The sequence below is a fragment of the Physella acuta genome, unplaced genomic scaffold (assembly GCF_028476545.2).
Source record: "Physella acuta isolate Inbredline_101_S28 unplaced genomic scaffold, ASM2847654v3 ptg001227l, whole genome shotgun sequence".
NCBI classification, from domain to species: domain Eukaryota; kingdom Metazoa; phylum Mollusca; class Gastropoda; family Physidae; genus Physella; species Physella acuta.
Window position 1 is genome coordinate 15188 of NW_026732744.1, and position 144179 is coordinate 159366.

Consider the following 144179-nt stretch of genomic DNA (forward strand, 5'->3'; position numbering starts at 1 on the left):
AAAAATTATTTTTGAAATCAAACTTTTTAAACAACATTTCTACTAAACAAAGTAAAAAAAAAACAAAAAAAAACAACAACTTTAAGCTGTAAATTCAATTTGATGGCATGGTTTATTTGATCTTACAACAACATACCTCAGCCCAGTGGGAACTAGCATGGAGTCATTGGTTTCAAGCTTGTATAGACTTCCATCAACACTGACCTCTGACCTTCCTTCCTATGTGGTCATATATTATTAAAAATAAAACACTTCTTGGACAACTAAAAGGTCAAAATGTGTGTAAAGATAAAAAAAAACCCTAAATAAAAAACTAAAAGAGTACTAGAGCTACTGACAATCTGCCAAATCCATGTCTCTGCTTTATCACACTGGTCTGTGTTTTCTCCCTTGCCATAAACTTTGACCTGAAAATACATTTTTACAAAAACATTCATATTTATTGTGCAGTAATATTGGTATTTTTTAACATGGTTCAATAATTCATGGCTACTTAATAGTATCACTGCAGTATCTCAAACCCTGGCTTTGCAAAGAACTAGCAAGGCCCTTCTAGCCAGACCCAGAACCTTTCAGTATTCCTTGTCAAAAATTGTGTTACCAAGAACATCTTATGTAAAACAACAACAACAATATCACAACTGAAGTGTAAATACTATCTCCCAATCATTATTTGATGTAATATTTGTTACAAAAAATGCAACTGTTTCATCTCTGAATAAATCATACTCAGACAATGAAACCATAATATCAATCATAATAATAATAATGATTATAATAAAACGTTTAAAAATAATAATAAAAAAAATAATATTAACAATAATAATAAAAAATAATACAGACAAATATATTACCAATTAAGGGTTTAATTTTCCACATCCATACTTCTTTACTTGACAACATTAAATAGTGCAATCAGTACTCACTGAGAATTGATTATTATCCCCAAACAACTGGACAAAGCCTTTGCTATCAATCTCCTCCCTATGATCCTCAATCCACTTGTGGAGGTTAAAAGGATCTTGAAGACTGGTCTTACTGTCCAGGATTATTGGAGGGTTCTCTGGAATGGTTCCTGGTAACCAAGATGTATACAAGACAGAGATTTATAACAAAGAAAAAAGTTCACTTTCAAGTAAGGTACCACACATTGCCTTGGCTATGTATTCTAATAACTATACAGTTTCTTATAAAGAAGTGAATTTTTTTCTAGACAATAGCAATACAACTTTTAATTATTACTATTTCATAAACATAATAAGATTCAAAGAATTTACATGAAGTTTTATTTTAAAAACATCTAAACCTATGGAGTTTAAATTCTGCTTTTGAATTCAAACATTATAATGTGCAGTTTAAGCTAAGGAAAGAAAATACTTTTTTAAACAATCAAATATATTGTTCAAGATTAAAACACAACAAAAAACTTTTCACCAAACAAATAAAGCAAAAAATAAAATTTGTGTGATTGCAACAGTTGAACACAGTGGTTGGTAACACCCATGTGCAGTTTCTTACAATAAATCAATTAAGTTCTTTTAATTACCACAGCATACACATTTTAATACTATAATACAAGGAGTTTTATTTTTATAAATTTTGTTTTAATATCCTGACATTTTGCAACTGAAAATATAACTGTATATCTGGCTGCCTACACATATTTAGCCGTATTTAAAAAATAAAAAAAAAAAACTTATTATGTGAAAGTATTTCTGACCCCTGGTCTAATTATTTAAACATTGGTGCAACCAGCAACATAACCCAGCCACTTACACAAGTTCATTAATTTGTTTCCATTATAAATAAGATTAAAAACATCTGAAAGCAAAAATTTCAAAGCATTTAAGCATTTAGACAAAAAGCATAAATAAACAGTCATTTAAATTCTACCTTCAAATTTACAGATATCAGGTATTTAACATACCTGGAATAGACTTTCCTGTCTTGTGTTGTTCTGATTCAAAATACCTTTATTCAAAACAAAAACAAATATAATTTAATTCATACAGCATATTTCTAAACATTTGTTGCTAAGTTTAAAAAAATTAAATTTTAAAATAAACCCATGCCAAGAATTTTACCCTGGTTTTTTATGATGATTTAAAATTAGAAAATTGTGTTGGAAATTAAATTAAATTACTTTCAATTCAATACAGGCTGAAAAATGAAAAGCAATCCTTTTAAATCTGTATGGACAGATACAAATACACCATGTGTTGTTGTAAAATGTCTTAATGAATAAAAATGTTTAAGTTAGAAAATAATATATTTGAAATAGTGTAGAAAAATCATCTTAGATCCACATCAATGCTTTTGGTCACAAAATCAGAAGTATTTTACAGATAAAAATAACAACTATTATTATGATCATAATATTATTTACAATCAAAAGTTGACTATTCATGAACAATAAGACTTTAGCAGTAATTTTATAATATTTATCATTTGGTTGCCATCTTTATAAATATTTTGCAACATTATGAAACAATATTTGGAGACGTGAAAATATGTAGGTTTATAAAATATAATAACGTAAGGTCAGTATTGTGAATTTTTCTTGAGGTTTTTTTTCAAAATAACAATCTATATTTTTCTGGAAAAAAAAAGCTAGCATTACAATGAAAATGAAGGTATAAAGTGGGATATAATACTAATACAATGGCAGTGTCGCCAATTCTTACCTTCTGTACTGTTTTTAAATGAGTTATGAAATACCTTTTTATGACAGGACCAAGCTCTGTGCCTAGATCTGTGCAATAGAACCATTCTTCATATAGGGAGTCTGTAGTGGGTTCTCCATCCACTGTCTGGTAATATCTGTAGGTATTCCAGAGTCACAAATAATTTAACTTAAAAAAAAAAAACAGCAACCATTTGACAAATATAAGAAATATTTTTAAAAATAATGAATAAATGTAAAGAAATTTTTAAAAAAAATCTGCATCCATCATCAACTACCAAACATATTTAGTTTTCAAAAGTGTTTTTTATTGAAGAAAAAAAAAGTGTATGAAAACAAAAGGTTATGAAAATGTGCAGCCCTACCTTAAACCATCTAACTCAGTTTTCTCCCTTTCTCTCTCAATCACCAGCCCAATTGTGTTCTCATGCCTTTGAGGAGAATGTGCAATTTTTCCAGGCAATAAGAAAATCTTTTAAAATGTGCACGGAAATAATAATTATTACAAATATGTAAATAAAAATTTATTATAAAAGATGTTCATATTAAACTTTCAGTAACAAGAACCACTGTTGAAACAAAATCATCTCACAAATATGTATTGGTATTGAATAATTAGTCATATCTACATACACAATTCCTAATTTGAAAGCTATGTAAGGTTTTCTTACTTCTCCTTCTTTGATGACAACATCCCTGTGTTTCCCATGTTCAATAACTTTCAAACACATGTCTCCTTTCAACATGTAAAACAACTGTCCAGAAGAAAAAAAAAATAGAACATGCATTTGACTTTTATTATCTAATATATAAAGCTCAATTCTGTAACGCATATGTTTGTCGTTGGCATTTCTACGGATTTAAGTGTTAGATCAATTATCGTGCGCGTTTGTCTAAATTTATGAGTTAAAAAATTACTATTAAAAGTATTGGGAAATCATTTTCATTTTTCAAATTATAGTAATAATTGTCGGCATGTTCATTAAACACAAGTTTTAAAAAAAATATCATCTTTTACAAAAATTCTAATTATGTTTTTATTTAGTCCTATAGCGCTTACTTCCCTTTGATAAATTAGGCAAAACACAATTACTTCCCTTTATGAAACCCATTGCATTAGTTGAAAAGCATTTACTTTTTAATTACTTTGTTTTGGTGTTGGGAAAAAAATAATTACATAATTAGCGGGGATTGATCAAGTGCAAATGTTTTAGGTATTTTACGGATAAGCTTGGAGTATTATAATTGTTCATTAAATTGAAACAGGCGCGTTCGTTTAAGTGAGTGCAAAAACTATGAATAAGTTGGGGTACTATAGTCGTTTATTAAGCTAAAACAGGCGATTCTGCCCCGGGCGTTTATGTTCGCGTTAGTGTTTTCTTTGTGTTTAGGTGGGTTTGCGTTAGTGGTTGCGTTTTGATTTGGTTCGTTTTTGTTCTTTCTTTTTTCGTTTTTGTTTTTTTTTGTTTGGGTTTGTATTTGTGTTTTTGGTTGGTTTTGCGTTTGGATTTGGTTTGTTTTCGTTTGCTTTTTCGTTGTTTTTTTTTTGGTATTGGTGTTTGTGGTTGGGTTTGTTGTTAGGTTTTTGTTTTCGTTTGTTTTTTCTTTGTGTTTGTATTGGTGTTTGTGGTTGTGGTTGGGTTTGTTGTTAGGTTTTTGTTTTCGTTTGTATTTCTAATTGTGTTAGCGTTATGTTTGCGTTTTGTTGTTTTGGTTGGTTGTGGTTTGGGTGGGCAATGCCGGGTTTATGATGATTACTAAACACACAGGTAATGGTCTTTAACGGAAAGGTTTTTCACAGAAGCCAGAGCAGGGCCTGGCCGGGACGGCTAGTTATTAATACATTTCAAAATACAAAACATTTTCATAAGGAATTACTTAAAAATCACATAATTTTTAAAATTATAAACTGACCATAATTTCTAGAAAAGATGAACCAAACCAGTAATGGTAACAATTAAAAAAAAATAATGGCTGTTTAAATGTTTTAGGAACAATATTAGCATACTTAAATTTCATAACTTGTGTTGTCAACTAAATACACAGATAAAATGTTAATTTTATCCCTTTCACTTGATAACAGGCCACTAGTAGTTAATGTGACATAGCATGAAGGCTGGTCTCTTTTTCTCCATTTTCATTAGCAATCAAAGATATTATCCGGTATACTATTAATTAAACACATTTTTATTTATTCATTATCCAGTTTTTAGAAAAAATCAAGATAACTGATTTTTACCTCTTCCCCTTCTTCAATATGGTAATCTTTCCGTTGGTTTGGACCACCAACATAAAAAACTTTCATCTGGCCATCACTGTGCCTAGTAAAATTAAAACCAAATCATGCAGTTATTTACATTTTACATTATAGTTAGCTCTGTGCAGTAGTGTCTAGAGGCGGGGGTGTGGTCTGCACTGGGTGACATCATTTATGGGGGTGACACCACATTGAAAAACTGCAAAATGATAAGTTGTTGGAGGGGGATAGGGTGACACCACATAAAAAAAACGTAAAACGATAAGTTGTTGGAGGGGGATGGGGTGACACCACATAAAAAAACGTAAAATGATAAGTTGTTGGAGGGGGATGGGGTGACACCACATAAAAAAAATGTAAAATGATAATTTGTTGGAGGGGGATGGGGTGACACCACATAAAAAAAATGTAAAATGATAAGTTGTTGGAGGGGGATGGGGTGACACCACATAAAAAAATGTAAAATGATAAGTTGTTGGAGGGGGATGGGGTGACACCACATAAAAAAAAAGTAAAATGATAAGTTGTTGGAGGGGGATGGGGTGACACCACATAAAAAAACATAAAATGATAAGTTGTTGGAGGGGGATGGGGTGACACCACATAAAAAAACATAAAATGATAAGTTGTTGGAGGGGGATGGGGTGACACCACATAAAAAAAACATAAAATGATAAGTTGTTGGAGGGGGATGGGGGTTACACCCGAGCTAGTAGCACCACAGAAATTGTTTGAACAATGAAATGGATTTGTATTTCTCTAAGGCAGCTGTTTATAAATGTCTGGTTTTTATCAATTCAATGGTTGTCTTTTTCATCCTGCAAGTCTCTGCCCCCTACAGCAGTACTAATTCTATACTGGAGTTAAAAAGGTGCATCTTGGTGGTCTAGAAAAGCTCACTTGAAGCCCAGAGGTTACTTTGCTGTGAGAAGGCAGCTTTTACTGTGCAGATCCTTGCTTTAACATCTGCATCTGTTCTGCCCTGATGGTCCACAATACTAATCACTATCTAGGTAGGTAAAAGATTTCTCTTCCTCCCTCCAAAGGGCCTCTATTAAGCATAACTTGTTCAGTGCTGGTAGAGTTCATCTTTAGTAGTTTTTGTCTTTTCCTTGTGGATGTTAAGTCTAGCCTGCTCTGACTTGTCTGGTACCACATTAGTTTTATCCGGCATCTGCTGTTGTTGTGGGCGCGTCAAGTTATGTCCACAGAGTCCCCTGAATTCCATTCCAATGTCCCCTGATGGCTGTCTTCATTATCCATTAAATAGTAAGAAGGAAATAGATTGGTGACACAGGTATATTAGATGGACTCTAGTTTGCACCTGAAAACCATTTTTAAGTGTTATCCTCCATAAACAACTCTGCAGGACATCCACTCGAATGTGTTTTTTAATAAGGTCTACTGTTTTCATTGGAATACTGTAGTGGCGTAAGTGCTTCCAGAGGGTATCTTGATCCGCATAAGCATTTTCATAATCAATGAACTTATGTATAGTGGTGAGTTCCAATCAATTGACTGCTCAATTATGATGCGGAATCTCTGAGTCATGCAGAATCTATTATTGGAATCCTGCTTGCTCGTCCCAAAAGGATACTGTGATCAGCATTATTACCAGCCACCTTTACTTTCCCTATTGTGAGTCAGGTACCTATCAAAGCTGGCTGGACAGAGAACTCCTACAGATTTGAGCTCAGTATCCAAACTAAAGACTTTCAGCTTAGCAGTTGTATGCTCTACCATATGACCATGCCATCACAACTATAATGCAATGCATTTTTTTCAGAATCACAGTAGGCATACCTTGCCTTCAATTTTGAGAAAGGTGGACTAAAAATATATAAATTGGGGTGGGGGGAGGGGGTGACAGACACTGGACAAGGCCTCCCAAGCATTTTTACTTTCAGACTTTTTCCTCAGGGGAGCACTACATTTTCTGGGGGAGGGAAGGAGTAAAAGTATATATTTTCTATTTAAGTTAAATTCTATTTTGTCTGGGGAGGGGGAGGAAGACATTTTTATACCCCCCTGTGATGACGCAAGGTTACGTGGGATAGGTCAAGTGACGTAACCTTGCGTCATCACACACCCCTTCTTCCCCCCCCCCCCCCCCCCCCCACCAAGAGATGCCTGGAAGAAACTCTGCTCCCAAGATCCACCATTAGCTGTAGGCTTTAATAATAGAACTGTGTTGAATTCACAAATTATTATGAATTGCTGATAAGCAGAAATAAAACAACTAGCTAGATCTGGCGGCGTATAAAAAAATGCTACGTTGCGGGTCAGCTCGAATACTGACGAATAGACGTGACTAGTGCAGTGGGCCTATACTATCTTGAACAAATCTATTTTAGATCTAGATCTTTAGGCTATCGACCATGTACTCTACATCAATTTATTGCAGACAGGAGGAAGAAAATATTGTTTATTTTCTTCTATCCATTTATCCGTATTGTACACTATGGGTACTATCTTTGCAGGTATTGTGGTCATTGTGGCTGTAAGACTAAGGCACTACGATGACGGAGTTAAAGAAGTAGAGCTAGTCAAGGGAAATCACTATCAATATTGTATGCGTATTTCCTTAGTAGTTTCCCGTTGATGTTGATTTCACACTGATTTTCAGATTTACCCATTAGGACTAGGAATTTAGAATTAAGGGCCTAATTGATCTTGAGACTGGTCTAGATTCTAGATCTAGACTACAACCACTACCTAGGCCTATAGAACATTATTTAATATTTATAGACAGGCCTACAGATTCTAGAAAAATCTTTATCAAGATCTGGGCCTCCGAAATCGTCACAATCTCAGATCTGGGTAACAGACTAACAGCACAATCATCTCATGTCTCATAATCTGCATAATGACATAATGATTAATGTGATTTTTAAAAAGATTTTTACAATCATTTTTAATTGGCCCTAGGCCTAGATTGTGTATATTTAGGATTTAAATTTTACTAGGCCTACAAATTTTATTTTAGAATTTAGATTTAAAATGTACGTTTGTAAGGTCGGAATACTTCATAAGCATCATTGACATTAGCGAAGTAAATTTGAATTGATCTCTACTCTCTAGGTTGTAGGTCCAGCCTAAGACACTAAATTTGACTAAATGTATTTTTGTATTAATTTTAAAATATATATTGGCCGATTATAGCCTGAAGTTGAAGAAGATGCTAATGTGCCATGTGCATAGCGCTACAAACAATGACCTGGTTTTTCTTGTCAACTTAATGTTTAGGCTTATGTTTTGTCTTGATGAGACGATACCGATAAATACTTAAATAGTAGATTGAAATAGGCTATTGATATAGATTTATTTAAAAAAAAAATTTAATACTTAACTTTCTTTACTAGATAAACTATACTATGAATCCTCAACCTCCAATGACCCGCCTGTTGCAATTTGAGCCCATTGCGTAGCTGGTTAAGTTATTACGTTTTGTATCTTCTGCCTGACTGACTGGGGGGGGGGGGGGGGGAGATGAAATCTTCCTCTGAGTAGACAATTTGTTAAATATTTGCCTAGGCCTACTTAATACTTAACTAGAACTATGTAGAAATTTAGATAAATCTGATCTACACCTGGGGTAGAACTCCATTTTTGCTTAATTAATTAGCCGCTTCATGTTCACCTCCAGTATTTATAGTTATAATTTATTTTCATTTCAGTTTTAGTTTAAGCACTTTCATTTGCTGAAACTTTCACATTCCCATGATGCAATGGCTGATCCATACAGACATTCTTCATTATATTATAGTGCTGCCATTTCCTGTGCTAGCATAGCCTTTTGTGTTGCAACACTGTCAACATTTTTGGCATTAAATGTTGGATTAGATGTGAACCCACAAGTTGAGAAATATGAACCAGATTATTCTGTATATCATAACCTGACAGAAATTTTGGACCATGTTAAAAGCCTTATGCAAAAATATGGTGAATACATGTACCGAAGTGAAGAATACAAATCTAGGATGGGAAAATCCCAAATTCTTATCAGGGTATCCAATTTTTCTTCAGAAAAGACAGCACCACATCGTATTAAAATTTTTCTTGCCTACGGGGAACATGCCAGAGAGTTTTTCCCTGTGGAAAGCATGTTTTATTTTATAAAAAATCTGACGGCTGGGCTTGACAAGAACTTGCAAGGCACTGCTAGCCATACATACTCAACGTGGGTCCTCAACAATTTTGATCTCTTCATTGTGGCCATGGCGAATCCAGACGGTAGAGAACACATTGAACAATCTAAAAACTACTGCTGGAGAGGGACGAGTGCTGGCGTGGATATAAATAGAAACTTTGACTGGAGTTTTGGTGACCATGGAAGCTCTAAAGATCCTCACGATGGGGAGTACAGAGGACCATATGCATTTTCAGGTATGTTTGGTTAAATCTAGTAAAGCTGATAGGTTCACACATTTTTATGGCAGTATTGCATAGAATTTTTGTTTTGTGTGTGCTGGTATTGCTAGCTTGGTTTTAAACTCTGAACTAAATGATATTATTAACACATATATTTAAACATTCAACTGTAATCATTTACAGGTCACCTGCATTCAGTAAGCTTTCCAGCGTAATAATATTCTGATTGTAAAAAAACCTTATTTAAAAATTTACTGCGGTACTTTGAATTTGAAATAGCCTCAATTTTAAAATTATATTGCACACCAGAGAAATATTTTTAAAAATAGTTAAATATGCTATATTAATTACTAGCCGTCCCGGCCAGGCCCTGCTCTGGCTTCTGTAAAAAAACCTTTCTGTTAAAGACCATTACCTGTGTGTTTAGTAATCATCATAAACCCGGCATTGCCCACCCAAACCACAACCAACCAAAACAACAAAACGCAAACATAACGCTAACACAATTACAAATACAAACAAAAACAAAAACCTAACAACAAACCCAACCACAACCACAAACACCAATACAAACACAAAGAAAAAACAAACAAAAAAGCAAACGAAAACAAAAACCTAACAACAAACCCAACCACAAACACCAATACCAACAAAAAAAAAACAACGAAAAAACAAACCAAATCCAAACGCAAAACCAACCAAAAACACAAATACAAACCCAAACAAAAAAACACAAACAAAAACGAAAAAAGAAAGAACAAAAACGAACCAAATCAAAACGCAACCACTAACGCAAACCCACCTAAACACAAAGAAAACACTAACGCGAACATAAACGCCCGGGGCGGAATCACCTGTTTTAGCTTAATGAACGACTATAGTACCCCAACTTATTCATAGTCTTTTGCACTCACTTAAACGAACGCGCCTGTTTCAATTTGATGAACAATTATAATACTCCAAGCTTACCCGTAAAATACCTACAACATTTGCACTTGATCAATCCCCGCTAATTATGTAATTATTTTTTTTTTCCCAACACCAAAACAAAGTAATTAAAAAGTAAATTATTTTCCACAAAATGCAATGGTTTTATAAAGGGAAAATAAACCCATGTATTTTTATTTACAAAAGTTAACTTTAACTTTGTTCATACTTTTTAAAATCAAAACTGTACCTTAATGTGTAAGTAGAAAATGCAGCATATAGATCTATTAGAAATTGTGAGATTTCCTTTATTTATATTTCAGAACCTGAAACTGAAATATTTAAACATCTGAGTGACACATTTAAATTTGATGCCTTTGTGTCATTTCACTCAGGGATTCGCCACATATACATTCCATTTGCTGGTAAGTTGAAGTTTAAAGATCATGTTTGGTTTTTTTTTCATTTGCTATTTCCAAAATTTACATTCATTTTTTTTTTTGCTTCATATATCATCAAGTATACAACATCTATAGAACAATTTTATAAGTTTGAGGCCAAAGAGATTAATTTATTTTCTTAGATGTGATGGATTAAAAATGTATTTGTGAGAGCTTTCTAAAACTTATAGTCCTTGAATTCTAATATGTAACTCTTATAATACAATTTTTAAAAATTTGAGGCTTTGGAAATTGATTTTTTTGCCATTTATTGGGATGTTAAATTTAAAACATGTTCAACACGAACAAGTCACGTGTTATTGTGTTATTGATTTCCTTTAGTCATGGCTAACTGCCTGCATCTTATTGCTGTAATCCTGTATCTCTTTATCCATTTTTGGTTTAAGATTTAAAAAGCCTCACTATGATTTTTTATGGTGATGAATTGCCATTAAAAAAAAGTTACCCATTTGTAAATGATTAGCAATAATATTTTAAGCTTGTAGGTTAGAAAACTATTGTTATAAGATTGTATTGAGAGATCATATGGGCTTTAATAGAGATAAGAAAGCTAGAAAATCAGCAGTTTTTGATTGATAAACTCTTGGTTAATACCAGGCTTACATTGTCTAGTGCATTTTTTTTGTCCTCTGTTGTACTAAACAGAACCCATGATTGATATTAAGTTCATATTGCCTGATTGTTTTTATTGTGTTGCAGTTTCCAAATCTAAACATAACCACCTGATTGTTTTTATTGTGTTGTAGATTCCAAATCTTAACATAACCACCTGATTGTTTTTATTGTGTTGTAGATTCCAAATCTAAACATAACCACCTGATTGTTTTTATTGTGTTATAGATTCCAAATCTAAACATAACCACATGATTGTTTTTACTGTGTTGCAGATTCCAAATCTAAACATAACCACATGATTGTTTTTATTGTGTTGTAGATTCCAAATCTAAACATAACTACCTGATTGTTTTTATTGTGTTGTAGATTCCAAATCTAAACATAACTACCTGATTGTTTTTAATGTGTTGTAGATTCCAAATCTAAACAGAACCACATGATTGTTTTTATTGTGTTGCAGATTCCAAATCTAAACAAAACCACCTGATTGTTTTTATTGTGTTGTAGATTCCAAATCTAAACATAACTACCTGATTGTTTTTATTGTTTTTATTGTGTTGTAGATTCCAAATCTAAACATAACTACCTGATTGTTTTTAATGTGTTGTAGATTCCAAATCTAAACATAACCACCTGATTGTTTTTATTGTGTTGTAGATTCCAAATCTAAACATAACCACCGAGTCCCAGACAACTACGAAAACTTGTTGGAACTGGCCAAACAAATGGCCACATCATCCCCCACTAGACCATTCCAGTACGGGCTGGCGTACAACCTCATAGGCTACACGGCTGATGGGACGTCATTTGACTACATGCAAGGGGTGGCGAAGGTCTGTGTTGTTTTTGTTTTTTTTAACAGTGAAATTGTAATTGCTACTACCTTACTTAACACAAAGTTTAGTAATTTTTTTTTAACAGTGAAATTGTAATTGTAACTTCTTTACTAAACACAGTTTAGATTTTGTTTGTATTTCTTTATTGTGTTGTCAAAAATAAACATTTTACTTCAATAGCTATTACATTTTCACTCACACACACTCCTCCCCCCATCCCACCATATTTGGTTCCATTAAAGACCACATGACCACTTACAACAACTTTTGCTCATATTTAGTGGCATTGTCGCCCTGCTTATTTAGATGGCATAATTGTCACATATAATCTTAACAATAGTACCTGAGTTCAACAGATTTGTGTATAAAACCACGCCAGTTTAGTGGAGTAGTCTAAAATTTACTAATTACTTCTGTAAAATAGGAAATAAGTACTTTAAAAGTGCTGTACTTTATATCTTTTTAATGAGACTGTAGTGAGTGCTGTGGTGTGAGTCAGTGCAAATGTACATTGTTTGTTAAGCAATTTGGAAGAGTCCACTTACAACTGATGGGTGACAGTGGCAGCAATTGGTGACTGGGCATGTTAGCCATTCCATAGGAACATATTTAAATTAAATTTACCCTTAGGTTCTGAAAATCAGCCTGATTACATTTTTTTCAATTAATTCGACTAAAAATTAGATTAATTAAAAACATTATTTCAGGTTCCATTTTCACTTGCTATTGAGCTGTGGGAAAATAAAAATCATGTGGGTAGAAGTTGTTTTGATGAGTTCAATCCAGAGGGGAGACTACTAGAGGTAATTTCAATGTTTTGTACAGCTATCCGATCTTTTAAGATAAAGTTTATAAATAATTTAAAAACACTTTGAGAGGTTTTGATGAGTTCACAATCCATAGGGGAGACTTCTAGAGGTAATGTTCAATGTTTTGTGCAGCTATCAGATCTTTTAAGATAAGGTTTATAAATAATTTAAAAACACTTTGAGAGGTTTTGATGAGTTCACAATCCATAGGGGAGACTTCTAGAGGTAATGTTCAATGTTTTGTGCAGTTATCAGATCTTTTAAGATAAAGTTTATAAATAATTTAAAAACACTTTGAGAGGTTTTGATGAGATCACAATCCAGAGGGAGACTACAGTGGTAATTGATTTGTACAGATATCAGATCTTTAAACATAATGTTTAAAAATAAGTAAAACATTGAGAGTTGATGTATTCTCCTGCTTTATGCAGTGAAGGAATACCATGAAAACCCATTATATAAAGAACATAGCTATTTCTTGCAAAGGGAAATTGTAATTGAAATTCAAAACAGCTAGTTTTGCAAAAAAAAAAAAATGATTATTTTACATCTATTTCATAGCACTAATAATTTACATCACTTGAACATCAGATCTATTACAATCTATTCAGTTGGTCAATATTTTAATGCAAAAATAATTTACAGCACCTCAACATCAAATCTATTACAATTGATTTAATTGTTCAAAATGTTGGATGTGAGTGAGAGCAGTAAACTTGCTAGTTGGATTTTTTAAAAAAGCTCAACCTATTTTACAGGAGGAGGTTTCATTAGTTCACCCACTGTATGTAGAATTATTGACTTACCTGTATCTTTGGAAAAGGAGACATGTTGGAAGAGATATACTAGTAAGTCTGACCCGTAATTTGAGGTTTTTAAAAATTTCTTAGCTTAAATGCCCAAAACTTTTATTTAAAGGTAATTTTATATTATTGAAGTGGTTTTTAAAGATTTTATTTAAAAAATTAATGAAGTATTTTATTTTATTTGCTGTATCTTAACAGCTAAGTGGAATAAATAACACACATGTTTTTATTTTACCACTGTAAAATTGTTGAATTAGAATCCAGATCGATTTATTAAAAAAAATATTCTTTCAATGTTAAAGTCAGCCACAATTATGTTAGTTGAATACATTGATGTAGTCAATACAACTTTTTTTTTTCAAATAATGGGTTTTGTTTGATTTTATTTAACTCCTTCCTCAGGAGATGACTGGGGATTCAAAGTTTGATGTAAGAAAAAGTGAAGATGTTGTGTCACACAGTTTACAATCCAAATCATCACCATTGGTAGGTCTTCTGGTATTTATTTTATGAGCAAAATAATGTGATAACATCTGAAAATGGACTGACAAAATAGCTCCACATTATTGACCTCCCAGCTACACTGTTTAATAAAAAATAACAATTGTTCTGACATTTTGTCTATGGGCTCTTTGACATTGCACTTTGTAAATCCTGCGGTGATGACATTTTATAATAATTCTTTGCCTGATCTATTACAAACAAAATATCTCCTTATTTCCTTTGTTTATTTAACAGGAATTAAGTTCAAAACTAAAACATAAGATTCTCACCTCTTCTATGTTTACTATGTTATACACAGCTGACAAATCCTAATACATTTTTCTTATTCTTTCCACTTTAGGACCAGCCCAGTGCCTTTTCAGAAAGTCATACAACTTTTGTGCTGTTTTCCATATTTTCACTCATCTGTGTAGCCCTCGGAGGACGACATATATGCAGCTTAATGAGAAAGAAGCGCATCATCAGTTTAAAAGCTTTAAGTTCCACCTTTTCCCTGTTTAAAAGCTTATGACATATCTGTCTAGTAGTTTATTGGGATGTTATATTGGGAATTACCACTGTCAGCAGTGTTGCGGAGTCTGTTGTCTGTAAAAAAAATTTTTTAACTTTTTATCTGTCTCTTTGGCCAAAGATTCATCACTGACTTGTAACAGGCTACAACACTGAAGTTGCTGAAATGTTTACAGAATGGAAGTGTTTAACATACCAACTAGAACAAAAATTTAATTAGCCAGATTAATGTATGTACTTATTTAAAATTTCCATTAAGTGTTATTTTTAAAAAAGGTTGTGTATTTTAAAAGCTATTGTGGGTTTTTAAGTCATTTCAATGGAGACATTTAAACAAAATTATAATATTGATATGAAAAATATGAACTGACAAAAATTATATTTGTAGTTTTACTTTTTTTTTTAGTTTAAAGCATAATTACTCTATTAGTTTTACCCTTTTCTTTAAAAAATGTCAAATGTTATTATAGGCCTATATTAAAAAACCGAGTAAAATGGTTGTGTTTTTATTTACAAATGGGCATTCTAATTCTATAATTATTTGTTCCTTTTTTTATAACTTACCTAAGTGTTATTATTATTTTATTTAATATGTAAACATGTAAACGTTCAAACTGAAATGTGTTTTGAATTTAAATTTTATTATATATCTGAAGGCTTGCCTGATATTCTGTTGTTTAATTTTGTATTCAGTAATAGTCTACTTTAAATCAATTTAAATCTTGTCTTTTAATTACACCTGTAATCCACTTTACAAACATATATTGATTTTATTGTACAGTTTTTGTATAATGTTCACCACAATTTTAAGTAAATAACTATTGTTTCATTAAAAATAAAATTAACAGAACAATTACATTTTGATTATTCTAATCTTTACATTATGGCAGTACTGGTTATTGATTTAATCTCTTCTATTGTTAAAGCTAAACTTTATTGAAAAAAATAGATCTCATTAACAACACATCCATCACAATTCAGTGCAAACTTGCATCTATATATTATTTTCTAGATGTATTCATACCTAATTTAGCTGTTTAAACTTTTTAAAAGTCTTACATAACTAATTTAGATGCTTTTTTGTTTTTGAATAATTAATAATAATGGTGTTGGTTTTTTTCCTCTAAACTATTCTTGTTTTTTTTTTTCTCATTTTTTCTCAGATGAATTTTTAAAAAGGTCACAAAAAATGCACATTCTAAAACAGTGGTGACTTTATTTTATTGTTTGTGTTCAAAAGATGATATGCAGTGTAGGAAAGGGTCACAGTTTTGATAAGTGTTCATGTTAAAATAAGGGTGAACAATTTCATTTTGTATTCAGTTTAATTTTCTAAAAAATTATGTCAAAAAATAAAAGAAAGATATTTTGGTATATTAGTAAAGGTTATGCAAGATTCTGTGAATAAAATTTGTTAATCTACAATTTCATATGTCTATTATGAAAGTTATTTAAAATAATTTTAGGGAACTATTTATTTGATTTAGTCTTTTTGTTTTTATAATTAAATAACATTATTTAAATTTCAGGTAATCATACATTTACTTATAGAATATTTCATAATATGCATGAATTTTTTATTTTACATATAGAGTCTAGATAAAATTCATATTAAGATAGTTTAAAATACATTGAGTCTGTAATTTTACCATTTTTAAAGAATAATTCTTTACTTAGACATCCCCCCCCCCCATTTCTATGTCACCATCTTATACCTTATTTATCATTTAATTTCAGTATGCAACCTCCTTTAGATTTACTTCTCTTGAATGATAACAAATTGATGCAAAATTTTAAACTCAATTTTATTATTCTTGTATATTTAATTTACCATAACACAATTGTACTTCTCCACTTGTTGCACAGTTTATAAGTTTTTTGTTTGGAAAAGTTGGACCAGTGTGTTGGCTGATTAGTTATGTGAAGCTCACTCTGTGATAAAGTTTTCTTTTCAATTTTTGTTCTTGATATTTTGAAGATCTTAAACTAAGATGGCTACTATAATTGTTAGAGAAGGCAGCTTTTTTTTGTTATGTTAGTGAAAATAATATTAGCAGCTTACCCTATTATTTTTATTGTACATGTTATGGTTATTTCCTATTATATTTACTTGGATTAAATTAAATAGGCCTGGGTTCAGTCATTTGTGGAAATGAAAAATTTACTATGTTGTGGATAAAAGTTAAAACTTACTGGTTTAGTTACAAAAGTATTTTTGTAGAATCTAAATGACAGCAATAACATTTAAGTTTTTTTGGTGTAACTTAAATCTAGACATGTCATATTTAACCCAAAACTTGTCATGATTATTTTAAGAACAATTTTAACACATGGTTTAATAATAATGAACATCCACAATAAGTATAGAAATTAGTTGTAATATAATCTCATGTCTTATAACAAGCTTAATTAATGTTCACTCAGAAGTTGCTTTTGTTTTTAAAAAATGTATTTGTAATATTTATGTACTATTTCTAAAAATAGCATAAATACATTTCATATTTATTTTTGATTGTGTATCATTAAAAGTATGTTATAATAAAATATCCAAACCATGTTTATCTTGAATATCTGCTAGTTTTATTTATATATATATATATATATATATATATATATATATATATAATTTTAAAGAATACAATGATGTAACCACCATAATAACTTACAGTAAAAGTGAAAATATATATCTTACTATTCCACAAGTGTTGCCTTCTTTTTTTACTACATGGTTACCAAATCACAATTAATGGACCAAGCACATAGTATGTAACACCTACATTGGAAACTTTTGATCCACCCTCTATCCTATTTGATTTAAAAAATTAATTCTCTTATCATTCTAACGAACACAAATGTAATAATACATAAAATCAAAGCCTGTGTTAATAAATAACACTGCTCTCTACTACCCCTTCCCAATATAATAAAGAAGCCACCCATTACTACATTGGTTTATACAATATGTGCACAATAGCTTGTTACAACTTCATTATAATGGAGATAACTGCAAGGCCTTAAGACTTTATGTATCACAGTATCCAACACTTCTACATTGAAGTATTCTAGAGAAAGATAAGAACTGCAAATAAACGCTGGTGGCAATACAATTGATATAAAGCAATTTAATAGGCATATAAGGTACTCTCTCTGTCTCCCCCCCCCCCCACATACAATATATAACAAGCATAACTACCTCCTTAAACGTCACACTCCTTGGGAGGGGGGGAATCTTTGTGGGGGTTTCAGAAAGTGTGACAATGCACTCACTTTTGCAATTTGAAAAGTGATGTTAGAAAGTTTTAGCCTTTATTTTGCGGTGCCCTGTCAAAACGGCCCGGGACAAATCGGCCCCGTCAAAAGGGCCCCGTTAATACGACCCCGTCAAATCGACCCCCCGACAAAACGACCCAGTCAAAATAGCCCCGTCAAAAGGGACCCGACTTATTGGCTCCCGTCAAATGGGCTCCCGTTATATTGACTCGCGACATAATTATAGGCTCCTGACAAATGAGCTCCCGACATTTAGGCTCCCGACATATTGGCTCCCGACATAAGGGCTTACAACAAATGGGGTACCAACAAATGGGCTCATGACATATTGGCTACCGACAAATGGGCTCCCGACATATTGGCTCCCGACAAATGAATGGCATGACCACTATTGGCATAAAAGTACCCATTTTTGTCCTACCTCCACTACTACTATAACCTCTTATTAATGCCTGAATGAAATTGTTTTTCATAAACCAACATCAATTCACAAACAAATCAAGCCCTTAACAGCTAATATCTACCAATTCTAACATTTTGATAATGTTTAATTTCGAACAGTAACGATCTGTTGCATAAAAGCGAGCACAGAAGTAAAAAAACGGCCCCATCAAAACTACCCCGACAAATCGGCCCCGACATAAGAGCCCCGTCAAATTGACCCCGTCAAAATGGCAAGCGACATATGGACCCCGTCATAAAGGCTCCAGATAAATAGGCTCCCGTCATTTAGGCTCCCGACAAATAGGCTCCCGTCATTTAGTTTTTTCCACAAAACGGCCCCCGTCATTACGACTCCCGACAAATAGGCTCCCGCCATTTAGTTTCTCCACAAAACGGCCCCCGTCATTACAACTCCCGACATTTAGGCTAGCGTCATTTTTGCTCACGACAAAAAGGCTCCTGTCAATTTGGCTCCAGACAAAAGGACCACTGACAATACCGTTTCTGTAGAGACTAAGTCTACCGCCAAAGCGGTCTCATTGAATATGACACCTGCCAGTGGGACTCCTTCATCAATATTCTTTAGAGTTAGCTTATCCAACACTCTTATGTAATACAACGTATGCATCTCTTGTTCGGCAGGCCTTATTTTCATATTAGTTTATCTATTATAAAATATAGTATGTTTTAATTTATTTATTTAAGGGTCATCTATCTATGACTTCCATAATTGAGTCGGTTATAGGCTGTTACAACTCAGTGTGTGGGGAGAAGGGTCCACGCTGTACCTTCCTACCTCCAGTATGCTTGTAGGTCATCAAAACAAAATGTCGTTATCCTGTAAACATCATGTATATCGTACATTTTCACTTCTATGCTCTCTTTTATGCAACAGATCTTTACTGTTGTAAATTAAACATTATCAAAAATGTAGAATTGATAGATCTTAGCTGTTATAAGGGCTTGATTTGTTTGAGAATTGATGTTGGTTCACGAAAAACAATTTAATTCAGGCATTAAAAAGAGGTTATAAACATTATAGTAGTAGTGGAGGTAGGACAAAATGGTTTCTTTTATGCCAATAGTGGTCATACCATTCATTTGTCTGAAGCCAATATGCCGGGAGTCATTTTGTCGGTAGCCAATATGTCTGGAGCCAATATGTCGGGAGCCCATTTGTCGGTAGCCAATATGTCATGAGCCCATTTGTCGGGAGCCCATTTGTTGTGAGCCCTTATGTCGGGAGCCAATATGTCGGGAGCCACTTTGTCGGGAGCCAGTATGTCCTGAGCCTATTTGTCGGGAGCCAATATGTCGAGAGTCCATATGTCGCGAGTCAATATAACGGGAGCCCATTTGATGGGAGCCAATAAGTCGGGGGCCTTTTAACGGGGCTATTTTGACTGGGTCCTTTTGTCGGGGGTCGATTTGACGGGGTCATATTAACGGGGCCGTTTTGACGGGGCCGATTTGTCCCGGGTCGTTTTGACAGGGCACCAGTGGCGTAGGCAGGGGGGGGTTAGGGGGGTCATAACCCCCCCATAGACCCCTCGGTATATAAATAAAAAGTATGAGGGGGGTGCAAATCGAAAGTTTGAGGGGGGGGGGGGTGCAAATCGAAAGTTTGAGGGGGGGGGGGTGCAAATCGAAAGTTTGAGGGGGGGGGGGGTGCAAATCGAAAGTTTGAGGGGGGTGCAAATCAAAAGTTTGTCCCCGGGTAAAAATTGGAACCCCCCCCCCCCTTGAGACGATCCTGGCTACGCCACTGCAGGGCACCAGTATATTCATATGACAAATTGTACATCTATTGTGAACATACGCAATATTTTTTAACTTGTTAAATCTTTAGGCCTCCTCTTCTACCAGATTTATACGCACTTAACTTTCACCAATGGAAAAATCAACAATGGCATGACATTAAATTAGGGCCTGCTCTTTCATGTTTACACCGGCTTAGAAGAGGTGTGTCATAATGTCCTTTTTTCATTGGCCAAATGAATTCAGGTTTCGGTCAAAGGTTAACAATGGATGTTGTTATAGTTGGAAGCTGCATAACAGACTTTTCGAGGTTTTCACTAAACATTATTTAACAAAAGAAAAACTAATTGATTATCATGTATATTTCTGTTTATAAATACAAACGTTTTATTTGAATAGAATAACTTTTGGCTGTAATAGTTAATAGTAGTAATAATATTAAATTTAAATGACTAGTGTCAGGTGTAGACTGCCATATAGTATATACAGTGATACAGTGGCATACAGACTACAGACAATACAGAGTGAGACACTGAATCACTCACTGAATGACAGTTGAGACTAATAAAGTAGAGTGTGAATGTCCCCCCCCCCCCTATAAATAATAATTTATATAGAAAATATATATACCCTAATAAGTAATAGTTAAACCCCCCCTGGAAATTTAAGTGTTTTATGTGAGTGAGTCGTGAGCAGAGTAAGAGACAATTGACAATTATTTATAATTAGCCCCCCCCCCCCCCGAATTTTTTTTACCGCCCCCCACCCCTAACGGACATATCTGTAAAATGCTAGACAGGAAAAAAGATGAAGAGATTATAGATCTGTTAAATAAAATAAAAAGAGCTACTATGCTATTGTGAATAGGCAAGGGTTAAAGTGGTTAAAGTAAAGGTAACAAAAAACAGACATTTTCATACAAATTATTAATGACTAGTCCCAATTTCAGCCTCTTAAATAAAATCTACAAGTACAAGTTTCATATCCTCTTCTTTATAATATTTTTTGAGTGGCAGGGGTGTTAAGTTTTTGGCAGGGCTTATCTAGACAAGATCCTTTCCTTTGAGTCTATGAAGCACCACACAACACATTTAAAAATGTACCAAGTTCCATATTATAACAAAATACAAGGATAGGATAACTGGACAAGCAGCTCACATTTTCTAATTGCCAAGAATTGCTAGTAAAAATACTTTCTCAAACAAATTAGCATCCATAATAAACACAAGTCAACACCTCCCCCCCCCACTTAAAGGTGACGTCATCTTTTGGCGAGCCCTAACCTATTACTTTATGAATGTTAAAAATGCATTGTTCGACTACTGCTGTAATCATGGTGGGTAGTTTGGGCAGGAAGATCAGATATTGACAAATGAATAACAGACACATTTGATGCAGTTTTTTTTATATTTTCTATATATTCTATACATTTTTTTTTCCGTCACAGCTATGTCTCCCACCTTCCTCAAAAAGGCGAGACCTTGACAGGCCACAAATTTGAAACAGGTTTTGGTGGTAAGGGAGGCAATCAGTGCATCGCTGCTGTCAAGCTTGGTGCAAAAACAGCCATGGTAGCTAAGGTGAGCTTCCTTAAAAAAAACCAGATAGGTTTACAATCTACAAAAGGATTAGACTCTAGAATGATTATATATGCTTAAAGACCCAACTAATTTACTTTTTTATTTTAATTTTTTTTTAGCTTGGAGATGATGTCTTTGGAAAGAGCTATTTTGAAAACCTGAAAGATAACAATGTAAATTGTGGTAAGGATTTGCTGAAGCTTTTAATTATCTAAATTAGGTTATATAGTGAGACCACTTGTTTTATAGATTTTACATTAATATACGCCTACATTATATTACTATACTTTACTTTACTTAATTTTATAACAGATCATGTTCAAAGAGTAACTGGCGAAGCCACTGGAATAGCCAGTATATTTGTTGGTGATGATGGTAAGCATGGCTCACGTGTAGTGTTGTAAATATGTAATGACTGTACCCATGATTTCAAGATTGATTAAAATACAATATGAAAAATGGTAATTTATGCATTGAACTCATTGTAATTATTACAGCTTATCATAACTGAGAAATAGATTTTACTATAGTGATAACACCAAAATTGGATTACTTGCTGAAAAATGTTTAAACATTTTAGGCCTACAAAAGTATTTATTAAGTTTTTATTCAAAATTCTTTTGCTAAATTTTATTTTTTTAATTAGACTAGTAGTTTTAAAAATGTTTCTATGAAATTTGAAATTTCTTAAAATAACTAGGTATGACTTATTTAAAATTATGAAATAGTATACTGTCTTTTTTCTCTATCTAGGCTCAAATTGCATTGTGATTGTACCAAATGCTAATGATTTACTGACGACCGATGATGTAGAGAAAGCAGAGGATCTTATTAAATCAGCAAAACTTGTTGTCTGCCAAAATGAAGTGCCCAGGGAGACAACTCTGTATGCCCTAAAACTTGCACAAAAGCATGGTGGTAGGTGATTTCTATTTTATAAAAAATCCAATGAAAGTAGACTAGGCCTAAACTTAAATTAACTATTTTTAATAAGTATTTAAATGTATTAGATGTTTACATTGCTTGATGTTTTTTCTTCTACTAGTGGTGACCATTTTTAATCCTGCTCCCGCCCCACCAAAAGACATTGATCCAGAATTTTTCACAGTGCCTGATATCTTTTGTCCTAATGAAACTGAGGTTTGTTGGTTTAATAATAATAATATACTACTATACTAACAAAATATTTAGGTTTGTTATGTTTTATAAATAGTGTTAGAATTAATATATGTACTTCGATTTTAATTAAACCACAATTAAATTGAAACAATATACAATAATGAAATATTTTAGGTTAAACAATATAGTTAACCTTGATTTTAATACTAATTAGTGAAAATTTCAAGAATGATCTATTTAAGTATCTGTTTAATAGGTTGCACTTTGTTTTGATTTATCCATTAATTTGAAATAGTTTCGGTAATGCTTAAATGTTTCTCTCTAGGCTTCCACTTTATTGGGAATGAATGTAAACAGTCCAGAAAGTGCTCAAGAGGCTTGCGGGCAGTTCATAAATTCAAAAGGATGCAAATCAGTCATTATAACACTTGGTGAGAAAGGGGCTGTGTACCAAGCCTCTAAAGATGATGCCCCTATTCATATACCTACTGTACCAGTGGCAGCTGTTGATACAACAGTAAGTATTGTACTGTTTTTACATTCCCATTTTTGTGGGAGGAGTATTCATGCACGTATTTTATAAAACAAAAAAATATGACGTTTATAACCCAACTGCCAACCTGGTGTAATGCAACAAAACTGAGCGTCATCTCTTATATAACATTTCTAGGACCCCCCCCATTAAGTTATGACAGAATTGAGTTATGAAATAATGTTCTCAAAATTACGCAGTTCTCTGAAAAGTTAATCATCATCATCTTTGTCCATTTGTGCCCAAGACACATAAGGCAGATAAATTTAGACTTCATCAGTTTCAATGACTTCAGCAGACAAAGGAATTGTGTTATCAGCGATATTCCCAGCCGCCTGTTTCCCTAATGTGAGTCAGGTACCCATCAGAGCTGGGCAGACTCTGGACTTTCAGATTAGCAGCTAGCTCTCCACCACTAGGCAACGCCATCCTACAAAAGTTAATATTCACTATGAAATATGTTGAAGCTTATTTTGTCTTTAAAGAAAGTATGTGTAAGCCAGTTGTATTAATGGTTTTTAACAAACCATACATAGATATAGTAGATATTTTGTAGAACCACAATCTTTATTTGATATATTTTATAGTTAAGGGATAAGTAACTAAAACCATGTCATTGTACATAATACTAAGCAATTTATTTTAGTAATGTGGTTTTTACAGCTGATTTTGTAATTTACAAACTAAAGTAAATATTAAGCTGATAAATAAAAATACAATTGATACTAAAAACACAATACTGATTAAAAATTCAGGGGGCAATTGATACTAAATACACAATACTGATTAAAAATCCAGGGGTTATAATTATTATCTCTTACATTATTCATTATAGAAGAATATGTTATTACCTCCCATAGCCTGCATTAACCAACATTAATGTAGGCCTATAGCCAGGGGCTAACTACCATGTGATAAGTCTATGCTGGGAGGAGGGAGGGTATATATATTTTTTTCCAGTCCTGCTATTGCCTATAGCCTAGGTTTTTCAAACTAAAACCTAATTATAAAACTTTATCTCACATGTCATTTTTCTTTGTCATTGGATTCCAAAAATATATATTTATTTTTATCTAGGGAGCTGGTGATTCTTTTATTGGTTCCCTTGCATTTTTCCTGACCAACCGACCCACCTTAACTGTGCCAGAGATGATTCAAAGAGCAGGCCAGATAGCTGCAGTGAGCGTAACAAAAACTGGCACCCAAAAGAGTTTTCCAAAAGCTGAAGAGGTTCCTGATTTAGTCAAGTAAAACCTTCAGGATTGTTTAATTATCATGTTTATGAAAGTTGAATGTTTTGTATTTAGTAAACTTTTATGTGCAATGATTCAGGGAATATTGTTAGTGAATATGACTGAGCTAGAATTAAAATAAGAATGAGCAGCTGACTTTTCAATGCATTTAAAGAAGTACCTACTATCAACATTTATTTAAATGTTTTTAATTACTCAATGCACTACAGATTTAATGGAGGTAGGACTATGTTATTTTAATTTAGGGCATTATGATTTGTCTCTTTGTTAAATGCCATTATGAGATGTTCTTCATCTGTCATTTACAAATACAATTGTAATACATGACATTAAAATCTGCATTCTAAGAAGATTTGTGCATTTTTTGTTTATTGTATTAGTGTTTAGAGTTTAGGCCTACATTAAATAGTTCTCATATAAACCATAAGACTTTAGAAAGTCATTACCAGTGACAGTTCTACCATGCACTATTTAGATCTATCTACTTTGAACAAAAAAAGTTTATTATTGGATAGATGGTTAAGTTAGACTTATAATAATGATCTTAAATCACCAACTGAAAACTATCAAACACATGTTAAGGGGAATAAACTAAAATAGCTGTTGAGCACTTCACTATTTTACAAACAGACACAGTGCAAATATTGGTTGTCTGTATGCACAAGTATAACTGTTAATTCCAGATAGGTATAAAAATAGCCCTATTAGACTAATCATACTAATAGTAATAGTGCTACTTTATTATACTTTAAAATTAATTAGGAATCAATTGCATTTTAAAGCTTGCTTTTTCTTTGAGGAATGTATTTATTATGTTTCATACTTGTTTAATTTCATATCCATGATAGTTTTATGACAGTTAACTGTTTTGTGTTATATTATTATTATTAGTTTTAATAAGTTTAAAATTAAGTCTGTTGCAAAGATCTTCGCTTAATCCAATCCAACAATACACACCCCGCGTTTCCAAACACAAACGTATCGCTGCATTTGATTGGCTGAGAGGCACATAATGGCGTGTGTGTAACTAACTATGCTCTCTACTCGCGTGCCCACCAGTGTGCATTCAATGTTGTTATCATGGCACACACGTTAGGAGGGACATGTAATTTCTTGTTAACTTAAGGTTCATTTTTATTGCGAAGTGTGTCGTTAATTCTTTTTCATTGTGAATTCAAGGGACTACCGTTATTTGCGTGCGTTAGTTGTGTGTTTAGTTAAAAATTTTAAACTAGAATCCAAATTCTAGTCTAGGCTTCTTTTTAAAAGTAATTTTTAGCAGAATTAGTCTAGAATCTAGTTTCAAGTTTGGTCTATTTTTAATTTTATGTTAGTGTTGGTCAGTTTTACTTTTAGTTTAGTTAAGAACTAGATCTAGATCTAAGACTTTAAGTTAGTTGGTAGTTTAGAAAGGTTTTACGTTACTGTTTATTTGTAGTTTGTAGTCTAGAACTTGGAAAAAACTAGACAACTCTAGACTAGATTCTAGAAAAAAAAACTAGATCTAGATTCTAGATCTAGATCTAGAATTATAATCTAGACATCTAGATCTCTAAATCAATCAGCAAATCTAGATCATCTAGATCTGGATTAGATAGACTATTTGAAATCTAGAGGTCTAGGCTGAACTTTCTGAATAATGTGAAGTATAGATCTACTAGACTAGCTCTAGACTACTCAACTACTACTAAACTTAACTAGATCTAGATCTAGTCAAGATCTAGAGAATCTATATCTAGATCTAGATATCTAGTTAATTACATTTTGTACTGATAAATGTGAAACCTACATTACAAATTTAAAACTAATCGATTATCTCCATGCAGACTTACACTTACAGTGACTTACACTAAGCCTACACCTACAATTAATGTTTTAATTAATTATTAATTAACGAGGCTTATGGCATTATGTCATTCATTTATTTGACATTGTTGATGTCAGTATTATTATGCCTACCAATCACTAATATTTTTAATAAACAGTAGTTCTAAATTCTTTTGAAATTATAATAATGGGCTTACATATTACTATTAACTTATGACTTATCCTGTTTGGGATCACATTGCTTTATTAAAAACATCTGATAGGTCCTTACTAATATGATTTTTAGAATTGTGTCTAGATCTATATACCGTATATTTCTATAGTGGGCTAAAAACTGAATTGCTGGATTAACATCTTAAATCACATCAAAAGAAGTATGTAACACATATACTTTGATACTACATCTGCGGGAAGATCCAGTTTGTTTATAAATTTTGAAGGAAAAGTGATAATGTTCATGCAAGTGTATTTCCTTGTTTAAAAAAATTGTGCTGGATAACTGTGTTTGGATTTCAAGCTTACATCAGTGGCAACATAAGAGAAAAAAAAAAGTTGTATGTGTTCTGCTATGGATGTATCACAAAGCCACTTAAAGGATAACTGGGGCTCTACTACATTGAAAGTCTGATGGCGGACCCAGAGAAACTTTATATGCAATGCCCTCTTGTTCTTTGGGTAAGTATCCATCACAGACTAATTTATGTTCATTTGTGATTTTAAAGTAAAAATACCCTTTCTGGCCTGGTGCTTATAGAACAGGGCAGATAACGTGAAGTTTGCTTGTTTCTGTAATATACATTTGAAAGGATAATGTGGTCATTTGTATGCCCAGCCGCCTTTAATTTCTATAAAGTCATTAAAGTTACTCAGGTACCCATACAGATTCTAGCTCAGGATCCGTACTCAAGACCTTAGGGTTAGCAGCTGTGCTGTCTACCACTTGGCCATGCAATCACATACATTTTTGATAAGCTATGATGAAGTTGTTTTAATAGTATAATTACCTTTAGATTAACCTAACTGGTAGAAAAACACCCACTATGATAGTCATACTGTATTGAGTTCTGAATATTATTGTAATTTACACCATCAAATGTTGCTAACCTGTGTTGTTTTAACATTGTCTAAACTTTGTGTGATTTTTCTTGTTTCTCTATGGTCAACATTTTCATTCTAGGTGGAAACATTCAAAGCCAATGATGGGCATCCATTGGAGTATAGAGATTTGTATGATGGTGTCTTTCTTAATGATGTCATGCAGCAAATGTGAGTAGTTGTTTTCATCACAAGGTTTTATTTTTTTTTTAAAGACAATGTCCAGGTTATTAGGCTAGACATTTACACTGAGTGTAAAGGGTACATTGCTGGTTCAACTAGATGTAGTTGGTTATTCCATTTACACAGCTGTTTTGGCTATACACATACCCATTTGTTGACATTCTTGTTTGAATGATAAACACTTGGATACTTTTCTTATAGGTGTCTATTTTATTTTATCTGTCTTTACTCTTGTTGTATTAAATGCTGTGGGGGCAAGGGTGTTGGTGGAGTGTATTGAAATTAGCTTAACCCACATAATTTTTTTTTTACAAACTTTTCATGAAGAACCTTTACAGCCATTCTATTCATTGACATTCAGTATACTCCCTGTTGAGTTCAGTTTAGTACTTTGCCATACACCCTTTAGTGTGTACTGTTTACATTTTAAATATGGCAAGTTATCTCCCTATGAGTCATGGGAGAACTTTGTAGATATTTGATCTTTAATAAAGTTAAGTAGGTTAAGATAACATAGTCTGTATAGTGAAAAAAAATACGGTTTATCTCTATAGACTATAGTGGTATGGCTTAATTAAACAATCATATTCTAGTTTTCATAGCAGCCGTTAGAGAAAGATTTTTAGTGTTAGTAAGGTTTTGAGATAGTAGGGCTATATCAGGGTCTCACGTTGATTTTAGTTTTGTGTTGCCATAAATATAGATAGTGTCGTGACTAGTAGACCCAATGCTTTTCATTTTAAGGGAATTTGAAACAAATATTTTACACTTCAATTTTCGTTTTTCTTTAATTAACACTGAATAAAAAAAATATATATTCGTGCCTGTCTGTTAACGTGGAGCAAGGCGAGACTGGAATGTCTGAGGGTTTTAAGCCTGAAGTGCCGTCCCTGTTATTAGCACGGCCGTGCTACACATTGTTAAAATCTTTCGTCAGACACTGGTTACAGACTGGAGGAGGGAGGGGTGGGGACACACTTTAGGGGGAGAGGCCGAGGAAGCTGGGTTGTGAAGAGAAAAAAAATCCCATTAATAAAAAAAAGAATCCCCCACCCACCCCTCTCCTGCACACATCCCCGGCCTTGACAAAGGGAGTCCAGTGTGACACGGGAGTCCCATATCCCCGGGCACCAAAACGGTGGGAACTGTCCCTGTCGACAACCGCGGCTTTACCGTCATTATCTCCTGCCAGTGACCGCGGTCAGTATCGGCCTTGGCTACACGTGGTGCTGACTGGCGCGTGTTGTTGTGGGCACCGCTATCAAACGGCAGAGGTGACGTAATTAGGTCTTGTCTCACCTTTTGTAGGGGCCGACCTAATGAGGCGTAACACCCCGGTTAGGTAGAGGAGAGCTGTGTATAGAAAACCTGACCCACTTTTTAGATCTGTGCGAGAAGATCGCCAAGACGTAACTTGTGTGACGGGTTGAGACCCGGTGTTTGTAGTTTGATCGGGTTGGGTTAAAGAGGAGATCGAGTTGGCCGGTATTTGTAGCTTGAAATGTGACTAGTAAGAACATCTTGTTTGTAGTTTGATCAGGTTATCCTGTGTTTGTATTTGATCAGGTTGGCATATGTTTGTAGTTTGATCGGGTTGGCATATGTTTGTAGTTTGATCGAGTTGACCCATGTTTGTCGTTTCATCGGGTTGGCCCATGTTTATCGTTTTGATCGGGTTGGCCCAGGTTTGTAGTTTGATCGGGTTGGTCCATGTTTGTATTTGATCAGGTTGGCCCATGTTTGTATTTGATCAGGTTGGCCTATGTTTGTATTTGATCAGGTTTTATCGGGTTGGCCCATGTTTATCGTTTGATCGGGTTGGCCCAGGTTTGTAGTTTGATCGGGTTGGCCCAGGTTTGTAGTTTGATCGGGTTGGCCCATGTTTATCGTTTGATCGGGTTGGCCCAGGTTTGTAGTTTAATCGGGTTGGCCCAGGTTTGTAGTTTGATCGGGTTGGCCCGTGTTTGCATTTGATCAGGTTGACCTGTTTTTGTATTTGATCAGGTTGGCCCGTGTTTGTATTTGATCAGGTTGGCCCGTATTTGTATTTGATCAGGTTGGCCCGTGTTTGTATTTGATCAGGTTGGCCCATGTTTGTATTTGATCAGGTTGGCCCGTGTTTGTATTTGATCAGGTTGGCCCGTGTTTGTATTTGATCAGTTCGGTCCACGTTATAACTAGTGTCTGATTAAAACTTCCATAAGTTTGTTCCATCCAAGAACAAACTAGCAGTTGTCTGATTTTTGCTGCAGTTGATATGTTAGACTGGATTATATAAACGCAATTAATGTGTTAAGGACATATTCGAGGCTATATTTTGAAAGTCTTTCTACCTGACCATAATCCTGATTAGAACACTGACCTTTTATAAAAACCGAAATATAATATTACTTGGACCTTAAAGAGTTTAAATTACAGCAGGATGCGTTTAAAAAAAAAATATTTTCAAAGTCATTTCAGCTTTTAAGTTCCCAACGAATGTCCATTTAATAAGCAATTAAAATTCTATCCCAAGAGTAAACAAAATAATTGATGTTTATCGATTTACCAAAACGTCTGCTGGAAAATGTCAACGTTATCATTTTTACAACTTTTAGAATCAGCATTTTCTCCTCATCTTACTATTTGTTCCGTGAAATCAAATTACCAATGTATGAGAGATCTCTATTTTTAACTCGCCCAATGAAAAGACGGACGTCAACAGAGCGGTCACTGTAGACAGTCTTTGTGTGGGCACGTAATGGTGACGTATTACGCAAGGACTACGCCATTAAGTGCTCATTTATGCCGGAGATCGTGTTTGGGCAAGCCGTGCGTGATTATCTGGACATGGGAGGGCGTCTGCCATCCGTGTCTGTCTGTGAAGAGTCGGTTATCCGATCATTTTCTGGCTTTCCAGACCGTTCGCCGGGCAAGGTTTAATGGAGGGTTCATATATTATTCAATATTTTAGCTGAATAGTGTCAAAATAACGTGCTGATGCTTTAGATTCTCATGTATAATAATTTTTGTGTGTGTGGAAAGAGCAAAAGTTAACATGCAGTTAGAGATTGCCGTGTCGAACATTGGTGGTAAAGCAGTGGTTCTCATCATGTCTAAGTAAATGCTCGTTTGTGTTGGGAACGTAGATATGTAAGGTCGTATTTCACACGTTTCAGTGTCTGATAGTACCACTCGGAATTTCCTCAAGGTATCTCCAAGCCCCCCCCCCCCCCCGAATGGAATGTATGTAGAAAATATAAAATTTTACAAGTGACCACCCCCCACCCGAAAATATCAAGTGCAGCCACCCCCTCCCCCCAGAATATCAAGTGCCCCCCCCCCCCCCCCCACCGAGAAAAAAGTATGAAAGAAACACTGATGCCACTTTAATGGAACCCTCTTTAACAAGGGGTGTTAGGTCTTTGGTAGTAAGCTTTACAGTGCCAATATCAACGCTAATCTTACCTCTAATCCTACTTCTGACTCTTATCGGTAAACTTGATATTACAATACAACTAACGACCTAACACACCTATTTTTGGTTGAGTTCATTGTCGGCCACTTGTAAAATGAATACAATCGGAAGCTATACAAATTTATAATAGGTTTCTGAAAGAATGTTTTCAAGGACCTAGTTAGCATTTGTCCAATGCCTTGTAACGTGTAGTGCACACTTTTCATCTTCGAATACCGAGGTTAGCTCATAAGGTTCGTGATGTCTAGGAAAAGATATGTGCGTCTGACATAAAGTCGGCCAATGTAAAAATAAATCTTCTCGTCTGTAACACAAGCACACGGGTTGTGGTAGTGATTTTTTTTTTTCAATTTCAAGAGCGTATCTAGTCATGCGTGACTGGCGTTTCTTCGCACCTATACGGCGTGACGAACTAAGGCACTACAATTACACCTGTTACGTGTTACAACAACGTCGCATATTCCTTACCTACTCTAGGATCTACCATATACGCATATTCCCTACATACTCTAGGATCTACCATATACGCATATTCCCTACATACTCTAGGATCTACCATATACGCATATTCCCTACATACTCTAGGATCTACCATATACGCATATTCCCTACCTACTCTAGGATCTACCATATACGCATATTCCCTACATACTCTAGGATCTACCATATACGCATATTTCGTACCTACTCTAGGATCTACCATATACGCATATTCCCTACATACTCTAGGATCTACCATATACGCATATTTCGTACCTACTCTAGGATCTACCATATACGCATATTCCCTACATACTCTAGGATCTACTATATACACTGTTTTACATACAGTCTGATGAAATAATAATAATAGTAAAATAGAAAATATTCCCGTTAATTTATTTGGACTGATGGTCAGCAGACAGCGTCTCCAGAGCCGTACTCGGCTCTTTGAATAAATATACACGGCTCTTTTTTAACTTTATATATAAGATACTGTTACAAGATCGAGTGGCAGAATTGTAACATTTGTTTAATTAAAGCCCGGTATCAACAGAACAGAAGTATAACTTTTATTGTGAATGTATTAGAAACAATTGCTCTTAAAAATATATCTGCTAGAACAGGTTGCCGGCCCCTGAATTAGACGTATTATTGATTCGTCATCTCGACAGAATGCTGGGCATTCTATATTGTCTATGAACGTCTTCGGCCTGACCTAACTGCCCCGCGTGTCCACTCGTGCCTGGCCATTCACACACACCGCCGTCATAATAAATGTCTGGGGCTACACACGGACGTGTCGTTACTTTCTGAGGTGGTCTTTGATCCCAGAGAACACGGTGGGCATCAAATAGAGTTGACGCCGCGGTGACAGTATGATGGGGGAAATGTTTTTTTTCTTAGAGTTTTGTGAACTGTGGTAAATGGCTTAAGATGTTGTAGAGATGAGCTGAAGGGGGAGATCTGGATAGAATGATATGATAGGATTGCTGTAATGATCGCGTGTTGTGCTGTTATTTATCTAATGCGACATCAGAAAGTATGTCGGTTTATCATCCTGTCTTAATCGTTGATCACTTCAATATATCTTGGCCACCTCACTAGTTGCCCAACTGTCCACTGATTAACTAAGTCAAATTAAGACAAAAGTCCAGTTACTACATTTGGCTACTTTTCTAAGTGTCCAACATTTGACCACTTCATTAAATGTCCAACATTTGACCACTTTTCTAACTTCCTACATTTGGACACTCACGTAAATGTCCAACATTTGACCACCTCTCGTAACTGTCCAACATTTGACCACCCCACTAACTGTCCAACATTTGACCACTTCATTAAATGTCCAACATTTGACCACTTTTCTAACTTCCTACATTTGGACACTCACGTAAATGTCCAACATTTGACCACCTCACGTAAATGTCCAACATTTGACCACCTCACGTAAATGTCCAACATTTGACCACTTCACGTAAATGTCCAACATTTGACCACCTCACGTAAATGTCCAACATTTGATCACTTCACTAAATGTCCAACATTTGACCACTTCCCCTGCTATCATTCAATGGACACCCCACCCATATGTACACCCGTCAACCGAGTAGTCAACTATCTCCACATAAATCAACCCGACCCCTCTAATCACTGGAAACGGTAGCATTGATTCCCCTATCTCCCTTTGTCCTTCCCTCCTAGTTACCTGTCCAGCTCTTTTGATCTGCCCTCACCTTAGGTCAAAAAGTGAAGATCTATCAACTACCTGCCACTAACATGTACACTCCACGGCCTATTCCCCCGATAAGGCTGTCCTCCCTGTCAATCACCCCAGCAGATCCAATGTTTCGACTTGATAGAGCCCGGGCTGTGTAGGGCGGCACACACTGTCATGCGCAGTGCACCGTGTGCTGGTCGCACCGTTGTCTTTGTACTCGAGTAGGCTGTTGTCAGCATGACCTTTTGTGTTTATCAGGCACCTCCATTGTGGTGGTGGGTCGCTGGCCATGTCTGGTGCTGGTGCATCGTCTGGTTTTAGTTAGGCTAGATTTTGTTTCTTATTGTAGTTGTAGATCTTACAGGCCTGTAGATTAAAGCCTGTAGAATGTCCAAGAGTCCACCCAACTATGATGGGTACCTAACTCACGTTGGAGAAAACAAAAGTGGCTGGGCATAGCGCTGACCATATTATCCTTTAATATGCCGAACTTATGATCAAGTTGGCCCGTGTTTGTCGTTTGATCAAGTTGGCCCATGTTTGTCGTTTTATCAGGTCCGCCCGTGTTTGTAGTTTGATCAAGTTGGCCCGTGTTTGTCGTTTTATCAGGTTGGCCCGTGTTTGTCGTTTGATCGGGTTGGCCCATATTTGTAGCTTATTCGGGTTGGTCCATGTTTGTAGTTTGATCGGGTTGGCCCATGTTTATATTTGATCAGGTTGGCCCATGTTTGTATTTGATCAGGTTGGCCACGAACTGGAACAGATGATGATATATAGGCCTATCTATATATCATATATAAGGATCTGTATATGTAATTTATAATGTTATCCATCTTTTTTACATTTTTACTTTCTCGTATATACGTAGTATAGAGAACGTATTGTAATCGTGCAAAAAAAAAAAATCGAGATTTTTACAAATCTCGACGTTTTACACCTCACTGATACGGAAAAACATAATTTTGCAATCTTGTCCGTATGTCTGTGTGTGTGTGTGTGTCTGTCTGTCTGTCTGTCTGTCCGTGTGTAAACACGATAACTTGAGTACCGTTACAGCTAGGTGGATGAAATTTCATATATAAGTATTTTATCAAAATCGTAGATCCGTATCAACTTTTGAGCGATTTCCGATAACCGGAAGTGGTACTTTTCCTACTTTGAATTTTTCAAAAGCCTATAACTTGAGTACTATTTCAGATAGATAAATGAAATTTCACATGTAAGTAAAAGATCTAATTCTCTACCTTCTGTTAAATTTTGAGTGATTTCCGTTGACTGGAAGTAGTAATTTACGCTACTTCCGATTTCTCAAAAAACTAATGTAAATTTTTAAAGTACTAATAATATTGCGCACTATTATACGCGTTTTTATTCGGCGTTTGCTTGGTGCGCAATGTTTTTTTTATGAGATTCTATTCTATTTTTAAAAGTTTAAGTATTTAAAATGGATTAAAAATCATAACTATATCCCCAGTTACCATCCCCTGTTGTTTTATATAAGAATATTCGAGAAAGTTTAGGGGAGATCACTACCGGTTTATTTATATTTAAAAAAAAGTTCCCATATTTATTCTATTTCAATGTTAAAAAAATTCGTACATCTTTTGTGATGTTATTATTAGTACCATAGTCGTGTGTCTAGTTATCAGATGTGGTCAAATTCCCCTAATACAACCACGGCTTATTTTAAAAAAAAAACAACTCACCACTGGCTGACCGAACTCCCTGGGGTTTACCGGAAAGCAAAGATTAACGTTGGATCCACCCTACCTAGTTGATCCCTGATAATGTTTCTTTTTCTAATTATCTCCAAGTCGTTTGGTCTAGCGATCCAATTACGTGGTGGAAAGGAAAACAACGTCCAAGTTATGGGGACACTGAGCTAGGCCGCGCTCATAAGGATGTGACTAAATTGATAGGTCTTGACTAAATTGATAGGATGTGACTAAATAGATAGACCTTGACTAAACAAAATCTCTGAGTCTGCGAGATATATGTTTCATATGACAAATGAAATCTTAAGTGAAATATGAGAATACTTGCATAATATATATTATGAATATAATATGAGAATAAAGAAGTGAATATATGATGCAATTTTAAGCCAACTACAGGTTGTACTATGTGCTATTTTTTGGATGACAGAACTGAACTTTGCTTCTCCAAACCCATGTTCTTACTCTTGAGTTATCGAACTTCCTATCCTCACCATCATTTCTGTTGTGTAACTTCTGTTAATGGGGTACCTCTATATTTAGACTGACGTTGGTGTGTCCTATATATTTCTTTTTGCAAATTATTGCCCTTGGGATAGAGTACGTTCACCGCTAGCTACACCATCGGTTTGATTTCTTGCGCACCATGCTCACGCACGCGTCCAATTTCCACGCACGGAGTTGGATCCTATTTAAAGTAACTGTCGCTGCGGGTATTCCCGAATATTCATGTAGCTTTTGATAATCGCCGCTCGCCCGCTAATCTCTTTCTCTCCCGCATGTAAAATGAGTTCGGTACGTGCCGTTTGGTAGTCGAGGAGCAACAGAACAATAACAAAAATTGATTAGCATCCATTGGTAAAATTCACATGCCTGACCCTTCCCCCCCCCCGTTAACTATTCCCTTACTTGGACCATTCCCCCACCTCTCGGCCATCAGTAATGACACAGACCTGATGAGTATTTGTCTTGTATCGTCCTGTATGTGTTTGAATGGCCCGGAATTTTGCTCCAGCTGATCCAATCCCGCAGTACAGGTTATCGTTACCGCAGTGGGCTTTTGCACTCGCTGACCCCCTCCCCCTCTCCCATTCCCCCCCCCCCCCACCAGCGCCTCTAACAAGACAGTGATGGTGACATCTGTAGCATGTCTGAATGAATTAGTCATCCCAGGTCACCGAGGAGACTTCTGATAATGGAGCTGACATAATGCGTTTATGTAGTGAAGTCGTTAAGGAAACTACGACTCGATTCATATTTATTTGACTTCAGATAAAATATGTTTGTTTTAGTATTATTGGAGGATTGCACATATTTTATAAGTGAATTATGACGATTTCTTTTTTTAAAAATACTTATTATAATTATGGTTTTATCGCCGATTAAAAAAAAATTGTAAATCGTTTATGTTGCACTATATTTTTGGTAGGTTCTAGTTCAATGTGAATATCCCAAGCGACCGTTTTTTTTTCGGAATCAAAGATAGGGTTATGATTTGGATTATGTCCAGGCTAAAAGTACCACTCATACCCTATGTTTCAATTCAAACTGCGAGTCTATGCAACGTCTCTGGCTTTACGCATGTATGGACCTGCTTTATCGAGTTATCAAAGACAGGGTTAGGATTTGTTTTATGTACAGGCTAAAAGTACCACTCATACCCATGCCAACGTTTCAATTCATACTGCTAGTCTAGACAACGTCTCTGGTTTTTCTCAAGACTCACATATCTGGACCTGCTTGATCGAGTTATCATGGCTCATCGCTTTGATTATCTATGCCGTCCTCGCTGAACTCTCCCACTCCATCAGCTGTTCTCCCTTCATCTTTCCATTTTGTGTGTGTGTGTTGTTGTTGGCCGTTTTTAGACCCACTTCTACCCCCATGTTCTCGTAAAGAAAAAAACTGTTATTCAGTTGAAAATGTACTTTTGGTTTAGTCATAGTTACCTCTATAGAAACTTGTCTTAAACCTAACCCTGTACCTAATTCCACCATATCCTAAACTGTGGGACTATCATCTGTAGTATGGTACGCTTCACCCAACAGAACCAGACAGTAAATAATGAAGGCATGTCAAGATGTTTACTATGGAGTTTGGCCTGTATTAGACTCGAATCTTTGAGTCTGTAGCAAAAATCTGTCGAGAACTTCCCCGAGAGTTTCCTCTATGGCGTCCTCTTTTTTCTTTACCGTCCACGAGAACGGAGCCTCTGCCGTATAACTAACTGATGGCTGTGACCCCGGGGCAGATGACCCCGGCGAGTCGGGAACCATTGGAATAGCATGTCTGCTTGTTGGGTCTACTAGTGGTCAGTACGGAGAAATCGATACACACTGACCGTACTCTCGGACCTTTGGCTTGATTTGGTCGTGGTTTTTAAGCGCATGGGTTGTGTCCTTGGGTTCTTCTCTAACTCGCCCTCCCCCCCCCCCCCCCCCATATTTCCCGCAATCAGAAGATAGTGGTAAAAAAATATAAAGATGGGTGAGAGTGAAATCCTTGACTGCAAATCACGGCGTCTAATTCGTGGTGTACTTAAAATTGAATTACCGTTCCTTGAAATCCCGCCAGCGTGTGTTTGGTCGCGCAGATTGGAATTTTTCAGATCAAATTCTGGCAACATTGATTTTTGTTTTCTTTCCTCTCCCTCCCTCCCCCCTCTCTTCTCTCAGCCATTTTATTTCTGGGTGTGTGTTTACGGAGTGGGGGTGTTCATAGAATGACTAATAGTCCATACATTTGCGGTCGGAGTTTCAGACTGCTTTTGGAAAAAAAATAATCGGGTACTAACTTGAAGTTGCGTACTTGTTTGAGTTTAAAAGTAACGAAAATTGTATGATTATATATGCAACAGATTGGATGGAGATTTTAAAGAGAAATGAGATTATGAGGTGTTATATCGTAAAGATTTTGTGTTCGGGTTTTTTCTATAGATTTAACTAAATCACATTTAAAAAAAAAATATTGGTTAATTATGTACTCAAGGCAGGGACGGAGTGGTTTAGCGGTAGAGAGCTGGACTGCTAACCCGTAAGTCTCGAGTTTGAATCCGGGTTCAAATCAGTAGACCGTCCCTGAGTCCACCCAACTCTGATGGGTACCTAACTCACGTTAGGGAAAGTAAAGGCGGCTGGGCATAGTGCTGACCACACTATCTCTTCATATGCCGAGGTCACAGAAACAAGTGAACTCTGAACTCTACTTCACTTGCCCCATAGACCGTCAGGTTTGAAAGGTAAACTTTATGTACTCAAGGCAGGTATGCACTACGAAAAATAGACCTGTGCCATTGCAGTAAAAAGAAAACATTTAAAAATGATTTCTTGGTCCATGCGATATTTACAGTAATTAGTAGTATCACGAGAGGTTTAGAATCACAGCCTATTATGATATAACCCGTCTGTGTACGGGGTTTGAGCTTGTAACCTTCTCCTGTTATGTCTGCGACACAACATTCTCAGTTGAATTTTTATGTTGTAGCTGATTAAGGCAGCAGCTATTTAATCTGATTTTAAATTCCTTTGTACGTTTTTTAAAAAAATATGTTCGGCACTCCACAAAACTTTGATGTCGTCTATATTTTAATGGCCAACCTCGCAGTCCCGGGCAACAAAGAGACCAGCTTTGATTTATAGCCTGAGAACTAGAGGTTTAAGGCCTGTTTTTTTTTAATTACAGTACACGTAGTTCATTGAAGCGTGTCTGAATACAGTAAAGGGGAAGTAAGTATGTAGGCAGATTAGAGGTGAAAAAAGGGGAGGCTAATCAACCATTAGGCTAAGCTTTTCACTGCTTTTGTTGGCGATGGATACGACTTTGTCCACCCGAGCTTTGCAAGAGGGGTTTTAAAGATTATTTCTCTCGTTAAGGTTAACTGGGCATTTAATAGCACATAAGCTGCTGCGTTTAAAAAATAAACTTAGTCGATGTTGGTTCGACAAATAGCTTTGTATAGTCTTTGTTGGTGCGCTGTATTGATGGGGCGGTGGGTACGTGTGGAGTTGTAAAGGAGGTTGTCGAACCTTTTCATGGGTAGCTTTTTTTTTTGTTGTTGGGAGGGTTTGGTGAAGAGGTAGGTGTTGTTTGTTTGAACTCGTGAGTATAGATTAAATCTCTACTATCGGTTTTTTAACACTGTTTGTCTAGGTAAACAGTTTATAATTGAAGGAGAAAACAGTTAAATAGTCATAATAGTCATATGTATATATATATATATATATATATATATATATATATATATATATACTAGCTGCATCCCGTGCTCCGCCACGGTAAATCTTTTTTAAATGTACCAACAGAACAAAACTAAACACAACACAAACGAACGCAAAAAAAAAAAAACAAAAAAAAAACGAAAAAACAAACACAACACTCATAACTTAAACACTATTTAAATGCAATCATAAAGACATATTGCTCATAGTCTAGCCCGTAGCGCCAAATCGCGCCCTTTCCGGTGATTTGCACCCCCCTCAAACTTTCGATTTTGCACCCGTTTCCCCCCCCCCCCCCCCCCCCGCCCTAAAACGTTCGATTTCCACCCCCCCCCTCGCAAATTTTTTCCAACCCACTTTGGCGCCCCCTAAGGTCGGCACTCGGGGACATATGCCCCCCCCCCCCCTCGCTACGCCTCTCCTATAAAACCCGAAAGATAGAATAATAATTAGAAAACAGTATAAATAATAGGCAGTATTTAAAATATCCGTGTTTTACCTACACTATTTCACTTTATCCATTCACGCATTTTTTTCCAGTACTTTAAATTTTAAAAATTTACAAAAGAGTTTAATAACTAAAACCATTGCGCACCTAATGAACGTGATGACGCGTCTTTAATAGTGCTGAATAGTTGATTAAAAATTATAAGTAATAAACAGTAGGGCCTACATTCAGTGAATAAAATAAATAAAAGATTGCCTTTTATCAATCCATGCTAATTATAATTTTCTAACAATAATTTCCTCTTACACATCCGAATAATTTGCATTCACATTTTGCTAATTATATTATTGCAACACTAATTCCTTCTATGACGAACGTATATTTGCATTCACATTTTTTATTAGCGTGAGTTTAAATGTATTTTTAAATTACCTCCTTTGTCAAAATTAGAAAAGAGTTAAATTAATTTGATTTTTCTACCGTACTGTTATTATGTTATTAAAATGTATCCACTTTTTCTAGGAATATAAACGAAAATGATATTTAACATTGATCCTTTTAATATGTTTTAGCAATGTGCGTGTATTTAATATTTTCTTTAAGTTATGCAAAAGAGTAAACACAGTGGCAATTATAAAATAGCTCTATGCCGCTATATAAACAAACCCTACTCTAATACTTATAATAAGACACTGCGGTGCACTGAAAAGCACAGCATGGTGCGAATGTTTACTTATATGGTTCCAAAATCTATAGCGATGACGGAAGGAAGGACTGACACACTACTTGCCCGCTTATATTATAGATATATATATATATATATGTAACTAGGGTAGGCCTAGCTACTAGTTACAAATCTGATAACGAACGATAAGCCGAGACGCAGTATTACAGTCTGATGCAACCGATAGCAGGTGGCTTATTGGATCGGACTGATAACAATCTCAAAGCCAACGCGTGCTATTTTGGGAAACGGTACGAGGGGATTCAGACGGCCTGTCAACTTTGATTGATAGGATGCAGATGTTTATTACACGGACTGTACGTTAGAACTGCGCAACTAGTGGTCGGCGACATCGAGTACAAGTATCGATTACGGAGGAATACAAGTACGAAGACGAGTACGAATACAAGGGATAAATAGGAGGGGACGGCTGAACTCGTTCTCTTCCCTCTTCATCGCTCGCTTTAGATCAGTCAGTCTGTGTGACATATCAAGTTGGTTATATTGTGTTAAGAAGGACAATAGACATGTGGATTCAGTTATATGAAGCCTAGTGAGGACTGTTAGGGGTCAGTTGATTCAGACTATTATTGTGAAACATTCCTGTTGATTCATTGTGTTATATTGAAGCATTTCTTGATTCATGTAATAAAAGGATCAATAGCGAACCTGCATCTTCGAGTCTTTCTACTGTAGTCGATGTTGTGTAGCATGAGTGGTTCAACTCGTTACAATTGGCGTTGTCGGGCAGGATAGACTCGGGGAAGGTCACATTTGGCGCTGCGAGCAGGATGAATTCAACTAGACTTGCCGTTTGAGGCACCCATAGTCAACCTTGTGCATAACTGTGTTTTGTGTGTATGTGAATTCGGACATTCAGGAACTGTGAAAATTGAGGAACGAGGAAAATTTTTTTCATACACACACGGTAAGAAAGAACTCTTTTGTTTTACTTACGGAATAAAATGTCTACTCTGGACGAGAAGCAGACCCATATAGTGGTCCTACCCAGAGAGTCCCACATTAACAAATTTTACGGGGACGGGGATCCAACTTTAACCAACAGGTTCAGTGAAGAGGTCAAAGCGGCCTGGGCCTCGAGAGGCATGTCACCAGAGGAAAGATTAAGACTGCTGATGGGCAGTATAGGAGAGACGGTTAGGGCAGAGGTCAAATGCCACGATAAAACCATCCAATCAGATCCAGATAAGGTGCTGGATCTGATTATGGAGACCTTTGGGGAGAGACGGTCGGGATCGCAACTGCTAGCAGGGTTCGTAGGCTTAAGGCAGAGATTGGCGGAGAGTGTGATGGAGTACTCACACCGGATGAACAGGGCCTTTGATTCGGTAAAGGTCAAAACACCTGACATTGATGTGCGCCTACTGAGGGACCATTTCATTGAGGGGCTGGCAACCCCGATCCTAAGAAGAGAGTTGAAAGAGGAGGTCCACAAAGACCCGCAGTTGACCTTCCTTCAGGTCAGGAACTCAGCGATCCGCAGGTCCGAGGATGAGGACCAATCAAACTGTTCGGTGGACAAAGTCTCTGTGCCTGAACAGAGACAATCCCCACCCACAGGGGCCGACACGATGGAGACCATGATGGCTCAACTGTTGGCCCACCTAGATAAGGTTGACCAACGTTTGGAGAGGTTAGAAAGCAGGTCAACAGCTGAGAATCAGGAAAAGAACGGGACAAAACAGGGACGGGTTGGACGGCCGCGTCCTGCCAAGCCATCACTCCAATGGACGGCCGACGGTCGACCAATTTGTTTGTCTTGTTCACAACCCGGACATATGGCACGGTACTGCCAGGGAAACGGTCGTCCTCTGTAAGGCAGGGCCAGGCTACAGAGGGGCGAGGTTATGGCCCAAGAAGCAAATTGATGGGAGTCTGTCCCGAAATGGTGATTACGATTGGGGACATCGCGGTGAAGGCAATTGTGGATACAGGCTCCCAGGTGACGACAATCACGGAAAATTTTTACACCAAATGGATGAAAGGAAAAGACCATAGGTTGAGGTCTGACACATGCATGCGCCTGACGGCGGCTAATGGACTAACCATTCCATACTGTGGTTATTTTCTGGCGGATGTCGTGGTGGCAGGACGTAGGTTGAAGCAGGTTGGGGTGTTCGTTACGAAACACAACCTAGAGACAAATGTGTCAAATATACCTTGCCTGTTGGGCATGAATATTCTTGGCCAGTTGCCAGAATTTCTTACAAATATTGTCGGATCGACCACACCAGGTCGGGGATCCAAGTTGGCCAGGTTTGCCAAGACCAGAGGAAGGACAGCAGTCCCGGCAAACACGGTCAAGGCAATCACATTACAAATTGGTGATAGAAGCGTGAATGGTGATGTGATGATAGAACCATGTGGCGCCGCACTGAGGGCAGGCGTCGTGTTACTGCGGACATACACATCAGCGGAAAATGGACTAGTTCAAGGATTAGTGGCAAATGTTTTGGATGAGGAAATTTTTATACCGCCTAATACTCTGGTAGGAGTACCACAGAACGTCGAGGTACTAAGGTCGGCACAGTGCATCGAACTGAGCAATACCAGCAGTAATGAAGTAACAATTAGGTCGGTCAATGTGACGGCCGAGGTGAAGAAAGAGGATGGCCGATCATATACATTCCCGGAAACTGAGGACCCAAAACTAAATGAATTGCTGAATAAATACAGTGATATATTTGCCTCGTATGAGGGTGATTTGGGGTACACGGAAGTAATAAAACACCAGATACCCTTACTACAAGACAAGCCGGTGGCGCAACCTTATCGAAGATTACCACCGAGTCACTACTCTGCGGTGAAAGCACACCTGAATGATCTACTAAAAAAGGGAATTATTACAACCAGTACAAGCCCGTATGCGGCACCGATAGTAGTGGTAAAAAAGAAGTCAGGGGAGATAAGACTGTGTTGTGATTACCGGAAATTGAACAATATCACAAGAAGGGATGCATTCCCCTTGCCTCGTATTGATGAATGTCTTGATGCGTTGGGGGGAGCAAGATTTTTTTCTACCTTGGATTTGGCTAGTGGCTACCACCAAGTGGCCATGCACCCCAACGATCAACATAAAACTGCATTTATTTCTCCACTGGGACTGTACGAGTGGACCCGTATGCCGTTTGGTTTGACTAATGCACCTGCTACATTCCAGCGAGTAATGCAGAGTGCTATGAGTGACTTTCTATTTCAAATAATGTTGGTGTACTTGGATGATATTCTAGTTTACTCAAAAACTTGGGAGGACCATCTAAAAAGATTAGAACAAGTGTTTCTCCGTCTTAGGGAGATAGGAGTAAAGCTGAACCCAGACAAATGCTGCTTTGGTCTGAAATCGGTACATTTTTTGGGTTATGTGATTTCGTCGGATGGCATCGCCACTGACCCAGATAAAATTGCAGCTGTTAAAGAATGGAAACAGCCAACAACTACAGTAGAGGTCAGATCATTCTTGGGCTTTGCTTCCTATTATAGAAAATTGGTGCCTGGTTTTGCAAAAATTGCCGCACCATTGCATGACTTGGTAAACAAAATGACAAAGAAACACAGTAAGGAGAAAAAGAAAGGTAAAACACAACTGATAGGTGAATTATGGACTGATGAATGCCTGAACTCGTTTAAGCTCTTGAAAAAGGCTTTGACAGAGGCGCCGATATTGGGATACGCGGACTTTGACAAACCATTTCGGTTAGAAATCGACGCCAGCTCTAAAGGTCTGGGAGCTGTGCTATCACAACAACAAAAGCAAGGTTTCAGGGTTATTGCGTATGCCAGTCGAGCTCTGAAGGGATCAGAGAGGAACATGACAAATTACAGCGCCATGAAACTAGAACTTTTGACATTAAAATGGGCTGTGACTGAGAAATTCAGGGACTATCTATTAGGTGCTAAATGTGTGGTATACACTGACAATAACCCCTTGAGTCACCTAAAGACAGCAAAGTTGGGATCCATCGAACAGCGATGGGCAGCAGAATCGGCACTCTTTGACCTAGAGATAAAGTATCGCCCGGGGCGGTCCAATGGCAATGCGGACGCCTTATCAAGGAATCCTTACGAGAGACCGGGTGATGAGGAAGAAACGCTGACAGGAATATGTGAGGTCAGAGCGTCAACAGATATCCCTCATGGGGTACAAGTGATGCAAAACGGGCAGACCGGGGTGGAGCACATATCCACAGAGCCCGAACATATGGACAGTAGTGATTTTAATTGCCTTAATCACAAAAAGATAAAAGATGCCCAGAGAACGGATAGTGGCTTACAACCGCTATTGAAATACGTCCAGGAACAAAAATTCCCAGGAAGAAGGGAAAGAGAACAATTTGGTCGAGAAACAAAGAAAATACTGAGTCAGTGGGACCGTCTCAGTATAGAGGATGGTGTTCTCATGCGGAGAATTCATGACCAAATTGATGGGACAATACACCAGGTGGTGGTGCCTGGACAGTTACGAGAAGAAGTGCTAAGGTTGGCACATGACAGGGCAGGACACCAGGGTCAGGACAGGACGCACAAAATATTACGACGGAGGTGTTACTGGCCCAATATGGAAATGGAGGTCAAACGCCATTGTGAGGCTTGTGTGAGGTGTCAGCATGCGAAAATGCCAGTTGTCAAAATGAGACAGCCATCAGGACACCTACTAGCGACAAAACCACTAGAGATTGTGGCTATGGACTTTACGTCGTTGGAGCAATCATCGGATGGGACGGAACATGTGTTGGTAATGACTGATGTATTCACCAAATGGACGGTGGCGGTGCCCACGCGAGATCAGACTGCCAAAACAGTGGCAAAGGTCTTAATAGAACATTGGTTCATCAAATATGGCATACCAAGACAATTACACTCTGACCAAGGAAGGGCTTTCGAGTCAGAAGTAATTAACCAACTGTGCAGCCACTACGGGATCAACAAATCTAGGACAACCACATTTAATCCGAAAGGAAACGGACAGTGTGAACGGTTCAACCGCAGCATGCATGATTTGCTGCGTACGCTAGAACCTGAACAGAAAAAACGTTGGCCTGATTTTCTCCCAGAGTTGGTATATCTATACAACTGCACACCCCATGCCACAACCGGCTTTGCGCCACACATGTTGCTGTTCGGGCGGGAGGCTCGACTCCCTCTTGATTTGTTCCTAGGAAAAAGAGAGAGTATGACTGGCTCATACACCGCACTGGAATATGTGAATGAACATATGAGAAGAATTAGAGAAATGTACAGGGTAGTACAGGAAAGACTAGAACATGAAGCACGGCGAAGGGAACCGCCGGTACAGACAAAGGACCCGCCACTCAAACTGAATGACAGGGTATTACTGCGTAGCCACCCGTTAGGCAGAAACAAAATCCACGATCTCTGGGGACAGGAGATATGGCAAGTCGTGGAGATGCCTAAAGTAGCAGGTGGCCCCTTTAAGATAAGACCCATCGATCACGCCAAACCGGATCGGTGGGCGAATATTGCTCAATTAAAGAAATATTGGAATAGGCAAGAAGAGCAGTTACACACAAGGAAATCCAAGACAATTAGGGAACCGGAAACTATAACGGAAATTCACATACCCATCCCGGAACCATATCACCATCAACAGAACAACCGCGATACACAAGTGGAGGATAACGGCAACAAGGAGGATCCCGTTCCTTCCAGAAGCAGAGAGACAGTAGACCATCAGATAAGTGGTCCGCGGAGAAGTTTGAGGAACAGAAGGAAGACGAAATTTTTTGTCAGCAACCATCAAGTCTTTCATGGTCGCGCTGGTATGAGAACAGACGGTTCAAAAAGCTATAAAACTGAACTGGTGAAGGCACCAAACGAAAAGGGTGGATGTGAATTCTAGAACTGTTTTGTGTCTCAGGAAGACGATGTAGACACAGTTGATATGTGAAATAGGTATAACTGTCAATCGTATACGAATGGGACGTCGTGGACAGTGAGTGGAACAATAAAATTTTTTTTTACGATTGTGCGATTGACTTTGGAGGAGTGCACCTGCCAGGCGTTGTTTGTGGTTTAAAACACACAAAAAAAGGCAGGGGTGGATGTAACTAGGGTAGGCCTAGCTACTAGTTACAAATCTGATAACGAACGATAAGCCGAGACGCAGTATTACAGTCTGATGCAACCGATAGCAGGTGGCTTATTGGATCGGACTGATAACAATCTCAAAGCCAACGCGTGCTATTTTGGGAAACGGTACGAGGGGATTCAGACGGCCTGTCAACTTTGATTGATAGGATGCAGATGTTTATTACACGGACTGTACGTTAGAACTGCGCAACTAGTGGTCGGCGACATCGAGTACAAGTATCGATTACGGAGGAATACAAGTACGAAGACGAGTACGAATACAAGGGATAAATAGGAGGGGACGGCTGAACTCGTTCTCTTCCCTCTTCATCGCTCGCTTTAGATCAGTCAGTCTGTGTGACATATCAAGTTGGTTATATTGTGTTAAGAAGGACAATAGACATGTGGATTCAGTTATATGAAGCCTAGTGAGGACTGTTAGGGGTCAGTTGATTCAGACTATTATTGTGAAACATTCCTGTTGATTCATTGTGTTATATTGAAGCATTTCTTGATTCATGTAATAAAAGGATCAATAGCGAACCTGCATCTTCGAGTCTTTCTACTGTAGTCGATGTTGTGTAGCATGAGTGGTTCAACTCGTTACAATTGGCGTTGTCGGGCAGGATAGACTCGGGGAAGGTCACATATATATATATATATATATATATATATATATATATATATATATATATATATATATATATATATATACACATTTATGTTAAATTCTTTAAACGTGGCTCCTAGAAGCCCTAAGTTAGTCTTTGCGAGAATATGGAAAGTAGCAACAATCGACGACACCTGAACTATAAGGCCGACAGGAATACAATGACATTCCATTGAAACATACAGAACAGTGACACAAAAAAAAAGATCACCTACGTTCTGACTTGGCGGATTCATGCATTTTCTCCCACCTTACTCTTATTTCATAGACTTGCTTCAATATCCCTCCGACTTCAATTACGCATGTCAAGTCGAATATATATAATTTTTTTTTCTTTGTGCCATACTTGTAACACACGCCCTTACAGTAGTAAACAACACACCCACCCCCTCCCTTGTTCGATCACCGTCAAAGGGAACTTAAGCCTAGTAAAATTGTGATTGTCAGTCGGGAATTCCCCAAACTTGGCAAGCGTTGCTATTTCTAGAGGTATTTCTTAAGACAAGTGCACATTCGCTAGAGTCCCACAGCGTGAAGATAATCCTTCAGTGGTGTAATATAGTAAGTTAAGTTCCCTTTCAAACCTAATGGTCTGTGGGGCAAGTGAAATAGAGTTCACGTGATTATGTGACCTCGGTATTTAAAGGTATAGTGTGGTCAACACTATGCCCAGCCACGTTTCCCTAATTTGAGTTATGTACTTATCAGAGTAGGGTGGACGTTCTACTGACTTAACATCCTGATCCGAAGTTGTGTTAGTTTCTTTAAACAACAAAAAACCACAAATGTGAATGTAAACAGACCTACTTGAAAATTGATTGTCTTCATGGACCATCTATTGCTCTGTCACCTAGAAAGTTTTCTCTCCTTATACTCCTAATATGTAATCATCGGAAGTTGATGGACCGAGAAGTAGCGAGTCGAAGCTTCCAGAAAGAGATGGGTGGTGAACAGGCTTTTTTAGAAACAAAGTCTGCGTACGCTTGCTTGATTTTTTCAATTTGCCACTGGTCCTTAGACGGGGATTAGATAACTCTGGGGCTTCTGGTTTTCATTATGCATTTGATATAAAGTAAAGCTTTGGTTCATGAACAAGCTGTATATGCGATGCTGGCAGATTTAGAAGTATCATAAAAATAGAAGAGATCCCCCCCCCCCCATTAACCGAGTTTCAGGTAATGCATCTAAAAACATATCAGAGTAAGGTCAAAATTACTTGGTGACTGATGTTAAGGAGCTAACGTCCTATAGCTCGAACACGGATTAAATGGCAGATTATGTAAGAACAAATGAACAGGAAATGGATTTTCCATCACGGACAATAGCTGAGCGTAGAAACTTGGCTGGCCTCATCAGTTAAGCATGTTGTAGTGGCATGATATTGGACAGTGCTATGGCTGAATTTAATATGAGATAACGAACATTCTATGATATTGTGGGTCTTTCGTCACTAGCAGTATACTTTATAAGCTCGTGTGTGCTTTAGATGATTTATATTTTAAAAAGGATTAATTTAGTGCGTTATAAATTTGATATTTGAAAAAAAAAATCTTGTTTTTTTTTTCAGGGTTAGGGGATTGCATAAAATTTAGTTTGGCCAAACAAAATAAGGCAGTCGCTCGAGTTACGTTATCGTCTAAAAGTTTTCTCAACGGTTTGCAGTTATTGAATATTCTGTCATACCTCACTGTGAAAGAAGTCTTGATATGATCTTGCATATCCCCCCCCCCCCCAGCTACTCAATAGAACTTGTACCAGAATTCCTCAACTCCCCGGAGACATGGAAGTGTCTGGGGCGGGGGTGGAGGGAGGGGATTGGATGGTCAAGTGAACACACTTGCAGACATTTGCAAGGTTATCCCCCCTCCCTCCCCAAGCACACCCCTTTACACCCCCACACCCCCTGCATAACTGGCAACTGTCGGCCAGACAAAGACAAGACTGGCCGGGTTCATTAATTTTAGCATTCGTTGATTGATTTTAGAGGTTAGAGTTCATCCGCATGGTCGCAAATGGAGAGAAAAAAAATTGAGAGATTTAAAAAAAATAAGGACGTTTGGTTGTGTGTAAAGAAATGTGATGTGAAGGGAAATGTTTCCTCTAAGCTGCGCGGCCGTGCAGAAGTTGCGAACATGCCGCGACGTAATTTTGTACTATATATATATATATATATATATATATATATATATATATATATATATATATATATATATATATATATATATATATATATATATATATATATATATATATATATATATATATATATATATATATATAAAGTTTATTTTTTATAAGAGTTTAAAACACCGCGCAAAAAAAAAAAAAAAAAAAAATTCACGTTGCACTCGAGCTTCCCTCCCCCCCCCCCCCCCTTAGATAGAGAGAACGTTGTTGAGGAGGATAATGTAAAAAAATGCAAGCATTGAGACGGCGATTATCATGACAAGGCTGACGTGAATCTTCAAGCGTGGAGTGCCGTATGAGACGTGTGTACAGTTTGTTTTATCAAATCTATCAGGGCCGCTCGTTTCGATACGTTTGCACATCGTCCGTGGGCTTGATCTAGGTTGTAGATCTCAGAATCGGCGCAGGTTTATATTGGTGAATATACTGGCATTTGAAGTCACGTGGGCAGATCTTTGTTTTGGTGGTGTCTGGTTAAAATCCTAGAAACTCGTCTGGATATGCTGGGGATTTTTTTAAAATTATACAAACAACAGTCACCCAACTTTCACGCTAAGGGTGAAAAACTTAGTTTGCTATGTGTATTTTACGTGTCCGGTGTTCTAAAATTCTCATACAAGTATATGAGTATTTTACATAATGACTGCGCAGCAGGTGCTAAACTACTGCGAGGCCAGGCAGCCATGCAGCTTAGACGGAATATTGCTAGATCTAACACCTCACAGCTTCGGCTGCTACTCTATGTATCCGACCAGTACCTCAAACCTTGTGGGCAAGTCTCCCCAGCCAAATGATCAGTGGGGGGGGGGGGGGGTCGGGGGCTGACATTTCCGAGAAGCGGGGGCGGACACTGTTACAAGTTTATATTTTCTATATAAATTCCATTTCGTTCAAGGGGGGTGGGGAGACTTTCTTCGCCCCCCCCCCCCCCCTCCCCGAAGATATGCCTGGAAGAAACTCTGATCAGTGGTTGTTTTTGTGTTTTTCTCGTCTTCGAACCCACAGGCCAAACGATTTTTAATTAAAAAAAAATAAATCGTTTTCTGTATGTTTCTACTTTTGTAATGCAAGATCCCTTTTGTTACTCTGAATGTGTTTAATAAAGGTACATTACTGAAGTACATGCTTGAGTTTATTTCATGTCATAACCTGTAGAGTTAAGAATGCATTATCCCTTCCCTATACAATCTTTCTGAACTGCAACAAAATGCCAGACGCATTTTTTTACACTGGTCGATAAGCATCTATTGTATTGTGTGAATCTATGGGCTTTCGTGAGAAATGAAGTTTTAAATAAAACAAGTGCTGAAGAATACATTGTATACTGAATTAAAATAATGTTTTACACAAAAAGCTAAAAAATGTATTGATTCATAAAATAAATGTTTCTCCATCAATGTTTCATATCAATTAACAATGTCATTAATTTGAAGTGAGTAAATTAATTATTTATAATTTCCAACTATATCTGTCGCTGGAACTCTTCATGGGAATAAAAAAAAAAGAAAAGTTGGTCTGGACATGAACATACAACTCATGGAAGCATCGATTGGCTCCGTCCGGAAACCAGATCTAGAGTTTATATCCCAAGAAGCTTGTACCAGGTTTAGAGGACTGTCATGTTACACTGGGTCTGAGGGAGGGGGGGGGGGTGGAGACAGGGGGCGGATCAGCTGCTGGAGCCAGAGTTTCTTTCAGGCAACTCTTCGGGGGGGGGGGGGGGGACGAAATAGAATTTATTTAGAAAAAATATACTTTTACCAATGTCCACCCAATGTCCACCCCCCCCCCCCTCCTGAAACTTTAAAGCCCCCCCCCCCCCTCCCCCCAACTGGAGAAAAAAAAAGAAAAACGGGCTGCTCTAGTTTGGTTTGACAAAGCCTTGTACGTGTTGGTTTATTGGGGAACAACTTTAGTCTTAGCCATCTGATATGTTGATACCTGCACAGTGTCATCTGATGACACGTTGATACATGCACAGTGTCATCAGATGACACGTTGATACATGCACAATGTCATCTGATGACACGTTGTTACATGCACAATGTCATCTGATGACACGTTGATACCTGCACACTGTCATTTAATGCCACGTTGATACCTGCACAGTGTCATCTAATGACACTTTGATACCTTTACAGTGTCATCAGCTGACATGTTGATGCGCGCACCTTTTCTTTTAGTGACATGTTGATACCTGTACAGTGTCAGACTCATTTAATGACACGTTGATACCTGCACCATGTCATCTAACGACATGTTGATACCTGTACAGTGTCAGACTCATCTAATGACACGTTGATACCTGCACCATGTCATCTAACGACATGTTGATACCTGTACAGTGTCAGACTCATTTAATGACACGTTGATACCTGCACCATGTCATCTAACGACATGTTGATACCTGTACAGTGTCAGACTCATCTAATGACACGTTGATACCTGCACCATGTCATCTAACGACATGTTGATACCTGTACAGTGTCAGACTCATCTAATGACACGTTGATACCTGCACCATGTCATCTAACGACATGTTGATACCTGTACAGTGTCAGACTCATTTAATGACACGTTGATACCTGCACCATGTCATCTAACGACATGTTGATACCTGTACAGTGTCAGACTCATCTAATGACACGTTGATACCTGCACCATGTCATCTAACGACATGTTGATACCTGTACAGTGTCAGACTCATCTAATGACACGTTGATACCTGCACCATGTCATCTAACGACATGTTGATACCTGTACAGTGTCAGACTCATCTAATGACACGTTGATACCTGCACCATGTCATCTAACGACATGTTGATACCTGTACAGTGTCAGACTCATCTAATGACACGTTGATACCTGCACCATGTCATCTAACGACATGTTGATACCTGTACAGTGTCAGACTCATCTAATGACACGTTGATACCTGCACCATGTCATCTAACGACATGTTGATACCTGTACAGTGTCAGACTCATTTAATGACACGTTGATACCTGCACCATGTCATCTAACGACATGTTGATACCTGTACAGTGTCAGACTCATCTAATGACACGTTGATACCTGCACCATGTCATCTAACGACATGTTGATACCTGCTCACGTAAGAACGGCGCCCCCGTGAGCAGGCTGCCGAGGGTGTGTCGATATTGATTAGGAATATTGCACTGTCAGCAGCTGATTGGTTATAAATCGATGAAATCAATCGATCCTCAGTAACGGAGATTTAGGCTTAACTACTTGGTGTTAAAAAAAGCAAATTGCGTTGTTTGATTAAAATCTCATCACTTGTTCCAGGATATCCCATACATTTTGCTTTGACCAGCGGTTCTTAACCTTTTAGGTTACCGAATTTCACCAGATTCATATGCGTATTCACCGAATGCTTCTTAATGGTTCTAGTATATATTCACTGACAAAATTCGATCGTAAATCTAATAGAGTTGGGTGTCTGTCGTGACCTCCTCTGAACCCCTGGGACTGACTCACCGAATCCCTGGGGTTCGATCAAACCCAGGTTAAAAACCACTGTCTTAAACTAGCAACTAACAAAGAATTGTGTGCGTTTGTGAAGCAGAGTTCATGTATTACCTCGGACTATAAATGTGTTGTATGGTTACCACCATACCCAGCCACCTGTGTGGTCAGCTTAATGGCCAGCCACATTTACTTGGATTTAGATTAAAGAAAGACAGCTACACTGGTTAGATGGGCTTATTGGGCTAGATACTAGAGTTGGAATCGTTTGGTTTAACAGATAGCACTACTACTCGACCACCACATACTAATTCAGGAATTCTGAATCTTACAGGGCTATAAAAACATTTATTGTAATTGGTCGGGTGATAGACTGCTCGACTGCTAACCCGAAAGTCTCGAGTTCGGTTCTCACTCTGGACTCGAGTCAACAGGACGTCTCGAGTCCTCCCAGCTCTGATAGGTCCCTGGCTCACGTTAGGGAAAGTAAAGGTGGCTGGTCATAGTGCTGACCACACCTTACCTTCATGTGCCGAGGTCAAGAAACTCTACTTCATCGGCCGTAGAGATCGTGAAGTCCGAAAGTTTAACCTTACTTTTTTATGGTCTCAGTACACCCCATCAACGTTCACTGTGTCAGTTTGATTTCAGTCAGCAATTAATATGCGTTTTATTCAGTCACAGTTGTTCAGTTGTTCATATTAGTTCCCTTATCTCCAGTGGGTCGCAATGTTGTTTTTTTATATTATCTCACGACGATCGAGTCTCGTTCAATTTGGTCCCAGTGACCCATGGAGAAAGGATCACCTTACAGACGTGCCCCACGGAATAACAAATCAGACCCGACCGGCGTACGGCATGTCTGGGGCGGTGGTGTCACCAAAAGCAATTAGTAAAAAAAAAATTTCCCTGATAGTCGCGATAGCACGTTGTATCCTGGTGTACACACTCTCTTATCAAAGGTGGGGGACCTTGATTTTTTTTGGTAGGAACCTGTATAGTGGAAGTAATGTATCAATATATATGATCAGTTTTATATATATGATCCGCTCACCTTTTTTTATAAAAGGTGGGGGGAGGGGCGTTGTTTTGTAGAAGTGAATTACTCATGTTAGAGATTGCACCGCTTAGAAATCTAGGTTTTGAGATAGTCGAGTTCAGTTGTATACTCAGGCCCTTGAATTACCCCATTCCCCCCCCCTCCTCTTTCCTTGCTTTTGTCAATCGTTGAAGCTTTAATCCTTATGTCAACATTACCATTTCACACTCTTAAAGATAAACTAATAGCTAGATGTTTAAAACCTAATAGCTGTTTAAAGAGGTTTGATTGTGTAAATATGTAACTCGAAGCTTATGAAAAAAAAAAAAAAAAAAAAAAAAAACTGTATAATTTGAAGTATTTCTAAGTAACTTTCTTTGTCAGTAATTAATATTTAATGAACCTAAGCACTAAATTTAGCGTAAAGCTTTTATAACCATATCTATTGTGTAATTAATATCTTTTTTGCTCTCCTGTAATACCGTTGAACGATTCACTCACCAGCGTCTATATTACGACCCAAGCTTATTTCCATCTTTTACGATCATAGCCTCCAATGGGAGTCTGAAACTCTCCATGATGCAGAGTCTTTTTTTTTTTCCAATTATTGAATCCTGCTCTCTTTATTGGACGGCACGGCGCGTAGATTATACAGCGAGTTGCATCAATGATCTGAGAACTTTTGTATTTAAATATAAAACAAAAAAATAATAATTTAATGTATCTAAAATTTTACATGCAAGTAAAAATATCTAGGTAATTATTAAAGCCATTTGATGAGTATTGTAATGTTAGTTTTGGTAGTTATTTATTGAATAGATGCGAATTGGAGTAGAACATATAGATGGAAAAAAAAAGAATTCCAAAGTGGACAACAGGCTTTAAAAACTGCTGAGCTATTAGTTCTTGGTTTGATACGATAAGCTAATCCGATTAGCTGGGGAATTCCGGTATCGGTCGCAAGCAGCGGCAGATTAGTGGCACTGGTAGAGGTTTAGTAGGTTTAGTTCATTATAACTGACTTTTTGGTTAACGAGATAAATGGCAGTGGTAGAGGTTTAGTAGGTTTAGCACATTATAAATGACTTTTAGGTTAACGGTATAAATGGCACTGGTAGAGGTTTAGTAGGTTTAGTTCATTATAACTGACTTGTTGGTTAACGGTATAAATGGCACTGGAAGAGGTTTAGTAGGTTTAGTTCATTATAACTGACTTTTTGGTTAACGGTATAAAAGGCACTGGTAGAGGTTTAGTAGGTTTGGTTCATTATAACTGACTTGTTGGTTAACTAGATTAGCGGCACTGGTAGAGGTTTAGTAGGTTTAGTTCATTATAACTGACTTTTCGGTTAACGGTATAAATGGTACTGGTAGAGTAGTAGGTTTAGTTCATTATAACTGACTTTTTGGTTAACGGTATAGATGGCACTGGTAGAGGTTTAGCAGGTTTAGTTCATTATAACTGACTTTTCGGTTAACGGTATAAATGGTACTGGTAGAGGTTTAGTAGGTTTGGTACATTTTAACTGACTTTTTGGTTAACGAGATTTAAAAGTATATTTTGCTTTGTACTCATTATACGTCACTTCTTTAATTAGCATACACATTAAATTGTATTGCTCTTCGCGTCTATAGTTGTCATAATGGTATATACATGTACACACATACATATGCGTGTACTCGTATGTATACTCACGTTATGTAAATGACGTTATCTTGGGGAAGCTAGAAAATTTTAAAATTAAATATGCATCACTTTTATTGACATATAACGTAAAAGAGTGACAGTGTGTCGATGATGTGTCTGACGGTGTATCGGCGATGTGTCTAAGATAGTTTAAAAAAAAAAAAAACTCTAACGAATCTGTTCTCCTGTACGTCGGAAGTTGCCAGAGTTTGTTTTTGCCTTAAGGTCGTGTTTGAACGGCACTGAAGATTGAGTCCACGCTAACGCCCCCTTCTCCCCCCCCCCCCCCCCCTGCCATCTCCTCCTCTCCCCCCCTCGCCCATCACTTGTTATATTCGCTCGTGTCCAACATTAATACTGGAGAAGAAAAGAATGCCTAATTTGAGCTTCTATTCCTGGCCTGTCCTCCGAACATTGAACTGATAATTATCTTGTTCGAATATTTTTGAATTGTTTTTTTTTTACTACGTTAGATTTAGAAGTACCAATTTTTGGACTATGAAAATATTTTAAAAAAAAAAAGCAAGATTAAAAATTATGAGAACCTAGCCCAAAGTATTTTTATTTTAATTAATTCTGTTACGATAATGTAATAAAATGCTTAATTTGATTTTTTAAAATTATAATTCGATAATATTTTTTTTTTAATACCAAGACATGGATAATACAATTAAAGTTGCCATCATGTTACCGCACCCCCCCCCCCCCCCCCGCCTTCTAATGGAGATCTAATGGATACATTCGACACATAAGTATTAATATCTGTTTTATCCATGGTTTATTTAAAACTACTTAGGTTCGAAACCTACAAGAACCAAGTGCTATCTATTCATTAAAAAAGTTTTTCCTTTCTAACAATTTTTTTAATCTCATCATTTCATTGCTTTTATGTGTGTCAAAATAGCTGGCTTATAAAAATCCAAATGCAGTAATATTGTTTTTTTTAAAAAAAATAAAGTAATGGCTTTTTTTTTCTTCTTTTTTTTCTTCCTTCCCATACAAAACTCATCACGCGTCTTCTAAATGAATATCTATATTCGTTACATCTAATGTTTTTCGCCTATTATTGTTCTTGCCTCCTTGTATACATTTGTGTTTGTGAATAGGGAGCGCGAAACGATGCACATGTATAATTTGATCATGCGTCTCCCCTCATTTGATGTCCATTTACACCCTCCCCCCACAGTGACCTCCACTTATTAACGTTGATTTTATGTCCATTTCTCCCCCTACAGTGACCGCCGTCCCACACACACAGTAACCGCCGTCCCACACACACAATAACCGCCGTCCCACACACACAGTAACCGCCGTCCCACACACACAGTAACCGCCGTCCCACACACACAGTAACCGCACTCATTAATGTTGATCTGATGTTGATCTCATCCACTGTGACCCCACTCATTAACATTATTGTCCATTTCTCTCCCCCCCCCTCTACCCCCCCCCCCCCCCCACACATTGACCCTACTCATTAAACTTGATTTGTTCATTTCTCCCCCCCCCCCCCACAGTGACCCCACTCATTAACGTTGATGTCCATTTCTCTCCCCACCCCCACATTGACCCCACCCATTAACGTTGATGTCCATTTCTCCCCACAGTGACCCCAGACTTGCCTACGAGAACGTGAACCGCTATGTGGATGGCGTGGCAGTGCGGCTGCATAATTGGGAAATACTGGTGAAAAACATCAGGGGCTTTTATAAGGTGAGTACCCTTTCTTGTGGTGGATGCAGGGTGGGGGTGGGTGAAGTCCCTCTCTCCCCCCCCCCCCCCCCAGATTAAGGAGAGCTAAGTTGTGCACCGATTTTATTGGTTGGGTGTTTGTGCTTTGGGAAGGGGGTGGGGGCAGGGAGGGAGATGAAGGGATGGAGGCACGTGCCCCCAAGTTAAGGGGGAGCTAAGTTGAGTACCGATTTTATTGGTTGTGGCGGGGGTGGGAGGGCGGTCATTATATGAGGCACGTGCCCTCCTCCCTCCCACCCTCTGTTAAAGTGCGTTAAGAACGTGAGAGGGTGGGGGGTACGCAGTGACTGGATGAACGACGTGGGAAACAGTCAGTGTGGCAGTTGCTAAGTGTGTGTGTGTGTGTGTGCCAGGCGTTGACGATGTTTGTTTTGTGGTGTGAATGAACCTCGGTAAGCCAAGTCGCATGCCCTGGAATTGCCTGATAAAGTTGATACATAATGTGAATCTATGGCACTTGGTGAGAAGAAAAAAAAACATTGACCAATGAATATCCATAGACACGGTGAAGTAGAGATGGTAATGTACTCCTATAGCTAACGCAATAAAATTACTATATTACGAGACTACTATGTCAAATGAATTATGTGGACGCAATTACAATAGGGTTCAGTGAAAACTAAAAGATATTGGTTCGTTACACTAATAAGTCTGGTTTGTCTCCGTGTCGTCCACTATAGGCGCAAAGTAACGTAAAGACCAAAAAAGTAGTTCTTAAAAAAAGTAGTTCCGTGATGGTGCCTCAATCTACTCTTGCACCCCCTCTCTCTTCAGCGATCGCTCTGATTCTCATCAAATGTACTCTAGCTGGGGAAAAACAGTAAACAACTCACTCTACGGTACACCATTTTAAAGAAAACAGAGTTACATTAAGACGAAATAGTCTTAATCCGATTGTTTAAAACAAATATTCGTGATTTAAAAACAAATTGCATGGGCTGTGAACAGTAAAAAAAAAAAGAAATTAAGAAAGCTACATTTAGACGAAATAGTCTTGTTCCGATTATTTAAAAAAAATATTCCTGATTTAAAAAAAAATGACATATATTCCATAGTTTGCAAGCTGCATTAATTAAGCCAAATAAATAGTACGAGCCGGCCCGCGGCATAACATACGCCGCTATTTAGTTGTTTCTAATTTTCAATAATTCATAATTTGTGAATTCGACAGTACCAACGCTGACACTGAAAATATTTCTTTAAAACACTAGGAAGTAGCTCGTTAAGGACCAAAACCCCCCCCTTCCTTCCCTCCCCCCTCCTCCTCCCCCCCCCCCCTACGTTTAAAATCGTTGGCTCTGCTTGTAAACATTTAGAGTGAACACAGCTCACTAAAACCATGTAGGGGTGGGGAGGTAGGGAGAGCGTTTGCAGCTTGTTTTCTAACGGCTCGAAGAAGAGAATTATATATATAGATTGTTCCGAATGATTTAAAAAAATAAATTGCACAGGCTTTGAACATTAAAAACAAGCAATTTATAAAAGGGAAATAATTTCACCGCTTGCTTTTTTTTATCCTTGCCTTCGCATTAGCCGCTAATTAATGTTTATTCATCATTTTGTTTTCAGAAGCGTTATTAAAAAACGATAGAAACGCTTTTTTTCTATACCAGACACATTCATCATAATTTTAAAAAAGTTTTATTCATGATGTAATGCTTTGCGTTACAATTTTTGTAAAAACATTAGATAAATATACTCTCCTCTTCCCCCCCCCCCCCACCCCCTCTCACCATGATAACGTACTTTATTTTTGTCTGTCACCCTTTTCGTCGCCTTAACCCCCCTACTCTTTCCCATGATCAACAAATTCAATTTGTGATCCCCACTATTGATTTACGCGACAGTCTGTTTCTAGCGGTGACAGTTTTGTAACTCTAGTATCGCCCAGATTTTTGTTACAGAGAGAAATCATAGACACATTTTTTGGTACCCTGGAGAATAGGCTAGAGTTTTAAATTAAAAATAAATATCTATAGAAAGGCTCGTATTACTGAGAGAGTAACAGTCAAAGTGTTACACTTACATGAGGGTTACTGCACAGGACAGAGTGCTAGAAAATATATGTGATGATCTGTGTATTGGACATATGACGTGTGCATACACACACACACACACACACATATATATATATAGATATTGATATAGATATATAGATATATATACATATAAACACATATGTATATATATTATATCCATATCCATACATATAAACACATATAAACACATCTATACATATATATATATAGGGTATATATATATATATATAGGGTATATATATATATAGGGTATATATACATATATATAGGGTATATATATATATATATATATATATATATATATATATATATATATATATATATATATATATATATATACACATACATACATATATACATACATACATACATATATACATACATATATATATATAGGCCTATATCAATTTTGTGATTCGATTTTACCCAATAATACAGCTAGTTGAATTGTATTTGCTTCAAGTAAATACACGTGTCGATCCCACTTTAAGTCTTAAAACAACTAGCACTATTTCAAGACAGTATAGTCAGTATAGTATAGACTCGATAGAGTATAGAGGGTCCGGCTGTATCGGTACCAGCCGAGCCTAAGGCCAGAGGACAGAATAATAAAAAAAATCGAAGACAGTGGTAATAAACTGTAATGATGACCCCTGTAAATCAATGGCCGTTTCTCGGCGAAGTTCTCGAGTGCCGGCCAAGTGGACATGAAGGATCCTTCCAGCGTCAGTCTGTTGACGCGGCGACTTGGATTGTTAGCTAAACCTACGTTGATGTTATTTTATTTTTTAGAAAGTTGTTTGGGGCTCGATGTACATTTGAGTCAGGATATGTTTTTAGTTTTTTACTCTCTTGGTACAGGAAGTAAACTCTTTTCAATATTTGGTACTGTTATCACAGTAAAAACATTGACAAATTTATAGTACATTAAAAATATTTTTAAAAAAAAATTTACATACTGTTGTTTCAGTAAGGGGTCAGCCATTTATGAAGTCCACAAATTTTACCCCCCCCCCCCCCTCTCACAAAAATCCAATTATTTTCCCTATACAAGTCCATACGCGTCCGCAAAAGTCAATTTTTACCCCCCCCCACCCCCCCCCCCACCCCCAGTAATAAAAACAGTTTTTATTTTTGATACTCTTATTACTTCAAGAATAACATTTCTTATGTTGAATACTCTTATTGCAGTGAGATAATTATTGACCATTCTACTAAGATTTAGCTGATATACAACATATCACACCAACGGTTCCCCTCTGAGGGGAAAAAAATTGCAGTGCCCAATGTATATTTTCTGTGCGCGATATTCTAAAATCTTCTTCAATGATATAAATTTTAATAAATTACTTCAGCCTTAAAACTACTATTAACGGGTAACATGGCTCACCACCCCTACCACACCATCCCCATTTTTATTCTATTTTCATACGTTTTTTTTTTAAAGTTAGTCTGGACTCGGGCCTTAAAAAAAGTTTTTACAATCTTATTTAAAAGCGACGTGTAGAGTGATGATATTTCGAACACACAGTTCAATTTGAATTGATCGTTTATTAACAATCGATTTGTACCGAATGCTCCCAAAGGGAATGAATGAAAATGTGAAAAACCAAGAAACGAGGGTTTCACAAATATCTCTTTCTGCCCTAACCTTCGTCAGTGGATTTTTTTTTAAAAACTAAAACAAACAAAAATATATTTGCATTTCTTCGTTACCTAGTAGAGATAAGTCATTGGTAAATCGTATATTTTGTTTTTTATTTGTTTCTCTTTATCGAAATTGTTTGTTTTTTCTTAATTTTTTTAAAAAAAATCTATGGTTTAACGTTAAAATAGAAACTAGGTTTAAGTACGTTTTGGATCGTTACATGAAGACGATCAGACTTTTGGAACACTCTCCGGTATGTGATTCACTGTTACAAGCAAGTCTGGCGCAGAGTTAGTTCCCTGTTGTAAAGTTATAGTCAATTGTAGTGTATTGTATGTCTTCAACATTCTACGCCTGCATTGAATGACAGTATCGATATACACGTTTTTTTTTATGAAGCCTCAAAATATATCTTCAATACAACGACGGTGTGAGGTGGTGAGGGGGGGGGGATAATAATCCAGAAGGTTCTATTTCTACTAGAATCTAAATATAGTTGACGAGAACACCACGGGAGACTGCGAGATCCTCACGACTGTGCCATTATTACTGTAGACTGAGAGAGAGAAAGAACAGTAGTGCTAGGTCTATACTGTGATTTACGGCACCTTCCCATGACACGCTGTTTTTCAATCTTTTAATCCTCCCCTTGTGTTACGCACAACTCTGGTACCGTTCTCCACCAGAACAGGCGTGTGTATTTACTCGAAACTTAGGTCGATACACACGTACACATTAAACAGTGACCGGCGGTCGTGATCTGATCGCCTATTGATTATTAGTCACCCAAAGATCAGTTCTTATTTCCTTCATTGAGGAAAGTCCTGGGCGACTTAAGGGAAGTGTAACGACTGGGACTAAGATTAGTGTGGTGTGGGTGGGGAGGGGGGAGGAATGAAGACAGAACTGCTCGGGTTAACTGGGTATTCAAACAAGGAGGACGGTCCTAAAGGGAGCGAAGCGCCGATAACTGTCCCTGGGGATTAAGGGCCCGTTTTGTTATTTGCTTTGGGAGGAGGGTGCGTGGGGGGAGGATATAGAATAATACAGTGTGGTCCCTTTTGGCCATCAGTGGCTGGCTTCTTTTCATTTGAAGGGAAAATAAATAAAACGTATTTTGTGGTAGGTCCAACGTTGTGGTACAGAGAAAATAAATAAAACGTATTTTGTGGTAGGTCCAACGTTGTGGTTCAGAGTCTGTTCTTTCCTGAAACGAATAGCTACACAGGCGTGATCAATAGTATTGAATGTGGTGTTGGTACCTCACTTCAAACATACTATTTGATTCGGCTTTCATCAACCCCTTTCCTATTTAAAAAAAACGGTCTGCGATGAGTAGAAACCCTTTATTTTTATAACCCAAGCTCATCGTGCTCAGTCTGGTTTAGAACTTAGGCCTAGCTTCCAAATAGAGAAAATATAATTTTATTTCATAGCTTTTCATTTTAATCTTGATCAAGACTGAAGAGCCTAGGCTAGAACCTGTACCCCCCCCCCCCCCCCCCTCAATGCCACAGATAATCCTTGCTATATAAAATTGCAGCCCTCGAACATGGCATATCAAACACAATATCCTGTCCTATTGTAATCAAAACAAATAAAGTTTGGAAACGAATAAATTTGTGTAGAAAGTAGTATAAAAGAAAACATCCTCCATCTTGTCAGCTTTATCACCAAGAGTGGCAATTAGCACGTGATTAGCGCCAGCGGTTTTTAAAACCTCTGTTATCTTCACATTTTTTACCTCACATTTCGTCATATTTTTTAACCTCACACATCTTCACATTTTTTACCTCACATTTCTTCACAATGTTTACCCCACATTTATTCATATTTTTAACGTCACATATCTTCACAATGTTTACCTCATATTTCTTCATATTTTTTGGTCGTGAAATAGAGCTCCGTGCGAGCCAGCCATTAGATCGACCAGGGTGAACGGAATAGTCGGTATCGGATCGCACCGGTCACTTAACTCCGAACCGTTAAGCTAACTCTTTAAGCCATATCTCATGGGGACTGGACAGCCAGTTAGGTTTGACCCCAGCCCATCTAGTGCTAGCCGAACCGTTAAGCTAACTCTTTAAGCCATTGGGGACTGGACAGCCAGTTAGGTTTGACCCCAGCCCATCCAGTGCTAGTCGAGGGTAATGTCCCATTGTCTCTGGGTGTGTGTGAACAGTTGCTCTTATTAATATCTTGTTCTCCCATTTTTTTCTGTTCGATAAACAGCAAAACCAACCCACGCTCACTACATCCGACAGTGCATACTTTATAAGTCCGGATCTTCGCAAGTTAAACAGTCATAGTTTTAGCCTTATTCATATACAATATCCTAAACCTTAATCACTTCCTCTCAGATTTTTACTCATGCTAAATAATCGGATCTGGGGGGATGTTGGAAATAAAAAAAAATATACAGTAATCCCTAAAGTGCACTTGAAATGGCGACATTGGGAATTGAATGCTGGGGCTATTTTCTAGTATTGATCTACGATTTATCCTAGCGTGTTGTCCTACCCCTCTAAAATAACTGTCGTCGTTGGCGTGATTTACTGGGGCGGTAATTGGGAAACATAGGGTCAACGAAATTAAGCAAGCTGTTGTTTTTTTGTTTTTTTTCGTTTTGAATAGGAGCCAATAAAAATATCAAATTTAGTTAAAGCTCTGGTATCAAATCTTGGACTGTTAAGCGCAACGTAATTTTTTTTAAATAGTTTTTGTGGCAATCTTATTGAAACTTAGTATAACAATAATAACATAATTATTCTTCCGAACCGAACGGTCTTAGGGGCAGTTGAATTGGGGTTCACCTGTTTTACTGACTTCGGCATATGAAGGGATATTATAGTTAGCACTATGCCCAGCCGCCTTTACTTAGCCTAACTTGAATCAAGTACCCCTAAGAGCTGGGTGGATTCGGGGACGTTCTGTGTACACGATCCGGGGTCTCGAACTCTAGATTTTTGGGTAACCAGTCATATGCTCTACTATCCGAGCAAATGTCCCAAATACTAATATAATCGTTGCTTATTGACAACTTGGTGAAACGAGGCTGTAGTTTACCATGTTAGCTTCATGATTATGCCCCTGATATTTAACTCCTTACATAAACTTACTAGCCCAGCTGGGGAGGAAATAGATAATGTGCACACATAGCTTGTTGTTTTGTTTTATGCAAATACGGTCTTCAATTCTCTGCGATCACTCATTATAATTTCATACAGTGTGATCTGTGGGCGGTTTGATCCAAGTGGGGAAATATAGGCGATAAAACCACGCCCAGATATTGCGTGTGTATCGGGGGGGGGGGGTAGGGGGAGAATTTTGCTTACATTTTTACAACCCTTGCGTGTAGCTTAAAAAAACGAGGATTAAAAAAAAGTGGTTTGATTCTGTTTCCTATACAGGGCCAAACTATTTTAAAAAGTATAAACCCTTTCTCGTTTCGATCGTATCTTTACAAGGGTACTGTAAATCGCAGTGTTTATATGTTACCGTGTTTGAAAGTTTGTAGATAGATAGCTGGAGTGGCGTCAAGCGCCGTTGATATGGATAGTGTATCTCCAAGTGGCGGCGCGGACCGGCTGGCTAGCGACCCAATGTGTCGGTGGTGGCAAACAGCGTAACTAGATGGGTGGTGGCGTTATCCGGTGTCTGCCCTCTTTGTGGGTGGTGTGGTGGACAGTCCGTCTCTTTTTGCGAGTGTAGGTTTTATAGTCCGTATGACGTCCCTGAGTCCACCCAGCTCTCATGAGTACCTGGCCCCCGTTAGGCAAAGTAATAGTCGCTGGGTATGGTGCTGAGCACATTGCCCCTTCATACATCGAAGTGACAGAAACAAAGTTGACACCCCCTCCCCCATGGACCAAAAAATAAATAAAAATAAAACAAAACTTGAGTATGGAGAGAAAAATGGTTATAGAAATAAAGCGCAGACAAATGGTTTTAGGTAGGCCAGTAACGGGAGAAATCTATGTCAATGGGTGTTGTGTGGCATCACATCCATCTATCTATCTATCTATGTATATAATTCTCTTCTGGGAGACGTTAAGAAACAAGCTGCAAGCGGCGCCTTGCAGTCCCCTCTCTTTCTCTCTATCACTATCACTATCACTACCACCCCCACCCCACCCCCACATGGTCTGGTGAGCTGTGGTCACGCAAAATGTTTACATTTAGGGCTATTAGGGGCAGATAATTTAGTTTGAAACGATTTTAAACTTACAGGAGGTGACTAAGAGGAGGCTGCTTTCACGGGGGGGGGGGGGTGTAGGGTCGGGGTTAGGGGAAAGGGGGGGGGGGGGTAGTGTTTTAAAGCAAATATTTTCAGTGGCAGCATTGGTACTGTCGAATTCACAAATTATGAATTACTGAAAAGTAGAAAATAAAACAACTAAATAGCGGCGTATGATACGCCGCGGGTCGGCTCGTTTTCTTTATTTTCTTTTGTTTGACACGTCGTTGAAATCATTATGTTAGTTCTGCTACCCTGTGTTCTAAGGACTGGAGACTGCGTGAGAGAATCGAGCTAGTGGGCCCGTCATACTCCCCTGCCCCTCTGTAATGAGCCAAAAGAAAAAAAAAAGTTAAAACCCAGCTTCAAAGCCACCAAAAAAATAATGGTCACGGGTAAAGTGAGGCATTAAATGTGATCTAGCACGTCAAACCTGCCTATGTGGGCTGTTGTTTTATATCGACCCCACAAGTCATGCAGTCATGTGATACACGAAAATTATTGAGGGGAGGGGGGCATGCGAACATAGAAATTACTGGGGGGGGGGGGGGGAATTGATATAGAGTTTTGGATGGGGGAGAGGTAAATGACCACGTAAACCTAGTCATGGTGTGAGGGGGGGGGGGGTATAAACGTGATAAACCACGTGATAGACCTAGATTAGTGCAGGAAGGTAAACGAACTGAGTCAGCTGTTTGAAGATGGCGCAGAGAGCGGGGGTCTTAACATGAAAGCTGGTCGTCTCAAGCAGCTCGTAGACCGCTGATGTAGCCTTTAAACACACGCCCCCCCCCCCCCCCTCACCCAATCCGCTCCCTCCCGTACTCGATGTTTGCAGGTAAAGTCACCTAAAGTGGTGCAGTCACTGACGCCCACCTCTCCACTGACCCTCGCTATAGACCTGTAGATAGGTCTACGTTTAGAAGGTACCAGACAGACTTTTGGTTGGAAATCTGTGATGACGCAAACATAATTATATTTAGAAGTTTGGGAATGCCATTGGTCAAGCAGAAGCTAGAAGTAAGAACTTAATTGGGAACTTTCGGACCGATCACGTAGGTGATCAGTGAAGCTTTAGGGCAGTTGGTCATTCGAGCGTGAATTAAGAAGTTGGACGTAGATAGTGATATGAGATAGCTGAATTGGAGTGTGGAGCGTAGATTAGTTAGATTATAATTAAAGAATAAATCATGGTTGTAACAGAAAGTTAGTCAAATAGTAGAAGTTATATGCGGGACAGTAGAGTTAGAATTAAAAATAAATGGAGTGTGTATACATTAATAAACATTGAAATTTGAAATGTGTCATTTGTGTTATATATAGTCCGACTGGAGAAATATGTACGTCACTTTAAAGGTCGATGCCCTCACCCCATACAAACACATTACTGTGTGTATATAAAACTCAGACTCGCCACATTTGTGAGAATATTGGGATTTTTATGGCGTTATTGATTAGGGTTAAGTAACGGTTGAATTGATATAACAGTTTGGGATCAATATTCTCTGACGATGTGTGGTATCGTTTGGTTAGGGGAAGCTTAACAAATGGAACTGGTAAACAGTAGTCAAGAAACATGACTACCCGTGTAGCAATATTAACAGAAAGTGATATTTCAACGCCAATGGTAGACAAAGGTACAGAAAATAGTCCAAGTAAAGACAGAGCAGCCAGAAACCAACGGGATCCGAACCTGCCATTTCACCGTTGGTTTCTGGCTGTTCTGTCTTTACTTGGACTGTTTTCTGTACCTTTGTTTTACCCTTGGCGTTGAAATATCACTTTCTGTTAATATTGCTATCTCAGTTACAACGCTTGCTTCCACCCCCTCTACAAGACCACCCGTGTAGAGGTTTCTAGCAAATGGTTCTAGGGATGAACTGCAACATTCAAAACTCTACTAGCTCAAGTCAAATTGCCCTTTCCTGTTTCCCCCCTTCCCTCTTTAAATTCAGCTTGACCACAGGGTGTATTGTTAATATTTTCAATTGTCCCCAATCTTCCCCGTGTGTGTTGAATACGGCTTGGTTGAGAATATAATCAGTACGGCCTTTGTAATTTGTTTGGCTTGACCGTCAGGTGTATTGTTATTTTCCTTTATTATTGTGCCCAGACCTCTGTGTCAGTATGGACATTTGTGGGTTAAAAAAGGTTTAGAAAAAAAAATGAACGGAACACTCACAGCGGCGGAAGACTAGTCATTTGTTCTGTCTCAAGAGCCCCGACTCCATAGTGACCATAACTTCAGCTTTAGATGCGGCTGGGTTTATTTTTGGCAAGCACTCTGTCAACAAAACGTCCCAATTTTTTAAATGTAGTCATCTTTTTTAAACTAACAATTTTTTAGCGAAAAATTGATACATCTGTGAAAATAAATAAATAAAATAAATAGGATTCTCCAATAATTGTTTCTCTCTAGTGTGACGAGACTGCATGCCTTGTAGCTCTGCGATGACTATAATTCTGCCTTCTGTGGCTTAATACAATTTACAAACGCCAAAGATTCTTTATTTTGGCATTGTTGAATATGTTTAAAAAATCGCATAATTTTCACGCGTTATGCCCCTGATCTAACCCACCTGAATAATGATCGATGCTGATAATTCGATTACTTTTTCATTGTTGCTATTGGTGTTGAATACTTTAACACAAATGTGAATTGCTGGTCTACACTACCTACCGGTCTAAAGATAACGTAACATGTTAATTCATCTACACTTCTACTGATCTAAAGATAGCATATGTTAATTCTTATACACTTGTACTGGTCTAAATTGCTGGTCTAATGATATAATGTTTCTTACTATTTTGCTTCCTTATTTCAGCTTTCATACATTGATACTGAAATAATTCTTTTGTACCAACACCGCATTATGTTCCATATTTTTGTTTCTCTTATAAAAGAACGATAAACGCTCTCCTAATTCCCCAACTAATCCGCCTTAATCAATTTATCCCCTTACAACGCCGAGCATCTCCTAATGGTCCACTCACCAAACACATTAACCACGTGACAAGTAGCCACCCCCCTCCCCCCACAACAAATAACGCAAGGTGTGTGACCACCCATTTAAAAAAAATGTTCGAGAAATTTGGTTTATTTAGTGTGAGAGGAGAGTTGAGTGATCCCCCTTGAGGGTTTGTTGGTTCTAGAAATTCCTTAAATTGTTGTTGGAAACTAAGAAAGAATTGTTTTCATTCCCCGCCGCTGTGGTCGTTTGTTTTTTTTTAGTCTGGGATCACCTTGGTGTACTGATGAAATGTACGCTGGGACTTCGACAAACAAGTGCCCTAATCTACGAGTTTTAAACACAATTTAGATACGAGTCACCAGCGAGCAATATTTTGCTTTGAAATACGTGTAAAATTTGACACTAGTAACCGTTGACAAGTTTTTAAAAAAAAGTCATGCCGTCGAAAGTTAGATAATTGTGACAATACAGGCAAAGGCCAGCGAAAAGAAAGGCAGTGACGAAAATTAAGCTTAAGTTCAATTGTGTTCAGGTTCAGTGAAGTCTAATTAAGTTACGTTAAGCTTAGGATTTAGTGTAGCATTAACAGTCTAACGAGGAATTGAATTAACCGAAAGAGTTTAGCATTAACAGTGTTACCAGTAAACGAACCAAGTGAAGCCCCCCCCCCCCCCCGCCAGCATCTTTAGTAGGCTAAGTCCGCTTGTTTCCAAGGTCAATACACAATTTAAAGCCAGTTTTTTTTTCTTTACATTACAAAAGTCATCATTTGTAAATAGATTTTTCTCTTTTAAAAACGTGTAACACCATAGTTGAGGTGGCTTTTGGGGGACTGGAAAGGATTAATGAGGCGATTCAATTAATTTCAATGGAGACTTCTGCTCTGAGATACGGACGAATTGCTTTGACGTACGAGCTAATTGATTTAAGAGAAAGGTTACGAAATTAAAAAGTAATTACATTTGTATCTCGAAATGCCACTATGTCTGGCTTCATTTTTGTTTTTTTCTCTCTCTCTTGGATACTTTCTTTTTCTGAGCATTTTTAAAAAATGTATTTGCAGTAAGTACGATTTCGAGTCATTATTGAGTAGTTAGTGTGTGTGTGTGTGTTTGTGAAAAGGGGGTGGGGCGCTTTAATTCATGAGACGTAAATCAGACTAGAAAGTAGTGAATTTCTGGTAGTAACTGACTGGGTTCTGTATTTAACATACACATATGTGGAGTTTCTAATCGACAAAGATGTGAAAACGTTTCAACGAGTGTCCAGCACACGTGTATGTGAAAACGTGGCAACTTTTGACGACCTGCCTCTCCCAGCTTCTCGCAGTGCAGGTGTAACGGGAAGTCAGCAGGGGCGTCGTCTGTGATGTTGGTCATGGGGTGCTGACTGGGGGACTGACTGGGGTGCTGACTGGTGGACCCAATACGTCTAGTTTTCTACCACAAGATACCATAACGTAATTAAACAATGAGGTAATCTTAAGTTTATTTTTATTTCACACATCATCTGCACTCTTATACACATTAACTTACGTTTGGAAACACACTCGATACAGCTTTAATATCCTCAAATGTCAAATCCCATTTCAGTAACTCTTACTTTTATTGCTTTATTAAGTACATCATGGACTTTCAACGTAGCCCCCCCCCCCCAATCCAATCATTAAAACACTGTTGAAACCAAGTTAGAAAGAAATAAGAAAGATAATTTCTTCGCATCCCCCCCCCCCCCATTGATGAAACTGTAGAAAACGCCGCTGACAAGACGTGCTAAAACAGGTACAGCCGTCCGCACTGAGACCAGATTGTTTGCTCGTGGCCGCTGACCACACGTGAAGCAACGGCCAGCGGTGTCCCGACAGGCGGGGGGGGGGGGGGGGGGACGTATGGTTGGGGTATCAGTGTCCCGACAGGCGGGGATGGGGGGGGGTATGGTTGGGGCATTGGTATCCCGACAGGCGGGGGGGGGGGGGACGTATGGTTGGGGCATCGGTGTACTGACAGACTCAAAGGGAGAGGGGGGCATGGTTAGGGGCAACACTATCCCTATACATGTAGAAAGGGCACGATTGGGGGGGGGGGGGCATCGTTTTCAAAATCAAAATAGAAAGTGGCATGTGTCTCAAAACATAAGGGGAGCGGGGGGGGGGGGGGGAAGGGGAAAGAAAGAGTGCCACGATTTGCCCACCGATCTGTTGGGTAGCCTTCTATGCTTAACACATTGCCATACAAACACTCACAGACTGTTTTAATTGGTTGTCTGATCACCCCCCCCCCCCCCTAGTGGGGCTTTTTCCTGTCGAATGTTTCCATTATTATTGACTTGACATTAGCAATTTATGACAAGGTTAAAGTAAAAAAAAAAGTTCACTTTTCTAACCTGACGGTCCACGGGGCAAGGGGGGTTCACCTGTTTCTGTGACCTCGGAAACGTCCTACTGACTTGAACTCGGATTCGAACTCTAGACGTAACGGGTTAGCAGTCTAGCGCTCTACCTTCTAGCCACGCCGTTCCGTGATTATAACAAGGTAGCCTGTTCGATTTTATGTCTTTTTAGACAGATTATGGCACATAGTCATTATAAAGGGGGAGGGGGTGGTACCAGTCAACCAATATGCCTTTAAGTCTAGCATGGATACAAACTTTATGGCATACAATTGCTTCAATTCTAGAGGGGCGGAACGAGTAGGGTTCATCTAGTCACCCGGTCCCACATAACGGAAATGAACCAAGGTCGTGTATCACGTTAATTAACGGACACGTGTTAGGTACCGTTGTTATGGTAGCGACCGACGCTATGTTGGCAATCGACAACAACACCAACCTTTCAGGCGATTTAGAAAACTGAGCGATACCACCTGGAGAATGCTGAAGATGTGCCCTGGCCAAAGTCTAGCCTAAATATGGTCCCACTGACCATCTTCCACGCCTTTAGACCAACATGTTTTTTTTCCTTCTCTCTATCTCCCTCCCTCTTTCCGTCTCTTTAAGTTTGTCTTGTTTCTTTATTCAACCTCGCTCCCCCATCCCCCCCCCCCTGTCCGAGTGAAAGGGAAATAAAAAAGGTTGCCCATGTAAATGGCTAATATCGACGATCGCCTGTCAAATGGTTGCCTCAACCTGCTCTCCTCGCGTGTTAAAAGCCACACAATCATTGGGGGGGGGGGGCGTTATTAGGTGGAATGTCTTTATTAGGTGAATGTCCAATTTTGTTAGGGAAGTCGTGATTGGCTGGAATGAATGTCTATATTAGTTAGGAAGTTTGTATTAGGTGGAATGTTTTTATTAGATGAATGTCTGTATTAGCTGAGAAGTGTTTATTAAATGTATCTCTGTATAAGTCGCAAGTCGTCTTTAGATGAATGTCCATTTCGGCGTGGAAGTCGATATTGGAGGGAATGTCTTTATTAGAAGAATGTCCATGTTGTGGTACGGAGGTCGCGATAGGGTGGACTATCTTATTAGATGTCAAATGATTGCCTATCATTAATAAGATTAACCTATATCACCTCCAGCCTGATATTTTTTCAATGGGATAGGAAAAGTAAAACTTCACCCCAGCTAGGTTACCTTAACATTCAGTAAAAGTACCGTATCCTTTAAACTTAAACTGTAAGTAAGGCACATTAATTGCTCTGTTTATTGTAATAATCTGTCAAGTAACTCATCAGATGTATACTACTATAATAATGTCATTATTTTAATAGATCTATTGATTATATCAGCTTCTAGATCCATTCTCACCTTCGTGTCAATGAAGCAGGACAATTCTGTAACACACCTTCTTTTTTTTCCACCATGTATTGATCAACAAACGATTATATGTCATTGATTTGGTATATAGAGAGAAAGCGAATCTAATTTTAAAGAAAAACAAACACACTATACCTTCAGTTTGGGTACCGTGATGTAGACTCGTGTTTATGTTGCAAAGTCGCTGTTTGTTAGATGTTATCATTTAGTGCAGGCTTGTGCTGTCGTTCTTACACGTTCGCACAAACATCAGGTTTTAATGAGTCTTACACGATACATAGTTCGCGATACATAGTTTTTGATATGCTGTCTTCAACAAACGCATTGTTAGTTTAGTATACGAACGCTGTCCTGTTAACATGAACGACCACGTCGAAACGTTGAAGTGATCTTTTAGTTTTCTCTTATGATACTTGTCCTTGTTTGATCAGCCTACCTACATATATAGTGCGCCTTCATTTTTTATCATCTCTCTCTCGTTCTCCTCCCCCCCTCTCTCTTTCTCTCTCTCTCTCTCTCTCTCTCTCTTACACACACTCTACCATGACGACTTATGACTTGCTGGAATCTTCTGTTTTTTTTTTTTTTTGGATTGGTCCAGTCAACTGCACCACAATTCAACAACACGACATTTCAACAGCACGACAATTCAACAACACGACCATTCAACTACACAATTCAACAGCACGACATTTCAACAACACGACCATTCAACTACACAATTCAACAGCACGACAATTCAACAACATACCAATTCACCTTTGTCCTGCACGACCTTTGAACTAAATGCTCATGTAATCCACTCACCCCACCCATAGACTGTCCGCTCAGAGAACAGACTAGCACTCTCCTGGGATTACCTCGACCCGCCAATTGTATTACAGCCATTAAATAACAGACCATGTTTTCTTTTTGTGTCTCGCCGTCTTAGTTTCTCCCACGTTAGTCACTCCCGTCCCAGTCACTCACAAGTCACCCACCGTCCCAGTCACTCACAAGTCACTCTCCATCCCAGTCACTCACAAGTCACTCACAAGTCACTCCCGTCCCAGTCACTCACAAGTCACCCACCGTCCCAGTCACTCACAAGTCACTCTCCATCCCAGTCACTCACAAGTCACTCTCCATCCCAGTCACTCACAAGTCACTCTCCATCCCAGTCACTCACAAGTCACTCACAAGTCACTCACCGTCCCAGTCACTCACAAGTCACTCACCATCCCAGTCACTCACAAGTCACTCACAAGTCACTCACCATCCCAGTCACTCACCACCTCAGTCACTGACAAGTCACTCACCGTCCCAGTCACTCACAAGTCACTCACAAGTCACTCACCATCCCAGTCACTCACAAGTCACTCACAAGTCACTCACCATCCCAGTCACTCACCATCCCAGTCACTCACAAGTCACTCACAAGTCACTCACCATCCCAGTCACTCACCGTCCCAGTCACTCACAAGTCACTCACCATCCCAGTCACTCACAAGTCACTCACAAGTCACTCACCATCCCAGTCACTTACCATCCCAGTCACTCACAAGTCACTCTCCATCCCAGTAACTCACAAGTCACTCACAAGTCACCCACCGTCCCAGTCACTCACAAGTCACTCTCCGTCCCAGTCACTCACCGTCCCAGTCACTCACAAGTCACTCACCATCCCAGTCACTCACAAGTCACTCACCGTCCCAGTCACTCACAAGTCACTCACAAGTCACTCACCATCCCAGTCACTCACCATCCCAGTCACCCACAAGTCACTCACCATCCCAGTCACTCACAAGTCACTCACAAGTCACTCACAAGTCACTCACCACCCCAGTCACTCACAAGTCACTCACCATCCCAGTCACTCACCACCCCAGTCACTCACAAGTCACTCACCATCCCAGTCACTCACAAGTCACTCACAAGTCACTCACCATCCAAGTCACTCACCACCCCAGTCACTCACAAGTCACTCACCGTCCCAGTCACTCACAAGTCACTCACAAGTCACTTTCCATCCCAGTCACTCACAAGTCACTCACCATCCCAGTCACCCACCACCCCAGTCACTCACAAGTCACTCACAAGTCACTCACCATCCCAGTCACTCACCGTCCCAGTCACTCACAAGTCACTCACCATCCCAGTCACTCACAAGTCACTCACAAGTCACTCACCATACCAGTCACTCACCATCCCAGTCACTCACAAGTCACTCTCCATCCCAGTCACTCACAAGTCACTCACAAGTCACCCACCGTCCCAGTCACTCACAAGTCACTCTCCATCCCAGTCACTCACAAGTCACTCACAAGTCACTCACCGTCCCAGTCACTCACAAGTCACTCACCATCCCAGTCACTCACAATTTACTCACAAGTCACTCACAAGTCACTCACCACCCCAGTCACTCACAAGTCACTCACCATCCCAGTCACTCACCACCCCAGTCACTCACAAGTCACTCACCATCCCAGTCACTCACAAGTCACTCACCATCCCAGTCACTCACCACCCCAGTCACTCACAAGTCACTCACCATCCCAGTCACTCACAAGTCACTCACCATCCCAGTCACTCACCACCCCAGTCACTCACAAGTCACTCACCATCCCAGTCACTCACAAGTCACTCACAAGTCACTCACCATCCCAGTCACTCACCACCCCAGTCACTCACAAGTCACTCACCTTCCCAGTCACTCACAAGTCACTCACAAGTCACTCTCCATCCCAGTCACTCACAAGTCACTCACCATCCCAGTCACCCACCACCCCAGTCACTCACAAGTCACTCACAAGTCACTCACCATCCCAGTCACTCACCATCCCAGTCACTCACAAGTCACTCACCATCCCAGTCACTCACAAGTCACTCACCGTCCCAGTCACTCACAAGTCACTCACCACTGTCCAAGTCACCACCATCCTAGTCACCTCGTCCAAGTCACCACCACCTCAGTCACCACCATACGTTGATATTGTCTTTATCACATCCCACTAGCCGGCCTGGGACCATGGACCCTGTTACAAGTCTTTAACGTCATGAGAGGTGGGTGCGGTCTTTAAATATTCAGGGCCTTCCAGCTGACTGGAATCATCTGGAGTAAAGGGCTGGGTGGGCTGTTCTGTTGTATAATGATGTATTTTATACCACCACTTAGGGCTGGGTGGGCTGTTCTGTTGTATAATGATGTATTTTATACCACCACTTAGGGCTGTATTGAAATCATCTGGAGTAAAGGGCTGGGTGGGCTGTTCTGTTGTATAATGATGTATTTTATACCACCACTTAGGGCTGTATTGAAATCATCTGGAGTAAAGGGCTGGGTGGGCTGTTCTGTTGTATAATGATGTATTTTATACCACCACTTAGGGCTGGGTGGGCTGTTCTGTTGTATAATGATGTATTTTATACCACCACTTAGGGCTGTATTGAAATCATCTGGAGTAAAGGGCTGGGTGGGCTGTTCTGTTGTATAATGATGTATTTTATACCACCACTTAGGGCTGTATTGGAATCATCTGGAGTAAAGGGCTTGGTGGGCTGTTCTGTTGTATAATGATGTATTTTATACCACCACTTAGGGCTGGGTGGGCTGTTCTGTTGTGTAATGATGTATTTTATACCACCTCTTAGGGCTGTATTGAAATCATCTGGAGTAAAGGACTTGGTGGTTTGTTCTCTCCTGTTGTATAATGATGTACCTTATACCGCTACTTAGGACTGTATTAGAATCAGCTGGAGTAAATGTTGTGTAGGCTGTTCTATTCTGTTGTATAATGATGTATTTTAAACCACCACTAAGGACTATATCGCGCTACATATTATCCCAAGAGCCTAACGCAGAACCGGTATTAACCTTAAGTTGCATTTGTAATATTCTTCCACGAACGAAGATTTCAAATAACGGAGTTAAATGCACCATAGGGACAGGTCGGTATTTGCATAATTCGGAGGGGCAGGGTTGGATGTGCTCAGTCGTGTATAATTGGGAATTTTAACATCATCGAAAGCAAATATCAAAACAGCCAAAAGTTTTTAAAAAACAAGGACAGTTATGCTTTATAACTAAAAACGTAGCAGCTCCTTTCGTTAGAAGGACCGAATCTGTGAAACGTGCAGTTGATTGAAATAAAACATAGACGTTCAACATGTATGCTGCAAACAAAGGCTGTTTGTTTTGGTGTCTTGGTTTTTTTTTTTTTTTTTTTTTTTTTTTTTTGCGTGTGCATGTTTGAGTGACAAAGCTACAAAGGAAAAAAAAAAGATTTTTAATAGTTTTTGCAGCTCGTTTCACATTTTTTGTGTTTTATAACAACATGAATGGGTAAACAATGTGGTGAGGGGGATGGTAAACATTGATTTCGTTGGGTTTTTCTAAAAATTGAAATTTGTGTTCCTCTTTGTTTTGTTAAAAAATGCTTAAAGAAAAAAAAAGACAGGCGAAAATTTTCTAGTTACTGTGCTGAAGTTGGAAGAAAACAATTTTTTAAAGTATAAAGTCATTATAGATCTACTTAATACAACATATTTGTTTAACCACAGCTACATGTAGCCGACTGTTTGAATAACAATAACGGGCCATTTTCGAAAGTAACCGTATATTTTTAGGACAAACACTTTTTAGCTCTAAAAATGTATTCACCACGATTTGACTAGCACTTAAGATTGCCGTACCACGATCTAAAGACTGACATGCGTTTCGATTAATCACGTGATTAGATCATTTATTGGTACTGTCATACCAGACAAAGACTTGTTAGGCTTCCCGCTGATTCGTTCTTTTGTAGTGATTCTTCTAATCTCGCTAGATCTAGCTGTCACTAATTACGGTATGATTGTTTCAATAGGAGTGTTGGACTGACTAGTCTACTCGTAGCTCATATTTATGAAGTTGTATTGGGAACTTGGATGTATGGTCGAGTGGAGTTAGGGATGGTGTGTCTGAAACAAGGATTTGGCTGCTTATTTTCTTTTTCTGTGTGGGGGGATAGGGCAGGGGTGAAGGGACTGGCGGTAACTTGTTCGCACCCAGGCATGGACTGGCCCGCCGGTGTACCGGGGAAAAACCTGGTGGGCTTCCCAGGAAAAAAAAAATTTGGTTCTCCAGGAACAGTGCTGTAAAATTCCTATTTCAATTTTTTTTTGGTATTTTACCACTCCTTAAAATGTAGGCTTTGATAGAGAAAAAAGCACGATGAAAATTTCAAATCTGGGGTCCTTTAAAAATGTCCTGGGTCTCTTGTCCACAGCCAGTCCACCCCTGGTCGCTCTAAAGCCGCTGTGACAGGGGTGGACTGATTAAATTACTTGTCCAATAGAAGCTGAAGAACGGGTTGTGTTGACAGCGTTTAAACACATATACACATACCACGATGGTTAAAATAAATCTCTAGATATAGCTGCTGAGTTTCTTTCAGACATTTTGTTTTTCTCGTGGGGGGGGGGGGGGGTGGGGGGAGGGGTTGCGCACACAAGTATATGTTCCGTCCCGAAGAGAAACCTGAAAAAACTCTGTAGCTGCTACCATAGTAGTCGTTCGTTTCAGAGATCCACAGCAGTCTAACCCCCCCCCCCCCCCCCCCAAGGGTGGACGTCCATAACAGATGACACCTTAGGGTATGTGAAATGTTTGTAGAAATGTATTGAGAATTGTAGTCTCAGTACGCTCTCTCCCTTTACCAATCAAGTGTCAGATTTCATTTAAAAAAAAACTCTCTTCACCTAGCCAATGTTTGACTGTCAGTCGGATACACAGAAGACTTGTTTTCAACCTTCCTTGCATGTAAGAAAGTCTTTTTTTTAAAAGAAAAGCAAGAAGAAATTTTCTGTGTACGGCCTATAGAATCCCGATGACATCAATAAAAAAATGGCGTTATTGTAACAATTTACAAAAAAAATTGTAACTGACAGCTCCAGTTCATTAAATGTACAAAAACGTTTTATTGACACTCCTGGGCTAATTGAATATAGAAAAAATGGGTTGACAGCCGTGGGGTTCATTTAATGTAAAAAAAAAATCAAATTGTCAGTGATGTGGCTTTTAACACCGATGATTGTTTTATTACCTTGGGGCGGAAGTCAGTGTCTCATGAGGAGAGTGGTTGGACCATAGCTTGACCAGCGGCGAGCAAGGTGTAGTTCTGGAGCTCTAGAGACCATCAGTTGGCATGGAGCATAGCTTGACCAGTGGTCAGCAAAGTGTAGTTCCGGAGCTGTAGAGACGATCAGTTGGCATGGACCATAGCTTGACCAGCGGTCAGTAAAGTGTAGTTCCGGAGCTCTGGAGACCATCAGTTGGCATGGACCTTAGCTTGACCAGCGGTCAGCAAAGTGTAGTTCTGGAGACCATCGGTTGGCATGGACCATAGCTTGACCACTGGTCAGCAAAGTGTAGTTCTGGAGCTCTGGAGACGATCAGTTGGCATGGATCATAGCTTGACCAGCGGTCAGCAAAGTGTAGTTCCGTAGCTCTGGAGACGGATCAGTTGCTCTGTTTAAGACATGAAAGTAGATCTCTTTGTTACAGAGACTCGTGGAGAATAGATACATAAACATTTAATGTTGATGTGTATGCTATACGTTGTATGAAGTGAAGTTATGCGAAGGGCTGTTACTCAACTAGTTTAAGAAGAAAAATATTTACCTCCATCTAATGGTCTCTACTTCTACTTTATAACTAACGTGTTTCCTATGTGTGCGTTTTGATGTGTCATAACGCAATGTGTTTGTGTATGCGTGTAATACCGTGGTAGCGCCATCTGTGTATTATTGTGGTAACGACGCGTGTCGGGTAGGTGTATTGCTATGGTCACTCTGGTATTGTTGTAGTCTGTACCGAGTGGTGGAGTGGACTAGCCGAGTACCACACACGGTCAGCACAAGGGTCTCTGGGTGAACGGCAAATAAGCTGAAGGGTACTCGAGCAACGGTTGAGAACCACCGACGTAATGAGCTTAGTTTCACTTGATACAGTAGCAAGTCCAAAACAAAATAAAACCAAAACAAAGCTATTTATCCCCTTCTCTTCAAGAGCTGGTTATAAATTCTCATGATTGAAAATGGAGCTGAAACATGAATACGATTCCAGAACGTTAACATCAGCAGTGTTTATTTAGAGTGGACCCTAATCTTCTCTATATAAGATTAACGTTTTTTTTTTATAGTTTCTCCTCCTCTCTCTCTCCCCCCCCCCCCCCCCCCACCGAAAGAACAGTTAGGCTAAATACATCAACTTTTCATCATTTATTATACCGGCTCCGCCGAAATCGGTAGCTATTTTCTTGTCTGCGGAAAATACAAAACGGTTTGCTAAATAATTACAGATAACTTTACTTCATCTGCCACGATATACCCACAGTTGGTGGATACGCTAAGCTGTCATTTTATTTGATTGAGGTATGAAGTCTTCATGCAGTTGTATCGTAAAACACCCAACAATCATTACAGACAGTATAATAATTTTCTAAACCACCCACCTCCCAGAACACACATATACACCTCTGTATAATTATCTCGACACCCACCTCCCATACACCTCTGTATAATGATCTAAACACACACCTCCCATGCTCACCCATACATTTCTATACGATAATTAACTAAAACACCAATTATACTCCACTATTACTATCTGATACACCCACCTACCTTACACCCATACTCATCTTTATAATAATTATCTAAAACACCCACCTCCCATATACACATATGCGCCCCTATATAAACCTTACACCCATACTACTCTTTATAATAATTATCTAAAACACCCACCTCCCATACACACCTATGCGCCCCTCTATAATGATCTCACTCAGCACTTGATCAGTCCACCCACCTGTAACCCTGGTCCTACCTACTTACCTACCTGATAATCCCCGACACACTATTCTAAACCTAAACAACTCCGTACCTACCCTCTTAAGCCGGGAAGAAAGCAATCAATCGATACTCGCTAAAAGTTAATCAGTCGAGGGCTGAAAAACGTTGTTTGACGTTTCAATGGGTGGGGGGAACTAACAACCGGCCGGGACTTATCAATGACGAGACTGACGGGAAAGAGAAACGTGTGGGACTGGGTCCGCCGTACCCCCGGGGACACGGGGAGTCTACCCCGCCTTGATCGTTTGATAATGTGTTCGCTCGTCTGCTTCTGTCAAACACTAGGGCTAATCTGTCATTCGTTGCGCGATATTTCCCGTATGTCGGTCAATACTGTAGTCGTACTTCGATTTGAATGGATTGGTTATTGATCTGGTTACTCTTAAAATTATTAGCATTTGATTGCGAATTGAGACTTTACGTTGACAATATGTACAGCCTTATTGAATAATTCAGCATGTAATATATATATATATATATATATATATATATATATATATATATATATATATATATATATATATATATATATATATATATATATATATATATATATATATATATATATATATACACATATACATACACATACATATATATATATATATATATATATATATATATATATATATATATATATATATATATATATATATATATATATATATATATATATATATATATATATATACACACACATATATATATACACACACTCTCTCTTTCTCTCTCTCTCTCTCTCTCTCTCTCTCTCTCTCTCTCTCACACGTTTACGGTCAAAGCACGCATTGGCCGGCCACAATGTACATTAACCGGCTCTCTTGGACAAATCCCGAAGATCTTAGCTTATTTTGTACATTGGTCGAATTGTACTGGCTAAAGTCCGAAGAGCTAAAAATTGACAATGTATTTCGTATATTGGCCGGCCAATTGGCACTTTGGCTAAGATATCCTGGCCAATGTCCTATGTAGACTATCGGTGTGATAGCGTTTTTATTTAGCAATCAGTCGACTAGAGCTTACTCTCTACATTGTTAGTGCTAAACTTTTTCGGTCATTTTAAAATTCCCTTTCTCGTTAATGCGACGCTTTATCCCTAAACTTAATGGAACTTAACTCCAATCCACTTAACACAGTTGAAATTAAATGCTGCTTGATAATTTATTATCGCTTAATTTTACGTGACTGCTTTTCCCATTTCTGGTCTATGCCGCGCTTCAATAACTTTTACGTACAGGTCGTATAAAACAAAAACATGTTTCAGAATGTTGTAAACAAATGTCATTAAATAGCTGCGATGCCCGACCAGTTGCAACTTTTTCTGACTGTTTTTATTTCATGAACTGTGAAACCCGCCTATATTCGGTTTCTCGTATCTCAAATTTTGCTCGTAACTCAAAGCAAAACAATAGCTCGTTCTATTGCTCGTATCTAAAAACTCTCGTATGTCGGGGCACTTGTATTGCAATATACGTTTGTTGTTTGAGCCCATGGGCATTAAAAAATTTACTGTGGTCAGCACTATGTCCAGCCGCCCTACTTTCCCCTAGACAGGTACCCAATAGAGCTGAGCTCGTGTCACCGAGTTCTAATTAGGAAGGCAGGACACCCTGCCGGCAATTTCCGGCTAATTAACCTGGCCGATCAAGTGTCAGATTAACGCGCATGGACGGCGTTCTAAAGCTATCGACCAATAATCGAACTATTCATAGTCGGCATCGTATCGAGCTCCGATAGATTATTCTGGAATTATAGAGTTAATGGCGTCTGTAAGTGGCCCATAGTGTGAAATATCAAAAGGACGTATTGTTGGCTTCCTCAGTTTAAAAAAAAACAGCTTTAATTTATCGCATAGTTACAAATTGATTAATTTAAAAATTAGTGGCATTTCGGACAAATTGATTTTGAAATATTGATAAATCTATTACTACAAGGCACCCTTCCAGAACTGACTGAACAGATAAAGTAGAGTTTATCTGTATCTATTACATCGGCTTGTGATGGCTTGTCATAGCTATGTGAAACGACCCTCTTTTCTAGGAGACCAGGTGTTTTTGTAGTATGCTGTTTTTGTAGAATTAAGATTGACATGTTTTTATTCAAATGAAATGCGACAGATGATTCTTTAGGTCACCGAATGCCACAGAGAGTACGTCTCTTCCTGTTTTTCTAACAACCCCCACCCCACCCCACCCTTTAAGTACGGTGACTAGTGATAAAGCTTTGTAGTTCGTGAGAAATTTGAAGCACTAATACTAACCCGTACTCGTTGCAAACGTTAAAGGTTATTTTATTACTTTTGTTTACCCTATTAGCAAGTTTTTTGTCGTCTGCGAGTCAAAGCGTATTTATTCTATTAGCAGCCAGCGTCCTAGATCTCTGTATAGATTTTATAACAAGGAGTTTCCAGTTTCTGCTCATGTGCTAAGGGGCTTTACCGTTGATATAGATGAACCATTTGGATACTAGTACTTACTTCCCCTTTCGCGTATTTCTCTCTTACACAGCTTGTATTAGACTAAACTTTAAAGCAGTATAAACATCCACACGAAAGTATGGCATAGTTTTTTATGAGTTTGGGTTTATACACTGTTTGATTTTGGAGTTTCCTCTCCTAGATGGGTAGCTGTACCCAGCTATTGAGCCTGGGGGGTTCATACTCTGGATGTGAACCCTATTTGCTTTCAAGTGCAGGGATTTCCTCCCAACTGTTTTTACTTTTCTTGGTGACTCTGATAATTTCTATGTATAGAAATTGTCAATAATTTTTCCCCATTTCACCTTACCATGGTGCCTCTGTTGTACAATTGTTAACAACTTCTTATATAACCTCCAAATGTAGGGAATTTGTGTAGTTTTTCCCATTTGACCTAACCATGGTGCCTTTATCTGCAGGATGTTCTACAACAGTTGCTGGTCATGCGTCTCCCCAATACTGGTGCCATCAGCAGGGAGCCTAGCAAGGGTAGGTGCAGCTGTAGAAAATAGTAAGACTCGAGCTCTTCTTTTATAAGAAAAGAAAAAACAAGGAAAGAGTTGTTAGCATTGGTAGAAATTAACTAACATTAATAACTGTATCTCTTGCACCAGTCTCTCACCTGTAATTGTTGCACCTGTCTCTCACCTGTTATTGTTGCACCTGACACCTGTAACTGTTGCACCTGAAATCTGTAACTGTTGCACCTGTCACACGTAAATGTTGCACCTGTCACCAGTAACTGTTGCACCTGTCACCAGTAACTGTTACACCTGTCACCTGTAACTGTTGCACCTGTCACCTGTAACTGTTTCATGTCTCACCTATAACTGTTGCACCTGTCACCTGTAACAGTTGCACCTGACACCTGTAACTGTTGCACCTGACACCTGTAACTGTTGCACCTGTCACCTGTAACTATTGCACCGGTCTCTGATCCGTAACCGTTGCACCTGTCTCTTACCTGTTACTACTGCACCTGTCTCTTACCTGTAACTATTGCATCTGTCACCTGTAACTGTTGCACCTGTCTCTCACCTGTAACTGTTGCACCTGTCACCTGTAATTGTTGCACCTGTCTCTCACCTGTAACTATTGCACCTGTCACTCTTAACTGTTGCACCTGTCTCTCACCAGTAACTATTGCACCTGTCACCTGTAACTGTTGCACCTGTCACCTGTAACTGTTCCACCTGTCACCTGTAACTATTGCACCTGTCACCTGTAACTGTTGCACCTGTCACCTGTAACTGTTGCACCTGTCACCTATAACTGTTACACCTTTCACTTGTAATTGTTACACCTGTCACCTGTAACTGTTACATATGTCACCTGTAACTATTGCACCTGTCTCTCACCTATAAACTGTTGCACCTGTCACCTGTAACTGTTGCACCTGTCTCTCACCTGTAACTATTGCACCTGTCTCTCACCTGTAATTGTTGCACCTGTCACCTGTAACTGTTGCACCTGTCACCTATAACTGTTACACCTTTCACCTGTAATTGTTACACCTGTCACCTGTAACTGTTACATATGTCACCTGTAACTATTGCACCTGTCTCTCACCTATAAACTGTTGCACCTGTCACCTATAACTGTTGCACCTGTCACCTGTAACTATTGCACCTGTCTCCTGTAACTGTTCCACCTGTCTCCTGTAACTGTTGCACCTGTCTCTTACCTGTAACTATTGCACCTGTCTCATGTAACTGTTGCACCTGTCTCTCACCTGTAACTTTTGCACCTGTAACTGTTGCACCTGTCTCTTACCTGTAACTATTGCACCTGTCTCATGTAACTGTTGCACCAGTCTCTCACCTGTAACTATTGCACCTGTAACTATTGCACCTGTCTCTCACCTGTAACTATTGCACCTGTAACTATTGCACCTGTCTCTCACCTGTAACTATTGCACCTGTAACTATGCACCTGTCTCTCACCTGTAACTATTGCACCTGTCTCTCACGTGTAATTGTTGCACAGACTCAAGCTTTGCGGAGATCCGTAAGGCTTTACTCCTTATCCTGGGCTGTGCAGTGCAGTGTGAACAGAAGGAAGCTTTCATTGATAAGATCATGGCCATGGACATAGCAGCACAGACTGAGATTGTGGATAACATCAAGGAGGTAACTGCTTGTTGCTCTGTTGCTTGTATTGCTTCTAATTGCTTCTCCTTCTCTGGTTAACTGATGACTGTGTTCCAATTGTTTCTCCCTGTCTAGATAGATAACTGATGACAGTGTTCCCATTGTTTCTCCCTGTCTAGATAACTGATGACAGTGTTCTCATTGTTTCCCCCTGTCTAGATAACTGATGACTGTTCCCAATGTTTCTCCCTGTCTAGATAACTGATGACAGTGTTCTCATTGTTTCCCCCTGTCTAGATAACTGATGACAGTGTTCCCATTGTTTCCCCCTGTCTAGATAACTGATGACAGTGTTCCCATTGTTTCCCCCTGTCTAGATAACTGATGACAGTGTTCCTATTGTTTCTCCCTGTCTAGATAACTGATGACAGTGTTCTCATTGTTTCTCCCTGTCTAGATAACTGATGACAGTGTTCCTATTGTTTCTCCCTGTCTAGATAACTGATGAAATTGTTTCTCCCTGTCTAGATAACTGATGACAGTGTTCCCATTGTTTCTCCCTGTCTAGATAACTGATGACTGTGTTCCATTTGTTTCTCCCTGTCTAGATAACTGATGACAGTGAGAGTGTTCTGCCAACCCAGAGACCAGAGTCCCCATGCAGCTCAGGCTCCTACATAGACAAGATGATGCACCACCTGCACAGGCTCATCAGGGAGAGGGACCAGTGTGCCGAGGTGCGACATGCACACTTGCATTTCAATACTTTTATAACACTTTTAAAAAATGTGAAATTCCTCTGTTAGGACTAGCGTAACATGAAGGCTGTAATTTATGTAGTGTTAAAAAGTTGGGGGATTTGATATTAGATAAGGTATTTAATGCTCACAAATGAAGTGGCAATTTTTTTTTTGGGGTATTCATGAACTTCTGATAGTGAAAGTGTATTTTGGATAAGCTTTGAAACAAATGTAAGAACTCTGGGTTTGATAACATTGGTGGTAGTTTCTATAGAGGTTTATCTGGCCATTTTACAACCTGCAGTATACATAGGTTAAACCTAACCGTAACATAACTCTACTACTTTCAACCTCTAACCCTGATCATATCACTTATTAAATGTAAGCATTAGCCTGATTGCAATTATGACTGCTACTCATAATAGAATAGGTAAAATATAATTACTTGTTGCAGCAGATTAAAGATACCTTTTGGGTTCAAGATTTATAGATTAAATGTACCTTAGATTAAAGACCAATAGATAAAATAATCTTACAGATTAAAGATTGATAAATAAAATCTACTTACACATTAATGATTGATAGATAAAATTTACTTACAGATTAAATATTGATGGATAAAATATACTTACAGATTAAAGATTAATAGATTAAATCAAGATCGATAGATAACAAATATTTACAATTAATAGATAAAACATACTTACCGATTAAAGATTGAGACATACAATGTACTTACTGATAAAAGATTAATTGATAAAATCTAGTTAAATACTAAAGATAAATAGATAAAATATACCTTTAAATTAAAGATAAATAGATAAAATATACCTTTAAATTAAAGGTAAATAAATAAAATATACCTTTAAATTAAAGGTAAATAGATAAAATATACCTTTAAATTCAAGATAAATAGATAAAATATACCTTTAATTAAAAATAAATAGATAAAATATACCTTTAATTAAAAATAAATAGATAAAATATACCTTTAGATTAAAGATAAGTAGATCAAATGTCCCATAAGATTAAAGATAAATGTAATCTACTTCCAGCTTGCAGCTGACCTGGGTCTGGAGAGAGACTACTACATGACACAGTCTGAAGGTCGACCTGTCCTCAACACACCTCAGCTCTCACCTGACAAGCATCACCTGGCGCTGGAGCTGGCAGAATGCAAGGCCAAACTGAGACATGTACGCCAAGAACTGTAAGTCTGATGGCTTTACTTCAGAAGTTCTTTTTAAACTTTCTCGTTCTCAGAAATTATTGAGAAAAAAAAATCAGAATTGTAATTTCATCAGAAGGACATGTGTGTTTGTGTGTGAGCAACATAAGTTTAAACCTGTTTTAGTTAGGTAGACAAAATTTAATTTATTACATTTTGAGTGATTTTGAAGTGGTACTTCAATTTAATCCTGCTTTCTCAAAAACCTTGAAATTTTATATTTTTATATCATATCCTAACAAAGCAGGATATTAAAAGAACTTTTAGCTGCTGTGTGTTTTCTCAATAAATCTCACACAAAAAATGAAATTTTTAAGGAAAAATGTTTTTATATTCACAAATCACAATAAAATCACAAATGAAAAAATGCACTAAAAATTAAAATAAATAAAATTAGTTTGGTGTAACCTTACTAAAGCTATATTCTGGTGTGACAAAGTATAAAAGCCTGGGCGCTCAATGATGAAAATTTTACAGGTTTTATTTTATAAAATGTACAACTATCAATGAACTCCCTAGTAAAGGGAATATATTTTCTAGTAAAATTTAATTATTTGAGAACAATTTAATAGCTATGAGTACAACTAAAACCTTTATATAAAATATAAAATAAAAATGGCTGGTGGCAAATTTATGTATATGATTGAAAGCGGGTCAAATATGTATGTTCAAAATGTGCAATGTTGCTCCTAAAATGTTAAATAAATAACAGAGATGCATATCCAGGGGGAAAGGGGGAAACAAGGGGTGGGCTCATGTATAACAGAACCATAAGATTAAGACTTGCGTGAATAATATCAAAATTATAAATTTGTTTAACCAAGAATTTAATACCTCACCTTCAGCTGCTCGACAAACCATCACATGTTTGTGATATTGTTTGCTTTGTTAATACCTGCCACGTTGCATTATCGCAACATGGTGTAAAAGAGTGAATTGTCAGCAGCTGCACACCGCAGTGTGATGCAAACATTGGATCTGAGTGTGTGTACACTTCACACCATTGTTAACCCTTTAAGTTCTGGACCCAGCTAACAGAGTTATGAAATGGTGACACAAGGGTTAAAATTGAAGAATTTTTTTTTTGTATTTTCAGTGAAGACAAACAGGAACAATTATCTGATGTTAGGGATGAACTGCAAGACACAGTGGCTGCATGCACACAGTTAAAAAATGAGGTCATTGTTTGTTTTTTATCAGGTGGCTGAGATAAGGGGGTGGGGGGGGGGGGCGGGGGTTGAAGGTTGAGGAGGAGGGAGGGGGTCAGTGTTTTAAATGTTAATTCAAACAATTTTTGTTTTAGGTTTTTAATTTTAAAAAAAAAATTCTAAGCACTTTAATTTAATGTTGTCATTATTATTTAAGACTAACTAAATTAACTCACTTAATTAAGAACCAGTAAAAACTGAGTTGGAGAGGTGGGAAATTCACTTTAAAAAAAATTTTTTTTTTAGTTTTTTTCCCCATAAAATGTCTCTAAATACTTTAAAGCTTTTCTCATGGCTAATGACTCACTGAATGAACTTAAGATATGTACCAGTAAGCAATGGGGGAGGGGTAAAAAAAGTTAATTCAGAAATCTTTTGTTTTAGATTTTAATTTAAAAAATAAAAAAAATACCAAAGTAATTCATCTTCCCCTGATATTCTTTGTGCTTACATCCCACCATCCAGAATGCTGCCTTACTACAAGAGGCTAGGGTTACTAGGACACTGAGGGATGAGTTAGATATAGTCAAAGAAAAGGTCAGTACTCTGATTGGCTCTTCTGTGTCATGTGACAACATGGATAAACTTAATTTTTTGTATTTTTTCTCTCATTATCTGTTATCACACTAGGTAGGTAAGCATCTTAAGGGCATGGGCGGGTGTACTTTTCGTCATAAATCCACTAAATCATCGATTTCCCACTTTTACTTGATCTATACAGAATAACCATCGTTGAACCTAAAAATGACATTGTTATGACCCTAAAAACAGTATTTAATTATGAAAAACCGGGTTCAATGTAGTGTGTACATGGTCTTTTGTTCAATTTTTTGGTAAAAATAGCAATTTTTCGACCTAGAAAAGTACTATTAGGCTTCGCGGAAACCTAATGTGTTTCATATCAATGGAAAGGCCGTGACCTCCTTTCTTTATTTGTTCTAAAATTAAATGACCAATCAAAATACATATTTTAATGTGATTATTTTTCTACGTCATAAAGTTGTTTATTTTACTCAGTCGGGTTTTTCCGGTATGCAAATTTTTGACCTCAATTTTTTCATTGGCATACGACGGCGGAAGCTAGTTAGCGATTGGTCGTTTCGCTTCGGGAGTAAACATTCCCTTAGTTTCAGCGCGTTGCTAAGTTTGATCTAGTTTTGTTTCTCTAAGCTTCTGTAAAATACTTACATTATTTTAACATATAATTATTTCAATTAAATATACTATTAACAGTTTAGATTAGTTTGTGTGAATTATCATAAGCAGTGAGACGATTTAATTTGTTTCTCTTTCGATAATGCGTAGAACAAAATACTCGCTAAAAATAGATACACACATCTAACTAATTTACTAAAGCTAGGGCTCGTCCGAATGCAACTGATTGCAGCTACCTCTACTAAATCTAGCACTATTCAGACAAGCACTGGTGCAGATGTAATATGCACATTTACTAAGAAACTGCGGCAATGTAAGACACAGTTTTTACAGACAGAAGAAAGCACTGTTACATCTAGTACTAGTAGTACTAATTGTAAACCACAGCCATGCAGAATTATTGTCGACTGTGATTTGCTTCTTGATGTTATCAATACATCTCCTCGCACACTGTGATGTAGTGGCTACTATTGATGAAAACAGTGTAAAGGGTTTGCTTCAAGCATGGTGTGGCAGTAATAAAAATGTTGTAAACCGTAAGTATACAACTGCAAAAGAATCCAGAACAAGGCCTTTCACAATAAACAAAGACGTCTTATCATAATTGGCTTTAGACATAAGACCATGCAAAATATACTGCTGTTTCTGTGATAGCATAATTCAATTTTGGGCCCAGGCATGCTATGGCATTGCTGTCAAAAGAAGAAAACCATAGTCGAGGACCCAGTGAAGACGCGAAAAAAGACGCCATGACAACAGCTTTACTACAACTCTAGGTAAAACAAACAGCGCCAGAAAAAAAGAAAACTAACAGCCGAACAAGCTCAGAAGGAATATATTCAGCAGCACCATACTTCAGGCTATAAATGTGGTCGATTTTAGTGACATACAGCGATAAATGTTCATTTTTTGCAACTTTTTGTTAGTTTTTTGCGTTTTTCTCAGTTTGATGTTTTTTTGTACAATTGTTGAAATAACTTTGTTAATAATTATCAGAACTGAACTAAATTTGCTCCAGTTACTGTTTATATATGTTCAAAGAAAACTGATAGAACACTTTTGGAATTTTTGTAAAAAAAAAAATTCTGTTGTTGAAATAGTGAAAAAATTAGACAAAATAATGAAATTTTTACAGTAATGTTTTTTAAAAAAAAGTAAAAAAAAAACTATTTTCTTTTTTGAAAATGTAATCTATCAGAAGTCTTAAACACATGTGTCTGCAGACTATATTAAGTTTTCATGAAATTTGAACAAACCATTTTTGAGTTATTTCCATTTAAAAATCGTCAATAAAATCCAATATGGCCGCCGTCACCATGGCAACGGAAGATTTAAAAAATTAAAAAAAATATTTTTATGCTTAACTCTTTGAGTTATAACTATTAGCCAAGTATTACATCTTTAGACTCGGAAATAAGGAAGTTGGTACTCATCACCCGCCCATGCCCTTAAATATAAAAATATATACATTTGCCAGATGAGTTGTATTTTAAAAAATTCTTAAGTGAAGTTGTAAATTTTGATCACGTTAGAAAAAAATATGATTGGTAACACTGTGAAATACTTTAAACAAGCTCTACTTCCTTGTAGGCTATAATTGTATATGGTTAGTCTAGTACTAATGATGTTACTAATTTTATGTATATGTATTTATCAATATATGTATTATCTATGTATAGGGGTATATATATATATATATATATATATATATATATATGTATATATATATATATATATATATATATATATATATATATATATATATATATATATATATATATATATATGTATGTAGATATATATATATGTAGATATAGATATATGTAGATATAGATATATTTATTTTTAATTTAGGCCAGTAAAGTAGATCTGTTTGAGAAAGAAATTTTGAAGTACAAGGAGAGGTTGAATGAATTAGAGTTCTACAAAGCCAGAACTGCTGTAAGTCTTTTAGTTTTTATAAATACACCTAGTATAGACAGAATAGCAGAACATCCTTATGTTTTATCATTGCACCAAGTATTGTCAATGCTGACTTCAGTAATTTTTTTTTTGGCAGTCTTTCTTTTCTCTTTATTGATGGTTCTATTTTTTTTTACCAATATGGTGTATGTGTATACAGGAGCTCAAGGAAGACAACTCTATACTTGAGGAAACCAAGGCAATGCTAGAGGACCAGCTGGCCAACAGCAGGAAGAGGATAGAGACAGTTGTAGAACTTGAATCTGAGCTAGGGAAATACAGGCAGCAGATGGAGGAACTTTCAAAAGTCAGTTTTTTTTTTGTTGTGTTCTTTCCCCTTTTGTAGAGAAACATTAATTTGAAATATTGTTTTACAGATTGTTTTTTTAGCATGATACTACATGTATAACATGTAGGTTACAGTTTTAAAAATTTTATATTTATATATATATATATATATATATATATATATATATATATATATTCTCCATAATATTTATGTGTTTTTTTGTGTACATATATTAATTGTCAATAACCTCAATATAAATTTATTCATACACCAGCTTATACAAAAATGTGTTTTTAACAAACGGTACTGGCTTTATAAATCAGATTTTTGTTTTTGTTGTTTTTTGTACCTTAAGATTTATTTTTTTTTAACTTTCAGGAGAGGGATTTAGACCGTGAAAAAATAGAGTATCTGACGGAGGAGAATGCTAGGCTGGAGTTTGAGAAGAAGTCAAGTATGTGTGAGAGTGCTAGTCTGGAGACTGAGCTGTCTGCTGCCAGATCAAGGATTGGGAGTAAGTGGTGGGCATTGGGGGTGGGAGTAGGGGGCATTGTAGGGGCATTAGGGGTGGTGGTGGGCATTGTAGGGGCATTGGGGTGGTGGTGGGCATTGTAGGGGCAGTGAGGGTGGTGGTGGGCATTGTAGGGGCAGTGAGGGTGGTGGTGGGCATTGTAGGGGCATTGGGGTGGTGGTGGGCATTGTAGGGGCAGTGAGGGTGGTGGTGGGCATTGTAGGGGCAGTGAGGGTGGTGGTGGGCATTGTAGGAGCATTGAGGGTGGTGGTGGGCATTGTAGAGGCATTTGGGGGTGGGGGTGGGCATTGTAGAGGCATTTGGGGGTGGGGGTGGGCATTGTAGAGGCATTTGGGGGTGGGGGTGGGCATTGTAGAGGCATTTGGGGGTGGGGGTGGGCATTGTAGGTGGTGATGTTGTACATTGTAGAGGTGGTGGGCATTGTGGGTGGTAGTGTGGGGCATTGTAGTTGGGTGGTGGTGATTATGGGTGGTGGTTGAGAGCATTGTGGGTCGTGGTGGTGGGCATTTTAGGGAGATCATAGCTGGTGGTGGGCATTGTAGTTGGGAGTTAGTTGGTGGTGTACATTTTAGTTGGGAGTGCATTCTTGTTTCACATTTTAGTTTGAAGTAAGTTGTTAGTGGATAATCGAGTTGGTTGTAACTTGTAATTTTAATTTGTTATTTGTCATTTGTTAAATTGGTAATCAAGTCATTTTAATTAGTCATAAGTCCACTTGCCACTGGTCTAGCGCCAGCCTAACTGACCCCATGCTTGTCCCAGACATGACAGCGTCCCTGTCTGACCAGCTGAGCGAGACGTCCCATGCCAGGGTGCTGAGGCTGGAGCTGGAGAACCAGAGGCTGGTGGCCAGGCTGGCGGAGATGAAGGAGACGGCGCTCATCAGGAGCGCTGAGGTCAGCCTGGAGCTGGAGAAGGAGAACAAGAGGCTGGCCAACAAAGTGAGTAGGGGGGGGGGGGGGGTGGGGGGGGGGGTGGTGGTGTGGTTTGGTGGGGGAGGTGTGGTTTGGTGGGGGAGGTGTGGTTTGCTGGGGGGGGGAGGAGAACAAGAGGCTGGCAAACAAAGTGAGTGGGGGAGGTGTGGTTTGGTGGGGGAGGGGTGGGGGAGGTGTGGGGGCGGGGAGAACAAGAGGCTGGCTAACAAAGTGAGTGGGGGTGGGGGAGGTGTGGTTTGGTGGGGGAGGTGTGGTTTGGTGGGGGAGGTGTGGTTTGGTGGGGGAGGTGTGGTTTGGTGGGGGAGGTGTGGTTTGGTGGGTGAGGTGTGGTTTGGTGGGGGAGGTGTGGTTTGGTGGGGGAGGTGTGGTTTGGTGGGGGGGAGAATGAGAACAAGAGGCTGGCTAACAAAGTGAGTGGGGGAGGTGTGGTTTGGTGGGGCAGGTGTGGTTTTGGTGGGGGAGGCGTGGTTTGGTGATGGAGGCGTGGTTTGGTGGTGGAGGCGTGGTTTGGTGGGGGGGGGGGGGGAGAAGGAGAACAAGAGGCTGGCGAACAAAGTGAGTGGGGGTGGGGGAGGTTTGGTTTGGTGGGGCAGGTGTGGTTTGGTGGGGGGTAGAGAAGAAATGTGTCTAACTGGTGATGTGGCTAAGTGGGGAGATATTTAGTGGCATTTTATCTAGAGAGAAAGATGGAAGAGATGTTAATACAGTGGAAAGAGATTTTTTTTTTAAGTTGGCACTATTGGTAGTTTCTGTTTGCAGGAAATAGTAGGGCAATCTTATATTTAAGTATTTTTATTTTTATTTTAATTATTTTGTTTTTGAAAAATCTGTACGTTCTGATCTAAGACTAATAAAAAATGTTTCAATAGGATATAACGGCAATACTTTTATTATTCCACTTGATGTAAGATTAAACCTTGGTACATATTTATATCCTATTACTTCCCTTGATTTTAGAGTAACCCAGAGTTATCCTTTTCAAGTTGCATTATCTCCCATGTCATGACAATGTTGCCCAGGTAGAGAAGCTCCAAACATCCGTGTGTGAGTCCTCTGAAAAGGTCATCCAGCTGGAGGGTGACCTGAGTGTGTCTAAGGAGGAGAGGGAGAAAGTCCTGAAAGTTCTGGAGGCGGTCAAGGAGAACTGTGAGAGGCAGGTGAAAGAGTTGGAGAGGGAAAACGATCAGCTGGCTCAGGCCTTGCATACAATACAGGATAGGTGTGAACAGACCAATGATGTCAAGGTGAACATTGGTATCTTAATTTGGTGTGGCAGTGGCGTAGCGAGGTCGGGTGTTACCCGGTGCGGCACTTAATGGTGTCACCCCCCCAGAGGCGTAGCGACCCTACCGGGGACAAACTATTTTCGATTTGCACCCCCCCCCACCCCAAACTTTTGATTTGCACCTCTTAAAACACTATTTAACACTCGAATTAATCACTTCATTAAGTGGAATATCATTTTTCTCTATATTTTTCTATTTTTTTGCCTTGGTGTCACACCCCCCCCCCCCCCCCCCCCCAAAAAAAAAGGTGTCACCCGGAATGGTCCGCACCCCCCTTTGCTACGCCTCTGGTCAGTGGTGTCTGTCTTTGGTGTGTTTGTGGTGTCTGTCTGTGGTGGCAGTAGATTGAGTGTTTGGTGAACGTTTTTGTCAATGGTGGTTGTGTCTGCCTTGGTGTGTGTGATGTATTTGGTGTCAAACACTGAATGTGGTGTTATCAAAGATTGTGCTTATGGTCAAGTCTTAACCTGTACCACCCCCAGGTGAAAGACTTGGAGCGAGAGAACAAGCGCCTGCACGAGGTGGTGACAGCCAAAAACTCCCAGCTGAGCAAGCTGGAGTTTGACAACAGACAGCTGCAGAGGTCTAGTCACCAGCTGCAGGAGTCCTCACACCGTGTGAAGGAGCTGGAGGTGGAGAACCAGACTCTGGAGAAGGAGAATGCTGAGCTGCATCAGAAGGTGGGTTTTTTGTGTCAGAAAGTCGGTTTTTGTCAGAAGGTGGGTTTTTGTCCCAAAAACAAGAGAGGGAGGACCTCTAACTTTTATTAAGCTCATTATAAAAGACCACCACACCTCCCCCAATTTCCAGGTGGCAACACTAGACCACTGCCTGGAGAAGCTGGAGGCCATAGAGCATGAAAACTCTGACCTGAGCGTGGAGAACACCAAGATGCAGAAGATGGTGGAGACACTACAGCAGGCTGCGCAGCGCAGGGAGCAGCTGGAGCAGGACCACATCTCACTGACACTGGAGCACCAGCGCTTACAGGTAAGCACCTGCGCTTACAGGTAAGCACCTGCACTTACAGGTAAGCACCTGCGCTTACAGGTAAATGCCAATGATTATAGTTAAGCCCCTATGCTTACAGGTAAACACCAGATGTTTCAGCATTTTAACAAAATTGACACCATTTTAATTTCTAATTATATAAAATAACATTTATATGATCTTTGACCTTCATTATCTATAGTTTTAGATAAATCAGTATTTATCCCCTTAACATTTTATGATTACTTTCTGTTAACTTATTTTTTGGACCCAAAGCTGTCTCTCTCTATATCTATAATAAAATACAAGTAGTCTCAGAGGCCTAAAGAATTATCAGTGGCAATTGTTAGGACTTCTTTTATCCCAATAGGCTCACTAATAGTAAATCAACATAATTTTACAAAATATAGTTGAGACTACCTACAATAGAATCTGATAAATTAAAGTATCTGGTATTGTTTAGGATAATTGTAAGTGATATATCTGAGGGCTGAACACAGAATGCATTCAACCTCCTTGAATTAGTGAGTGTTACTATTTATCTCCCCAACTGTAGAGAACTCTTGATTCACTGAAGACAGAATCTGACAGAGTTGTGGACCTTGAGTCAGAGAAAGATGAGCTGAACAAAGAACTGCAGCAGCTGAGGAAGACCCTGGAGGGACAGAAGACCCAGAAACTGAGACACGAACAGCTGGAGTTTGATCTCATCGACCTCAACAATGAAAACCAGGTGAGAGCTGGTGTACCCTTAGGGGCTGACGAGGGCGGGGGAAGTAGAGTTGGTCAGGATCATTTCAGGGCTGGTGTATTGGGAATTGGTGAGGGCAGGTGATGTCGAATTTGCCTGGATCAGGTGAGGGCTGGTGGGAATTGGTGAGGGCAGGTGAAGTAGAGTTTGCCAGGTTCAGGTGAGGGCTATTGTGTTGGTGGGAATTGGTGAGGGCTGGTGAAGTAGAATTTGCCAGGATCAGGTGAGTGCTGGTTGTCCTAGTGTGAACAGGTGAAGTAGAGCTGATCAGGTGAGGGCTGGTGTCATCTGTTAAAACATTGTTTCGATAGTGTTATCTCTTAAATACGTGGATTGTGTTAGTTTAATATTTAATCTAACGAGTTTGAGGAAAGATAAAACAACATAAATATGTATTGAATCTTCTCATTGATTGCCATGTAGCACCTCTGCTGTAAACTTGATGTTGAGTGACCCCTCTTTAACTAGGTGTCTTTGGATTATAACTAGATACTTTTATTTATAGAATTGTAACTAAAATATTAGCATTACAAAATGTATTTCAATGTGTTATTTCTAACAAGTTGCAATAGGTTTGAATAACAAATTAGTTTTGTAGAATGTGTATGACGGTGTATTGTGTTTATAAAATTGTGACATTGAAGGCCTGTTAAATTGGTTTTGTAAAATGTGTGTTGAGAATGTGTTTTGTTCTAATTGTGACAGAGAATGCAGAAAAATCTGGAGATGACAACACGACGCCTGCAACAACTGGAGCAGGACAACATGGACATTGAGACGGAGAATGAGAAACTCAGCAAGGAGCTGGAAGGTCTGAAGGGGGTGGCCAAGAAGCTGGAAGATGCGGAGCTGGAGACTTCGCAGCTGGAGGCGGAGGTGCAGCGGCTTCAGAAGGACAAGTCCACTCTAGAGAAGGAGAATAGGTGAGATGACGGGCTACAGGACATTACGCCCCCCCCCCCCCCCCATCCACCAAGATAGAATTCTAACTCCAACTCTATACCTTAATTCTAACCTTAAGACCGAGACGAAAAACATAAGAATTCACCTCACCCTAAAATTAACCCAAAACCAAACCCAATGATTTAACATTGATATAAGCCTAACCCTAGACCTAGACCTAGCCCAAACTCAAACCCTAGCTCTAACCCTAGCTGACCTTAAGGGGGGGTTATGTCCTACTGGGCGGGGGATAATTGACAGGGGGTAATTACTCCGGGGGGGGGGTAGTGCCCTATTCCCGATGACTTGGGTGTTGCGTGTACTTTATGCTTTGGTATACTGCATGGCTGTACCTTGTTTTTTGCTTGAGGCATTGATGCTAGGCCTTATGCATGTGTATAGGGTATTGTTGTTCTATATTTGATGTACTTCATGCCTTGGTATAGTGCATGACTTATAGCCTTGGCATAAAATTTTGAAAAGTTACGGTCAAGTTCCCCTTTCAAACCTAATGATTCATAGGGCAGATGAAGTAGAGTTCATGTTTCTTATACTTGGCATATGAAGGGATGATGTGGTCAGCATTATGCCCAGATGCCTCTTCTTTCTCCAACATGAGTCAGGTACCCATCAGAGCTGGGTGTACTCAGGGACATCATGCTGTCCTGAGTCCTGTGCTAGATCTAAACTTGAGACCTTCTAATTAGCCATTTGAACATGCCATCTTTTTGCCTTGGCATATGGTACATAAAATACTTATTTGAGTATAGGGCCTTGATGTTCTATATATATATATATATTGGTACGGGCCATTGATGAATTTTATTCCTTATTATAGTGATATGTCATTCTACATTTTTTTGAATAATGAGCCATGATATAAATAAAATGTAACTTCTTGAATGTATTCAGGAGTTGTGTTTTAATGGTCTTGTGGTTTTGTGACAGGAAACTGAAGCAGAGCACTGAGCTGAAAGAGTCGTCTCTGGAAGAGGTCAATGCCAAGCTGTCTCTGTTTGACCAGGAGAACAAGGGTCTGAAGAAGGCGGTGGAGAAGATGAGGGAGACGTGCGGGAGGGTGAAGGAGCTGGAGAGGGAGAACAACCAGCTGTTGCAGGAGTTGAACACAGACAGGAGGACACTGGCCACTCTCAGGGAGGTGAGTGGGTTGATGTGGGGGGGGGGGGGAGGGAGAACAACCAGCTGGTGCAGGAGTTGAACACAGACAGGAGGACACTGGCCACTCTCAGGGAGGTGAGTGGGTTGATGTGGGGGGGGGGGGGGAGAGGGAGAACAACCAGCTGGTGCAGGAGTTGAACACAGACAGGAGGACACTGGCCACTCTCAGGGAGGTGAGTGGGTTGATGTGGGGGGGGGGGGAGAGGGAGAACAACCAGCTGGTGCAGGAGTTGAACACAGACAGGAGGACACTGGCCACTCTCAGGGAGGTGAGTGGGTTGAGGCAGGGGGGGGGGAGAACAACCAGCTGGTGCAGGAGTTGAACACAGACAGGAGGACACTGGCCACTCTCAGGGAGGTGAGTGGGTTGATGTAGGGGGGGGGGAGAGGGAGAACAACCAGCTGGTGCAGGAGTTGAACACAGACAGGAGGACACTGGCCACTCTCAGGGAGGTGAGTGGGTTGATGTAGGGGGGGGGGGGAGAGGGAGAACAACCAGCTGGTGCAGGAGTTGAACACAGACAGGAGGACACTGGCCACTCTCAGGGAGGTGAGTGGGTTGATGTAGGGGGGGGGGGAGAGGGAGAACAATCAGCTGGTGCAGGAGTTGAACACAGACAGGAGGACACTGGCCACTCTCAGGGAGGTGAGTGGGTTGATGTGGGTGGGGGGAGAGGGAGAACAACCAGCTGGTGCAGGAGTTGAACACAGACAGGAGGACACTGGCCACTCTCAGGGAGGTGAGTGGGTTGATGTGGGTGGGGGGAGAGGGAGAACAACCAGCTGGTGCAAGAGTTGAACACAGACAGGAGGACACTGGCCACTCTCAGGGAGGTGAGTGGGTTGATGCAGGGAGGGTGGGGGGAGAGGGAGAACAACCAGCTGGTGCAGGAGTTGAACACAGACAGGAGGACACTGGCCACTCTCAGGGAGGTGAGTGGGTTGATGCAGGGAGGATGGGGGGAGAGGGAGAACAACCAGCTGGTGCAGGAGTTGAACACAGACAGGAGGACACTGGCCACTCTCAGGGAGGTGAGTGGATTGATGTGGGGGGGGGGGGGGAGAGGGAGAACAACCAGCTGGTGCAGGAGTTGAACACAGACAGGAGGACACTGGCCACTCTCAGGGAGGTGAGTGGGTTGATGCAGGGAGGATGGGGGGAGAGGGAGAACAACCAGCTGGTGCAGGAGTTGAACACAGACAGGAGGACACTGGCCACTCTCAGGGAGGTGAGTGGGTTGATGCAGGGAGGATGGGGGGAGAGGGAGAACAACCAGCTGGTGCAGGAGTTGAACACAGACAGGAGGACACTGGCCACTCTCAGGGAGGTGAGTGGATTGATGTGGGGGGGGGGGGGGGAGAGGGAGAACAACCAGCTGGTGCAGGAGTTGAACACAGACAGGAGGACACTGGCCACTCTCAGGGAGGTGAGTGGGTTGATGTGGGGGGGGGGGGAGAGGGAGAACAACCAGCTGGTGCAGGAGTTGAACACAGACAGGAGGACACTGGCCACTCTCAGGGAGGTGAGTGGGTTGATGTGGGGGGGTGGGGGGGGGGGGGGGAAGGAGAACAACCAGCTAGTGCAGGAGTTGAACACAGACAGGAGGACACTGGCCACTCTCAGGGAGGTGAGTGGGTTGATGTGGGGGGGGGGGGGAGAGGGAGAACAACCAGCTGGTGCAGGAGTTGAACACAGACAGGAGGACACTGGCCACTCTCAGGGAGGTGAGTGGGTTGAGGCAGGGGGGGGGGAGAGGGAGAACAACCAGCTGGTGCAGGAGTTGAACACAGACAGGAGGACACTGGCCACTCTCAGGGAGGTGAGTGGGTTGATGTGGGGGGGTGGGGGAGGGAGAACAACCAGCTGGTGCAGGAGTTGAACACAGACAGGAGGACACTGGCCACTCTCAGGGAGGTGAGTGGGTTTATGTAGGGGGGGGGGAGAGGGTTGGTGCAGGGAGGTGAGTGGGTTGATGTAGGGGGGTGAGTGGGTTGATGTAGGGGGGTGAGTGGGTTGATGTAGGGGGGGTGGGGGGGGGGAGCGAGAACAATCAGCTAGTGCAGGTGTTGAACACAGACAGGAGGACACTGGCCACTCTCAGGGAGGTGAGTGGGTTGATGTGGGGGGGGGGGGGGGGGAGAACAACCAGCTGGTGCAGGAGTTGAACACAGACAGGAGGACACTGGCCACTCTCAGGGAGGTGAGTGGGTTGATGTAGGGGGGGGGGGAGGGAGAACAACCAGCTGGTGCAGGAGTTGAACACAGACAGGAGGACACTGGCCACTCTCAGGGAGGTGAGTGGGTTGATGTAGGGGGGTGAGTGGGTTGATGTAGGGGGGTGGGGGGGGGGAGCGAGAACAACCAGCTGGTGCAGGAGTTGAACACAGACAGGAGGACACTGGCCACTCTCAGGGAGGTGAGTGGGTTGATGTGTGGGGGGGGGGGGGGGAGAGGGAGAACAACCAGCTGGTGCAGGAGTTGAACACAGACAGGAGGACACTGGCCACTCTCAGGGAGGTGAGTGGGTTGATGTAGGGGGGGAGAGGGAGAACAACCAGCTGGTGCAGGAGTTGAACACAGACAGGAGGACACTGGCCACTCTCAGGGAGGTGAGTGGGTTGATGTAGGGGGGGAGAGGGAGAACAACCAGCTGGTGCAGGAGTTGAACACAGACAGGAGGACACTGGCCACTCTCAGGGAGGTGAGTGGGTTGATGTGGGGGGGTGGGGGGGGGGGAAGGAGAACAACCAGCTAGTGCAGGAGTTGAACACAGACAGGAGGACACTGGCCACTCTCAGGGAGGTGAGTGGGTTGATGTGTGGGGGGGGGGGGGGAGGGAGAACAACCAGCTGGTGCAGGAGTTGAACACAGACAGGAGGACACTGGCCACTCTCAGGGAGGTGAGTGGGTTGATGTGGGGGGGTGGGGGGAGAGGGAGAACAACCAGCTGGTGCAGGAGTTGAACACAGACAGGAGGACACTGGCCACTCTCAGGGAGGTGAGTGGGTTGATGGGGGGGGGGGGGGGAGAGGGAGAACAACCAGCTGGTGCAGGAGTTGAACACAGACAGGAGGACACTGGCCACACTCAGGGAGGTGAGTGGGTTGATGGGGGGGGGGGGGGGGGAGAGGGAGAACAACCAGCTGGTGCAGGAGTTGAACACAGACAGGAGGACACTGGCCACTCTCAGGGAGGTGAGTGGGTTGATGGGGGGGGGGGGGAGAGGGAGAACAACCAGCTGGTGCAGGAGTTGAACACAGACAGGAGGACACTGGCCACACTTAGGGAGGTGAGTGGGTTGATGGGGGGGGGGGGGAGAGGGAGAACAACCAGCTGGTGCAGGAGTTGAACACAGACAGGAGGACACTGGCCACACTCAGGGAGGTGAGTGGGTTGATGCAGGGAGGGAAGAGGGTTGGTGCAGGGAGGGGAGAGGGTTAGTGCAGGGAGGGGAGAGGGTTGGTGCAGGGAGGGGAAATGGTTAATTCAAGGAAGGTAGAGGGTTGCTACAGGGAGGTGCTGAACATTGATGACACTGTCCCTTCCAATGCTGAGGTTACTGATACAGGTGAACTCTACTTCACTTGGACCGTAAGTTCAAAAGGTCACTTAAGTTTTTGATAGACCATCCCTGTATTGACTGGGGTAATGTTATGATTGCAGGACCTGGTGAACGAGAAGATCCAGTCCCAGGAGCTGAGCAATGAGCTGGAGCAGTTGACTGGGGAGCTGGAGAAGGTGGGCATCAACACAGAGAAGCTGACCATGGCAGAGCAGACCAATGATGCCAAGTGAGTGCTCTTGGTTGTGGTTAGGGGGTCGTAGTTTTACACTGGCCTTTGTTTTATGTGTCCTTCAGTGGTCAGTGCTGTTGGGTTTGTCTAGTCTTCAGTGGTCAGTGCTGTTGGGTTTGTCTAGTCTTCAGTGGTCAGTGCTGTTGGGTTTGTCTAGTCTTCAGTGGTCAGTGCTGTTGGGTTTGTCTAGTCTTCAGTGGTCAGTGCTGTTGGGTTTGTCTAGTCTTCAGTGGTCAGTGCTGTTGGGTCTGTCTAGCCTTCAGTGGTCAGTGCTGTTGGGTCTGTCTAGCTCTCAGTGGTCAGTGCTGTTGGGTCTGTCTAGTCTTCAGTGGTCAGTGCTGTTTGCTATGTTTGGTCATTAGTGGTCTTAGATTTGTCTGACCTTCATTTGTCACTTTTGTCTGGCCATCAGTGGTCTTAGTAGGTTTTTTTTCTGACCATCGCTTGTCAGTTTTGTCTGACCTTTAATGGTCATATTAGGGTTTTGTGATGCCTGGGTTGTAGCTGTGAGTGCAAATAAATAAATAAATAAGAAACAAGATGTGTCTGGCAGGTGCTGTTGAAAACTTGGCAGGTAAATTAGTCAATCTTGGGTCTACTGTAGATTCTAGTGCTGTAACTCAATGTTCATTGTCTTGTAGTGTATTGGAGCTACAGGTGATTAAAACTAGGGCTAATGAAGGTCTAGTGCTGTCATTCAACATTTATTGCCTTCAAGTGTATTTGAGATTCTGGTGCATTGCACTGGACTAATGAAGCTCTTAGTGCTGTAAATTGGGTTTTTGTGACCTACTTGAAGTACATTTGGAAAACAGTAAGACACACATTTAAAATGTTTTTTAGTAATTTATTTTTAAGCTTTCTATTGTGTCCTCTCTCTCAGCCGTTACAAAGCTCTGGAGGTGATGATTGAAGAGACACTGAAGAAGAGCAGTGAGCTAAAAGATGAGAAGATCCGAGCTCTGGAGTTCAGGCTGGAGGAGTCCAAGAACAGGAACATGAAGCTCCAGGACGAGCTCAGGTCACACAAGAGGGAGACGGAGACATTGAAGCAGAGGCTGGAGGAGGAGGTGGCGGGGCATGATGTGGCGGGGTCTAATGACAGAGATAGGTGAGGCTGTTATAGGGACATGCACTAATACAGGCTCTAGTTCTTCATTGTTCTTAAATTAATTGCTGGATGGCTTTTCTTCCTACACATTTAAGTATTACAAGTCAATAAATTAAGTATTATTGTGTCAACATGCTTTGCACCATAAGACCTGTTTTCAGCCTGCTTTTCTTTTTGGATTTGCATCCATACCCTTTGTTCACCCAAGAACAAACTACAAGGCAGCAGTTGTTTGATTTTGGAGTTGTCTCTCCTAGAAGAGTTGCTCTCCCCAGCTATCGAGCTTTATGTGCTATCCAATACAGTTTAACATACAAAACCTGCTTATTTCAGAGATTGTTATTTCATATCTTTTACCACTGTCCTATAGTTTGTATAAAGATTTCTGTAAAAACTGTAAGAAGAGCAATTTTATTTTGAAACTTTGCAGGTACACAAGGACACATTCCACATCTACACCAGCCAAAGAAATTTTTGAGCTCAAGGATCATTTGGTGGAGCTTGAACGTTGTGTAAGTCGATAGTTGATTGTTTACATTAGAGTTACTTAAATCTTGTATCTTTAATGACAGGTAAGTGAATGTGTATGTAACCACTTGGTTACCAGAGTGCTGACCACACTATCCCTTTGTACGCATAAACAGGTGACCTTGCCCCATGCACCATCAGGTTTGAAAAGGGAATTTTACTTTTACTTGTAACCAGTTGGATAGGCTACTTTGGTATCAGTTTCTTGAATGCCTTTGTATATATTTGGTTACTTTTATTACAATTGTAAGTAACAAAAAAAAATCTGTGTAGCACTTTTATTTTAATGGAATGAAAAAATCTAGTTACTTGATCAGTTCATGATAATTTATATATGATGAATGAAGTGAAACAAAGTAAGAACATTGCGATACCATGTAATGTGTTGATACCATGTCATGTAATGTGTTCTTTATGCTGTGTTCTAGAACGCCAGGCTGCTGGCTGAGACAGAGAACCTGCGGGGCAACAACTCCAGCCTGACAGAACAGTGCCACAAGCTGGAGAACCAGCTGTCCACCCTCCAGTCCACCCATGCCACCCTGCAGGGGTTCTACTCCAGTCTACAGGAGCAGAATGCCAAGCTCCAGGTCAGGGATATTTCATTTCTAGCACCTTACCTACTCCTAAGAGTAGAGGAAGTAGAGTTCATGTTTTTTGTGACCAAACATCTGGATATTTTATATCAAGCACCTTAACCTCTCTGTGATGACGCAAGTTTAGGTTATAGAGGTTAAGTAGAAGATAGCAGAAACAGAGCATAGCGTAGCATAGTTAGGTCATCTCCTGTATTTCTATTGGTCTACCTGACTACCCTATGTTCTTTTTCTTCTATCTTCTACTTGACCTCTATAACCTAAACTTGCGTCATCACACTCTCCTAATTCTTAGAGTAGAGGAAGTATAGTTCATGTTTTTTTTTTGTGACCAAACATATATATTTAATTTCAAACACCTTAACCTGTCTGAATTCTTAGAGTAGAGGAAGTAGAGTTCATGTTTTTTTGTGTGTGACTATAGCAATTGACACTCTTGTCCAGGTTGAGTACACCACCCTCCAGTCCCAGAGCTCCTCCACCCTCTCCCAGCAGGACGTCTTGCGCAACCAGATGTCCCGCCTGGAGTCGGACTACGAGAACCTCTCCCACAAGCACGAGTCCCTGCAGGGCACGCACCAGTCCCTGGTGTCTGACCACGAGTCTCTGCAGCACCTCCACCACCAGCTGACCTCGGAGTATGAGTCCCTCGTCTCCGAGCATGGGGCGCTCAAGTCCATACACAAGTCCCTGAAAATGGAGTACAAGACTTTGTCAGATCAACTGGATACTCTGCTGATGGTGGGTGTTTAATTTTGTCATGATACTGTGACATGGGCCAGGGGTTTTTTCCACAGAGAGTGTTAAACTCAAATTCCCATTTATATAGATACTAGGCATGCTGCCCAGCTTTGCTTAGGCTTTCGAAAACATTGAGAATTTGAATGCTTAATTAATTCGCCCGAGGGTCGGTCTACGACCTCAGGAGTTATGAAGAGGTTCCTCCGTGGACATTTTTTTTCGATTTATAGCTCATATAAGGAGCCGGTCAGTCGAGGTCAGCTTTGACCCCATCATCGTTGACTTTTCGGCCAACCAGCCCCCGTGTTCTGTTGCCCCAAGGCAAGATCCTGCCAAATTTGAAGCGCCTGCGGCGCCGGGAAGTGCCCTATCGGGCACCCGACAACTTTGCTTTATATATTATAGAGATTAGCAAATTGCATAGATAAACAAAGATTTCAATAAAGTAATTAAGGCCTGAAATACTTTAGTATAGAAATGTATTATTTGAATAGATGAATCTAGAATATCTAGATCTAGAATCCAAATAAATAAAATAAATTTTATGAGTTTAGGCCGGAAAAATTGTATTGTATACATTTCATAGTGTACGTAGATCTAAATCAAATTTGAATGAAATAGTTCATTTCTTTTTATTCTAAACACGGCAGATGACGTCATTAGTTAATATATAAGCAATAGTGACGTCACAGTTTTATGCGTTCTTTTTCACATGTATTAATGCTTTTCCGGTTGCATAAATAATACTGTTTCTCTACATTCGAATACGCCTTTATTTTTTTATTTTTCTTCTTTAAATAAAATTGTGGTTATACATTTAAAACATCTAACATATTATTTTCAACAAAAGTCCGTAAAAAGTTCTCGATATATCGCTGCCGATTCTGACGTGATGTCCGGCGAAAATTTTTTGCGGACAGACAGAGAGAGAGAGAGAGAGAGATGTGCGAACGTGGGGATTTATATATTAGGATAAATAAATATATAGAACATAACATTGGCTTTATGATTTAAAAATTGAAAGCATGGAAAGCGATATGAGGGAATCATCAAATATAGTTGTAAGTTAATTAGATACAGCTATCATTTTTGTGATCTATTGTTAGGGTTTTAACACCTGCCTGCCACTTTTATTATGATTTTTTGGTGGTGTTATTAGTTTGTCCATGTTCTAAATCAAATCGTATTTGAAATCATTTGCTTAATATAAGAGAACTAAAACACATTATCATAAACTTTTTTTACATTCAAGATTAATTCCATATAAGAATTGTAGCTCTTGTGTTTCTTTGTGACACTATTATATTTAAATAAATCTTGAAAAAGAAAAGACACTAAGTGTACTTTCATTAAATTTCTTCAGGGCAAGGATGATGTCAACAAGCTAAGGGAGATAATGGACAAGGAGAGAGACCAGTTAAAAAGGGAGCTAACTTCTGTGGGTAACCTTCAGTCCGACTACAACAGGCTGCGTGAAGACTACCAACAGCAGAGGGCTGCCTATGACAAGCTCAGCAGGGACTACACAGATGTGCTTTCATCACATAAACAGGTCTGGTCTTTTATAACCCCTCTACCCCCTCAGGGTGGGAAAAAGGTAAAGGTGGTGGTTTGTGAGAGGAGCGTCATTTTTCATCTGTTAGAGCAGTTAGGGTAAGATGGTTACGTGCAGAGGTGTATCGACCCTTCCCGGCGCCCGGGGACAAACTTTCAATTTGGCGCCCCCCTCGGGAGCAACCTATCAATTTTCAATTTGCAACCCCCCCCCTCCTCAAACTTTCAATTTCCACCCCCCTCTCAAACTTTCTATTTCCACCCCCACCCCCCCTCGCTAGGCCTCTGGTTACATGTCTGGTTCAATGGCTTGTACATTGGGTATGTTATAGATCATGGTGGAACCTGGCTTGTTGTACAAACACCCAACTGAAACCTGTTTCAGTTTCCCAGGAACCAAAACATTTACTCATTCAGTCATTCCACTTCTTATAGTTTAGGAGAAATTAACATTTTAATGAAAATAACTTTTAAAGTTTGTACATTGTTCAAAGGAAATAATTATGTTGTTTTGGTGATTCTTTATTTTAATAAAGACATTTTTTTAATGAAAATAACTTAATTATGACGTAGGTACATGGCTATGCATCAACGGATATAATACTTTTTTTTTTTTTAATGTAGTGACTATTATTAAAATAAAGAAATGAAAATTTAAATCAAAATAACTATGACGATTGTACAAGGCCAAATATCAAGGGAAGTAATTCCAATTTTTTTTTGTTTATTTTTGTATTAAAGTAACTGATTCTCACATTTTAATGATCAGGTTAAGACAGACTACAACAATCTTCAGCTGAAGATGACAGAACTACAGGGGGAGTTGAGTGATGCTAAGGAGGGCATGGCTGTGGCTGACATGGAGTTTCAGAAGCTGGAAAACAAAATGGATGTGAGTGCCAGAAACTATGGGATGATCCTCCTTAAGTTGCGACATTTTGTAACCACAAGCTGAAAGGTGTTTCACATTGCTAGAGCTTCTGGTGGAGTGTTGAACAGCCTATTTTTAAAGCCTACTTAAGAAACCTATGCTATATCCTGTCAATACTTAGTGGAACAAAAGATGTTATTCTGTAACCACAAGCTAAAAAATGTTTCACATCGCTAGTGCTTCTGGTGAAGCATTGAACAATATCTTCTATTAAAGCCTACTTAAGAAACCCATGCTATATCCTGTCAATACTTAGTAGAACAAAAGATGTTGCTTATGATAAAGAAATCCACTTAACTCGATTAAATTTCTTTTAATTATTTTTTGTTAAGGTGTAAAAAAAAAATGATTCTTAAATGATACATAAATACTAATAAAATTAAGTTTCCTGAAGCACACATGTTTTGTAAAATTTCACTTCAAAGTTTATTTTAAGATATATAATGAATGGTTTTAAGTAGTATGGGGGGGGGGGGTATTAATAAAATCATAGTTATGTTATGTTTTCTTCTACTGAAAAAAATTAACTACCTTCAAATAAGTAAAACATATTTTAAGCTAAATTGTTTATTAACTGAAAATGTATTTCATATTTTTTAGTCATGAAACACTTAATGAACTGCTTTGTTTGACCAACAGGCTGTGTACCAGATCAACGAGCGAATAGAAAATGAGAACCAGTCGCTGCTGCTCCAGATCCAACAACTGCTGAACCAGAACCACGACCTGCTCACACAGGCCCTCAACAGCAAGGACCACTTTGCTGAGGAGGAGAAGGCCTACCTGTGAGTTACCTGTATAGTACCAATATAGGTGTACCTGTGAGTTACCTGTATAGTACCAATTTAGGTGTACCTGTGAGTTACCTGTATAGTACCAATATAGGTGTACCTGTGAGTTACCTGTATAGTACCAATATAGGTGTACCTGTGAGTTACCTGTATAGTACCAATATAGGTGTACCTGTGAGTTACCTGTATAGTACCAATATAGGTGTACCTGTGAGTTACCTGTATAGTACCAATATAGGTGTACCTGTGAGTTACCTGTATAGTACCAATATAGGCATATCTGTGAGTTACCTTGGCTTGTATTTTAAGATCATCTGGCTTTAGATGCCCCCATGGTTATTGTGAAGATTTTCAGCTTACAATAATTTTAGCCAAATCAGCTGCCAGAACTAAAACATTTTGTTGTAAACTGACATTTTTAGTACATACTAATAATGTCTTGGTCAGTTTATTAGTGATGGTGTGTCATATTGTTATTTTACCCTGTGTATTTACATATGTGATGGTTCTTGCAGGGAGAAGCTGTCTGAACTCCGCAGGCAGAAGGAGAGACTGGAAGAGAAAATTATGGAGCATTATAAAAACCGGATTTCTCCTAAAAAGTGAGAACTTTTAGACATTTTCTTTAAATAATGTAAACAAACTGTTCTAAAAAAATATTTTATTATCATTGGTATTACAACTTATTGCCTAAAAAGATTTTCCCTAAAGTATTTTACATGTTCTTGTACTGCTTCAAACATTTATTGTATGGATTTGCACAATTTTTTTCTCACAGGAAAGGTCTGGGTGCATTAATCGCTCGCAAGGCTCGTGGTATTATGTCAAGGGTGAGAAATTTACTTGCTTTTATTGTTTTTATTTTATTTTTTTAAACTGACTTAATGAAAAGTTTAAATATTCATGTTATAGTAAATTATTATTTTTTCCACTTAGTAATTTCTGTTTCTTGATTCTAGTTTTTTTTGGCTAAATGTTTTAGAAAACTGTAGGCTTATTATTAAGTTATTTAGTAGAAAAGTTAATACGCCCTTTCAGACCTGGTGGTCAATACAGCAGATGAAATAGTTCATCAGTTTCTGTGACACATAGGGCTGCCTTTACTTTCCCTAATTTGAGTCCAGTACCCATCAGAGGTGGATGGACTAGGGATGTCCTACGGATTCAGGCCTGGTATTCAAAGTATAGACTTTCTGGTCGGCAGTCAGGCGCTTCAACACCCAACCACACAATCCTTTTAGTAGATTGTGTAGATATCAATGTATTGCTTTCTTGTTGGTGGTGTTTGGTGACGATGATGTTGATGAATAAATTTTCTTGTAACTCCAGGGGCCGCGGCGGACCAAGAGCCGCAACAACCTGTCAGATCTTGCAGACAGCTCCTCTCATGGCTCCAGTTCCAATGACCCTAGCAGCGACCCTGCACGCAGAATTGGTGAGTTGTGACAACATTTTTTGCTGAATTTGTGTAGTAACATACCCCTGATATGTTAGGACTTGGCTAGCTTCAAAACAGAAGTTTTATGACAGGGTGCTTTATGGCAAATCCAACAATACAAAGCATTTCTTTCTCCAACAAATTACATCATTGTGTTTAAATAAAAGTAATATGGCCAAGGATTTAGGTCAGTAATGTAGTCATACTGTTTAACCAGACTTGAAATTGAGTGTGCATTATATTTAATATAGTAGCAATCCTGCAAACTATCATTTATTAGTCACATACACTTGCGGTTTTCATTTTTAAAATGGAACATCAAAAAATATTTAGACTTCATCTATATTTTGAAATGGGGTGCTACATTGTAAAGTCAGGAAATATTTTGACCCAATTCTCTTGTGAAATGGAATGCTACATTATGTCAGGAAATATTTTGACTGAATCTCTCTTGTGAAATGGGATGCTACATTATGTCAGGAAATATTTTGACCCAATCTTTTGTGTACTGGGGTGCTAAGTTGTTGTCCAGAAAACTCTGTACAGTCATTGAGTCTCCCCAATGCCTCTCTTACGCAGGTGATAGTTTAAGTCAGCTGTCCTTGAGCTCAACTTACACTGTAGGTTAGTTTCATTTATGTTGCCATGAAGTGTTTCATTCTCAGTTTGATGTTCAAGGAGTTTAATTCATCTTTCTTATTGATTGTTCCCAGAGTTATGAAATTACTGCATTCTGATTTATTTTTGTTGTGTTTTGGGTAATTTTTTTTTTAATTGAATATATGTCGTAGTATTGGCTAATTACAAATAATTCTGTTGCAAAAATATAGTTTAATTACAACTTAAAAATAATTTTTTTTAAAATATTGCCAAGATTTCACACCAGGTTAAATAAAATTTGTTAGAACTTACAGCTACTCTATCTAGTATGTGCTGTAATGGTAATTCATTTGGTGTTATGGTCAAAATTGCATAAAGTTTTTAAAACAGTCATTTAGTCGCATTGCAATGTGGTTATACTGGATTTTATCTAAATTAGGTGACAGGACAAAATAATAAAATATCTCAGGCAAAATTGTGTAATGTATATGAGATCTTTTGCTATGTAACCCTTGAAAGACTTTTGAACTGACGATTTTAAACCTGTTAAAATAAAGCTACCATGTTTTTCCACGCTAACAAAAACCTGCCCTCTAGACAAAAGGGTGCAGCGCAGCAAAAGTGTTGGGCCAGTGCGCGGAGCCAGTCCCAAACTGAACAGCCAAAGCAAACTGCTGGCCAAATCTCAATCTGCTTTGAGCTCTCCTGTGAAAGAGACCACGAGGCTGAGAGGTAGTTGGGTAAACTTTGCATGCTGGAGATTTCCTGGCATGGGGAAGTCATTGTCTGCTATGTTGTGTGCCACATGCTAATTTTAAAAACAGCTTTTGTCATTTTCAAACATTTTTAAAACGTTGATTTGAATGGATTATCTTTTTTTTTTTCACGGCTCCACATAAATTACAATAAAGTAAATTATCAATAGAAATCCTTGTAAGATTAAAATCTTGTAAACTTTTCCTTTAAGTTACATTGTTTTTTTAAAGCAATAGCCCAAGATTAATGTGATTAATTAACAAAATTATTTTCTTTTTAAAAATCGCACACAAATACTATCTAAAAAAGATAACCAAATTTTTATTAAAATTCTGCACATAAGTTGCACATACATAATTTCTCAAGAAATCTTCTCTTGTGCTGCACACAAAAAAAAATTGACTGCTACACATGACTTGCATGCTTTTGTTGTCATCTGTTAAAAACACAAGCTTGACTGAAGAAAATTACTTTTATTGCAAGCATGAAATACAACTTAGAAATCAGCATTATCACATTAGAAGTCAGCACTTTATCACATTAGAAGTCCGTATTTTATCACATTAGAAGTCAGCACTTTATCACATTTCACAGACAGATCAATTGCTCACCTCAACCCTAGTTTTTTACTTTCTATGTAGTTGTTCTTTTGTTCACAAAAAAATTGTAGTTAAATTTCAACTGGATTTTTTTAATTTTGGCAGCAAACATACATGTGAAAGCATGTTTGTCCTTAACAAATGTTTTTATGTTGTGAACAATTTCAAATTTCAAATGTTGTATACTTTAAATGTAGTTATTTTATTTTTAAAAATGCACATAAATTGATAAATATTTTAAATAGTTCACATGTTAATTAAATTTGATATGGATTTATTTAAAATTTGAAATGTCTGCAAACATGCATGTGTAGGCATAAGCATGAATGTCCTTAACAATGGTTACTTTGTTGTAAAAATGTTTACATTTGAATATTATAGTTGCTGAATGTTTCTGTTGTGTACATTTCTTCTTCTTCGTTCTTAATTCTAATGTTGGACGTGATTTCATCCAAAACACAATTAAGTATTATGTGACAACCTGTTATGCTCCGATTTCAGCATTTCTTTTTGGATTTGCTTCCATAGCCTTTGTCCAACCACGAACCAACTACAAGGCAGCAGTTGTTTTATTTTAGAGTTGTCTCCCCTAGATGTATTTCTGTCCCCAGCTATCAATCCTCATCCACCTGGGGATTGAACTCTGGACTTTTCAGTTTAGCAACCATGAGCTTTACCGACCTGACCACACCAACCCCAGCTTTTACATTTAAATGTTGACAGCAAATTAACCATGACTTTGCTCCACTGGAAACATCAACATTGCTGAATATCAGCCCAGTTTTTTTTATTCTGTCGAAGGTTTTCTAGTTTTCGGGCTGTATTTTGAGGGGAGACAAGAAAAAAGTTGTTTGTACTCAGGCCAGAAAGTTTAGAGCTCCAACATTGTTTTAAGAACACACGAGAGACCGCTATCAATTAATGAATGCACTTTTTTCTATTGGCTTACTTTGGGTAGAAAAAAATATATATAATACTCCACATTTTGTTTGAACATTTCAGTAGCCAAATCCAGTGAAGATGTGAATGAATCATGTAATGCTGACTATAGCTTGCTTCCAGGTAAGGTTTCCATGTGCTGAAATATGCTGACGTGGTTCAATCTTAACTAGCCCAGTGGTTTTCAAGTTTGTGGCAATCTCTTAGACCAGAGTTTAACAAATATTGTGTACACATTTTCTGTAACTGTTGTTTAATCTGATGAAGACCTTAGGTGAAACACCCTTTATGGAGTTTTAGTATTTAGCTCTTTTTTATTTTTTTATTTTAAAGTTTAATGGTTAAACAAATATTTTGATAGTTCAATAATGTGTGCTTGTCATATATCTATATTGAATTGATTTACTTGTCTTATTCCTTTCTGGCCCCTGGTCAGCAAAGGGCTGTAATCACGCCTCTCCACCGGACTCTACTTTGGACTGTTCTCCTTATCTATGCACATGTGAGCCCAGCTCTCTTTATTCTACTATTCTTCTCTATGATTTCTTAGCCCATCCACTTTCCTCCTTCCCTATTTTTTATATCACTTTTGTATTAAAAGATTAGATGATACCTGCAACTATATAAATCTAATCTTTAAATAAAAGAATCATGTGGTAGACATGTGACTATGCTATATTTTGTAACATGTAGGTCTTGGTCGTCCCTACAACGTGGATTCAGTTGACGGCTCCGTCTCTAGATCCAACACCCCAGGCCCAGGTAGGAGGGTGCCAGGCAATGCCTCACCTGGTAGTGAGATGATAACACTGGATCAGTTCCTGAGGGAAGCCAACAGCTCACAGAGTAGTGGAAGTATTCCAGTGGATGAGGTTAGTCTCAGAGGCTCAACAGTACTGACAGGAGTGCTGTTGCACTACTTCAGAGCTTAGTTGAAAAACAAGATTCAACTTTTTATAAAACAATTAATTTCATAAATATTTGTCTATACTGTTTTCTTACTTATATGTTATATTTTTTAATTATCTTCAAGTTATTGGATTTTATTTAATTTTAAGGAAGTTTGTCTCATGTCAAATAAAAAAAAATTTCTCTTTTAGAACAAACTCCACACCCCCATCCAACGTAGAAGAAGCAACGACAGCGAGTCAAGAAGCAGTGAGAACTCCAACTCAAGTTTTAACCGTGCCCTGCAACAGAAACAGCTGAGCCTGGCGACCCAGTTCAGGCCGGATGTCCCTGACGTGGCGGCCTCCACCCTCCCCTCCCCCACCGGCAGGGAGTACAACACCTCCCGGAACTCCCACTTCTCCATCAGCAGCGGAGGGAATGAGAACAACAGCTTCACCTCCAACGGGCCGTTGCCTTACGATGTGTACACCTCCACCCCAAAAGTTAGTTCTGACGCCTTCCCTGGGTTGAATTACAACAATAACAATTCTTCGGCTAGGACAGAAGGCGAAATCTCGGAGCGCCATCGCCTAGGCGACGGCATCAACCGCCTGCCAGTGGCAAAACGAATATCAGACGATGACAGACGTAGCTCCAGTCAAGAATCGTCTCCGTACGCCAGCATCAACAGACTCTCCAGCACCGCCAGTCAACCTTTTACATCCTCCCCCAGAACATCGCTGACCCACACCCAGTCCTCGTCATCATTCTTTCAGCCCGTGCCCTCCCACCATCCGCACGCCCCCTCCAGCCAGCACTCCTCTAGTCTAGGGAGCTCAACAGACAGCTCCAGGAACCAGAGTATACCTGTAGACCCCCAGCTCCCCTTCACGGCAGCTGATCGCCTGGATAGTTTAATGAGGGGCGACCAGGCTCTGTCCCACTACGCCCAGCCTCACAACTCTGCTCAGTCCAACGACACCAGCTGGGTCAAACCCCGGGTCAACTCGAACCCGGACGCCGATCGTGATGCGGGTTATAGTTTAGATAGAAGAAGGTCAGAAGGGCCAATGGACAGGTCCCAGTGGATGGGCAACAAAGCCCCGCCCCCCATACCCAGAACACAACCCGGTGAGCTGTCAAACAACCAGAGACCTGAAGCCAGGAGATCTCATGTCGGTATCCCAGGAGCGCAGCCTCGAGCTCGGCCATCCACGGCCATGGGACAATCTGGGCCTATTATCAAAGCCGTTTATTCTCGTCCGAGGCAGGGAAACAGTTCTGTGAATCCGCCTGTTAGGAGAGACGCCTCGGCGTCGAGGGCAGGGGGTAACCAGAACGCTAATAATAACTCCAGCCAGCAGTATAGCCAGCCCCAACTGGCAGAGAGGCCTAAGTCAGTCCCCCCACAGCTGTTTAATAAGTCTGATGGTTTTAAAACATTTGAAGGAAACAGGAACTCGTCTAGGGAGGCTCCGGATGGTAGGGACCTTAAGGATGTGATTCAGACGCCTGCGTCAAATGTGTCCCATGTGGCCTTGATTAGGGAGCCTAGTAGGTCAAGTTCAAGGCTGAGCGGTCCTTTTGACCAGCAGAACGCCAGACCACCCCAGTCGCAGCACCCGTCCCCACCCACCCAGCACCAGCAGGTCAGGAACCCCGTCCCCTCTCCTCAGAGTTACGGCAGTCAGACACATTTAAACAACAGGCAGGCCTTACCCCCACAGACATCACCTAAACATGAGGCCGACCACCCGCCTAGAAATACCACCCCCGGGTACGATTCCAACAACCACAACCTGTCGCGGCCAAACACCATGGGCCACCACAGCCCCTCGGCCCGACCTGATGCATTAGCACTTGCACAGAGCAGATACCGCTATGGCCAGAACAGTCCTTTAACCAGCCACTCCCTGTCAAACCTCGGGAGCCCTTCAAGCAACACTCCATCCACAGCCCTACCCCCAGATGCTACGTACGCCAGGAGTAAAAGCCCAGCCTTGCACTCTCGGCAAGACGGACGAGATGGCCCTGGGTCCCTGTATCAGGACCCAGCAACCCCCAGTGGGGGGTACTCCTCTGGCCTGACACCCAACCATGCTGGGGACTCTAGACAGTACAGGGGAGGTTATGACTCTAGAGATACACCTTCAGGACCACCGCAGAATTTTACCCAGTCATCAATGGGTTATTCCCCTTCATCTAATTATTCCCAGAGCCCCTCACAGCCGAGAGGTTTTGCACCTGTACCGCAGCCTCCACCCCGGGGGTTCACCCCTGTGCAGCCCCGCACACCTGTGCAGCCCCGCACTCCAGATGATAGCTACTATGTAAATAATTCATTGAACACGGTCACACAGGGGAGGGGAACCAACATGCCTGCCCCTAGAGCTGGGCCACAGAGATCAGACTTAAACGGGCCCTCAGGGGCTTACAGTAGCCCCCCTGGGGCTCACAACAATCCCCCGCCCCAGCAGACAACCCCCAGAACTCAGCCCCAGGTCCCCCAGGGGAAATCCCCTAGCAACTTTCAACAGAACAACCACCCGCCCCCCAGCCGACCATCGCCAGCAGCGACCCAGCCCTCCCCCCAGCCCAGGCCAGTCGGGGAGCTAACATCTCCAGAACGGACCCCACCCCCACCCAGTACTGGTCAAGCAACCACTCAAGCCAAACCCAGCACCACCACAAAAGCAGAGACAGAAGAAGGACAAACGAACCATTCCAATGCCATTTGGTATGAATATGGTTGTGTATAGTAGTTTTATCTCCATTTTTTTAAAATTCTGTAGTTTAGATGGAAGTTTTGAATGCATGATGTTGTTAGAACTGAAGTAGGTTTTGTCTGTAGAAAACAAAAATCACAGCATTTTTTACCTAAATCATCCTCTTATTGTAAAATTTTACAGTAGCTGATAACCTTATTGCTAATTAGTATAATTTTACTCTAAATGACGGTAATTCTATTTTTTAAGTGCATTCTACTTAAAGACAAAACTAATTTTAAGTTTTATTTGTTTTTTTTGTTGGCCGTAATTTTCTAAAAAAAATGACCACTGTATTAATATAGTTTTAAGCAGGTTAACTGTGTGTTGAGTTTTTTAATTCAATGAATAGTTAAAAACCATTTTTTAACCTTTATTTTATCAGGAAGATGTAATTGTTGTATGTGGAGGTTTATAGCTAATGAGATGGTGCATGAGAATTAATTTTTAAAGCAAAGTAGTTGTGTTGTCAGACTGTGTTTCACGTTGTATATTCAGACTGGATGTATGACCATTCTAGCGTAAATTAACTATTTAAACCCAAAACTTCCTTTTACTCTTGTATATTTATTTATATACATTTTTTATAAAAAAAACTCATAACATTCCATAATAATTTTTAAAAACCCTGCAATTTACTCCCAGCATTAGCTGAGGGTTCTTTTACATCAGAAACAAGACCATATCATATTGTAAAGTATGTTTATAAATACTGGTATATATATATAAGTTTACATCTAATAAGTTAATGACTTGCAAAGACTCAGGACTGAAAAACGAACAGTTGTGTGTTATTGAAAGCTAGTTGTATTGAATGTCTGGGCTTAGAAAGTACAGTAAAATAGTTTAAATAGCGAGTATTTATTTGGTAAAAAAATTTCATCAGCTGTCATTCTTTAAAAAAAAATTGTAACATCAATAGAAACAAATTATTACACAAATCATCTTAATTTTTTATTTTCTGAGTGATATTTTGGAACATTACAAAAAAGTAAACTGAAAAAATACACCAGCCAAGCCTTCCTGTCATTGATAGATACGATTTTGTTTACTTGTTTAAAAATGGTTTGCCTTATTCCGTTGTCTCTTCTTCAATCAGTCCTAAAGTTAAGAAAAAAACAAAACTTTTTTATTATAAGTTACAATGCATTGGTTCTTTTTGAACTCTTTTTTTATAGCTCAGTTGGGCCTTGTTTATTTATTCAAGAAGTATTAACTTAAACGCAGGTTGTTACCATTTACCAGTAAATCTATTGTAAATTTAAGTTGCTGTTTTTTTATTTTATTTTTTGAAAACAATTATGTTTAAATGATTGTTTGTACTGCTTGCATTCATTCCCCCCATCTTACACATGTTTGCTGTTCTTTTATTTTGGCAGGCGAGCTAGATGGTCATGACCTTCACCTTTGTGACTTGCATGCAAAGAAGGTCATTGGTTGGCGTGGAGCATGTGAATACATTAACTTCATGGTTCTTCTTGTTGTTGTTTTGCATATTAACTTTATTAGTATAAAAATCTCCCATTCTGTGCGTTTTATTTGTATGACTCTTCTCTAGAAGTTTTGATAAAGATGGCTTTTTTAAACTGTTTAACACACACCGCAAGTTTCTAACTGCTTTACACTCAATTTTTTTTATTTATCCCCCACTATTTTTTTTTAACTATATCTTATCACAGCTCTTTGGGGTACAAGATTTCATTATTCTTTCTGCATTGCTTTTCAATAAATATGTCAGTGGTTCTCAAAATACAAATTGTATTTTTGTCAGTATTTTATCATGTATCAGAATTATTTCCCTTTTATATAAAAGGAAACCACTTTCATGGCAGATGCTCTTGTCTAGTAAAAAAAAGGAAGTTTAATTTGTTCAACTGTCCTTGTATGTTTTTTAACCTCATAAAATTGAGAACTGCTGATTACTGTTCACCTGATCTTAGCATGTAGTAGCTTATTTTAAACTGCTTCTCTTATCATTATTTGACAATCATTTATCTCCCTTTGCATGTGTTTTATGCTTTGTGTTCTATTGTAAATTTCACACTCCACTTGGCATAAGCATTCATTTATTTATTTATCTTTACATACTCTTCACTTTAAAAGCCAAAACAATAATCCTTCAGTGGCCATTAGTAAAAAAAAAAAAATTTTAATTGATTCAATAACTATCTTTTTACAGATTAGTTTGTATTGACAAAATTCTGTGTTTAGTTATGAAGTAAGAGCAATGTTTTTGGTAAAAAAAATTTGGGGCACTTTTAGGTAAATTAATGTTAAATTATTCTTTTGGAGAAAGAATTTAATCCATATATGTTTTATTCTCTATCACAAGAAATAAGAAATACATACATTCTGGTATTTTCACTGATATATTATATCTTTTTTGTAGAGAATGTTTTCTTTTATTTTTTTCGTCATTGAGAACTTAATGGCTCTAAAAAATAATTTGGCTGCAACAGTATATCATAGTCTAGGCTTAATCCCAATAGTTCATCTACACTTTTTTTGCATATTTTCCCCCCTAAAATGTGTATCATTTTATTTATTTCTAACATGAAATATTTTTTTAATACACATGGTAATTTTATTCTTACTTTTACAATTCCTAGCGTTTTTAAATTAAAACAAGCAATTTATTTTTTAATAAATTTTAAACAATTTTATATTACCCAATGATATAAGAGAAAGGAACATAGACGTGTAAATTATTTATTTATAGAAAATAGTTTTAAAATTAATTATTACTATGATCAGTGTTATGACTTGTTATAGTTAAATTTCTTATTTATTGACAATTTCTAATACAATTCTCTTGTCTTTTAAAATATCGTTTTTTTTGTGTTGTAAAAAAAATACATTTATTTTATTTTTTCCCTGCATGTTATCAATTGATTTTACTGTTTTTAATACTGCTGGTAGAAAACATTAGTATTAGTCAATTATCATGCAACAGTAGTAAATTAATAACATAAGCCAATTATAAATGTAAAAGAAAAGTACTGTGGTTTTATTGCAATTGCTTTTATTTCTGTGAAGATACGTTTTATATTATTACATTATTTGACTTTCAAAAAGTATGATTTTATTTTCTAATTTGTGTTGATTGAATGTTTGCTTTTAAACTGCAGAAGTAGTGTTCATTATAAAATATATTTGTTTTGGTTGTAATTATTTAAATCAGCCTAGAGATACAGTCTTGTTAAAGACTTTTCACTGTGGGGGTGGGGTGTTTTTTATCAAGTTTTTGTGAATTTTTTTTTTTTTACAAAAATTCAAACATTCCGGTTTTAAAATAAAATTGTCCATCAAAGTTATAATTTATCAAATGTGTAAGTCATTCATACAAAGATGAGTTTGTAGCAACATGATGAAAATCAGTTGCAATGTGACAGAGTGGATAATATATATATATATATATATATATATATATATATATATATATATATATATATATATATATATATATATATATATATATATATATGGTTGACTTTGATGTAAGTGTTCCATAAGGATAGAAAAAAACATTCCTAAATAGAAATTGTTTTAAAATATACTAGTTGTATTCGGTTCTGTTTGAACATTATTTAAATTTTTATGCAACATGTTGTCAACCTTGTGTATACAAATTTTTAAAATCAAGCGTTTTAAAGTATATCAAAATGATCAATGTGATACCAGTAATCTATTTACAAAGAATCAAAAGCTATTTCCAGCAGTGACTGCTTGTCCGTCCAAAGGCTCCTGGATTTCAAAGCTTTGATGAATAGTATAACAAAAATAACTAAATATACCTTTGTTTATTTTTAACCACGTTACCTGTTTTGAGATTAAGGGGGGAAAAATTTATTTGCGAAAGATAATAAAATGTAAATTTAAAACTGGAATTTCTTAGATTTCATCTGATGTATGGGGGGAAAAAAGTATAAGAATTTATGATACCTGAATCAGGAATAGGATAACTTTTTGTGAGAAGGAAACAAGTTTTGTTGAATTTAATATTTTTTTTTCTTTGCATTATGTGACCAATCTACAACAGATCATCGCCTCATTTTTTTCTATTGTTGTTTTTTTTTTTTTTAAATATATTAAATTTAATTATACATTGCAAAAAATACTGCCAAACTTTAAAGCTGCATTCTACATAATGCTGCGTATTTAAAAATTTATTGTGTGCCTATTAAGGTAGCTTTCAACTTTTTAGATTGCCATTAAAACTCAGATGCTATTTTTTTTTCAGTAGGTAGATTTAAAAAAAAAAAATATTTTTATGGTCATATGATCTGAAGTCTGCTTGTATGAGCTCCATTTATCAATAGCAGTTTCTATTGATTTCAATTGTTTTATTTTGTGTGTGGTTTTTTTTATTTGACAAAAAAAAACTATTTGAAGAAATTCTAAAGTATATATCTTAACATATTTGCTAAATAAATTTGTCCTTGACCTAATGGAGAGTGGTCAAGTTATTCTACATGTAATGCTGATGAATCAAATTAAAGATTAGAATTGTTTTACCTGTATTGAGCACCATGATATATATATTCAATGTGTTACATTTTTATGAGAGAAAAAAATAATCAGAAATAATTGTTTATTAATACAACCTTACTGTTAATATAATGAAAAATATTGTCTCGCTGAAAAGTCAATTTTTTCATGTTTTATGTACATACTATTGATATACCACTTGTGTACATACAGTCTCATGAATTTATAATTAAATCAAGCCCAAACTAAATGCTCACTCATGTTTTTCTACCACAAAAAAAAAATTGTGTTTCACTGTAGATGTTGGTGATTTTATGTGATGTGGTGTGGTCGTTGATGTCTTGTATGATGATGTGTGAGTGGTGCTTGGTGAGTGGTGTTGCTGATGGTGATGTGGTGTTACTTATGTATAGCTAGTGGTGTCACCTATGATGTTATGTATAGCCAATGGTGTCACTTAATGTTGCATAGCCAGTTATGTCACAAATGGTGGCATGTATAGCTTGTGGTGTCACTTTATGTTGTATAGCCAGTGATGTCACTTTATGTTATATATCCAGTGGTGTCACACATAGCGTGGCATGTATAGCCAGTGGTGTTACCTATGCCATAGTGTATAGCCAGTGGTGTCACTTATGCTGTGGCCATTCTTCCCTCAGTGGTTTAAACACATACGAATTAGTCCTATGTAGTAATCATATCCCATTCGCTTATGTTGTGGTGTAGGAAGGGGCACTATGACTATCTATACATGAACAGTGCAAGGGGGCTATTCATCCTCGTAGTCAAACATCTTACATGAAATGGAGAATTTCGACAGAATGATAGAAGTCTAGAAAAAAATGTGCATGACGATCATTTAATTTCAACTTTACTCTACAAAAAAGTAATTTGAAGCTGTATTGGGCATAGGTTTGAATCCCTGTTTGTCATTGTAATACGATTGTATCCACGTTTTATGTGTTTGAAAATTTAAAAATTGTGATCAAGCAGGCACCAAACGTTCATGTACTGGGTGAGTACGCTCGATAGCACAGCTGTTTACGTGTCTTTAGTACGTTTTAGAAACACTTCAAGCAACCAGTTAACCTGTGTAATAAGTAACGCACCCTTCCGATCTGGACAGGTGAAGTAGAGTACACCTGTTTAAGCGACCCCGGATTATGAAGGGATAGTGTGGTCAGCACTATGCCCAGCCGCCTTTACTTTCCCTAACGTGAGTTAGGTACCAGTCGGGGACGTTCTACGGAATTGATCCCGGGATTCGTTCTCGGGACTTTCGGGTTAGAAGTCGTATACTCTACCATCCGACCACACTGTGCCATTGATAACTTGCGCGTACTGGAAAATTGTCATTTGTAGGTTAACAGAAGAAAATAATCTAGTTCTTTCCTCCACCCCAATCTTCACCAACTTTCAAATTACCGAAAAAAAAACACCATGAAAAACTGAAAGCCGATAGAGGAAGTAATGTTACAATTTCTTCAACGATATAACTAATTAACTTCAAGACACATGGCTAAGTATACCTCAACAGACCCACACGTTAATCGCCAATTTATCACATGAGTATTTTTATGGTACTAGAAATATCTAACATTATCCAATGAAAAAAACTGGCTTTATATAGTTTGTCTTCTTATTTACGCACTGAAATGATGAAGAATCTGCTAAATAGTTAAGAAATAGTACCTTTAAAAATATATAAATTGTGAACTTTAATTTGTAAATTATCATCGTCTACTTTCAAGAACTCATAAAATAAAGAGTGCTGTACTAATATAGAAGCTCGAATAGAAATATTGTAGTACAAGCGGCTTACGTGAACGATGTCGGTCATTACAAAATCGATTGGTTTAAATACTGACTTTACTAAGATAATAGGTAACGGGTAGAGAAAGTAGGGGCTGGTGGTGAGTAATAAAGAATGATCAGTGGCGTAGCGAGGGGGGGGGGGGGCGCGAACAGTGCCGGCGCCAGGTTATTTAGCGCCCTAGGCAAAACTTATTAAAACGCCCCCCCCCCCCCCCCCCCACAAAAATGGCGTATCCCAATATCATATGATATATATATATATATATATATATATATATATATATATATATATATATGTATGTATATATGTGCGTATATATATATATATATATATATATATATATATATATATATATATATATATATATATATATATATATATATATATATATATATATATAATATGTGTGTGTATTAGAATATTAATTCTCTTTAGGTTCTTGTGGTGCCATCAATTAATTTAGTTTGAAAATCTAAATCTCTCCCTGGCTAACGAGATATCTAATTCAAAGTGAGAGAAAATCAGACTTAGCCCTATTTATAAAATCAAAATTGCACGGGCGCCGTTCCAAAGGGGGCGGCAGGCACGGCAGATAAGAATATAGAGCTAATTACTGAATTATATACAGTCGAAATAAAGAATGTTGACTGCAACTTGGCATTATTTAAATGTTTTTACGTCAATCGTTTGACTAATGGCACCGAAATACAAGGGCAAAGTGACTGGTAAAAAGCGCCCCAATATTGGCTAGTGAGGGAGGTTGGGGGGGGAGGTATTTTCACCAACGCGAATAACTATGATATATAGGCCTAATTTGAAGATGGGGCGCTTAATTGATAGTTCGTCTAGGGCATCGAAATAGATCGCCACGCCTTTGTCTATTACCCCGAAGGTTAAAGTTTGTATAATATAATCAAAGTTATTCATTATAAGGTATTTTTTGCTTTTGGAAATTACACATTTTTGCGCCCCCCATAGGGATAGCGCCCTAGGCGACCGCCTAGTTTGCCTTATAGGTAGCGCCGGCCCTGGGTGCGGACCGCACCGGGTGACACCATTTAAGGGGGTGACACCAAGGCAAAAAATAGCAAAATATATACAGAGAAATGATAATTCCACTTAATTAAGTGATTAAGTCTTTTAAGAACAAATTTGATAAATCCCGACAAGGGTGGAGAGAGGGGGGGGGGGGCACAAATCGAAAATTGAAAGTTTGTCCTCGGGCGCCGGGAAGGGTCGTTAAGCCTCTGGAGGGTGACACCATTAAGTGCCTCACCGGGTGACACCCGACCTCGCTACGCCACTGAGAAGGATTATACATATATATATATATATATATATATATATATATATATATATATATATATATATATATATATATATATATATATATATATATATATATATATATATGTTACATTTAAAATAAATAGCTTAAAATATGAAATAATATTTATTCATATAAAAACTTAAACATGTTTCGCTCAAAACATATTAAAGTAGTTTAGTAAGCACTGCTAGAAATTAGAAACTTTAAATGATTATTATATCATTCATTACCTAGTCTTGCAGACTAATATTTTTATGAGTTTTATAAATAAATTAAAATAATTATAAATATGTGTGCATGGAGCTGAAGAGCCGCAGCTCGGCATCAAAGGAGCCGCATGCGGCTCGCGAGCCGCAGGTTGTGGACCCTGCCTTAAGACAGTTACCCGTATTTGGAATTTTTGAAAGACATCCATTTATTAAATGGATCCAAAATTTTCCCTTTAAGTTATAATAAAACCATACTGTAAATCGGTTGTGTCATCAAAATTGACTAGAAGTATCTTATAACAAAGCTACCGTGTTTAACTTTCAAATAAAACCTACAGTTAAGTAGTCAATTAGTAAAAGAAATATTTTTTGACACGTTTACATAGTTATTACAAAAGATTCGTTATAAATATTACGTAATTAAATTGACATCGTTTTATTAAGCTTTTCAAGCATGTCTTAGTTACACTTGGTTAACTTAGCTATTCTTGTGAAAACTATTTCCCTTGAATAAAATGTTGGTATTTGGATTTCCAAATGGGAGATAATTCGTCGCTTATCTTTACATTCGTTTCAAATTCATGCACCTTAGGAATTAGGTTTACCGCTTACTTATAAATACAACTTTAAGTTATTATATGCTACGAGCCGGCCCGAGGCATAACATACGCCGCTATTTAGTTGTTGTTTTTTCTACTTTTCAATAATTCATAATTTGTGAATTCGACGGTACCAACGCTGCCACTGAAAATATTTCTTTAAAACACTATAAGTAGCACGTTAAGGACCATAAACCCCCCCCTTTCCTTTCCCCCCCCCCCCCCTACGTTTAAAATAGTTTCAAACTAAATTATCTGCCCTTAATAGTCGTCACTAAACCCGGCTCTGCTTGTAAACACTTAGAGTGAACACAGCCAGTGGCGGAACTAGAAAAAAAGAGCCACCCCGCAAAAAAATTTGTTAGGCCCCATATATATATATATATATATATATATATATATATATATATATATATATATATATATATATATATATATATATATATATATATATATATATATATATATATATATATATATATATATATATATATATATATATATATATATATATATATATATATATATATATATATATATATATATATATATATATATATATATATATAAACTAGATACGCAAATAGAATACTCAATACGGGCTTGTTCGAAATTTGAAAAAAATTAAAATTTTCAGTTTTTATTTTTAATTAAAACATATTACAACAACACATCATTTGTGTCAGTGCTATTAGTCTGGTTGGAAATTCTTTATTTCAATGTCTGACATATTGCTCCCCAATTTCAAGGCGGTCAAAAGAATATGAAGCATGAAAGCTTTGTATGTGTAATGGTTTCTCGCCTAATGTTTATTTTTAAGTATTTTTTATATATTTTATTAGTTTTTAATAAATTTCCTTTTAGACTATGTCATTCTTTATTGTGAATTTTTACTTTCTCGTATATACGAAGTATAGAGAAAGTCTTGTAATCGTGCAAAAAAAAAAAATCGAGATTTTTGCAAATCTCGACGTTTTACATCTCACTGATACGGAAAAACATAATTTTGCAATCTTGCCCGTATGTCTGTGTGTGTGTGTGTGTGTGTGTGTGTGTGTGTCCGTGTGTAAACACGATAACTTGAGTACCGTTACAGCTAGGTTGATGAAATTTCATATACAAGTATTTTATCAAAATCGTAGATCCGTATCAACTTTTGAGCGATTTCGGATAACCGGAAGTGGTACTTTTTCTACTTTGAATTTTTCAAAAGCCTATAATTTAAGTACTATTTCAGATAGATAAATGAAATTTGATATGTAAGTAAAAGATCTAATTCTCTACCTTCTGTCAAATTTTGAGAATTTTTCGTTGACCGGAAGTACTTATTTACGCTACTTCCGATTTCTCAAAAAACTAATGTAAATTTAAAAAGTACTAATAATATTGCGCACTATTATGCGCTTTTTTATTCGCGTTCACTTGGTGTGCAATTAATTTGTCTACGAGATTTTATTCTATTTTTAAAACTTTAAGTATTTAAAATGGATTAAAAATCATGTCTATAGCCCGAGTTCCCATCCCCTGTTATTTTATATAAGAATATACGAGAAAGTTTAGGGGAGATCACTCCCGGTTTATTTAAAAATAATAATTAAGAGAAGTAATTGCTTTTTATCTGTCTAGTGCAAAAAAAAAGTTTCTTAATTAAGAGCACACATATTTGACTATTTAAAAAAGTGAAATAAATCATGGAAATGGTTTGAACGTTTGCCTATCTTTCACACTACAACTCATGTAGCTAAATATGTTTTTTTTATGAAACAGCGTGTGTTAGCTACTGTAGAACATCACTACTGTAGTAGATCTGTTTGTTTGTTTGTTTGTTTTGCAAAAAAACGTTTTTTTTTAATTATAAAAAAGTTGATTCTGGTCGGCTTTGGGCCCCTAAATGGCCTGGCCCCCCCCCCCCCGCATTGCGGGGTCTGGCGGCACTGTAGTTCCGCCCCTGAACACAGCTCACTAAGACCATGTAGGGGTGGGGGTGGTAGGGAGCGCGTTTACAGCTTGTTTTCTTGCGTCTCCCAGAAGAGAATTATATATATATATATATAGATTGTAAAAAATTCTATAGAGCAGAAGTTCTAAAAAAAATAGTTTGATAGGTTTTTTTAGCATTACTAAGTTGAAAAACAAACACATCAGTAGCCGTTTTAAATTGCAATACTTAATGTTAGTAGTATTAGTATGAGAGAGTGAAACAAATGCGTCTAAAATCGTCTTAGTCGCAAATTAATCATCTAATTAATTAGGTGTCTTTTCATATTTTTCACCCTCTCCTAGAGGATTCATATATAACAATTGTAGGCCGGAATCTATAACATTTAAAACCTTTTATTTTTCAAAGTAAAAAAAAGCGTTACATAATCACACAATATAAACATTTTACAATTATAACTAAAGACAGTCACGCTTAAAACATGTAAGTTCTGTTCTGGAACTCACCTTGGGGGGATATTAAAAGTAAATTAAAAGGATATTAACGGTAGCTTGAAGCTACCGTTAATATCTTTTTACTACTCCCCAAGCTTGGGGAATAGTAAATGGATAGTAACGATAAGTGGTGGGATAGTAATGTGATATTAAAGATATCTTGGGGAATAGTAAAGGTATTTTAAAGGTAGCTTTAAAGGTATATATTATCTATATAAATTACATTTCGTTGTTTTGTTGTTTTTTTTTTGGGGGGGGGGGGGGGGGGGGGCGGTAGACTCTTCGGGGCGGGGGGACTTGTCGCCCCCCCCCTCTTTTCAGAGTTAGCTAGGTTGAAGAAGCCAGAAAATACGTTAGCAGAAAAACACACCTGGCTCTCTATGTGTCACGCAATTTGCCTACTGTAGTACCTATCGTTTTTAACCCACTTAATTTCCTGCTTTTTATAAACTATTAAAATCACATGTAGGCCTATTTAAATCCAGAAAAACGGAAAATTGTTATCTAGGCTGTAGGCTAATCTTATTCATACAAAAAGCCTAGTTTAGTTATTTCAATAAGTGTCAGATAATGCGAGGCCAATGCCAGTAGTTTATTTTGTGTGAGATAATCAGTCATGTTTAAAAACAAATCCACGTGCTGCTTGTCTATAAATAGATCCAGACTCCAAGGGTCATTTCCGGTGTCGGAGCAGAAACCTGTTATAGGAAACGGTTGTTACGAGGAAAAAAAGCAACATAAGTATAAAGAGATAGCTCGTTCACAAGCTTGGATTCTGAATTATATTATTGCTATGGAGGCATCTACCTCTTCAGGGGTTAGATCAAATGAGCATGGTACGATTACACACGAGCTTAAAAATGGTAAGTGAACTTAGCTCTACTACCGCGCAAGCAGTCGAATGTGAACTACACGATTCGGTCGTCCGTGACCTCAATTCGGGAATCAGGTTTTAGAAGCGACAGACGATACATACGCAGCCGCTGCATCCTGTTGTTGTTTTTTAAATTTAAATTACGGTGACTTTTTGAAAATGCAAAGACTGTCTGTTTTTTTTTTTGTCTTAAATATTTAAGAAATATTATATCGCCCCACTAATTTCTCTTTTTCATCTTATTTAATTTTTTAAAAAAATATTTAATTTAGGTCACCAAATAAAAAAAAATTAAAATAGTAATAATAACTAAATAAGTAATGGCCTGAACTTAAATAAATGTAAACTAAATTTAAAATAGCATGCCGCTGTAGACTAACTCAAACTGTTTTACTAACTTTAACTAGGCTTCTAAATTAAACTAAATTTAATTAGATCTATAAATATAAAAAAAAAAACTATTACGAAAAAAAAGAAGACTGATCTCAAGTTAAATCATCTGTGAGTTAGATAAATCTTATCTAAAGAATTACTTTTGATTTAAAAAATAAAAATTATCCCCCCTCCCCCCCCCCCCTTGTTTGCACCATTTATACCCCTTCCCCCCATTTTTCCAACAATTATGGCCTAGCATTTTAACGAAAACATTAAGGCAAGCCCAGCCCATATAAAGAGATATTACCATATTTACATTCAACTGCTTGCCGTTAGCCTTAAAAAAATAATTTTAAATTAATAAGAATACTAAATCTAATTTTAGATGTTCTACATGTCTGTGTATTATGCAATTCTTATCCTAATTTATAAAAGCCCATGTACTTTATTTAACTTTATCTGGCAACCCTACCTGTTTTTCTTTATCACCTTGCACTATTTGTGTTATAAGAACATACCTACAATATAAATTAATAATATACCGCTTTTTTTTTTCTGAATATTGTATTGACAAATTACCATGGACTTTATTCACCACTAATCCTTACATATGTTGAAACAACAATAGATAAATACTTTGTAAAAGTGTATTAATTTTGTGTTGTGTACAGTTTACACATTTTGATACCAGATACATGACCCAATTTTTAAAATATTCATCAATTACAATGGATAATTAGTCCTACAGGTGTTATATTAATTTTTAATCAGCATTAAATCAGCATTTAATCAGCATTTAAAAAAAAACAAATTTTATGTTATATGCTTTACTTTATGCATATTCTGCCAAGTTTGTGAAACAAAACTTGATACCATAAAATCTATTGCCAGATATATCTAGATCCAAGGGTTTTGTTTATACAGAGTGATGGTAGCTTTTTATCACACACATTCTTTAAATGCTGTTGATCAGGGTTAGATTTAGGATAATATAAGGCTACGGTAACATAAAAATGGATCTGTATTCTTGTCTCGAAACTGTGACCGCATGTTACAACATGTGTAAGGAACTTATAAACAAATCTACGGTTGAGAAATGAATCCCAAAATAATTTTATTCTCATTCATATACTAAAATACTTCAGACATTTCTTTATCATTTCACATATTAATCAAATTGTTCTTTTTTTTTGTTAATGATTTAAAAATTCATTGATTTTCTTTTTTTTTTCTGTTTAATTTGTCTGTGAATTTTTAAAAATGAAAACAGTTATTACAGCATTCCAAAACAATTTTCAGCTTTAAAGTTAAAACATCCTGCACAAGCTGAAAAAATGTTAAAAACAAAGGAACTAGATTTGTTTTCTTTAGTGAAATCAACATATATAGATTTGTGTGAATCTCACATCTCTAAAAAAAATGTGTATACCATACTTGTTGCTTTGAAAATTGGATCTTTTTTTTTTATTTTTGACTTCTAAAAAAAAAAAAACAATTGAATGTCATTTTCATTTAAAAAGCTTTTTTCATTTGAAAAGATTTTTCTATTAACTTATATAATCATGAGAATAATAGTTTACTCTGAAGAAGCTGTAGAGCCTATAAACTTAAGAATTCTACACATTCTTCTTCAATTAGAGCATTAACTTAACTAATTATTTTAATGAAAATTAAATTTCCATCACTAATTTTTATTTAATTGCAGAGTTATTTTTATTCGTAATTATAATTCCGCTAGCTTAGATATATCTCCAACGTCACTTTCCCTCTGTGCATAATATGTTGCCTTTATAGGTGAAGCCACAGGTAACACTTTTAATTTAAATCTAGGTGAGAATTTTCTTTACCTAGTCACTACTGACCTTAAATAAAACTCAACATTACAACAACAAAAATCAGAAAAATGCATATGAATTGTTAGAATTATTCTTTTTAAATAAGAAAAAATTTAAAAAGTGTAAAAAAATTACTCTTTTGTTAAGCCAAATTAAAAGCAAACCATATTGAATAATGTAGATCCAATCCACTTTAAAGATCCATTAAAAAAAGAGCTGGAAAAGTAAACAAACATTGCCAGTTTTTTTTTTTTTTTTTGTAATATAAAACCCCTGTGTTCTTTAAAATGGCATGGTGTGTTCCTTTGGTCTTTGTTTGACAATGTTTGATATAAACAGTGAAACACTATGGATGATGAGTGATGTTGACAATAAACAATACCTTAAGAAAGCAGGTTTTTTTAAAATTGATATGTGATAGACACTGAATAAAAATACCAACAATTTCATGCTAGATACAGAAGAGCTACTCACTGGAATGACAGGTCATTTAAAAAAAAAATTGGAGACGTTTTTACATAGATTCAGCTTCATATGATAATGATAATCTCAAATGTTCTGATTTTAGTTGTATTGATGTTTATCATTTTAAGGTCAACGATTACTATTTACAGGTGGTTATGTGTGTATGGGGGGGGGGGGGGGGAATGTCAGCTTTCGCTTTAATCCATATCGATAACGCCAATAAGTGATAACAATCGTTATTTTGAATTTTATAACGTGTGAAAACCACCTCTGTTTTATCAATCCACATGAACAGTATTCGCCTATATTAAATGATGGAGATAGGCAACTTATTGAAACTAATTACAAATGTATGAATCGTTCTTTAAATAAACAAAGTGATGGAGACGTAGTAGAGATGAGAGAGAATCACCGCGAACGTGTCTTCCAATGTGAATCTTCTTGCACACTGCAGTACTCAGTAGACTTTAATGTTCCTACTCGTCTTACACTGACTTACACTTATGGACCATTAGATCTGCTAGATGCCATCATCTGCTCGATGCAGTTTAATTTGTCTCATGTCTGTACTGAAATATTTTTTTTTACTCAACTACGTCATCCTCTAACTTCGCTATTCCCAAACTTGTCGCCTAGTACATAATTACAACTTATTGAACTTAAACTTGTTTTGTATATAGTCAACTGTTTATTTTAACATAATATAAAGGTAACATTGACATTTTTTTTCGTTCATAGACATTAATTAATGATTAAATTACCACACCCACAGTTTAAAATAGTCTAGCTCTAAAAATCGGCAACGATACTTCTGCTCAAAACGAACCATAAGTATCGTATAGCCCATTTGTATTTTAAATTATATTTTTCACTGAATCCTAAAGTGTTCAGTTCTATATTCTAGCTATAGGCAACCCTTTTATGGTCTAGCATTTTTCTTATTTAGTCAGTAGGCTACATCATCCAACACAAGCTCAAAAATACTTATTCCATATAAGTATACTGCTCGCCTATTGCTTGATTGATTATACATACACCTGTCTTCGTATATTTAAATTATACCAGCATTCACTTGGCAGAAGTAACACAATAGCAAACATTCCGTTACTGTTATTTTTTTGAAAAACTTGTTTATATTGCGTTTTTTTTTCTTTTGGTGGGTGGTCTGCGGGTCAGCTAGCGATGAAAGTAATATTAGCAGCACGACAACTGAAACAATCTATTGTACATACATTAACAGTTTTGCCATACAAAACACGTTTTTTTTTAACTACACGCTTATGAAATATGCATTTAGCGAAGAATCCACTTACTTAACGTGCTCAAAGCCATTCTATTTTAAATTGAGTAAAAAATTGTTTTGGCAAAAGATAAGAAAAAAAAATTAATTCTCACTGCCGAGGGTTGTAAACTTGGTATGGACTTCTGCCAGCCCTGCCCCCGTCACCTGCAAAAATGTCAGTTTGTATACAATTCTAACACCTTTTTTTCTGTCGCTATAAATCTCAGTCAATTTGAATTATAAATAAAATAAAATATTTATCTGTGACATGACCACAGGTCATTGTTGTATTGAAAAAAGATCTATGTTAAATGTTACCTAAAGCTTCGTTTCCTTAATTATTCATTGCATTTATTAGACAGGCTTAGTGATGAAAGTAAGCAGATATATGAAGAGATGCTATCAGTTTTCCTATTCATCATGATGTGGTGTTTTTTTTTTCCCGTGGACATTTCAGTAATATTTGACAGTAGCATGCTAAAATCAGTATTATCATAGACCTTATTTTATATAGACCTCACGATTCACTTTGTTTTCTAAATGGAAAGGCTAAATTTAGCTTATACTGTTTCTCGATTTTAAAACCCCATGCATAGGCTTACATTTACAAGTATGGACTCTCTATTTTGCCGTCTATTTAGAATTATGCATTGCATTAATTTGTATCTTTATATCACACTTGTTGGGTACTCCTTTGTTAGGGGTTAGCATCATGCATGCGAAAATACTTGTTTAAAGTGCAAGTAAAACTGAAATCTATCCCCTATTAGAAAGTCAAGAGGGTCTACCAAAAAGGAGAGCCCTTTGTTTCAACTCTCTCTACAGCTCTGGTTGGCCTACTGAATGTATCGACGCTAGGGTAAATACAACACTAACACACCGGCTACCGAACACTTTTTTTTCTCAATCGATTGTTGTAGCGCTAACTTCTCCTAAAGGCCTAAACGGTGCTCAGTACTTTATAGGGCTGCTGTTATTTTCCCCTTATATTCACATTTGTTTTGTTTGTAATGCAAGTTCTGTATTATACTATCTCGATAAAGTCGTGTAAAATCAAAGGTGCCCTCAGATAAAAAGAAAATGAGAAAAATGTGTAGATGATATAGACTTTATTTAAAGATAAATGTTTTGTTTTTGTGGAGAAACCATTCGTGTTCCATCATCTCAGCTGACATAGTTTATTAAGTAAGACTTAGCATAAGCAATATAATAACAGAAAAAAACAAGACGCTTACATTTGTTGTGTAGCATATTAGATTACTTTAAATGTTTTATTTATTTTACAAATTCAGTCTGTATCTGAACTATAAGTCTGGTAGATTGAGGATAACACAACTGATTTATTAGATACACAAACTTTGAGATTATAAGAAAACTGAAGAACAAAATCCTTCATAGAAGATTAACGCTGCTGTTGTCTTTTTCGTTCTCGTTTAGATCTCTGCTTAATTATTTATGGTAACAAAATATGTGTAAAGATTTCTTGATTTAATTACCACGATAGATAAAACCAAAGATAAAATCTCCCAAAATGAATAATCAATATCGAGAAAATGGAATTCTCTATTTTCAACGTTGTCCGATATTTTGCGTGCATTCTTGCAACAGCTTTTTAGCTGATGCGAAGCAGAAAAAGAAAATCAACAATACATTCAAAACTCAGCCACAAAAGTTCTGGAAAATTCGTTTATGTATAACAGCACAAATGACGGTATCAAAGCTCGTTCGATTTCAATCACATTTCGTTTAATCACATACAGTTGTCTTTGATCCACAAAGGTGTCTTTGGTCTATATTAAAGGGTCTCTTTGGTGCGCTTTTGGTCCACTCTAAAGAACGTCTTTAGTCCACACTATAGGACGTCTTTAGTCCACACTAAATGACATCTTTAGTCCACATTAAAGGGCGTCTTTAGTCCACACTAAATGACGTCTTTAGTCCACATTAAAGAACGTCTTTAGTCCACACTAAATGACGTCTTTAGTCCACATTAAAGGGCGTCTTTAGTCTACTTTAAAGGACGTCTTTAGTCCACACTAAATGACGTCTTTAGTCCACATTAAAGGGCGTCTTTAGTCCACACTAAATGACGTCTTTAGTCCACATTAAAGAACGTCTTTAGTCCACACTAAATGACGTCTTTAGTCCACATTAAAGAACGTCTTTAGTCCACACTATAGGACGTCTTAAGTCTACTTTAAAGGACGTCTTTAGTCCACACTAAAGAACGTCTTTAGTCCACACTAAATGACGTCTTTAGTCTACTTTAAAGAACGTCATGTTCTTTAGTACACACTAAATGACGTCTTTAGTACACACTAAAGAACGTCTTTAGTCCACACTAAATGACGTCTTTAGTCTACTTTAAAGAACGTCTTTAGTCCACACTAAATGACGTCTTTAGTCTAATTTAAAGGACGTCTTTAGTCTACTTTAAAGGACGTCTTTAGTCCACACTAAATGACGTCTTTAGTCTACTTTAAAGGACGTCATTGTTCTACGTTAAAGAACGTTTTCGGTCCAAACTTAGACTACAGGGCTTTGTTGCTCCAACTATAGGGCGTCTTAGCCTCTTAAAGGGCGGCATGTTCCTTACCATAGTACGTCTTTCTTTACACTACAGAACGTTCAAGCTGCACACTATATAACTCCTATTCTAATAAGTACATTTCTAAAGCGTTATTTCTGCTGACTTAACGTTTACACCATATTTTTTTTCCCTGTCTACCTCCACCCCCCCCCCCCCCCACCTGCCCCAATTCTTCTTTTGACTTATTTTAATTCCTGATTGAACTCTGTTGCGCATGCCTCTGTCACAGCTGTCCGTGTGACCTCTTTCTTGCCTCGCATCAGATACTTGTCTACACTCTGTGTGGTTGTGTATACACGCGCACATACACACACACACACTCATAGAGGCACTTACACAAACGCTTACACCATACACACCGACGCCGTATACGCAGGCGCGCGCACACACACACAGAGACTGGCGCATACATGGAGACACATAAACACATAAATGCACACACACAGAAACACACAGAGACGCAAAATTTGAGACACATAAACACACAGACACACACACATACGCATAAATGGAGACACATAAACACACATTTGCACACACAGACGCATAAACGGAGACACATAAACACACAGATGCACACACACAGACACACACACAGACGCATAAATGAAGACACACAAACACACATATTCACACACACACAGACACAAACACAGACGCATAAATGGAGACACATAAACACACAGATGCACACGCACACACAGACGCATACATGCAGACGCTTACACACAGATGCTGACCCACGCACAAACGCATAGGCAGACGCACACACACGCACGCGCACACACACACAGACGCACTCTCAAAGAATAAAAAACATGCACCGACACACATACACACGACATATTTTCTCTGTTTCATCCATTGACCGCATCCTACACCCAGCCCTTCCTCTCCCTACACCTTTTATTTTATTTATTTACAGCTCCCCACTCCTGGCTAGCCGAGTTCTAACACGGCTTATAACAATCTCCGTCAATGTAAATTATCTTTGTTAAAACCTTTCTCTCACTCTACGAGACATTTTAAAAAAATGTCAGCTTGTGGTATTGCCTATGTTTATATTGTTTAAGATAAAACTTGAACTGCGATTTAATCTTTATTTTTTACTCAATAATACATTTTCTCTGTCTCTCTCTCTTTTTCTCTATATTTTAAATCATACGATTTTTATGTTTTTATCCTTAGGTGTGTATACATTGTTTGTTTGTTTGTTTGTTGTACGTCGTTTTCTTTAATGTTATTGTAGCTATCCGGTCGTAAAAAAATGAAATGTATATATTAATAGCAGGATGTAAATCGGTAATATCCTGTCAAGCCAGCGAAAGAGAAAAAATGCCTGGCAATTTGTTACCGGTAGGTTTATTAAACGTTACCTAACTTTAGCCCTAACCCTCCATCTGATTCATCTCCCATATTTAAGCATAACTCTAAACAAGTGGTTGGTCGGCAATTATTTTTTTTTATAGAGAAACTGGCTTTTTACTTTCTCGTAACTTGAGTACTGTTCCAGATAGATAGACGAAATTTCACAGATAAGTAAAAGATCTAATTCTCTGCCTTCTTTCAAATAATTTTGAGTAATTTCCGTATACCCGAAGTAGCAGTGGCGGAACTAGAAAAAAAGGGCCACCCCGCAAAAATGTTTTATATATATATATATATATATATATATATATATATATATATATATATATATATATATATATAGGCCTATATACGATATAATATATATATATATATATATATATATATATATATATATATATATATATATATATATATATATATATATATATATATATGCAATCACAAATTACAAACATGGGATGCACATTGCTGGCCTGTTCGGGATTTGCAAAACATCAATTTAAAAAAAAATGTCAACATCATGTCATGTGTGGAAGTCAGTGTAAGTGCATTAGTGTGTTTTGTGAAAATCAGTTTAAATTAATGTTTGATAGAATCGCCTGTAACATTTAGACGGTCAAAAATTATATAAAACATGAAAGCTTTGTATAAGTAATGGTGTCTCGTGTTATGTTTATTTTTATGTTTTTTTTTGTATTTATATTATTAATTTTTAAGATATTATTGATTTAATACACTTTTTTAAATATCATGTCATTCTTTAGTAATTACTTTTAAAAAATTAATAATTAAGAGAAATAATTGCTTTTTAATTTGTTTAGTACAAATCTATTAAAAGGAGCTTATGATCACCCCTATTTGACTATTTAAAAAAAAAGGGAAATAAGTCATGGAAGTGGTTTGAACATTTGCTTATCTTTGATGAGTTTAATTGTAGGAGAAAGACTCGGCTTTAACAGTGGTTTAAAAACAAAGGGAAAAAGAATATACAAGAGCGTGGGGTGGTGTCTATAGAATAAAGATAATCCAACCGCAGATACGGTAATTTTTTACAAAACAACCATCACAAGTCAAAAATGAAAGAAAATTTACTTTTTTTTTAACTATAAATTTTTTTATTAATGGTCGGCTCTGGGCCCCTAAATGGTGTGGGCCCCCCCGCATTGCGGGGTCTGGCGGCACTGTAGTTCCGCCCCTGGGAAGTAGTGCTATAGACTATACGCTGTTTCCGACTTCTCAAAAAAAAAACGCAGTTCAATTTATTAAGTTGTAATATTCCGCACTATTATACACACATTGTTTTCTGTTCAATTAATGCGCAACTCTTTTTTTCTACCATATTCTATTGTATTTTAAAAAGTTATAATAATTAAAAATTGATTAAAATTCATGTCTATATCCCTAGTTGCCATTCCCCGTAGTCTTATCCAAGTATGGTCGAAAATTTTTAGGGGAGATCACTCCCGCTTTATTTCGTTCAGTTTTACAACAGGACATTGAGGAGTTGAAAAATAAAATGTACAATACAACAAACACGTACTTTATAATGCGGCTTCTACAATGTGAAGTACTAGAAATGAAATGTATAATCAAGTCTTAGAAATAAAAAAAAATGAAATGGCTCTTCTTTCAACATAGCTTTCTGATATTCTATCCAAAGCCTAGTCCCAATAGTTTTGTTTCAAACAGGAAAGTACTCTTTCAGCAATGTCGTTTACACGTGGTTATACTGTGTTCAAATCTCTGTAATGAACAGCCCCGTTCTCAGTGCACCTTGCTCTAACTCTGATACAACTCTAAATGTTAAATACACGTCTGTACTGGGTACCAGTGGCGTAGCGAGGTCGGGTGTCACCCGGTGCGGCACTTAATGGTGTCACCCCCCCCAGAGGCGTTGCGACCCTTCCCGGGGACAACTTTCAAGTTTTCGATTTGCACCCCCACTCAAACTTTCGATTTGCAGCCCCCCCCCCTCAAGTTTTCGATTTGCACCCCCCCCCCTCAAACTTTCGATTTGCACCCCCCCCCCTCAAGTTTTTCTCTATATACTTTGCTATTTTTTGCCTTGGTGTCACCCCCCTAAATGGTGTCACCCGGTGCGGTCCGCACCCCCCCCCCCCTCGCTACGCCCCTGCTGGGTACGGCTCAGTATGTCTACAGTTTAGATTAGATTTCCTATATTTTAGTTGTTACTTAGATAAGCTTTTCCCAGCACTGCAGGTGTCAAATACAGCTGTAGTTTACATGAGCTTTACCACCATTTCATGTGGGTTGGTTTACAACAGGGGTCTCCAAACTTTTCAGTCCGAGGGCCGCATTAACTATCAAATTTCAGTTCGGGGGCCAGTTTCTCCCAGAAATGTCTTTGATTTTTCTGGGCAAATTTCCTCCGCCATCACCAACAAACGGGTTTTCCGTGGACAAAAGGGTCTCCGCGGGCCGGATGAGAGGACATCGCGGGCCGCATCCGGCCCGCGGGCCGTAGTTTGGAGACCCCTGGTTTACAAGTTTGTGGCTCCCCGAATATCATTCCTGTTACATTGTAGCCGCGAGGCAATCCAGGGCGACCTTATCAGTTATCCCATTTAAAGGTCATTGAACCGAAAGAGGAAATCTATTTTTTTTCGTCGTTTTTTTTTGGAGGGGGGGGGGTAAATTTTTTAAAACAAATTAGCGTGAACCGTTTCTATCTTAATTAGCCTAATTAAATGGACATTTTTTTTAAATTGATTAAAATTAATTTGTTTCTTAATTAAAACTTTTGTTTGCTTAATTGTATATCTACCAGAGGTTCTTAGTATGTTATCTTGACGTATTTCCTTGTTTTTTTAAAAACTATTTACACTTAAAAAAACCCACTGTAACGTTATCGAATTCAACACTATGAACAGAAATTCTGATGTACCTATTGCGACCCCCCCCCCCCTTCCCTTACATCTCAACTGTTAACGTTGGGGACTCTCCATGAACATCTCTAGAACCGTAGATCTAGCCCTGGTGACTTTAAACGCTTACATTTACTCGAGGTTGACATAAAACATTAACGTAGATATACTGGAGGTTAAGGTGACTTTAAATGTTAACACAATGAATTCTTATTGCAGTACACGTTTATGACTACTGCTATTTTACGGACGACGTAATCGGTGAATGTGGTGATAGGTACCAGGTAACGATGTTGTGGTTCACAATCAGCCTCTTGGTCGTTATTCAGTAGTTTGAAATTAGACCCTTGGCCTTTATTCAATAGATCAAAATACGACCGTTAGTCAGTGTTCAATATTTCACAATCACACCCTTGGCCATTATTCAGTTCTTCAAAATAAGACCTTTGGCCAATTGTTCCCAATCAGATCCTTGGTCATCATTCAAAAGTTGACAATTACGCCCTTGGCCATTATTCGATAGTTCACAATCAGACTCTTGGCCATTACTCAATATTTGAAAATAAGACTTTTGGCCATTATTCACAAGTTCACAATCAGACCCTAGCCACCTCGTTTACAATCACACCCTTGGCCATTGAATCAATAGAACAAACTCCTATGTACATAGTTCCATTAGTCGTGTACGTGTGACCAGATGATCCACTTAATCTGTTAACTCCCACTTAACCACAGCAACATACCCGCTACACAGGTACGCGAAGTCTTACGTCACACATACTTCTTGATAGTGTCACGTGATCAGAAATGTATTGGCAGCATAGTTTGTTTACTGTAGTTTCGCATGACAAGGTAAAAAAAAATAGTTGTTTATATTTGTACGCTAGCTGCACATGAGATAAAGTCGCTGGAAATGTTTACGGTAGACTTTATGACATCAAGTCACATAGCATGTTTACAGTATACCTTATGACACCAAGTCACATAGCATGTTTACAGTAGACCCATCAAGTCACATAGCATGTTTACAGTAGTCCTCATGACATCAAGTCACATAGCATGTTTACAGTAGTCCTCATGACATCAAGTCACATAGCATGTTTACAGTAGACCCATCAAGTCACATAGCATGTTTACAGTAGACCTTATGACATCAAGTCACATAGCATGTTTACAGTAGACCCATCAAGTCACATAGCATGTTTACAGTAGTCCTCATGACATCAAGTCACATAGCATGTTTACAGTAGTCCTCATGACATCAAGTCACATAGCATGTTTACAGTAGACCCATCAAGTCACATAGCATGTTTACAGTAGACCTTATGACATCAAGTCACATAGCATGTTTACAGTAGACCCATCAAGTCACATAGCATGTTTACAGTAGACCTTATGACATCAAGTCACATAGCATGTTTACAGTAGACCCATCAAGTCACATAGCATGTTTACAGTAGACCTCATGACATCAAGTCACATAGCATGTTTACAGTAGACCCATCAAGTCACATAGCATGTTTACAGTAGTCCTCATGACATCAAGTCACATAGCATGTTTACAGTAGACCCATCAAGTCACATAGCATGTTTACAGTAGACCCATCAAGTCACATAGAATGTTTACAGTAGTCCTCATGACATCAAGTCACATAGCATGTTTACAGTAGACCCATCAAGTCACATAGCATGTTTACTGTAGACCCATCAAGTCACATAGAATGTTTACAGTAGTCCTCATGACATCAAGTCACATAGCATGTTTACAGTAGACCCATCAAGTCACATAGCATGTTTACTGTAGACCCATCAAGTCACATAGCATGTTTACAGTAGACCCATCAAATCACATAGAATGTTTACAGTAAACCTCATGACATCAAGTCACATACCATGTTTGCAGTAGATTAACTAACATGACATAATCCCTAAGTCACATACAGTGTTTTAAGCATTTTAAGACGCAGCGAATTATTTTTTCGGCGACGTTGCGTACCCAGTTCCTAGATCTAGAAGTCAACTCAGGTTGGCTATATTTACTTCAAATTGGGGTTGGAAATATTTGCTTCCATTTGGAGTGGCTATATTTATTTAAAATATGAGTCATTATATTTACTATAAACTGGAGTTGGTTATATTTATTTCAAATAAGAGTTAGCTATATTTACTTCTCATTGATACCCACCACTACTAGAGCATTCACACCAGAGCTATATGTGTGTTCAACAGATTGAATGTATCAAATACCTGCACGTTTACCTGCTGATATCAACACATTACCCTCTACAAAACTTATTGTGATAACCCTGACCTCGTTTTTTTTCCAACTGTTTATTTTTTAATTATTTTACGATATCAGATTTTAGCTTTGAATCGGTTGTAATGTTTTGATCTTTTGTTTTTTTTCCCATTGCTAATGAAAGAAAGTAAGAAGAGACTCTGTAGTTTGATTAGCCCTGAGCTGATGTTTTTTTTTTCTTTTAAGAAACGTGTTCTTTGGAAACTCTTGAAACATCACAAATTACCGGTCACGATTTATGCCTTAACATGCCCCCCGCCCCTAACCCCACCACCCATCCAAACATTGAGACGTCGTATGTGAAGTGTTTTCATGAAATAAAATAACCTTTTTTTAAACCTTTTTTTTTCTTCAAAAGTTATATATTATTATACTGTTTAAATAATTATGCATTAAAAATAAAAATAAAAAACAACCCTAAAAGACCAAAGGGCAGTGTAGTTGGTGTCATGTTCTGCCTTTTAAAAATTGGGCTCAATATCAATAGTGAATAATGGAAAATGTAATTCCCACTAACTTTTTTTTTAGAAGAAGAAAAAAAAGCAGGTTTTTTTTTTTTTTTTTAAAAGTGTTGTACCATACAACATATATTGGGCTCAATATCAATAGTGAAATAATGGAAGCTGTAATTCCCACTAACTTTTTTTTAGAAGAAAAAAAAGCAGTTTGTTTTTAAAATGTAGTGACGTACACTCTACCGAATATGACAAATTCATCACAAGATTTTCAGTCAGTATGTTCTTATATCTTCATTTATTGCGAGAGAGATAGAGGGAAAAAAACGTTCGGAAAAATAAAATAGGGCTGGAATCTCGATCGCTGGTCTTGGAAAACTTTTGCTTTTGTTACAGCTGTTTATGTCTCATGTAATTTTATTTTTATGCACGATCGTATTTCTCGCTGACTTAAAAAAAAAAACAAGCTCTGCAGAAAAGCGTTTTAATTGCTAACAAAAAAAAAATAAAAAAAAAAATAAAAAAAAAAACCCACCGTATTACCACAACTGCAGTTGTTGTTTTTTTATTCGCTACACTATTATTGATCGTTAGCAGGCGAAAGCTTTGCATCTCTCGTTAGCTTGTAAAGCGTAGATGTGGAAAAACAAATGAGTTGTTGGCCTTTATTGCAGTCATACGATTTGGTGCTGTGATCCCCTGTGGAACAGCTTCAGATAATGAGGGATTCATTGTTGAGTGCAGCTATTAAACTAGCGAGCTTTTTTGTTTATGCGTGTGTGCATGGTTGTGTGTATAGCTACGTATGATTTGAGATGTATGCGTATGAATATTAGAAGATATATTATTACATAAAACGACGGTATACGCATGTTCAAATCTCTAAGTATATGTAGGCTTATTATAGGTAAATGTAGGCTTATCCGTATATGTGTATGCATAAGTATTATGCAAATGTAAGCGTATGCACACTAACGTGTAAACTTATAAACATACGTATAGGTATATCTATATCTTTATCAATCTCTCTCTCTCTCTCTCTCTCTCTCTCTCTCTCTCTCTCTCTCTCTCTCTCTCTCTATATATATATATATATATATATATATATATATATATATATATATATATATATATATATATATATATATATATGTATGTATATGTTAGCATGTATGTATCTTGTAGTGTATGAATGGATTATTATTGATCAGTTTATCCGAATAATTTTAAAGCGATAATTTAGCACGTGTGGCAAGAATTAGGGCTTGGGCTTTTTTTTTCCAAGCTGTTGATTAGGTCACAGTGTCCATTTGTCTAAGGGTTTGTCGTCAAATCTAGTTACTTAGTTTTCATCCATTTATTCCAGGCTTGCGAAGTTGCATTTCCGTTGACAACGCAAGCATATCTCGTTATGAATATGAATTGAAATATTTACAAGGTCGAAATACAAAAAGTAAAAATCGAAAGTGATTATATTATAATCACTCTCATTTCTATATGAGCATAGAATTTAAAAATAAATTGTCTAGGCCGATCATCGTTTTTGTTTTTCCTATTAAAATTAAAGAATAGTTATGTTTTTTTTCTTCCTTTTTTTAAAAAATGATTCTAAAAACTTGTCATTATAAAGGTTTTATAAAAACTTGTTGGGGTAATGTTGTATTGCAACGCCCATGCAACTAGATCACGCGAGTAAAACTTGTATGTTACTGATATTCTTAAGTATTACTTTTATGTCACTGATATTCTAACCCACACATCCTATTAAAACTTTTAGAACAGCCTGATCAAGCGAATGTAACTTCTGTTACTGATATTCTAAATCATATATCCCATTACATTTCTTTAGAAAAGCCAGATCAAGTAAGTATTACTTCTATGCCACTGATATTCTAACCCACACATCCCATTATAAACGTTAGGATAGACAGATCAAGCAAGTATTACTTCTATGTCACTGATATTCTAACCCACACATCCCATTATAAACGTTAGGATAGACAGATCAAGCAAGTATTCTATGCCACTGATATTCTAACCCACACATCCCATTATAAACGTTAGGATAGACAGATCAAGCAAGTATTACTTCTACGTCACTGATATTCTAACCCACACACACACACCCCATTTAAAATATTACCCACGTCGGCGCAATACGCAGACAAAAATTTCACGCACTCAGCTCCCACGCCGTACCCAGCAGGTAAGGTAACCCGTTCGTGATAAACCATGGAGGTCGAGTCCATTAATTGTGTCACGCGAACACACGCGTCGCCGCTAAATGTGTTTCTATTTATAATCTTGTTTTCGACTCTTCCATTGGCTATGAGATTTGGAAGTCGTAAAAATTAACGGAGGAGGGTGGAAGATCAAGGAGAGAGAAGAAAAAAAAAAAAACAACGGAGTCTTGTTATTGTGGAATTGCCTGTTTATGATATATCTGTAATGTAGGAGGGGGGTGAGAAGTGAGAATGTCTAAGAGTAATTTAACCGTATGTCGTGGTCAGTGATTTGTTTTTACTTTACTGTTTTGATTGGGTCATAAGGCACTGTATTGTGTTTATATGGCCGTAACCATATATATCTTTGCGTAGTGAAATCATGATAATATTTAAACCCATAATATTATGGTCAAGCTAGGGTTACATTTTAAAGTAGATTTATTTTAAGAGGAAAGGGTTACGTTTTGGATTAGAAGTATCGACACTAGCTACACGTTTATGTAGGCCTGGCTAATCGACGTTTCCTTTACTGTTGTGATGAGTTCAAAGGTCATTCTATGCGTTGTTCCTTAGCCCTCTATTTTTGCACTTTACGAGCGTGTTTTACTTGACGTTAGAGTATTAAACATGGACAGTTTTACCTTGTTTTTTTTTAAATAGCATACCTTGTGACCTGTTTTGAAGATAAAGAAGCGATTTCCACGAGCCCTACTGGTGTTAATATTACACTAGGGACAACCACTTCACGGGATTTGTTATTATATCTTGCACTTTTAGTGGGCCTTCACGA

At 38.2% G+C, this 144179-nt stretch overlaps 5 protein-coding genes across 5 annotated transcripts in view; 4 read left to right on the plus strand and 1 right to left on the minus strand.

Annotated features, from left to right (window-relative positions):
* Positions 1-7452, minus strand: part of LOC131957263 (3-hydroxyanthranilate 3,4-dioxygenase-like) — an 8371-nt gene extending 919 nt beyond the window's left edge. Inside the window, exons 1-9 of the mRNA XM_059321997.1 lie at positions 7330-7452; positions 4923-5004; positions 3355-3438; positions 3049-3155; positions 2719-2820; positions 1928-1971; positions 927-1075; positions 339-407; positions 137-219 (exon numbers count right to left, since the gene is read on the minus strand). Of these exons, the coding sequence (XP_059177980.1) occupies positions 137-219; positions 339-407; positions 927-1075; positions 1928-1971; positions 2719-2820; positions 3049-3155; positions 3355-3438; positions 4923-5004; positions 7330-7433 (824 nt within the window). The 5' untranslated portion in view covers positions 7434-7452. The remainder of the gene's footprint in view (positions 1-136; positions 220-338; positions 408-926; positions 1076-1927; positions 1972-2718; positions 2821-3048; positions 3156-3354; positions 3439-4922; positions 5005-7329) is intronic.
* Positions 7453-7706: 254 nt separating this feature from the next.
* LOC131957265 (carboxypeptidase B) lies at positions 7707-15177 on the plus strand. Its single transcript, XM_059321999.1, has 8 exons — positions 7707-7760; positions 8618-9326; positions 10562-10663; positions 11972-12147; positions 12858-12953; positions 13718-13807; positions 14168-14251; positions 14610-15177. The coding sequence occupies exons 2-8, from the start codon at positions 8669-8671 to the stop codon at positions 14778-14780; spliced, it is 1377 nt and encodes a 458-aa protein (XP_059177982.1). The 5' UTR covers positions 7707-7760; positions 8618-8668; the 3' UTR covers positions 14781-15177.
* Positions 15178-20495: 5318 nt separating this feature from the next.
* Positions 20496-25088, plus strand: LOC131957262 (ribokinase). The gene is made up of 8 exons (XM_059321996.1): positions 20496-20561; positions 21699-21831; positions 21951-22014; positions 22144-22206; positions 22585-22749; positions 22877-22971; positions 23276-23467; positions 24560-25088. Exons 1-8 carry the CDS (start codon positions 20518-20520, stop codon positions 24731-24733), a joined length of 930 nt encoding a protein of 309 aa, XP_059177979.1. The 5' UTR covers positions 20496-20517; the 3' UTR covers positions 24734-25088.
* A 659-nt stretch (positions 25089-25747) lies between these two features.
* Positions 25748-112812, plus strand: LOC131957266 (girdin). Its single transcript, XM_059322000.1, has 35 exons — positions 25748-25879; positions 26886-27237; positions 27740-27828; positions 57389-57494; positions 82956-83025; positions 84523-84665; positions 85235-85363; positions 86422-86576; positions 87691-87772; positions 88268-88339; positions 90812-90898; positions 91080-91226; positions 91587-91722; positions 92503-92681; positions 93695-93919; positions 94444-94641; positions 94772-94951; positions 95508-95684; positions 96408-96625; positions 97593-97803; positions 101488-101615; positions 102502-102729; positions 103160-103241; positions 103686-103847; positions 104298-104594; positions 105958-106146; positions 106918-107040; positions 107719-107864; positions 108386-108472; positions 108649-108700; positions 109200-109305; positions 109888-109932; positions 110506-110640; positions 112266-112325; positions 112639-112812. Exons 2-35 carry the CDS (start codon positions 27190-27192, stop codon positions 112806-112808), a joined length of 4662 nt encoding a protein of 1553 aa, XP_059177983.1. The 5' UTR covers positions 25748-25879; positions 26886-27189; the 3' UTR covers positions 112809-112812.
* Positions 112813-113002: 190 nt separating this feature from the next.
* On the plus strand, positions 113003-119120 carry LOC131957267 (serine/arginine repetitive matrix protein 2). Its single transcript, XM_059322001.1, has 3 exons — positions 113003-113074; positions 113303-115830; positions 117238-119120. The coding sequence occupies exons 1-3, from the start codon at positions 113003-113005 to the stop codon at positions 117254-117256; spliced, it is 2619 nt and encodes an 872-aa protein (XP_059177984.1). The 3' UTR covers positions 117257-119120.
* Positions 119121-144179: the final 25059 nt, after the last annotated feature.

Coding starts and splice junctions, on each gene's coding strand:
- LOC131957265 (XM_059321999.1), top strand. CDS start 8,669: ATGGCTGATCCATACAGACATTCTTCATTATATTATAGTGCTGCCATT. Junction 12,148..12,857: donor ACATGCAAGGGGTGGCGAAG/GTCTGTGTTGTT, acceptor ACATTATTTCAG/GTTCCATTTTCACTTGCTAT. Junction 12,954..13,717: donor CAGAGGGGAGACTACTAGAG/GTAATTTCAATG, acceptor CCTATTTTACAG/GAGGAGGTTTCATTAGTTCA.
- LOC131957262 (XM_059321996.1), top strand. CDS start 20,518: ATGGATGTTGTTATAGTTGGAAGCTGCATAACAGACTTTTCGAG. Junction 22,015..22,143: donor AGATAACAATGTAAATTGTG/GTAAGGATTTGC, acceptor ATTTTATAACAG/ATCATGTTCAAAGAGTAACT. Junction 22,207..22,584: donor TATATTTGTTGGTGATGATG/GTAAGCATGGCT, acceptor TTCTCTATCTAG/GCTCAAATTGCATTGTGATT.
- LOC131957266 (XM_059322000.1), top strand. CDS start 27,190: ATGGCGGACCCAGAGAAACTTTATATGCAATGCCCTCTTGTTCTTTGG. Junction 83,026..84,522: donor CAGCAGGGAGCCTAGCAAGG/GTAGGTGCAGCT, acceptor ATTGTTGCACAG/ACTCAAGCTTTGCGGAGATC. Junction 108,701..109,199: donor CTCGTGGTATTATGTCAAGG/GTGAGAAATTTA, acceptor TTGTAACTCCAG/GGGCCGCGGCGGACCAAGAG.
- LOC131957267 (XM_059322001.1), top strand. CDS start 113,003: ATGATAACACTGGATCAGTTCCTGAGGGAAGCCAACAGCTCACAGAGT. Junction 113,075..113,302: donor GAAGTATTCCAGTGGATGAG/GTTAGTCTCAGA, acceptor TTTCTCTTTTAG/AACAAACTCCACACCCCCAT.